This window comes from Crinia signifera, chromosome 9 (assembly GCF_055691185.1).
Source record: "Crinia signifera chromosome 9, ASM5569118v1, whole genome shotgun sequence".
Lineage (NCBI taxonomy): Eukaryota > Metazoa > Chordata > Amphibia > Anura > Myobatrachidae > Crinia > Crinia signifera.
This window is the reverse complement of record NC_139225.1, coordinates 126,817,244-126,961,036: the sequence shown is the minus strand read 5'-3', so window position 1 is coordinate 126,961,036 and position 143,793 is coordinate 126,817,244. Positions and strand designations below refer to the sequence as shown.

Here is a 143,793-nt window from a genome sequence, read left to right as displayed (position 1 = left end):
GTGATGTGCACAAATAGGCCACACCCCTTTCCTGGCAAGCCACACCCCAGTGCACGCCTTTGTCACTCTTCACTGTCCCTAGAATTTGGGAGGTATGCAATCTAGTACTAAAAGCACAAAGTTCATCGCACTGTGTGTGGGCACCTTTACATTAACTATTACATGCTTTCAAGAAACCTTTAATAGATTGTATGGACTCAGACTTGTAATGTCATAATTTGGATAGTCCCAGGCAAACCGGAACATTTACGCATTCTTAATCTAGTCATTTTATCGCCTTTGAAGCAGAGATAACACCAACGCCGATTGTCATTATCCTTCCCTTGAAGTGCCTCGGCAATTTCCACTAGTGAAGTACCACGCACAAGTGCTGTGCAACAAACTCAGAAAAATGTTCTCTGTGGCTTGTGCACCCCCAGTATGGAGATGACAGGGGAAATAATTAGTGTGTGTGCCAACTGCGGGCAGCTTTTCAGGAATAAGCACTGCCCTGAATAACTGGGTTTTACAGAATTTCAGCGCAGGAGATGGTCCCCGGAAGATGAGCGCTGTGGCCGACCTCAGTCCACCATCCCAGAGGTCAACATTGTTGCCGTAATGGCCATAATTCAGGTGGACACCATGGTGACTATGGTCCAGTTAGAGAAGAAGATAGGTGATTATAGATTGGGGACCAACTTACCCTAAGTGGTGATATGACATTTATTCATGTTTTTATGTGAGTGCAATTTTTTTATAAATGTTATTTGATAGAGTTGCACTATGTACATTTGCATTGAGTCCCCTAGAGTGCAAGAAATAAATACGAGGGAGGAGCCAGAGCATCACAATTGGTCCTGTATAGGATCTCAAAGCTGTGTGAATTGAACAGAATGTGAGTGCATCTAGACTAGAGGAATAAAAAGAACATCCCATTTTAAAACATTATTGTGCACTATCTTTGTTTCATTTGAGTTTCAGAAAAAAGCACACCATCTTTCAAGTATTCTAAAAAGGAAAGTACTATTATTGTATAAAGAGGTGGTGGGATAACGATCAGCAGCGCCACTGTGACGCACAACTGTTTGTCTGCAGAGAAGGAGATAGAGGAAGCATCAGTATCCATCCACTTAATACTCCACAGAAAGCTTGGCCTGAAAACGGTTTCTGCGTGCTAGGTGCCCCATCTGCTAACTTGAGAGGAGGAGGAGGCTCAGGTGACTTGTTGCCACAGTATGCTGGACAGGTTTGATGGTGGTTGCTCAAAATCTGTGGCAATGAATCCTAGATCAGTAGATCATCCCCAAGACCAAACAACAGAGGACACCAGCTGAAAGTGCACAGCCACAGACGTCCTGATGTGATTGCAGCATGGCCAAGCAGATGGTGGCTATGATTGGTCAAGTAGCTACTTTAACCACTTTGTTACTGGGGACTGGTACACCAACCAATGCCTGCCTTAAATGCTGAAAGCCATTTTAAAGCATGATCCAATAATTTGCATTCGTGGTGCCCTTGTCAATCATGACAACGCACCTGCCCTTAAGTGGTGGATTTTGTGGTCCATAAACATATCCAGGAGCTTGGGCATCCTCCACACAGTCCAGATCTGGCGCTCTGTGAGAACTTCTTGTTCCACATATCAAGTGCAGGGTGCGTGGGATTCGTTACAAGTCACCCGAAGCTGTAGTGGAGACCTTCAACCAGCATGTAGTCATACCTGCTTGGGACCGGTTAAGCTGTTTCACCAAGTGTTATAAGCGCTCGCATCTTTGCTTAGACTCCTTTGGCGAATACATTGAAAAAATTCTGTTTACTCTGTTTGTTTGTAATGCGACCTGCAATCCCCCGTGTGTCTGCCCCATGGGTTGGGATCGTTTGGTCGAATGCATTATGGTCGAATGTCATTACATCGAATCCATTAGGTCGAATTGCTAAAAGGTCGACATGATTCTATGTCGACATGGGAAAAGGTCGAAAAGATTCTAGGTCGAAAGGTCATTAGTTCGACAGGTCATTAGGTCGACAAGGTCATTAGTTCGACATTGTCTAGGTCGACATTCACAAAGTCCACATGGGGTTTTTCACTGTTTTTTTACCTGAATGTCAACACAGTCGACATGGACACAGTTTAAAGTGCACTGCATCCCCTCGCATCGCTCGCTGCGCTCGCTATGCGTCGGGCACGGTGCCTCGCTCCGCTCGGCACACTATTTTATTCTCCCACCACGCCCTAGTGGATGGTAGGGCATGAAATACCGCCTGTCAGCACATGTCGGCTCAAAAAACAGTGAAAAACCCCATGTCGACTTTGTGAATGTCGACCTAGACAATGTCGACCTAATGACCTTGTCGACCTAATGACCTGTCGAACTAATGACCTTTCGACCTAGAATCATTTCGACCTTTTCCCATGTCGACCTAGAATCATGTCGACCTTTTAGCAATTCGACCTAATGGATTCGATGTAATGACATTCGACCATAATGCATTCGACCAAATGACCGCATCCCCTCCCTTTCACCTGATCACAAACTAATATACCCTATTTACAAGTTGGGATGCCTGAGGGTGTGCTCGCTGCCCTCCTCATTGCTGGCTTGTCTGGGACCCTATTACACACTTTCCGCCTCCGCAGTGCCGTTGCTAATAGCAATGTGTTATCTAGTTATATATGTCTAGTGTCCGTTTGTGTGTCTCTGAGACTCTGACATCTGTTGGCAGCGAGTGAAACTACATCTCTTCTCACACATGCCCAAACACAGAGGCAATCACAAGGTAGCAGACTAACATTCGAAGCATTTGCTTCAAGCCGGCTTACTAGTTTCAAATGTTCTACAACTGAGGTCTGAGTATCCCAGTGTGGAGACGCTGAAGGAAACCACAATTACGGACACTGACTGTTCCCCACCCTTCTTCTGCCTGTCTGTCCCCACTATTTCCATGTCCTTCACACAAGCCCGTCATACATTTTTTGCTCTAGGCAAAGTACTGATATATATTTTAGGCTTAAGCTGGCTGCTCACTGACAGCTTCAATGCCCCAAAGAAACAGAAAATCGTCTTGTAGAACTAGAAAGCTGACATAGCTCGCCTCCAGAACACACATTTTAAAGCTCCCCATCTTAAAAAAGGGCCTTAGGCCTATCCGTCCCTGGCCTGGTTGGGATCCTGACAATCAGAATAAAGACAGCAGATTCCCAGCAATCATACTGGGTTTTGTTTTTTTCCTAGAAACTTTTAAAACCTGTGCAGTTCCTCTTTCCTGCCTGAGGTGTCGCTGTCTTATTTGGCGCTTATAGCAGAGTCTGAGATGTATTTCAGCACTGATATACAGACCAGACTGTGCTAGAAGTACCACAGCAGAAAGCAATACCCCACAGGTTTTGAAAGGTGCAGGGTGCTAGAATGAAAACTAGATCAGAATATTGATTCCAACAGTTTAGTACTTCTGGGGTTAGGTGCTGTCTGCATTCTGGTGGTTGGGATACTAGTTATTGGAACTTTAATTACCATGGTACATGGCCAGCTCTACCATTAGGCAGTTGCCTGGGGTGCTGGGATCTGGGGGGTGCCACCAAGTCTGCCCAGGATGTCTATGAGGATCCTTGTTGTACTTAATGCAGGTGGCTTCTGTTGAACTTCTAAGACCTCACCTCCATACTTTCCATTGAGGCATACTTACCTACTTTGCTGCCCCCTCCTCCTTGTAATCTGTTGTGTGTGGCTTGCCCAACTTCCCGGGGGGGCTGGGGTGACCGCCCGGTTTTTGGAGCCTCCCTGCCATTCTGGAATGTAAGGTAAGCATGCCATTAGGGGTTGGAAGTGGGTATTGGTGGCAGTATTGTGGGGGGGGGGGAGCTTTACACTGGCCTTGCCATAGTACAGTACAGTAATATAGCACTGTAGTTATAGGATCTAAGAAAGTTCCCTGATAACACTACACTGCTGCATGTGGCTGACACTTCCCCTATGCTATTTCATCATCAGCATCATTTATTGCTCTTCCTAGCGTCACCAGTATTGTGATCAGGAGGAAGTGTTTGTGTGTAGTTGGGTACATTGGCACAGTCACTGGGAACTGGCCCGAAAGGCAGATGAGAGCTACAGGACTGTAAAGGGAGATGTTGGACAGTTGGAGCAGAGAGGTAAGACCCTGATTCTTCACTTCAGTGTACACTGGTAATAGGTATATTGGTGATTCACCATAGACACACAATCGTACTTCTGGGTGCAAAATAAGCTTGTCAAATTACGTACAGAGTAACAGTCCCGCAGGTGCTGGGCTTCCTGAAAGGACTTTTTAACATTATGAGATGTTATAGAGGGTATCTTTCCTGGGTAAGCAGTGTATATTTAGGTAATGTACTATACCGCGGACTGGAATATCTTGCTGTTGGAGGTAGTGAAATAGTAATGATGTGGGCAGGTGGTATGGGGAAGATGATCAAGGGACCACTTGGAAGAAATACAGTAGTTATACCAGGGTTGCCTACCCTCCCGAAAATCGTGTCCCCCTCCTGGACCACTGGAAAGGTATTCAACCCTCCCGGATACCAGCGCTTCCTTCTTCCCCCGCCTGCAAAAGCGTTAATTCTAGCCCCTCATCGAAGACCCACAAATTGCATGATTTGCTGTACCCCCCCCCCCATAGTACTGCTGACAGTCTAATCTTCGGGCTTCTCCTGAAGAGACTTTAAAAGTAGGCAACCCTGAGTTATACTAGTACAGTGATGGGGAACCTTGGCACACCAGCTATTGTTGAAATACACATCCCAGCATGCCCTGCTACAGTTTTGATATTTGCCCATGCTAAAACTGTTGCATGGCATGCTGGGATGTGTAGTTCAACAACAGCTAGACTGCCAAGGTTCCCCATCACTGTACTAGAGGGTCTGTGTCTAGTTCCAATATAGGCAGCTAAGAAAATTGGCTATTCATGCTGGTTGCCAAATTACAGAGATCCGATAGTACAAGAGCCAAGTAAGCAGATTGCACTTTGAGTACGGAGGTTATCAGCTGATCCGCTTTCCTACCCTGACAGATGTCAGCATGGAGCCAAAGATGCTGCAATGTACGGCTACTTTAATGAACACAATCCATTTGACGGTGAAGTCTGCATATGTGAGCTTAGCTTAACAGAGCGAAAGAACACATCTGTTGCTGGAAGGAGCTGCCGATTTGGATTTCTTAAGTAGATATCCCACACAGTACACAGCATTGGAAATAAAATGAATATGAAATCATATACAGCAAGTTCTGTAGCTCTTTACAACTGGGAACAAAGAGAGTAATAAGACAAGCTGGGGTATTACTAGGCAGAAATAAAGGAAACTTGAAAGCATTACGATATTGGTATATAAGTATAAATTTACATATCAACAAAGATATAGGCCTAGATTGGTAAATGCCTACGTAAGTAACTAGGTTTTATTCATATAGCGAACTTTCTCCAACAGGACTCAAGGTGCTTTACAGACAGTACAAATAATGCACATACTGTAATACAAAGGGTTATCCGAACGAGCGACAATGGCAGTACAGATATACATCACACACACAGATATTAGTTATTATTATTTATTAACAGTTTCTTATATAGTGCAGCATATTCCGTTGCGCTTTACAAAAGGAGACAGTGATACAACAAACAGGGTATTTACATATGCACTAGATCAGGGCTGGGCAATTGCAATTGCGGCCCTCCCAGGGCCGGATTAACAATGGGCCTGATGGAGCTACAGCTCCAGGCCCACTCTCCAAATTTGTAGCTGAGGGCCAGGGCTTTCCAATGAGCCTGACCCTGCATTGCTAACCTCCCGGGAACCGGAGATATTGCCAGGCAAAGCTAGAACATTTTCCCGGATAACATGGGACCCGCTAATTCCGACCCCACCCGGTTCCAACGGCTGCCAGTTTCCCCCTGCGGCATCACAGAAGCTTGAGGTTGAACTTAAATCGCTGGGCCTTCAATCTAATACCAGGCTGGTCCATATGGTTTCATTGGTTCCAGTGATATTGCAGATAAACCGATTTTTTTCATTTCTGAAATGTAATTTCCTGGCTGTTGTTTGAGGGCAGATTTCTCTGGAACCAAATGGCTCAGATTCACGGGACCAAAATCATTTGAAGCCCACATGAAAATGGGTCAGTTGGTTCCGAAGATATAGCTGGTTGTTTAAAGGGGGGGTTATCTCCCCCTCACACCAGAAAATGCAGGGACTAGGCTGGTATAAAAGGGGCCAGCCCGGGAATGTCCCTGCATGATCGTGGGACCATATTACAGGATAAGTCCATGCATTTTATGGTGCGAAAGGGGTATTATTTCAAATAGCCGGGACCTGGCTGCAGTGCTCTGAATACAGCCAGGCAGCCCCCTGTTCTCTGCCCAGCTGTCCTTTCTGCCCAGCGGCGCCTGTCCCCCAGTTACCGCGAGCATTTATTCCCCTTTGGTAATGAGCATGTAATCCCACATGGCAATGAGAATGGAACCCCTGGCAATGAGCAGCACTTATGTAGCATAATTTTTAATAGGCATTATAGTGTTTGGCATAATACTTAATCATACCTCCCAACTTGTGTCCGGATGAAATAGGGACACTCGCGCGGCGAAGCCGTGCGAGCGCCCGAAAAGGGGGCGGGGCGTATGCAAATGAGGGCGCGGCTTATGCTAATTAGCCGCGACCTCATTTTCATACGAGAATAGACGCTGTGCGCATGCGCACAGCGTCTATTCTACTAGATTGGGGGGTCTCCCAACTGCCACCCCCCGCAGCGGGACAATGCCTGCCGCGGGTGGGACGTCGGGACAGGACCCGAAAATCGGGACTGTCCCGACGGAATCGTGACAGTTGGGAGGTATGCTTAATGGACATTATGGTGTGTGGCTTTAACATGTAATGGGCATTATGGTGTAAATTTTTAATGCGCGCCTTTGGTGTGCAATTCCCCTGTTTGTGGAGCATATTGTGCATTATTGCTCAATCTGTTTGGTATAGTGTTTATTTTGGGTCAATCCATGTGGCAAAATGTGAATTTTGCCTTAATCTGTGTGACATAACGTGAATTTTGACTCAATCCATGTGTCATAGTGTGAATTTTGGCTCAGTCCTTGTGAATTTTGTCTCATTCCATGTGGCATAATGTGTAAGAGCAGTGGCGTAACAATAGAGGGTGCAGGGGATGCAGTTGCTATGGGGCCCGGCGACTGGGGGGGCCCGGGCCCAAGCTAACAATCCCCTGCACCCTTTTAATGTTTAAATAACACTGCGGGCAGTGGTAGGCTGACAGCGCAGCTGTCCCGTGTCCCAGGGACAGCGCAGCACTGTAGCGGTAGTACAGACTCCTGGGGCTCAACGCACCTGTGCAGTTTCCGGCACTGCGGTGAGGACTTGGGAGACCCAGCTTCCGGCTCATGACGCGGAGGCGCGGCATGGCGGAGATCAGTGGTGTGCTGTGGAGACCTGACGGTGCAGAGACCCGTCAGGGTGAAGCCTCGGTGTAGAGGACACACACCGCCAGAGGTAGCGTCATCTGTCCTGGCGGTGCATACACAGCGGCTCCTTTACTGGGTATGGGGGGGGGGGGGGCCTCCAAGTGTTGGGGGTAAAGTAGAAGTTATAGTACCATCTATAGTGGGGGGGTGCCTGTTCTGCTTTTCTCCACTCTCTCTCCTGTGCCCTCTCCCCCTCCTTCTTCCCTGCTCTCAGCCCAAACTCTCACACCTGTCTCTCTGCACCTAGTCTTAGTCCTCTCTCCTACCTATGCTTCCTCCCTCTCTTGTTCCTCTCTCTCTCTCTCTCTCTCTCTCTCTCTCTCTCTCTCTCTCTCTCTCTCTCTCTCTCTCTCCTCTGTCTCCAACCCCTCTCTCAACTCTTACCTGTGCTCTCTCTCTCTAGCCCTGTCTCTTCCCAACACCCTCTCTGACAGTCTTTCTCCCCAACTCTACCCAGCACTGTTTCTCTCCCGACACCCTCTCTCACTCTTTCTTCTGGCGCAAACTATGGGCATTGTAGCAACAATGGGGGGGGGCATCCAAGATTTTGCTATGGGGCCCACATCATTCTAGTTATGCCTCTGTGTAAGAGGTAAGTACAGTATAAGGGGGTTACTATGTCGACATCTTAGATAAACCAGACTTGCCAGGGGGGACATACACGGGAGCCCCACTGCTCTTTGCTCTACAGCAGCCCACGCCCAGGCAGCAGTGGGCCTGTGAGGGGAGCGGGTGGGGGTAGAGACCGGTGTGTCGATCGGGCAGCGGGTTGGGGGGTGTTGATCGGGCACCGCCGCAGCACGACACCTTACCCAAGTCGGGCTCCGGTGTCGGTGGGTTCGGCGGTCAGGCAGCTCCGGCAAACGGAGTGGAGGCACGGCAGCAGCTGCGGCACCCGCTCCGCACTCAGCCAGAGATGGATGCTGCAGATAGATTGCTGACGCGCTGCGGCAGGCGCCGGGTGGAAGTACTGTACGGCCAGCTGTACAGTACTTCCGCCCGGCTCCGATCTATCTGCAGCATCCTTCTCTGTCCAGTGGGACTGAAACATCCACCGCTGACAGTCTCTATCCAGGTGGTCTTCCCCCGGCCGGCGCTGCGTCCCACGACACTGCATAATGTAAAGACAGTGTGCAGATGCTAGTCTGCACACTCCTATTACTTAAAAAAAAAAAAATTACGGTACTTATGTAATATCTGGACGCCCGATTTTTTCATCGAATCGCATGCAATTTTTCCTTGTAAAGACCCGATTTTTAATTGTATAGTCACCTATGGGTGATTTCATACTCCCACTATCCAACTACGCATGGAGTTGATTTTATATAGTGTGGTGCGCGCAGCGAACCACCGAGCCCGAAGCGTGGCGAGCGCACGCAGAATACATGTAAAGTAATCCATGTCCGCTCGCCAACGCTTCGGGCTCGGTGGCTCGCTGCGCTCACCACACTATATAAAATCAACTCCATGCGTAGTTGGATAGTGGGGGTATGAAATCACCCATGGTTGACTATACAATTAAAAATCTGTTCTTTACAATGAAAAATCGCATCGCATCGCATGCCTTAAGTAGTGGCATGCAATGAAAAAATTGGGCGCCCAGATAATACATAAGTACCAAAAATACTCACAGTGCAGAAGTGGCGGTATACCATACCGTTGTATACCGGCCCACTTCGACCACTGGTCAGAAGGGTATACAGAGTAAGTAGGTAGATGAATACAGTCCATAGCAGAAGAGTTGGCTGACAGGTTAGTCTCCATTGTTCTTCTTAGGTTTCCCTTCTGTTTAACACCTGTATTACTCCAGCTTCGATATAAATATTGTAATATCACTTAGAGGGCCAGATTCTCTAAGCTTCAAAAGTGATAAAATGGAGAGTGATAGACAGCCAGCCAATCAGCTCATTCCTGCAATGTCACAGACTGTGTTTGAAAAATGTCAGATAGGAGCTGATTGGCTGGCTGTTTATCACTCTCCATTTTATCACTTTTGAAGCTTAGAGAATCTGGCCCACTATGTGATCAGCCTTGACTATATCAGCCTAGCATTCACTATAAGTAGGGCTGCTATCAGGTGTCCACACAAAAATCACCCCACCCCCACTAGCCTTCCTCCCATAACAAAAGGTCACCAATTAAGTAAGCAAATGGTGAAAGGACAGTCTCCAATACAGATTCACAGTGATTCCCTGCCTTAATTCAAAGTTTAAAACTAGTACAGTATGTGAAATATGCTGTAGTCAATTACCAATACATTTCAAAGCTGGGATATACAAATTCAGAGCAATAGGATCTGTTGGGTGCTGTAGTCAATTACCTGTGGATGATAAGAATTGAAGAGTCATATCAGAGTCCCTTCCAGGTATGAGTATAAGTAGTATTAACTCCAGCTTCGATGTAAATATTGTAATATCACTAAACTAAAACAGAGGCAAAGTTATGAGTATTAGAGTGTGAAAATTAAGAGGCGAGAGGGAAGGCTAAGGGAAACCATCCGGGCAAGCAAACTGTCTGAAGGCCAACTATATACCTGAATAATTAAATACTTTTACTAGTGTAACCATACCTCCCAACTGTCCCACAGCGTAGGGTTACCACCTAGTCCCTTTAATTCCGGACACATGTTAATTACACAGGTTCTGTGGCAGTTTAAAATCAGGTGAAGTGGAGTCTTGAAGTCAGCCAGCCACAGAACCTGTGTAATTAATATGTGTCCGGAATTAAAGGGACTAGGTGGTAACCCTACCACAGCGGCTAAAATGGGGCGTGGCCTCGCAGTAACATCAATCATACATGCCACACCCCCTTCTGCTAGACCATGCCCCCAAATTCTGGTCCCTCTTTGCAGTAATCACATGTTGGGAGGTATGGAAGGGGAGTCTTTGAAAAGGAGCCAAGCTGTCCAGATGGCACATGCACACATTTTTGGGGTCTGGTTTATAGAAAATCCTAATATAGTATGCAATTCAGATCTCTCTTCAGCCGCGGCTTGTTGGCTCAGGTCTGGGGAGCAACAGAGGTACAATGATAGTTATAGCAGAATTGCCAAATTCTCACAACTCACGAGTAGAACGACATAACGAAACAGAAGATTTAATTGGCATAAGCAGAAGACATTAGATACAATTGTTTAAACCATGTTTAGCCTGGAGGGAACGAACAACAGCCCAGTGCCCAGAACGTCTGTACACAGTACAGTGATTCATGTCAAAAGGTATCTGGTATCTACCAAAAAATTTTTCATTTAGATTATTATAAATAGTATGAGAAAATAATTTGCATACCATAATGATTAGATTGACTGCTGCATTATTGTACAAACATGAGAATCACTATCCAGAATGGTGGAAAATATGATCGGAAGGCAACTGATGTCACAGCCTGTATCTGTGACCGTGTACAATAACCACAATAACAGGCTGCAATAGAGCTGACGGTGGTCAAGTTAAACGATAATCCAGATTTGCTCTGCATGTGGTCATCCACTGTTTATCTCACTGACCTATCTCTTTACTTGTAATGTCAACACACAGAATTAAGGGGAAAAGTACGACAACAAATCATACCTGCCTACTTTATAACTCCTCTCCGGGAGAAGCCCAGAGAGGACTTATAAAAGGAAAGGGGGGACAAGACTATGTATCGGGAACAGGAAGAGGCTGATGTCACCAAGCCCTTCCCCATGACAGCCAGCCGCGATAATTTGTGGGTCTGTGGATTGGGGGAGTGAGAGCTCAGCCAATCAGAGAACGGCTAGTCATTTGACAGGTAAATACCCGCCACTGCGCATCCCATCCCGACTCCCGCAGCGCTGCTGATATCTATGATCATCACCGCCCAGCCAGGTCAGCACTCGCCGGCGCCGCAAGCTAAGCTCTCAGGGACCCGCTGCCCACCCCACTGCTCCCCCGGTGTCTGCATGCATATGCCTGTCAGGTGGGCAGGCATATGCATACAGGGAGGTCGGACGTGATCGTACATGCTGACCGTCCGACCTCCCTGATCCGGTCCGATGCGCACGGGACCGCGCATCGGATCGGATCAGATATCACACACCTGCGATTTTGGGCCGATTTCACCCGATTATCGGCACAAAGTGCCGAAATCGGATGAAATCGTTCCAAAATCGCATAGTGTATGGGGGCCTTTTGTCGAATAGCGAGGGAATCTCACCGTGTGTACACAGCATTAGGACAAAAATGTACTAAATATTCAAAAAATGAAAAGAATTGATGTTGCCCATAACAACCAATTAGATTATGTCTTTCATTTCTCTAAGCCCTGGCTATACCCAATGGTTTGCTGCTGTTTGTTGGCAATGGGAGGAAATGTAGAAGCAGTGGCGTAACTTAAAATTTCGATCCTCCCTTCCAAAAAAGTCTGTGCCCCCCCCCACCCCATATGAAGTGAGCCCATCCTTGAGTGTTCTGCTGTCCAAGACTCCTCTACAGGGTCTCTTAATGCGCGTGATATCACACACAGTACTCAGGACATAGAGGGAGGGAGGTAGTACTCCGGCGGCTCCAGCTGTGTATACACAGCAGCCAACAGATTGGTCTGAAAACAACTCCAAAATCCAGGACATCTTGGCTAGGAAAAACTGAGTTAGAATTAAGCTCCCATCTTTAGTCCCCAACATAACATAATATAGGATACAGTCAGCGGCCCGGCAGTCAGGATGCTGGCGTTAAACATACCGACTCTGGCACTCCAACTGCCTTCAGAAGACCAGGGCCGGAGCCTGGAAACCTCTGATTCCGGAATAACAACAGCCGGCATCCCTGTCAGTGATTATGTGGTGGGGGTTAGGATTAGGCCATGTAAGGAGGGGTTGGGTTTAGGCACTAGTGGGGGGGAGTTAGGGTTAGGCTGTGCTATGCAAAGCCCTCCACCCCCCACTGACAGCAACAGGCAGGGGGAAAGCCGCTCACTGTGTATGCACTGAGCGGCTTTCCCCCCCAGCGGTGACAGCGGTCATCACTGTCCATACACGCTGGGCAAAATCGCCCAGTGTGTATGGACATTGAGTGCACTCATTTATTTAACACTTACAATAAAAGATCACTTAAATGTGTTGGTGGGAATGTAAAGCTGCAGCAGACCATATGAAGAGCTTGATATTTGTCACTTTTGGTTTATTTCATTAGGCTTCTATTTAGTGAATTATAGGGGGTAGAGCCCATGGGAACGCCAGCGTTTTATGGGTGTCCCCGTGAAAACGCTGGGCGTTCCTATGGTAATGCGGCCGTGACGCGGGTGCAGGGGGCGGGCAGCTGACGTTAGCGGATGTCAGCCGCCAGACCGGAGACATCTAGTTCAGCATCATGCACGTCCAGCAAGCTTGGGCGCTATTACACATGCCCCTTTGTTTTAAGGTTCCCATACACAGATCTGACTTGTGGCTCGAACAAGCAGTACCTGTTTTCCCTTGAGCTCCCCAGGAGGGATTCATCCGAATTGACCTTGATGTGCCATTTTTTTAACATGCGATTCATCACATGTAAAAGAACTACCTGGGAGCTTCAGGGGGAGTTAAAGGGGAATCGGATGCGATACATCGCAGGTGCGCAAAACATTCACCGATGATCCGATTCCGATGTGCCACTAATGATCCGATTCCGATATATCATACATGCTGCACCTATGATCTGCAGGATCTGATCTGATGTGCATGGGAACGCACATGTGATCGGACCTGATGTCAAACACCTCCGATTTGGCCTGTTTTAATCAACATAAATAAATATATCGGCCCAATCCATTGGAATAAAAAAAAATCGGACCTGGGCAACACTTCATTATATTGGACTGTCAAATATATAAGAAGAAATGAAGATAGATAGATAGATAGATAGATAGATAGATAGCATGGACTTAGCTTATGCAAGATCACCTCAGCCAGATACTCACCCTCTGTCTTACATACGTCACGGTATGCGCCCACCACAGGGGATGCTGGGAGACCTCGGATTGGATCATTCTCAAGGGGATTAATGAAAGATGTGCTGCATTCCAGAGCTTGGTGCATATGACCACAAAATATGCTTTGCTGTATCCGGCAGTATATATTCTGAATATCTCCTTGCCCATACTAATGCCCCTACATACTCCTTCCCGCCCTCTCCAGATGGCCAATGACCATTACCTCGCTACTATCATGGTAACTGCATCATACATTCATATCCATAATGTCTGTGCTGTCCCGCTCTATAGGACTTTCCCTAAACCTGGAGAGCTTCCAACGGGACTGCGCAAACCTCCACCACATAAACAAGTCACCACATCGCTCAACCCACCATCCTGCCTCGGCCATCTCTACCTCTCTTACCTCCTGCCTCGGCCATCTCTACCTCTCTTACCTCCTGCCTCGGCCATCTCTACCTCTCTTACCTCCTGCCTCGGCCATCTCTACCTCTCTTACCTCCTGCCTCGGCCATCTCTACCTCTCTTACCTCCTGCCTCGGCCATCTCTACCTCTCTTACCTCCTGCCTCGGCCATCTCTACCTCTCTTACCTCCTGCCTCGGCCATCTCTACCTCTCTTACCTCCTGCCTCGGCCATCTCTACCTCTCTTACCTCCTGCCTCGGCCATCTCTACCTCTCTTACCTCCTGCCCTCAGATCCCCATTCACCAGCTCAGGTCTCATGTCATCTGTACAAAGAAAAAGGACCAGTGGGCGCCTTCTGTACACTAAAACAAAAGACGCGTTTCGCCGCACTCAGGCGGCTTTTTCAATTTAAGAGTGTTTCAATTAAATTGAATAAGCCGCCTGAGCGCGGTGAAACGCGTCTTTTGGAGGAGTTTTTATGAGTACCTGTAGCTGAGGACCTGAGGGGTATACCAACTGCATTTGACCAGTGACATCAATTTGATATTTGGCTGAATCTTTCCCCCGGCAGCTAGGTCCCAGCTGCAGGTACCCACAGTCGGCACAGTGCGCTCCCCAGCAGCTGCTGCATACACGGAGGACTGTGCTTAAACAACAGTGCATACAGGAGCAGAGTACACCTGCACTCCAACAAGGAGTTTACACCCGCCGGAGCTTGTGCACTTCAGCCTGCAGTCGGCTCGCTGGCCGGTGCAGCAGCTGGATGAGCACTTGACACCGCAAGGCGATTGGAAGAGTGTACACACTAAGCAATTTGGCACATGCTAGAGAGATCATGGGATACAGTGCCGATCATCATGAAATGACCAACACTACTAACCAATATTGGTCACTTCACATTTGACAGTGAGTAAGGGATCCATTGGTCTATCTTCAATTCTGTTTGGGAGGACTTGCCAATTATCGCCCACCCTGCAATTGTGTTTTGGAAAAATAACCCTCCAATCGTGTGACTGAAACATCTGTCCAATTCCAGCAACCAATTTGTCCAATCAGGACTTGGTAACTATTGCCTGGTACACACCAGCACGACTAGGGCCCGATCCCCTCAATCTAGATCCAATTCCGACCAATTGGATGTAGATTGTAGGTAGATTGGGCCCTTTTTTCCCCTGTTCTGGTCCGATCCCGATCCGATGCGCGGCCCCGCGGGTCGGTCGGTCGTTATTCAGATCCTACCTGCTGCAGGTAGGATCTGAAGAACGACCATACAGCCGGGTGCGGGTCGCCATTGGATCGGACCCGCTCACAGTGCACATCATGAGAGGGTCGTGCCCCCCCCCCCCGCGCGTGAGCGGGTCGGACGAGACACTGACGACCCGCTCACGATGTGCATCGTGAGCGGGTCGTCGTGGTGTGTACCCTACATAAAAGTTACAACCTTACCACTATGCAATTGCATTGAAATGGCTTTTTAATATTTAACTGTGGTTTTGCATGCATGCAAATTTATTGTTTTATACCCTTTTTTTGTTATTTGTTTATTAAATTGTTTTAGTGTACAGAAGGCGCCCACTGGTCCTTTTTCTTTGTAAAGTATTCCTATTGAGGGCGGCATCCCTCTACCAGAGGGCAGCAATCTGTACAAAGCACGGCACACTTGTCCCTAGCGCGCAAACCCTGTCATTACTCATGTCATCTGTCCCTTCCCCTTGGATTGTAAGCTCCTAGGAGTAGGGACCTCCTTCTTCCTGTTCTCACACCCCTCTCCTCTTGCAAAGCAGCCTACTCCTACGCTGTGGCCCTATAGCACCTAACTCCTCTCGCTCCTGGCCATTCATCTCTAAACCTGTCACTATTGGATATAGGTTCCAAGCTACGCCCAGTACACCACTTGCTTCCCAGCGGTATTGTGTACTGAGAACCTTTGTGCTGATTATTACTTGTGTACTGGTTACTGTCCTGCTCACACGGAACTGTCTCCTGTATGTACGGCGCTGCTGACACTTCTGGCGCCCTATAAATAAAGTGTCATAAGTCTATTACTGATAACTCATATTGTTATTTAAGCTGACAGGACTGAAATAACAATGGCATTACTGTAATAACCTCTCCGTGGGAACTATTCCGCTATTCCACATTAGTTTTCCCACTGAACTTCTAATATTTCATGTTCTCTCATTTCTTTGGTATCCTTGCATGGCATTGCTAAGGGAGGGAGGGGGGTAATTGATTTTATTAATAGCAATGGGTGTGGATTCTTCCCTGGCTGTAATGCTATTGGCTGGTTATAATGTGAGAGGCAAGGGGTAGGTGTACCACATTAGATTAAGCTGCCTGGTCTCTGGCAGTGATAATATGCCAGTGACTTCACTAGTCCCAGACCCATTGTCCAGCCAGACCGGGACACACATGTATGTATGTATAACTTTATTTATAACTATAGATAATGCACATTTATCTACTCACTGAGCAGATTTACTGACTGTCAGTCATTCATGTCAGTCATGGTAGTCAGACTACAGGTTAATTCTATACCCTTGGGATAAGTGGGCGACACTTCTACTGCAGCACAAGACAGGTCTCTGGGAAACTTGCTCTAAACTACTGTAGTAGAACGACTGAGTTTTTTTAGGGTTATTTCTTTCTGCGACTTTCTGTGAACTGCAAGCGATGCCGAGTTATGGTTTTGTAATGCTCTGCCCTAAATTTGGAACAAACTTAATTACATGGAGTCTGTTCTTGGTTTAATTCCCAGTAATCCACTCAGGCATTTCCGTAGCATACAAAGAGGGCGAGAATCGATAAATGTCCAATTAAAACTCCTTAATATTCATATTGAATATCATTCTACAGCAGACACATCACAGGCACCTGCAAATATATGGTTTCTCTAACCGCTCTGGGCTGACGGGATACGGACACTAGGTCGACAAGCATTAGATTGACACCACTAGGTTGACATGCATGAAGGTAGAAATGCAAGAAGGTCGACATGGGTTAGATCGACAGGGACATTATGTCAACACAAACATTAGGTCGACATGGGGAAGGTCGACATGTGCCAGCAGGCGGTATTTCATGCACTACCATCCACTAGGGCAGGGGTGGGGAACCTCAAGCCTGGGGGCCGTATGCGGCCCCCGTAGCCGGTCTGAGTGGCCCGCCAACCCGCCCGGTGGCTTTGCCGGGAGTCAAGTACAGGGGAATTCTCGCGAGAGGTCTGTAGTTCTCGTGAGATTCCTCTTAATTAACAGCAACCAGAGACTGTCAGTCCTATTCAGCGGCAGCCGCCGGAGCGTGGGGCGGCTGCAGCAGGACAATTTGTAAGAGAAATTTTTACATATGGCCTCCGAAGGATTTTTCCACCATACAATTGGCCCTTGGCTTAAAAAAGGTTCCCCACCCCTGCACTAGGGTGTGGCAGGAGAATAAATTAGTGTGCCGAGCGTAGCGAGACACCGTGCCCGAAGCATTGCGAGTTGTGACGACATTCGGGACAAAAAAACAGAAAAAAACCCATGTCGACTTTTCCCATGTCGACATAATGCTGTGTCAACCTAATGACCCTGTCGGCCTTCCTGCATGTTGACCTACATTCAGTCATGTCGACCTTCATGCATGTCAACCTAATGCATACTTGCCTACTTTTAAAAACTAATTTCAGGGAGATTATAGTTGCTAGTAGCGTTTTGCACAGCGCCCCATTGAGGGGGCGTGTCATGCTTCACTTAAAGGGCGTGTCTAGTTCCATATATGGAGAGATTGTGAACGTGGCACCTAGAAGCATTGGTGTGTACTGCTACATCTGAGAGGAATCTTGTAACATGACTTATATCCAAATGTAGATGAGCCCCACAGCAGTTAGTAAGAGATACTATACTTGCTAAAGTGCTGGGAAATGGTGCTGATGATTCAATGGAAATGTATCTGTCTCTTATTCCTCTTATTCCCCAAAAATGTAACAGTGTAAGGTGGGCTTAGTGAAATGAGGGAGATTGCTAGACTAATGAGGGAGAGAGGGAGATTGCTTCTATGTCAGGGAGTCTCCTGCAGAATGCAGGAGGGGAGGTAACTATGATGTAACAGTGTAATGTGGGCTAGGTGACATGAGGGAGATTGCTAGACTAATGAGGGTGAGAGGGAGATTGGTGCTATGTCAGGGAGTCTCCTGCAGAATGCAGGAGGGGAGGCAGCTATGACCTAGTGGAATCAACCTAATGCTTGTTGACCTAGTTGGTGTCTATCCAATGAGCCGTACCCGGCCTAACTACAACTAAACAAACACATATAATTTATATACTGTAAATAGTATACTGCAGTCTGACTAAAAGCCCATCAAAATTATGCCTTCTGCAATGTACTTTCACTTTGAGCTGTGACCGTTGTCTTTCAATTTGAGCTGTGACAGTTTTTAGCCCACAACCTCCCTATCTGCTCCTACCTTCAATATCTGTCTTTCCTGCTTCCTCTCCCCAAATCCAGCAAGTTTGAAACAGTGTTTATGTTAACAGTGTTGACATTCCAGTAAAAAAAAAAAAATAATGTTGACTTTTCAATGTCGACCTAATGACCCTGTCGACCTTACCCATGTTGACCTAATGACCCTGTCGACCTAAAGTCTTGTTGACCTTAACTCATATCGACCTAAATGCTTGTCGACCATATTAATGCTAGTGCCCTAATGATCCATTCCCGGGAAAAGGTTGGGAGGACGTTCTGATAACAGGAACATAGGACGAGCCAGTGTATTGCTTTCTAGACTCCTCTGGATGCATGTCATAATAAGATGTGTTGCGCATGCCATTGGTGCGGTACATATATGCAGATTATATAATGTTATGTGCAAGGTCTCTCTTCCTCTCCTGTTGAAATCTTCCCATTACAAGACCATAGCTATGTCACCATAGGTCTGTTGTTAGCATTTCTGTACATACTTGTAGTAGAATGTACAGTAGAAGAAATAACAGTCATGATTACTGAGTGCGTAGTTCAGTGGCATAATAACAATAATCCCGCAGACCCCGTGGTCGCGGGGAGGCGCTAAGTAAGTGTGGGCTAAGGGGGTCTGCTGTGCTATCGATGCACTGCACTGCTGCCAGGATCAGCCTGCCTTACCCCTCTGCTTGCTGCCGCCGCCAGGGCCGTCTTTTCATATGGGCTTCAGGGGCACTTGCCCAGGGGCCCCAGGTGTATATGCTGATAGCTGAGGATCCCCTTTTTCCAGGGATACCAGAATTTTGAAAATCGTCCCCTGGGGAACTGGAGATATCCAACTTGAAAGCAGCAGTCCACACCTGACCTGTTAATTGCAATTCCCAGTTATTTTTCTCATGCTGTGTACACACGGGGGCGATAGGGGCTATAATCGCTGGGAATATGGTCGCAGGCGACCATATTGCCAGTGATTGGAGTGCGCACCAGCGATAAATCGCCGGGTGCGCGCTCCCGTTTTCTGCCCCATTGTAATCGCTGGTCGCAGGAGCTTGCTCCTGCGACCAGCTAATTACCTCTGCGGCTCCCCCAGCAGAGGTTCCTTTTCATCAGCGACCATCTCTGGTCACTGATGCAAAGGAGACACTGGGCAATATATTGCTCAGCAATATATTGCTGAGCAATATATCTCCCCCGTGTGTACGGGGCTTTAGGTTCTCTCTGACTAATAAGAGCATTTATCAACCTACAGCTGGGGTAGCTGGGGTAGCCAACCCTAGTCCTCGAGAGCTACCAACAGTGCATGTTTTGCAGGTCTCCTCACAGAATCACAAGTGAGCTAATTAGCTCCATCTGTGTATCTTTTAAAATGTGTCAGTGATTAATGAGTGCAGCTGTGCAGTAGCTAGGTTGTCTTGAAAATGTGCACTGTTGGTAGCTCTCGAGGGCTAGGGTTGGCTACCACTGACCTACAGCGATGCCTGCGCGGTGACCTCGCCGTCCCTGCGAAGCCCTTACCCGGAAGCTGGGGGGGTCTGCGCATGCGCGGTTATGCGCTGACCCCTCTGACCGCACTGCCACGCTCGGCAGTGCGATGTGTAGCCATAGGCTACAGTGGGCTATTGCATATCAGAATGGCGATAGCCCAGGGGTGCGAAGCCGGGCTGCCCGATGTTAATACATTGGGCTGCTTCGCATCCCCCATAGAAACCTATGGGGATTTGGCCGGCGGCGATGCAGGGGGGATCGCAGCAGGGATCCTTTTGATACATTTAGGTGATACTTAATATTTGCGGCTAAACCCCGAAAACGGGTGTTTTCAGGGATTTAGCCGCAAAAATATGGTTTGATAAATGGGCACCTTAGACTTTTTCTGAATTATATTCCAAAATCTGGGACTCTCCCCTTTCTGTCAACACTAGCGGCTTGTCTCTATCATGCCCAGAACCAGAGATATCAGCCTTCCAGCAGCCGGTCCCTGCTCCAGCTATGTATGGTGTAGAGTTTTATATATTTGTCAATGGATTGCTCTGGCTCCTGATCTCTGATCCCCAAGTTCCCAGCACCTCCTGAAAGTTGGGACTCTAGGTTTTTATACTATTAAAGGCTAAGAAATCTATTTCCAGATAATGGCGATATTTGCAGTCAAACAAGCTGCCCTTCCACCGGAAAATGATGAATATTAAGCCCACTCCATTATCCAACCCTCCACTGTGTATAAAACACCCCCTACCTCCCTGGAAGTCATTTACAAGGGACCCTTCATTCAGCTCAGTGCCCCCTTCAACACGTTAGTGTTCTCCCTCCCAGCACCTGTGCAGTAAAGGAGTAATTAGCAGAAGTTACTGCTCCAGGTCCTACATGTTGAGTGGAAGACAGAGCACCCCCTGCCACCAGTGGGACATTAAAGGTGCTGCTGATAGCACCCCCCACCCCTAGGAGGGGAGAATGGGTAAGGGCCCAAGTGCATTGTTTTGCCCAGGGGCCCACACTGCTGTTAAGACGGCCCTGGGTCACGGCACGCCTCCTGGCTCCTGCTAATGAAAAATAGCCCACATAAAATGTCAACATTTTGATGACATATAATAGATACAAAAGATACTCCTCTAAACAGGCTTATTTTCTCTTATGCCCAAGTCTGCCTCGCAGTGTTGTGAGTTTAGCCTAGGTGAGCTGAGAAAAATGGTCACATGACTTCAAGCTTTTATTTTACAGAACAAAACAGTTGCACAAATAGTGAGTCAGGATTAGCCTCTTTTATTTAGGCACAAGAGAGGGATTTTTTTTTTAAGCAGCCAGCAGGCCAAGTTTGTAGAAAGGTCACAGCACCTTAAAAAGTGTCACAATGGAAGATGGGTGAGTTTCCAGCAGAATGCTTTGGCAGGTGCGGGTTATTAGCAAACCTCACATCCCCGACTTATGCTTTCACCTCCTACACTTCAGTTCCACACTCATAGGACCTTATTCTGGTTCACATGCAATGCTGCGAAATTCGCAGTGTTACGTGTGGAAGAAACGCCGCCCGCCTCTCTGGTGTCTTACATTTGCGTGCTCCCTGTACGGGAAGTGGGTTAATCCCGCCCAGATCGCATTGCATATGCAATCGCCGATCATGTAGTAAATGGGCCCCTATATCTCTGCATCAAAGCAGCAGCGATGCCTCTTCCAGCCACATCTAATGCTGCTTTCAGACCGCAAAACTGGCTTTGACCAGGTATTTTAAAACGTTTCCTAAAAACGGGTCTGCCAGCTAAAAACCCCTTTCACACCACATGTCTTTAAACATTATTTCAGTGCAGTTTTTGTCCTTAAACGGTATTTCAATGCAGTTTTTGTTCCTTCACAACACTGAACCCGTTTTAACCCATAGAAAACAGTAGATGAAACAAAACGGGTCTGAAACGGGTAGGACCCTGCTTTATTACCGTTTAGAAATACCAGTTCAATAGAACTGATAAATTCACTCTTTTCAGAATGCACAAATTACCATTTTAAAACGGTAAGAAAACGGCAAAATAACGGGTAAAAAGTGCGGTCTGAAAGGGGCATAAGTCAGCCCAACTTTGCACTCCAATGTAGTTTAGTAACATTGCCATGTGAGGGCGCCAGAAGCATGTCATGTTGTTACATGTATAGGTGCCTGTTTAAAGTTGTAAACCATTAATACTGTCAAAACTTGATTATGGCAAAAGAGATCAGAACTATTTAATATTGCTATAATGCTGTAGGGATGACAGATACTTCCAGACTTTATTATAGCAATCCCCCCATACCAGAATAGCTGCAATATGATGCAGTAAAATGATGCAAGTTGTCAGATATTAAGTAATGTTTTAGGGAACAATATGATGTTGTAAATGGATCTGTATAGTAGATAAAAGATTAAATACATTGCTGTATTACTGTATATATTCCATAAGTTTAAAAGTTTTGCAGGACCTTTTCACCAGGGCATGTGATGAAATATACAGTCTGCTGTCGGTAGAAGTGAAGTGATCAGTAGTGCTCTCACTTTTCCATCAGTGTAAAGTGCCAGGGGTGGATCTTACAGAACCCTCTCCCAGAACTTTTTGCAAAGTGTAGCCCATAGCCTACATCAGCTAGAACCATCTAAGCGCAGCGGAATATGCTTCGCTATATAAGAAACTGTGAATAAATAAATACATTTAGCTACTGAGCCCAAGCTCTGGAATGTATCACATTACGGATAGAGATGCCAGATTATGCCTTTAATAAGGGACACATATGAATTGCACAGCCTATGTGGCTGGTTGACTTTTAAGTCTCCATTCTCTGTCATTGTGGCCAAGCCCCCCGCTATATAATGCCGAGCAGGGGTACAGCTTTTGAGCCGCGATTTAGCACAAATTTACATCCTCGGTTGCCCAGATTGTCTATTTTATTTGGTAAGTACGTGGCTGGGCGGCCTGTAACGGCCGGCTCCGAGAGACTTGCCAACTCTTCCGGGCAGCCAGGAGTGCTTTGCGATTTTTCAGAGCATTGCAGCCATGTGGGGAGAGTAGGCTAGTAAGCTGTAACTGAAAGCCCAGGTCTGCCATAGAAGCAGTGTTCCAGGATAGTATCGCTCCGCTGTCTTTAAAAGGATAAGTTGACAAATTCCGTTGAGTAAAGATTGATTTTTATTACGGTGATTTAATAATTATCTCCTCTTTTTTATTGTCTTAAATAGCCTACCATGGGCCTGAGTTGCACGCAGAGTGAGCAGAGGGATGAATTCCGCAAGGATTGCTAACCTCAGAAGTTGCAGTTGACTGCGAGTAGAAAGCCGCCAACTAGACAGAAAGAAAAAACGCCATCTGCAAATATGCAAATGAGTCACAGACCACCATCCAATTGCGGATCCGTACGCAAATCCCAGAACATCAAAGAGACTATGCTGTCTGAGCTAATGTAGGTAGGTCTGAGGCTTAGTGATGGAAAATTCTGTCTCTTTACAAATGCGCCACAATAATATAATTAATAATAATATCAATATTACCGGCATTCGTGGCTATTTGGGGAGGGGGCGGGGCTAATATGACGCATATAAGTCTACCCGAATATAAGCTGAGGCACCTAACTTTACCACAAAAAACTGGGAAAACTTATTGACTCGAGTATAAGCCTAGGGTGGTAAATGCAGCAGCTACTGGTAATTTTTTCCCCTGTATAATAATAACAGGACACCACAGGCTGCTCCCCCTGCATAATAACAGGACACCACAAGCTGCTCCCCCTATAATAACAGAACACCACAGGCTGCTCCCCCTGCATAGGACACCACAGGCATAAGACACCACACAGGCTTTGATTGACCTCCTCCTGCATCATGGGTTTGAGGCTGCAGCTGAACTGCTGCAGAGAGGTGGTGGTTGTGGGGGGGGTGTGACGCACCACTGTCCGGCTTCAGAGAGGTGGGTGGGTGCGCTGCGTCGCTAACCGACTCCACATGGAGGGGGTGCATGGCCGCTGCTGACTCCTGCGTCCACCGCTACCCTGCTCCACTCTGTAGTGGCCAGGCCTCCTGCACTAGACATGTGCTCAGTGCAGGAGTCCGGCAGCCATGTCCCCGTAGCCCCGGCCATGTTCGCTTAACCGCAGCTACATTACTAAAGCCACGGACTCAAGTATAAGCCGAGGGGGGCTTTTTCAGCAAAAAAAAAAGGTCTGACAAACTCGGCTTAAACGGTAAAAGATATCGCTCAGAAATGTCATCTCTCCTAGGGTAACCTATTCCACCCTGGGTAATCCTACGTAGTGCACCAATATGGCACTTTGTGGGGGTGGAATACACAACCCATGGAAGTTATTACTCAAAATCATGCATTATGCGCTCTAGGATTATTATTATTACTTTATGTTTATGTGACTTGTCTATTGCTGTATTATTTAAATCAGGCATGTCTAAACTGTGGACCTCCAGCTGTTGTGAAACTACACATCCCAGCATGCCTTGCCATAGTTTTAGCATTCCCTAATAGCAAAACTGTGACAAGGCATGATGGGACTTGTAGTTTCACAACAGCCATAGTTTGGACATGCCTGATTTAAATCCTCTGTTTTATGTGCAGTATTTTTGATGTCTGTAAAATGCCTTGAGTCCCCACCATGGTTTCCTGTGAGTAGTTGACTTAGAGCACAGATGGAAATGAAAAGTATCCATGATGCATATTGTTTAAACAGGGTGAATTTACCCTTTACATTTCCAAATGAACAATAATGTCTGCTCCGTCAGCTATATGTCTCTTTCCACTGTTGCAACATGTGTTTCACACCCCATAATGATTCCCCCCCATACCTTTCCCCACAGTTACTGGAACAGTTCATGTTCAGTGCTCAGTTGTGATTGCTGACTTCTGACTCATATTTGCCCTATAAACACATTCAGCCGCTGGCCGAAAAGGAAATTCAGCAAATTTCTCATCTGTCTAAAAGCTCAGCACTGATTTATTGTACAAGCCAGACTATTGGTATTATTATACGGTATATGGTTGTTTCGTCGACGCACCAAAGGTCGGCAGGCCTTGGGTCGAACACCGAAGGTTGGCATGGCTTAGGTTGACACCTAAAATAGGTTGACATGGATGAAAGGTTGACACAAGCATTAGGTCGACAATGGCTAGGTCGACAGTAAAAAGTTTGACATGGCTTTTCACTTTTCCTTTTGAGCCGACATGCCGACTCGCGGTATTTCATGCCCTACCATCCACTAGGGCGTGGAGGGAGAATAGAATAGTGTGCCCGAAGCATTGCGAGCCATGCGCGGGGACACGGTGCACCAATACGGTGTCCGTGTTGACCATGTCAACATTTGGAACCAAATAAGTGAAAACCCATGTCGACCATTTGACTGTCGACCTAGCCATTGAAGACATAATGCTTTGGGGGCGACCTTTCATTTATGTTGACCTATTTCTGGTGTGGACCTAAGCCTTCAGTGGTTGACCCACTGCATGTCGATCTTTGGTTGGTCGACCCAATGACCCATACCCTTATTATACAATGCAATGTAAGACCATTATTAGTATACACACTTATTATTAGGCGGTGCAATGTGTGATCATTATGAGTGTACACTCAGTAATATTATACTGCACTGTAGGCAGCTCTGACACTACTCAGTACTATTATACAATGTGCACACTGCATGATCATCATCGGTGTAACAATGCTCAGTATAATTATACAGTGCAGTGTGCGATCACTGCTCAGTACTATTATACAATGTGCACACTGCATGATCATTATAGGTGTAACAATGCTCAGTATAATTATACAGTGCAATGTGCGATCACTGGTCAGTACTATTATACAATGTGCACACTGCATGATCATTATAGGTGTAACAATACTCAGTATAATTATACAGTGCAGTGTGCGATCACTGGTCAGTACTATTATACAATGTGCACACTGCATGATCATTATAGGTGTAACAATGCTCAGTATAATTATACAGTGCATTGTGCGATCACTGCTCAGTACTATTATACAATGTGCACACTGCACGATCATTATGGGTGTAACAATACTCAGTATAATTATACAGTGCAGTGTGCGATCACTGGTCAGTACTATTATACAATGTGCACACTGCATGATCATTATAGGTGTAACAATGCTCAGTATAATTATACAGTGCATTGTGCGATCACTGCTCAGTACTATTATACAATGTGCACACTGCATGATCATTATCGGTGTAACAATGCTCAGTATCATTATACTGTGCAATGTGCGATCACTGGTCAGTACTATTATACAATGTGCACACTGCATGATCATTATCGGTGTAACAATACTCAGTATAATTATACAGTGCAGTGTGCGATCACTGGTCAGTACTATTATACAATGTGCACACTGCACGATCATTATGGGTGTAACAATACTCAGTATAATTATACAGTGCAGTGTGCGATCACTGGTCAGCACTATTATACAATGTGCACACTGCACGATTATTATGGGTGTAACAATGCTCAGTATAATTATACAGTGCAGTGTGTGATCACTGGTCAGTACTATTATACTATGTGCACACTGCACGATCATTATGGGTGTAACAATACTCAGTATAATTATACAGTGCAGTGTGCGATCACTGGTCAGTACTATTATACAATGTGCACACTGCATGATCATTATGGGTGTAACAATACTCAGTATAATTATACAGTACAGTGTGCGATCACTGGTCAGTACTATTATACAATGTGCACACTGCATGATCATTATCGGTGTAACAATGCTCAGTATAATTATACAGTGCAGTGTGCGATCACTGGCCAGTACTATTATACAATGTGCACACTGCATGATCATTATCGGTGTAACAATGCTCAGTATCATTATACTGTGCAATGTGCGATCACTGGTCAGTACTATTATACAATGTGCACACTGCATGATCATTATCGGTGTAACAATACTCAGTATAATTATACAGTGCAGTGTGCGATCACTGGTCAGAACTATTATACAATGTGCACACTGCATGATCATTATCGGTGTAACAATGCTCAGTATAATTATACAGTGCAGTGTGCGATCACTGGTCAGTACTATTATACAATGTGCACACTGCATGATCATTATCGGTGTAACAATACTCAGTATAATTATACAGTGCAGTGTGCGATCACTGGTCAGTACTATTATACAATGTGCACACTGCATGATCATTATGGGTGTAACAATACTCAGTATAATTATACAGTGCAATGTGCGATCACTGGTCAGTACTGTTATACAATGTGCACACTGCACGATCATTATGGGTGTAACAATACTCAGTATAATTATACAGTGCAGTGTGCGATCACTGGTCAGCACTATTATACAATGTGCACACTGCACGATCATTATGGGTGTAACAATACTCAGTATAATTATACAGTGCAGTGTGCGATCACTGGTCAGCACTATTATACAATGTACACACTGCACGATCATTATGGGTGTAACAATGCTCAGTATAATTATACAGTGCAGTGTGTGATCACTGGTCAGTACTATTATACTATGTGCACACTGCACGATCATTATGGGTGTAACAATACTCAGTATAATTATACAGTGCAGTGTGTGATCACTGGTCAGTACTATTATACTATGTGCACACTGCACGATCATTATGGGTGTAACAATACTCAGTATAATTATACAGTGCAGTGTGCGATCACTGGTCAGTACTATTATACAATGTGCACACTGCACGATCATTATGGGTGTAACAATACTCAGTATAATTATACAGTGCAGTGTGCGATCACTGGTCAGTACTATTATACAATGTGCACACTGCATGATCATTATGGGTGTAACAATACTCAGTATAATTATACAGTGCAATGTGCGATCACTGGTCAGTACTATTATACAATGTGCACACTGCACGATCATTATGGGTGTAACAATACTCAGTATAATTATACAGTGCAGTGTGCGATCACTGGTCAGTACTATTATACAATTATCACACTGCACGATCATTATGGGTGTAACAATACTCAGTATAATTATACAGTGCAGTGTGCGATCACTGGTCAGTACTATTATACAATGTGCACACTGCATGATCATTATGGGTGTAACAATACTCAGTATAATTATACAGTGCAGTGTGCGATCACTGGTCAGTACTATTATACAATGTGCACACTGCATGATCATTATAGGTGTAACAATGCTCAGTATAATTATACAGTGCATTGTGCGATCACTGCTCAGTACTATTATACAATGTGAACACTGCATGATCATTATGGGTGTAACAATGCTCAGTATAATTATACAGTGCAGTGTGCGATCACTGCTCAGTACTATTATACAATGTGCACACTGCATGATCATTATGGGTGTAACAATGCTCAGTATAATTATACAGTGCAGTGTGCGATCACTGGTCAGTACTATTATACAATGTGCACACTGCATGATCATTATAGGTGTAACAATGCTCAGTATAATTATACAGTGCAGTGTGCGATCACTGGTCAGTACTATTATACAATTATCACACTGCATGATCATTATGGGTGTAACAATACTCAGCATAATTATACAGTGCAGTGTGCGATCACTGCTCAGTACTATTATACAATGTGCACACTGCATGATCATTATGGGTGTAACAATGCTCAGTATAATTATACAGTGCAGTGTGTGATCACTGGTCAGTACTATTATACAATGTGCACACTGCATGATCATTATGGGTGTAACAATACTCAGTATAATTATACAGTGCAGTGCGAGATCACTGGGCAGTACTATTATACAATGTGCACACTGCATGATCATTATGGGTGTAACAATATTCAGTATAATTATACAGTGCAGTGCGAGATCACTGGGCAGTACTATTATAGCATACCTCCCAAGTTTGGCAGTTCAGCAGGCGGGACGCTGCTGCTGCGCGCCGGAGGTGCGTTGAAATTTTCAGGGGGCGTGGCCTAATTTGGGGTGTGGTCTATACTCGTGGCTCTTGCGCGAGGCCACGCCCCCATTTTGCCGCTATGGGGGCATGACCCAGAGGCTTTGTGAGTCTCTAGCCATGCCCCCAGCCCCCTGGCTGCGGGAATAGACGCTGTGCGCATGCGCACAGCGTTTATTCCCCGCTGTTTAGCAGCTGACAGGGGGGACTCCCAACAGCCCCCCACACCGCGGGACACTGCCGCCCGCGGGTGGGACAGCGGGACAGGCCCTGACAATCTGGACTGTCCCGATAAAATCGGGACTGTTGGGAGGTATGTTATAGTGTGCACACTGCATGATCATTATCAATGTAACAATACTCAGATTTATTATACAGTGCAGTGTGTGATCACTGGCCAGTACTATCATACAGTGTCATCATTATCGGTGTAACAAAAGTCAGTATAATTATACAGTGCAATGTGCGATCACTGGTCAGTACTATTATACAATGTGCACACTGCATGATCATTATAGGTGTAACAATGCTCAGTATAATTATACAGTGCAGTGTGTGATCACTGGTCAGTACTATTATACAATGTGCACACTGCATGATCATTATGGGTGTAACAATACTCAGTATAATTATACAGTGCAGTGCGAGATCACTGGCCAGTACTATTATAGTGTGCACACTGCATGATCATTATCAGTGTAACAATACTCAGATTTATTATACAGTGCAGTGTGTGATCACTGACCAGTACTATCATACAGTGTCATCATTATCAGTGTAACAAAAGTCAGTATAATTATACAGTGCAATGTGCGATCACTGGTCAGTACTATAATACAGTGTGCACACAGCATGATCATTTATCAGTGTTTGGATACTGAGTATTTTTATACAGTGAGAACCGTAATCATTATTGTATAGATTACGCAGTACAGTTATACAGCATATCTATATACGCCTATAAACTGACTCTTTTCATAACATTTCCAAATCTATGTCCAAATCCATTAAGTACATTTTGTATTTATGGTGTTTATCTCGTATCTACGAATTTGCACTTCCTCCTGTATCACTGACATACGTCAGACTCCTTGTTACTTCATGTAAATGACAAGTGCTTGCGTAAGGCTGTGTTCTGACTGATATCAGGAAGTCATGTCTGTAATAGACGTTCTCTGGCGTTGGATGTGGCAGATGTGTATCTTCACCATCTGGGCTAGTCTTTACAGTGCTGGTAACCAATACAATGTACCAATGTTCCCATCATTTTACACCTTTAAAGTTACATTTATATTGTGTCTAAAGTTTTATTTATATTGAGAATTTGTGATGCTTAATGCTCTCTGTTTTGCTATTTTGTAAGACAACATGTCGCAAATGTATCTTTTTGGACATGAGATGTGTGATCATTATTAGTGGATTGACACATACTTCTGTAAACACACACACACACACACACACACACACACACACACACACACACACTTTATCTAGCTGACACACAGGGGTGTGATGGGAGTTCTATTGAAGATTGAATGTTGCCTATAGTAACCAATCAGATTGTACATATTAAACTCTAGAAGGTGCTAAATACATCTGATTGGTTGATTTGGGGAACATCCCATCTCCAATAGAACTCACAACTTTGTAAATTTACCCCACACTCGGAATGAGGAGGAGGAATTAAGTATAATGGGCTCTACATAGCAGCATAATGTGTATAATGGGCTCTACTGTTTAGTACTGTGTATAAGGGGCTGTACTGTAGTGTAGAATGAATAATGGATGGTACTGTCTGACATAATCTGTATAAGGGGTACTACTGTGTGGTGCAATGTGAATCATGGATGTTACTGTCGGTGTAATGTGACTAATGGACACAACATGCCCCTTCCCTATGTAGCCACATCCCTATAATTTGCACTGTCTCTATTTTGTTTATGGGGGGGGGGGGGGGGGGCACCAAAGTGTCTAGTTACAAATGTCTAGTTGCAGCTCTGCTTATATGTTTGTGACATTATCCTGCAGCACTTGGCTCCTGTCACTAACAAGGATCTAACTGAGCAGAAATTGGTCTCTAGAGGTAGCCCCGCATCTTCGGGTTTGTTGAGCATGCCGCCCAGAGCGATGTACGGAGGAGGGGGCTTCCCGTGAGGCCACACCTCCATAGTGGAGTGATCAGAGTCTCCCACTAGACAAAGAGCGGGAAGGGGGGGGGGGCACTCCACATCGGGTATCACTGACACAGTTGCCGCCACTGTATATCAAATAAATTCTATAATGTGTTAATAAAAATAATTTCAAGTGTTAATAAAAAATAAAAGCAAAACACACCAAAACAAGTGACAATGGAGGGTATGGGTAAAAACCGGACCAGGACAAGGACCACGGACCGCCGGACTGGACATTAAAATCTGCAGTCCGGAGCTTGTAGCGTCCGGCCCGGGGAGTGTCCTGTCTGGGGGTGTCCTGTCTGGGGGACTGCCTGTGACACCTGTCACCAGGGAGAGGAGGAGGGGGAGAAGCCTCCCTGTATGGTCCGGGCATGTAGCAAAAACCAGAGGGTCCGGATCACATGGGGAGGCTGTAATTTCCCCTTCCCCATGTCCCTGATGATAGCTATCACAGGAACCCCCTGGACAAGACACCCCCCGGACGGGACACCCCCCCCCCCGGTCCGGGGTTTAGTCCGGGTCCGGTTTTTACATAGTCCCAACAATGGATGTGGGTATGGGATCATTGGTTCCATTGTGTTCCATTGTCCAATCCTTCTATTGTCAGAATATGCATCGTACAATACAAAAACAAATCTATTATATGCCTTTCAGTTAAAGTCTATGGGTGTGGATCAGTAGCTTGGTGGTGATCATTTCAGGTGTGATCATTAGCAGTGTTTATAATGGAACGGGCACAATGAATCCCACGCTCTGTATGTGGGGCAGAACATCCTGTTGTATAATGATTAGCTGTCAGCAATGCATTGTATTCTCTTCCACTTGGGCAATAGTGATACATACAGTAGTCTCAGTTCTATTTCTGGCACTAGCACGTTTCATGTGAATCACAAAGCAGCTGGTTATTAGCATGAAGTCATGTCAGCATCACACATCAGTCACATCGCTGCAGCTATGCTAAGTGCCAGCCCAGCTGGGATTGTGTCACCGGGACAAGTTCATACAGAAAACTGCTGATATTAGCATGAGGAGGACTTGACACATGGGGCCGTGTGTGTGTGTGTGTCTGTGTGTGTGATATTAGTATGAGGAGGACTTCACACATGGGGCCATGTGTGTGTGTGTGTGATATTAGTATGAGGAGGACTTGATACATGGGTCCATGTGTGTGTGTGATATTAGTATGAGGAGGACTTGATACATGGGTCCGTGTGTGTGTGTGTGTGTGATATTAGTATGAGGAGGACTTGATACATGGGTCCGTGTGTGTGTGTGTGTGTGATATTAGTATGAGGAGGACTTGATACATGGGTCCGTGTGTGTGTGTATGTGATATTAGTATGAGGAGGACTTGATACATGGGTCTGTGTGTGTGTGTATGTGATATTAGTATGAGGAGGACTTGATACATGGTCCATGTGTGTGTGTGTGTGTGTGTGTGTGTGTGATATTAGTATGAGGAGGACTTGATACATGGGTCCGTGTGTGTGTGTGTGATATTAGTATGAGGAGGACTTGATACATGGGTCCGTGTGTGTGTGATATTAGTATGAGGAGGACTTGATACATGGGTCCTTGTGTGTGTGTGTGTGTGTCTGTGTGTCTGTGTGTGATATTAGTATGAGGAGGACTTGATACATGGGTCCGTGTGTGTGTGTGTGATATTAGTATGAGGAGGACTTGATACATGGGTCCGTGTGTGTGTGTGTGATATTAGTATGAGGAGGACTTGATACATGGGTCCGTGTGTGTGTGTATGTGATATTAGTATGAGGAGGACTTGATACATGGGTTCGTGTGTGTGTGTGTGATATTAGTATGAGGAGGACTTGATACATGGGTCCATGTGTGTGTGTGTGTGTGATATTAGTATGAGGAGGACTTGATACATGGTCCATGTGTGTGTGTGTGTGTGTGTGTGTGTGATATTAGTATGAGGAGGACTTGATACATGGGTCCGTGTGTGTGTGTGTATGTGATATTAGTATGAGGAGGACTTGATACATGGGTCCGTGTGTGTGTGTATGTGATATTAGTATGAGGAGGACTTGATACATGGGTCCGTGTGTGTGTGTGATATTAGTATGAGGAGGACTTGATACATGGTCCATGTGTGTGTGTGTGTGATATTAGTATGAGGAGGACTTGATACATGGGTCCGTGTGTGTGTGATATTAGTATGAGGAGGACTTGATACATGGGTCCGTGTGTGTGTGATATTAGTATGAGGAGGACTTGATACATGGGTCCGTGTGTGTATGTAATATTAGTATGAGGAGGACTTGATACATGGGTCCGTGTGTGTGTGTATGTATGTGATATTAGTATGAGGAGGACTTGATACATGGGTCCGTGTGTGTGTGTATGTGATATTAGTATGAGGAGGACTTGATACATGGGTCCGTGTGTGTGTGTATGTGATATTAGTATGAGGAGGACTTGATACATGGGTCCGTGTGTGTGTGTATGTGATATTAGTATGAGGAGGACTTGATACATGGGTCCATGTTTGTGTGTGTGTGTGATATTAGTATGAGGAGGACTTGATACATGGGTCCGTGTGTGTGTGTATGTGATATTAGTATGAGGAGGACTTGATACATGGGTCCATGTGTGTGTGTGTGTGTGTGTGATATTAGTATGAGGAGGACTTGATACATGGGTCCATGTGTGTGTGTGTGTGTGTGTGTGATATTAGTATGAGGAGGACTTGATACATGGGTCCGTGTGTGTGTGTGTGTGATATTAGTATGAGGAGGACTTGATACATGGGTCCGTGTGTGTGTGTATGTGATATTAGTATGAGGAGGACTTGATACATGGGTCCGTGTGTGTGTGTGATATTAGTATGAGGAGGACTTGATGCATGGGTCCGTGTGTGTGTGTATGTGATATTAGTATGAGGAGGACTTGATACATGGGTCCGTGTGTGTGTGTATGTGATATTAGTATGAGGAGGACTTGATACATGGGTCCGTGTGTGTGTGTGTGTGTGTGTATGTAATATTAGTATGAGGAGGACTTGATACATGGGTCCGTGTGTGTGTGTGTATGTGATATTAGTATGAGGAGGACTTAATACATGGGTCCGTGTGTGTGTGTATGTGATATTATTATGAGGAGGACTTGATACATGGGTCCGTGTGTGTGTGTATGTGATATTAGTATGAGGAGGACTTGATACATGGGTCTGTGTGTGTGTGTGTATGTGATATTAGTATGAGTAGGACTTGATACATGGGTCCGTGTGTGTGTGATATAAGTATGAGGAGGACTTGATACATGGGTCCGTGTGTGTGTGTGATATTAGTATGAGGAGGACTTGATACATGGGTCCGTGTGTGTGTGTGTATGTGATATTAGTATGAGGAGGACTTGATACATGGGTCCGTGTGTGTGTGTATGTGATATTAGTATGAGGAGGACTTGATACATGGGTCCATGTTTGTGTGTGTGTGTGTGTGTGTGTGTGATATTAGTATGAGGAGGACTTGATACATGGGTCCGTGTGTGTGTGTATGTGATATTAGTATGAGGAGGACTTGATACATGGGTCCGTGTGTGTGTGTATGTGATATTAGTATGAGGAGGACTTGATACATGGGTCCGTGTGTGTGTGTATGTGATATTAGTATGAGGAGGACTTGATACATGGGTCCGTGTGTGTGTGTATGTGATATTAGTATGAGGAGGACTTGATACATGGGTCCGTGTGTGTGTGATATTAGTATGAGGAGGACTTGATACATGGGTCCATGTGTGTGTGTGTGTGTGATATTAGTATGAGGAGGACTTGATACATGGGTCCGTGTGTGTGTGTATGTGATATTAGTATGAGGAGGACTTGATACATGGGTCCGTGTGTGTGTGTATGTGATATTAGTATGAGGAGGACTTGATACATGGGTCCGTGTGTGTGTGTATGTGATATTAGTATGAGGAGGACTTGATACATGGGTCCGTGTGTGTGTGTGTGATATTAGTATGAGGAGGACTTAATACATGGGTCCGTGTGTGTGTGTATGTGATATTAGTATGAGGAGGACTTGATACATGGGTCCGTGTGTGTGTGTATGTGATATTAGTATGAGGAGGACTTGATACATGGGTCCGTGTGTGTGTGTATGTGATATTAGTATGAGGAGGACTTGATACATGGGTCCATGTGTGTGTGTGATATTAGTATGAGGAGGACTTGATACATGGGTCCATGTGTGTGTGTGTGTGTGTGTGTGTGTGTGTGTGATATTAGTATGAGGAGGACTTGATACATGGGTCCGTGTGTGTGTGTGTGTGTGTATGTGATATTAGTATGAGGAGGACTTGATACATGGGTCCGTGTGTGTGTGTATGTGATATTAGTATGAGGAGGACTTGATACATGGGTCCGTGTGTGTGTGTATGTGATATTAGTATGAGGAGGACTTGATACATGGGTCCGTGTGTGTGTGTGATATTAGTATGAGGAGGACTTGATACATGGGTCCGTGTGTGTGTGTATGTGATATTAGTATGAGGAGGACTTGATACATGGGTCCATGTGTGTGTGTGTGTGTGTGTGTGTCTGTGTGTGATATTAGTATGAGGAGGACTTGATACATGGGTCCGTGTGTGTGTGTGTGATATTAGCATGAGGAGGACTTGATACATGGGTCCGTGTGTGTGTGTGATATTAGTATGAGGAGGACTTGATACATGGGTCCGTGTGTGTGTGTATGTGATATTAGTATGAGGAGGACTTGATACATGGGTCCGTGTGTGTGTGTGTGATATTAGTATGAGGAGGACTTGATACATGGGTCCGTGTGTGTGTGTGTGATATTAGTATGAGGAGGACTTGATACATGGGTCCGTGTGTGTGTGTATGTGATATTAGTATGAGGAGGACTTGATACATGGGTCCGTGTGTGTGTGTGTATGTGATATTAGTATGAGGAGGACTTGATACATGGGTCCGTGTGTGTGTGTATGTGATATTAGTATGAGGAGGACTTGATACATGGGTCCGTGTGTGTGTGTGTATGTGATATTAGTATGAGGAGGACTTGATACATGGGTCCGTGTGTGTGTGTATGTGATATTAGTATGAGGAGGACTTGATACATGGGTCCGTGTGTGTGTGTATGTGATATTATTATGAGGAGGACTTGATACATGGGTCCGTGTGTGTGTGTATGTGATATTAGTATGAGGAGGACTTGATACATGGGTCTGTGTGTGTGTGTGTATGTGATATTAGTATGAGTAGGACTTGATACATGGGTCCGTGTGTGTGTGATATAAGTATGAGGAGGACTTGATACATGGGTCCGTGTGTGTGTGTGATATTAGTATGAGGAGGACTTGATACATGGGTCCGTGTGTGTGTATGTGATATTAGTATGAGGAGGACTTGATACATGGGTCCGTGTGTGTGTGTATGTGATATTAGTATGAGGAGGACTTGATACATGGGTCCATGTTTGTGTGTGTGTGTGTGTGTGTGTGTGTGTGATATTAGTATGAGGAGGACTTGATACATGGGTCCGTGTGTGTGTGTATGTGATATTAGTATGAGGAGGACTTGATACATGGGTCCGTGTGTGTGTGTATGTGATATTAGTATGAGGAGGACTTGATACATGGGTCCGTGTGTGTGTGTATGTGATATTAGTATGAGGAGGACTTGATACATGGGTCCGTGTGTGTGTGTATGTGATATTAGTATGAGGAGGACTTGATACATGGGTCCGTGTGTGTGTGATATTAGTATGAGGAGGACTTGATACATGGGTCCATGTGTGTGTGTGTGTGTGATATTAGTATGAGGAGGACTTGATACATGGGTCCGTGTGTGTGTGTATGTGATATTAGTATGAGGAGGACTTGATACATGGGTCCGTGTGTGTGTGTATGTGATATTAGTATGAGGAGGACTTGATACATGGGTCCGTGTGTGTGTGTATGTAATATTAGTATGAGGAGGACTTGATACATGGGTCCGTGTGTGTGTGTGTGATATTAGTATGAGGAGGACTTGATACATGGGTCCGTGTGTGTGTGTGTGATATTAGTATGAGGAGGACTTGATACATGGGTCCGTGTGTGTGTGTATGTGATATTAGTATGAGGAGGACTTGATACATGGGTCCGTGTGTGTGTGTGTATGTGATATTAGTATGAGGAGGACTTGATACATGGGTCCGTGTGTGTGTGTATGTGATATTAGTATGAGGAGGACTTGATACATGGGTCCGTGTGTGTGTGTGTATGTGATATTAGTATGAGGAGGACTTGATACATGGGTCCGTGTGTGTGTGTATGTGATATTAGTATGAGGAGGACTTGATACATGGGTCCGTGTGTGTGTGTATGTGATATTATTATGAGGAGGACTTGATACATGGGTCCGTGTGTGTGTGTATGTGATATTAGTATGAGGAGGACTTGATACATGGGTCTGTGTGTGTGTGTGTATGTGATATTAGTATGAGTAGGACTTGATACATGGGTCTGTGTGTGTGTGATATAAGTATGAGGAGGACTTGATACATGGGTCCGTGTGTGTGTGTGATATTAGTATGAGGAGGACTTGATACATGGGTCCGTGTGTGTGTGTGTATGTGATATTAGTATGAGGAGGACTTGATACATGGGTCCGTGTGTGTGTGTATGTGATATTAGTATGAGGAGGACTTGATACATGGGTCCATGTTTGTGTGTGTGTGTGTGTGTGTGATATTAGTATGAGGAGGACTTGATACATGGGTCCGTGTGTGTGTGTATGTGATATTAGTATGAGGAGGACTTGATACATGGGTCCGTGTGTGTGTGTATGTGATATTAGTATGAGGAGGACTTGATACATGGGTCCGTGTGTGTGTGTATGTGATATTAGTATGAGGAGGACTTGATACATGGGTCCGTGTGTGTGTGTATGTGATATTAGTATGAGGAGGACTTGATACATGGGTCCGTGTGTGTGTGATATTAGTATGAGGAGGACTTGATACATGGGTCCATGTGTGTGTGTGTGTGTGATATTAGTATGAGGAGGACTTGATACATGGGTCCGTGTGTGTGTGTATGTGATATTAGTATGAGGAGGACTTGATACATGGGTCCGTGTGTGTGTGTATGTGATATTAGTATGAGGAGGACTTGATACATGGGTCCGTGTGTGTGTGTATGTGATATTAGTATGAGGAGGACTTGATACATGGGTTCGTGTGTGTGTATGTGATATTAGTATGAGGAGGACTTGATACATGGGTCCGTGTGTGTGTGTATGTGATATTAGTATGAGGAGGACTTGATACATGGGTCCGTGTGTGTGTGTATGTGATATTAGTATGAGGAGGACTTGATACATGGGTCCGTGTGTGTGTGATATTAGTATGAGGAGGACTTGATACATGGGTCCATGTGTGTGTGTGTGTGTGTGTGTGTGATATTAGTATGAGGAGGACTTGATACATGGGTCCGTGTGTATGTGATATTAGTATGAGGAGGATTTGATACATGGGTCCGTGTGTGTGTATGTGATATTAGTATGAGGAGGACTTGATACATGGGTCCGTGTGTGTATGTGATATTAGTATGAGGAGGACTTGATACATGGGTCCGTGTGTGTGTGTATGTGATATTAGTATGAGGAGGACTTGATACATGGGTCCGTGTGTGTATGTGATATTAGTATGAGGAGGACTTGATACATGGGTCCGTGTGTGTGTGTATGTGATATTAGTATGAGGAGGACTTGGTACATGGGTCCGTGTGTGTGTGTATGTGATATTAGTATGAGGAGGACTTGATACATGGGTCCGTGTGTGTGTGTGTGTGATATTAGTATGAGGAGGACTTGATACATGGGTCCATGTTTGTGTGTGTGTGTGTGATATTAGTATGAGGAGGACTTGATACATGGGTCCGTGTGTGTGTGTATGTGATATTAGTATGAGGAGGACTTGATACATGGGTCCGTGTGTGTGTGTGTGATATTAGTATGAGGAGGACTTGATACATGGGTCCGTGTGTGTGTGTGTGATATTAGTATGAGGAGGACTTGATACATGGGTCCGTGTGTGTGTGTATGTGATATTAGTATGAGGAGGACTTGATACATGGGTCCGTGTGTGTGTGATATTAGTATGAGGAGGACTTGATACATGGGTCCGTGTGTGTGTGTATGTGATATTAGTATGAGGAGGACTTGATACATGGGTCCGTGTGTGTATGTGATATTAGTATGAGGAGGACTTGATACATGGGTCCGTGTGTGTGTGTATGTGATATTAGTATGAGGAGGACTTGGTACATGGGTCCGTGTGTGTGTGTATGTGATATTAGTATGAGGAGGACTTGATACATGGGTCCGTGTGTGTGTGTGTGTGATATTAGTATGAGGAGGACTTGATACATGGGTCCATGTTTGTGTGTGTGTGTGTGTGATATTAGTATGAGGAGGACTTGATACATGGGTCCGTGTGTGTGTGTATGTGATATTAGTATGAGGAGGACTTGATACATGGGTCCGTGTGTGTGTGTGTGATATTAGTATGAGGAGGACTTGATACATGGGTCCGTGTGTGTGTGTGTGATATTAGTATGAGGAGGACTTGATACATGGGTCTGTGTGTGTGTGTATGTGATATTAGTATGAGGAGGACTTGATACATGGGTCCGTGTGTGTGTGTGTGTGATATTAGTATGAGGAGGACTTGATACATGGGTCCGTGTGTGTGTGTGTGTGTGTGTGATATTAGTATTAGTATGAGAAATCATTTGATGGCCGTCCACCACCAAATATTTTTTTCTCTCCTTCAATAATAAAAATGAGTCTAGACCAGTGGTTCCCAAAATGTGTGCCATGGCTCCCTGGGGTGCCTCAGGACACTTGCAGGGGTGCCACGGGTTGGTGGTCATGGACCAATTCATATTATTTATGGTCAATTATTTATGGACAAAACCAATGCTGTTGGCTGCCGCTCAAAAAATATGTACAAACAAAAGCAAATCCTGCCCTTTACCACATAACTGAACCTCAGGATCACATATAAACACAATCTAATTATTTTATTCTTTTTTTTTCTACATTTTTGGGGGGTCTAGGGGGTGCCGTAAAAAAATTCTGATACTCTAGGGCGCCGTGATTTAAAAAAGATTGTGAACCCCTGGTCTAGACTGACTTTTATTCCGGCCACTATCCACGTCATGTGACATCAGCAGTCTGTCCCGAGCAGGCACCGCTACGCCTGTATTCATAGGAGAACGCCCAGCGGTTTTATGGGAAAGCCCATAAAAGGCTGGGCATTCCCCTGCTGCCGCCCTCGCCCCTCCCTTCCCTTCCTGGAGCAATCAGCGAGTGTGAAACTCGCCGAAGCCATTCGCTACCGGGGTTTGCGCATTTGCAACCGCCAAACATCGGGGGACTGAGCCGAATTCGGCCCCAAACTAATTGGTCTGAATCGTCCCCAGGGTTTGTCATTGATCATGTTTATCACATTTGCAGCATGTTGTACCAGATCTCCGCTTATGGTCAAATAAAGGGTTTCTCTCCTCCATCCAGTTCACCTAATACCTACTTCTTTATCTGTTATTGACTAACATATAACCAGTTCCTGTCCTACTTGTGTCCAATTAGCCCTAGAACAAGTTATTTTCCTCCAACCAGTTACCATTCCACACATGGGGCCGTGATTCAGATGCGGTTGGAGATTCCATTGCTGCTGCTTACATGGGAGTAGCAGCGACAGAACTAGTAGGGTAATGTAGCAGTAGGCGTCTCGCCTGTTTGCATGAGTGATCCGATCTGAGGCCGTCTGTGTGACTCATGGGGTCATACAACATGGCCACCGCCGATGGAACAAAGGGGGCAAGAAAACATATAGCCTAGTCCTGTCAGTCCCCCATAATAATGTCGACCCCACCATCTTTTCCCCACCCCAAATTGACAGCAGAATTTTCAATCACTGTCAGTCTGCTGCCGATCTGTGTATGACGTTGCAGACCCACATTGCACGTGTGCTGTACGTGTCAAGTTCGCAGAACCGAACATCACAAAACCAGCTTTGTTTAAGCTCTTGAATAGAGTTCCATTGTGAGCTATGGATGGATGCAAGGGGTGCCGGATAACTGCCCGGCAATCGGGATCCCAACAGTCAGTATACCGACATCGAAATACAAACTGTCGGTGCTCTGACAGGGACTATTCTCCCCTGTGGGGATCCACGACCCCCATAGAGGGAGAATAGAACCTGTGGTGATCAAAGCGAGCCAATGAGCCCGCAGGGAGCTTATTTGTGCTCGCCCCCCTGACTGCCGGGATCCCGATTGTCAGGCAGTCATACCAGACCCGGATGCAAGCGCTGTAGCTCTATCTGCTTGTTTTCCAGCAGGGAGAGACCTTCTATTTGCTGCACTAGCAGGACATTTTCCTTTTAAATGGGTTCTCTAAAGGTCCCATACACTAGTGCCATTTGTCCTGTTTTCACCTGATTCTGACGAATCGGGCCATGAAATCGGGTGAAATTGGGCCAATATTCATACAGACATGCAAATCCACCTAATGCGCACATCGCTGGTGCTTTGTATGTATTGCAACTGATTTCCCTTGAGTCCTTTCACATGCGATAAATTGCATGTAACAAGTGGCACATCAAGTGCCAAATTGGATTTGAGGACTCCCTGGGAACTGCCAGGGAGCTTCAAGGGAAAACTGGTTGGACAAGTCGGACCAGTGTATGGGGGGCCTTACAAGTGGATAACCTTTTCAATGTCTAATCACTGTCAGACCTGGGGCACTGTTTAGTAAACCTTAAAAAGTCTATGTAGCTTAGCTTGAGAAAAGGAATGTTCTTTTCTTCTACCTCCAGTGCCAAACAGGCATTTTTACACCCCCCTCCCCCATTGCACATGATGTCACACATATGGGGCGGGGCTGACAAAACCCCAGCAGTGTTATGCTGCCCAGAGCATCTTTAAGACACTTTGAGCACCTATACACAGGGTAGTCTGCCTATGGGAGGCACTGCCATAGTGATACTGACCACAAGCAAGTGTCGGTGGATGGCAAATGATGCTCACAGAGCCCTATTCTCTATTGTTATGGCTCAGTCCCTGTTTCTAAAATGGAAAGAGTCCCAATTTCATCGAATGTTTATAGCACTTTATTATTATTATTATTATAATTTTATTTATAAGGCGTAACATTGAATAAATAACAAAAATACAGTACAAATAAAGAGCGCCACAGTTCAATACACATTACAGCTTGGATATAAGTAGTGAGGACTCAATCAACATACAACTAGAGGCTTGATGCCAATGATGGAGAAGAGTATGCAGACGAAGATGGTCACTGAGTGTTGGAGAATAGGAGAGCTGTAAGTGAAATGTGAAGAGAAGTGGGCTTTGACAACAGGAGGGAAGAGGGCCCTACTCGGAGGAGCTTACAATCTAGTAGGAAGGGGAGACAGACAGATTACAATATGTGCAAGCAAGTGGGTGGTGGTTAGATAGCAGGATGTAAACAGGCAAGGGGTCGGAGAACCAGCTGGTTTATGCAGTGGAAGGGTACGCTTTGATGAATAGGTGAGTTTTCAGTGCCCGTTTGAAGCTTTGCAAGGTCGGGGAGAGTCTAATGGAGCGTGGGAGTGCGTTCCACTGAAGGGGTGCAGCACGGGCAAAGTCCTGTACTCTAGCATGGGAAGCAGTGATCAGGGTGGAGGAGAGACGACAGTCGTCAGCCGACCGTAGAGGGCGGGAGGGTGTATGAATGGAGATGAGGTTAGAGATATATGGAGCAATGGAATTAGAGATGGCCCTGTATGTGAGTGTGAGGTGTTTGAAGAGGATTCTGTAGTGCAGATTTTGTTGAAGGGGAGTGGCAGAATTAGAGCGGCGGGAGATGAAGATAAGCCTGGCTGCAGCATTGAGGACAGATTGGAGAGGAGCCAGTTGGCATACCTTGTCATGCAACTGACGTCATCGGGGTGCGGGGTTGAGCGGCGGCGCGTCATATGGGATGCTGTCATTTGGTCTACAGCATTATGGTAGACAGTCATTAGGTCGACATGGGAAAAGGTCGACATGGGTCTAGGTTGACATAGGAAAAGGTCAACATGTTTCTAGGTCGACAGGTCATTGGTCCGACAGGTCATTAGTTCGACAGTGTCTAGGTCGACAGTGAAAAGGTTGACATGGGGTTTTTCACTGTATTTTGAGCCAACATGTGCTGACAGGCAGTATTTCATGCCCTACCATCCACTAGGGCACGTGGGAGAATAAAATAGTGTGCCGAGCGTAGGGAGGCACCGTGCCCGACGCATAGCGAGTGATGCGAGGGGATGCTGTGCACTTTAAACTGTGTCCATGGCGACTGTGTTGACATTCGTAAAAAAACTGTGAAAAACCCCATGTTGACCTTTTCACTGTCGAACTAATGACCTGTCAAACTAACGACCTGCCAAACTAATGATATTTCGACCTTTTCCCATGTCGACCCAATGGTGTCAACCTAATGACTGTCGACCATCATGTTGTAGACCAAATGATCCCAACCCGCGTCATATGGGGGGCAGTGCTTAAAACCCTAAAAGAAGGGGTTTACACTATAGGGAGGAGGCAGCTTCTCCCTCTAGCTGCCTCCTCTCTATAGTGTAAAACTCTTATTTTAACCCGGGTTGCTGGATCCACCGCACAGTGACCTGGGTCAACCTGGCAACAAAATGGGTCGGACCTGGGTTATTTGTGCAGTGTGAAAGGGGTATTAGCACCTAGGGGGTTGATTCAAATCTGATGTTTACTATATGGCACATGTGCAGGATTTGTACCAGGCATGTACTGAGCGCTGTCGCACTTTCATTACCCCAAAGCCGTGGCATAAGTGACATACTGTGGCTGGTTGTGTAGCGGGGACGGGGACTATTTTGCAAAAAGCAGGAGCGTTGGTCCTGTGTTGTAGGCAGGCTAAGGCCAGGGTGTGCGTCTTCCGATTCAGATTTCCCTGCACCCTAAGCCTGGAATACACAGCCACCATAAATAACCCGAAGGTTACTCAAATGTCTGATGTTTATCCAATTACTGCGTCTTTGGACCCAGCAGCAAATTACAAAAGCAGACAGGACACATCTATTTACCCTGGGCCCCTCCTGATGCATTTGCATATTGTCCATGGCTGCATGTGTGAATATGCGCATGTGCAAACACCCGGAGTGAATATCTTCGGTGAGTTCCACACTCGCCGTGGTGTTTGATCACTGATGGGCTGGCAGGGGGAGGTTGCTGGGATCCGCCCATGGAAACGCTGGTTGGGCCTGTCAGAATGCAGGCGTGCCATGCCTGCTTGGGGTGGGCGGTTGATATCACATGACGTCGGCACTCGCCATCATTTCAGCAGAAACCGCCCATCTGAAAAGTATAGACGTTTCAGCCCGAAGGGTGGAAAAATCATTTGATGCCGTGCGACCATCGAATGACATTTTCTTCTTGTGGCCGAATCCCCACATGCTAGAACTGGGAATCGCTATGGGGTAGGGGCGTGCGTTTGGCGGGGTATACCTGCTTGCTAGGCCTAGGTAGACACAAAATGTTGCCTAATAATAGTACGTTTACCCCAAAGTATTCTATGTCACCTAGCAATGACATATTTGCAACCTCGGGCCATTCCTGCAACTAGTAGGACCCTTGGCTTAATAGTGAACATTTACTTATGCAGAAATAGACCCTGTTGTTTAGTCTGAGGTTTCTGTTTTGTTTTCGCTCTCAAGTGACTCCAAACTCCATTAATAACTTGCAGGACTTCTATTAACAAAAGTTCTGAACTTCGTGTCCTGTTTATGTCTCCACAGATAAACTATTAGGATCTTTGTCTGGACAACACGCACAGAGAAGTGGAAGTGCCCCGGCCCCCCACTAAAAAAAGAGAAGCGTCGCGATTTCAGAGTTCATCCTTTCATTCGTCATTGGGTCCCACACCGAGCACTGACTCGACTCCTCACGTACTATTTTATTTCCAGAGGCACAACTGCTGTTTGCGCGGATGTATCAGGATCCATAGATGAGATATCACCGCGCGCACTGATACACCGTAGGTGAATAAGCTGCCTAGGGGGCTTAGCAGCACCCAGCGGTGTGGGATTGGTCGTCCGTGGAGTGACGTCGTCATCAGAAGGAAGGAATCTCCAGGCAACGGGGTCCGCGATGGGACAAAACTATTCAAGTCGCGCAGCCGGGATCTCCCGAGCTGGGGAGTGGAAGAAGCGTATCACAGCCCAGAGGAGGAGGAGGAAAGATAGGAGCCGCCATAGGACGGAACAGGGCACAGCGCAGAGTATACAGCCGCCAGAGGTAAAGAGATGTTCAGCAGAGGGCTCAGGGCAGGGTACAGAGCAGACTGCTGCACATGCAGAGCCATTAGGTGCAGGGCAGCAAAGTACATCTAACTCTGGCACAGCACTGAATACAAGGGGCTTATTGTCTAGTGAAGTTGCCCAGAGTAACCAATGGGGCACAGCACCTAGTATCCCACCTGACCCACAAAGAAGAGATTCTGGAACTGTACTTTCATTACACTTGCTGGGCTCAAGAGGTGACGAGAACAGACCAACAGCTGGCCAAGGTATAGCCCCTGGTACACAAGTTTCTGCGGCTCCTGACATGAGACTGGAAGGACAGGGAGTGCGGCTCAGAAGGGATATGTCCACGTGTGATTGCGCCAAGCCCATCATGACCGGTAAAGAGAAAGTCTGGGCAGACAATTTTGGGAAAAACATCTTGGGGTCACCGAATGATGGTCTCAAAAAAGTATTGTGTGATGCAGACCCTGGAGATGGTCGGATTGCGGAGGCAGCTTGTAGAAAGCACACAGACTCAGAAAGAGGTACCTTGGAAGACCGTGAGGAAACCTGGAGGAGAGAGACCATGTTCCATGGTAGTGTGGAGAAGCTGGGCATCCATGCCATCGCAAGTATTTCTACTGGAGACCAAACTTCAGATCTCTCTGAGAGACCCTTGGAGACCAAGAATGTGGTATCTGGATCCCACTGCACCAGAGTCTTTTCGCACGCCAGCAACATCTCCATGACCCACTCATCAGGAAGCGGCCAACAAATTGCACCAAACCTCTATCCCCATCATTGTACTGTTGAGGAATTGTGGGGCAGTGATTTGGGAATCGCTGGACTTAGACTGACTGTTACCCCACCTGACACAGATGTAACCCCAGGTCCAGGTCAGAGAAGTGAGCACTCCAGAGAGACTCTAATGCACAGAAGAGGGCCATTGTTAATGACCTCTGACACCCAGACCTATTCTATACCCAGACTTATTATCACCAGGGACGCTAGTCCCAAGCGCTGCTTCCCATCTTCCTCCTCTCCTCAACCACATGAAATGGGCTTCAGCCTCGATGTTCCCCTCTCTGGAGACGCAGAGTCCCCCTGCTCAGATAGTGGCTGTGGTGGTTCTCCTGTCCCTTCCCTTTACCTACGCAAGTTGTCCAGCTCCTCTGGTCTGTCCAGTGCTTCATCCTTTGAGGAATCTGAAGATGATTTCATAGGCAGCGACGTGGAACCCAGTGGGTTACAGTTACTCATCTGCGGTCCTGATGAGCAGGGAGCACCAGTGAGTATACATTTCTAGATGCTTGGTGTGTGTTGTGGCTCGTTAAATGCTGATTGTCTTTAACTGATTTAGTATTAATGATAAACCAACTCCATAGGTTCCTTCGGAACATGCTGTTCCTTATCTGCATTACTCTTGTTTCTTCACCCATAATGTATGCAGTTTAGACTGTTTGTTATTTATGCTGTACTAAGTCTTAATGTATCTTGCATGTGCCTTTACTTGTCCTTCTTGTGCCACCCTACCCACTTGATACATGCAGCCTGATTGGCGCACTAAGTGACCCTTCCTTCCTTAAACTATATCTGCCAGTTGGGTTTTAAAGAACTTTGGTGTGTTTTGGTGGAAATTCAGACTTTCTCCAGTGTGGTCACCAGAACCATTGGTGCCTTGTGGACAGTGGTCATGTATAGAGGGTAGCTATACACCCAATGATCACACAGCTCTGTAAAAGAAGGATAATCTGTACCATCATGCAGTGCAGTATGATGCCCCAAGGAAACATCATACTGCACTGCTAACGCTGGAGTCTTTGGTGATTACTCTTTTATTGCGAGATGCAGAATTGTACACATCGCCCCTCAAGCCCTATCTTTAGTGCAAAAGTCATAAAACAGGAGTAGATACTAATACGCACAGCTCTATGCAGCTCACAATTCCGGTGACTCGTTGCCTATGTGCAGACTCTGTTGCAACCTAGTTATGCTTCTTCAGTCGCAAGTCGACCAGTGAATTGCACACACCTCTACATCTCTTGTATTTGCATGTGGTCCGCACCACGACATGCACAGTCAAAACTACTTAAGATACTCTAAGCAAATGGGCTTCATCTGCTGCATCAGTTGAGTCCGTTGTTATGCGTGCCAGTAAGTAATCGGAGCCCCAGGGAGCTATTCAATTGTTTCTGGTGGACCATTACTTACGATACCTGTAGCACCCAAATGCGCAGTGTTTAGCCGCTTTACGTGGTTAAGGCCGACGTATGAAGTACAAGTTAGTGCGCCGATGCTGATTTCTGCTCGCCAACTCAGGAGGGTGCAAGCAGAGTTATGTGCCCTGGCACCAGTCAGCAGCAACAATAGACTACTGCAATGTGAGCTGTGACTGTGCTAAAACAAATGAATTGTGGGTTATTCCAATAGCCTTGAAAATAATAAAAATATATAAGTAATATACATATATTCAATATATATCAGAAAGTCCAGCACTACGTACAATTCTAAAGGGAACAAGGGTTTCTTGCCCAGTTGCCGCCTCTTGGGAAAACCTCTGCTGTATAGTAATTGAAGAAAAGGTGTCATTCCGGGACTATGCCATTTCGGGCCTTGGCCCGTCTTCAGGGCATATACCGTGTATAGTAAAATATATTTATAAGAAAGCTACTTCTGAGCGATATCATGTTACTATATCCACTAGTGTGTATGGGGCTTTACACAGATAGTTACTATATAAAAACACTTAACTAAACCGTACAAGTGGAGAAGTCTCTGAGATATGTAAACAATCAATTTATTGTTAACGAATTGTAGGCCTTAATGGGGGGAATTCAGTTGTTTTGTGTTGCCGTAGCTCCCGTCTGTGGTAACCAAGAGCTATTCAGTTGTTTGTGTCACTGTCCACAAATGTTGAGGGCACATGTTATTTCTCTTTGCATCCTCATGAGGTGGCGAGCAGAATCTGAGTTGGGCTTTTGGGGACCCAACCTGTTGTCTGGGCAGTGCACCCAGTAGTTCATTTGGGGATCGACATAATAAATAGGCACTTGTGGATGGGAGCTGCGGGCTCTGGAAACCAATAGAATTCCCCCAATGACTCGGAGCCCTGAGAAGGGTTGACAGAAAGGATCACTTTTGGTGGAGGAACTGCATACAATTCCTCCAGTAACCAAATTACTCCATTTGAAATAATCAACTTCTTACGAGACCTTATGAAAGATATTGCAGATTTATGTATGTGGCACTGGCTAATTAGGGTTCTAAATATAAGTCTTGTATATTCCCATAATCATATGGGGAGTGTGTAAATAGTCTGTATAGAAACGCCTGGGCGAATATGTACTTTCTGCTTTCCTAACCACCACCCATGGGAAGTCACGTGTTCTAGGTACGGTCTAAAATTGCTTCCACCTAATGACTTATTATTATTATTATTGGTTTATTTTTGACTCGACTAATTTGATACTGAGTAATTCAGGAGATGGATGTGTGTGGCTGATGCACCATTAAGTGCTGTCACGTTGTGTCATATAATGTGTCCTCTATGTGTCATGTTGGTGCATTAACATGCCTATGGCGCAATATAACTGTGCCCTGTACTGTGAGGAAGTATATGTCTTTCCTTGTAAACTCACAGTATGGATAATGGAAACTTTCTGCTTAGGTTTGTTATTTTTAATTCTTCATCGGCTAATGTGGTTCTGAAGTGTGGTATAATGTACCACCAAACTCATTTCCACTGGTTCCTGGAAACTCCAGCTGGTGCATAGTTTGCAGAGAGATACTCACAAGCCAACAAAGCTAGATGTCTTTTGCATCTTGTTGGCCGGCCGTGGGTCTGGAACACAATTAAGATTTTATATTGGGAGCGTTGTTAGACTAGATCAGGCATGCACAAACTATGGCCCTCCAGATGTTGTGAAACTACAAGTCCCATCATGCCTTGCTACAGTTTTGATATTAGGGAATGCTAAAACTATGGCAAGGCATGCTGAGATGTGTAGTTTTACAACAGCTGGAGGGCCACAGTTTGGCCATGCCTTTTTAAACAATTGCCGCTTTAATAAAACTTTCAATTTCATCTGGCGTTCCGCACCATTCCCGAACTTAGACACTGTTACATACAGATGGAGCTGCTCCTGGTGGTAGAATCGCCAATCGCCGCTGTGCGCCATCAAACAGAAGGGACGCGTGCGTGAGACACTTGTGCGTCCCTTTCTGTCTGAGCCTGGCACTGCCCTCAAACGGATCACCCTGCCCATCTCCCTGAATCGGAGATGGGCAGGGAATCCGCTCCCCGCCTCCTTTCTGACTGGACTCGCGAGTGGGTGAGACGCTCGCGTTCCTAGTCAGATGGAGCTCCTGTCCGCCAGCCTGCGCCAGCTCAGGAGATCTGGTGGTTCTTCAGGCTGGCTGACAGGCGCTCCATCTGTATGCCCCTATGTGCCTATGTCTAACACCATCTTCAGTATTATCCTACATCGCAGCATCGGTATGTGACTGTAAGGGTAGCGCTATATTGGCGGGGACGCTCTTGTGTGGGATCCTTTGGTCTTTCTAGTTTACCTCTCTTATGGCCCATACACATTAGGCAATTTTGAGATTTTTCCGTTTTGTGCTCTTAATCGCCCCCTAGTGTGTATGGGAGGGCACATCCTTCCCGGGCCACTGCCGACCGTCGCCCCCTGTATTACAGGATGAGTGAACAACTTAATATAGTCTACTACTATGGAGAGTGGTGTAGTTCCCCCCCCCCCCCCCCACCTCTGTGAAGATAGCTCTGTGTATGCACCGAGTGATTTATCTGCCAGTGAAGTTTATAACCTCGTTCATGGGCAAAAGCGCACATTGTGTATGCAGCTTTATCTGGCTATATGCAGCTTTATCAGGCTATATGCAGCTTTATCAGGCTATATGCAGCTTTATCTGGCTATCCTTAACTTATTTTGAGTCCCAATACACAGTGGGGCTAATTCCGCTTGGATCGCTAATGTGCGAACTTGCAGATGACTGTGAGCAGTTAGCCGCTGCCCAGACAGAAAGAATACCCACCCCGTGAGCATTACAAATGGAACGCTAATCGCAATCCATACGCAGTTCTCAAACCATATAAAGTGCAATTGTGAGTCTGACCCTTCCACTAATATGCAGTTGATACACGGTGGAAGGGGCCATTGCTGATGTCACAGACCCTCTTCATAAACGCCTGACAAACCCACAAAATATCAGGCTACCACCCTCAAAAAGCCGACTTTCTGTCTTTCAAACCCCAGCCACATTGCGCTTCCGATCCATCCGCATGTCCTTTCCCTAGTCATCCTCATGCACGCACGGTACACATGTGCAGTCATTCCAAAATCACTCCATTTGCAAATTCTCTAAATAATGCTCAACTCTGAATTAGCCTCTTTCTATTTACAGCATTAGAACTACTGTGCGAATGTACCCTCACTTTGGGGCTAGGCACAGTTATATATAATGCCATGCCCGGTGCCATTGTTCGCCATAATGAGAGGTCCATCTGTGGGTTGAGTCCCTGTTTGAGGTACAGTAAATGGGACTATAGCTTTTTCTCTATTTTATCTAATCTTTACAAGGCAGGGTGTGCCACAAATGACTAAACTCTAGTTATAGTAACACTGTGGTCACATACCTCATGTACAGTGATTTATTTATTTTTATTCCAACTTAAGGGCAGCACGGATGGTGTAATGCTAGCATTGCTGCGTGGAGCTTGTATATTCTCCATGTGCTTCATGGGTTTCCTCCTAAAATATACTGGTAGGATAATTGGCTCCTGACACAATTAACCCTAGCGCTAATGTGTGTGCGTGTACATGTGGTAGGGAATATAGATTGTAAGCTCCACTGGGGCAGGGACTGATGTGACTGTTCAACTATACTCTGTAAAGCGCTGCAAGTTCTAATTCAGCTGTTTCTGGGCATTTTGTAAGTAATTGCCATCCAATGGCAATAGTCCATTGTCCTGCAGAGGGATGTGAGTGCCACCTGCATTCGTTACTTATTGTACTTGTCGTGTCCAAATGTGCCGTAAAAAGCGACTAAACCCGTGCATAGTATTGGGACCATTGCTGAAATGACAGTTTGTGTGCCCAAAAGTCTGACTTTCTACAAAACCCCTGCAGGGGGGTTCAAGCAGAAACAATGGGTCCTTCCTGGACTGAATGATTTCAGGCAAGCGCACCTCTTTACCAAAGATTTATCTTCAGATGTGAAGTGCGTTCCTATGGATCTTTTGCTAAATCTGATCTTTCATGCAGCAGGTGAGATTGGAAGGTTAGCAAAAGATCCGCGGGAGAGCGGTAAAAATCGGTCAATCGGTGAAGAAATTGTTCTAGTGTGTGGGCACCTTTTTTTTTAGATGTATTCCGCTAGATGATGTTACTTATATGACCAGTGCCGTGTACATAAACCATACAAAAGGCTATCTGCTAGAAACGACGGTAAGGAGATGTAATATTCAGGTGCATATTGTTATACAGATAATATCCTATATATATTGGTCCCTTCCTCATTGGTGCTTACATTCTAAGGGGCATAGGTGCCAATTCCGTGGGTGCTCCGGGGCCCGAGCACCCATGGAAAATGAAAAGCACCCATGGGCCACGGCTGGAGCTCACCCGCCGCCAACCTGTGCCGCTGAACCAGAAAACACATTGGCGGAACTGCTGGGCAGTCAGCGGCAGGGTCCCTGCAGTGGATGGGAACTCAGCAGCAGCATCCCTGCGGCGAATGGGAACTAGTAGCTACTAGTACCCATCCACTGCAGGGACCCCGCCACTGACTGCCCATCCGCTACAGGGACCCCGCTGCCTCCCCAGTGCTTCACGGACCTCGCTGCGGCGCTGCCCGGATCCCCTTCTGACTCAGGGGAGGGGGGGGGGGGTCTGTGGGGGCCCATTGCAGGGCCACACCCCTTCCCTAAAGGAGACGCCCCCTTCAGCACCCACCAGCAAAAACCTAAATCGGCGCCCTTGCTAAAGGAGTAATCCCTTCCCAGCATCGATGTGATGAGGAGAACATACAAACTCCACACCAATAGGTTCCTGGTCCGAATAGAATCCCATAACCGCAGAAGTGGGGGCCGCAATGCCAGTGTGTGTTCCAGCATTCCAGTTGATGTTTTTGAACAACCGCGTCTTATAATTTCTATATTGTGAAGAGTTAATATAGCTTATTGTATGCATGCAGCAATATAATCCTACATACTATAAGGTATGGGAACCAGATGTATGCGTGCAGTAACAGACCACATACAGTATGGTATCTGTAAAGGCTGAGTGTCTATTTTTCTTCCTGGAGTAGTTGTACTGCACAATAGATAAAGCAGCACTAAGGTCACTTTACATGTGGTGTGACTGCTGAGTACAGTGTGTTTTGCTTGATAAGAATAGAGATGTGGCCGGGTTTTATTGTCTTGTGAACGCTATTTACATGCTTCTAAAAATAAGCACAAATAATGTCCCTGTTCTTCACCTTGGACGCTATTTTCAGAAGAACTCGGAAAACCTGTTCTCAGAGCGTGGGGCGAGGATGTCAGTCGGTTACTCCCCAAATCCACAGAGATCTCTCGCATACATGGGTGATGAAGTAACGTGTTGTGTTAGTACATTGCTGAAATGAACGTTTTGTACAGGAGTACCAGCATCTTGTAGGCTGTACCACAGGGCCACGCAGTAAGAGCCAGATATAAGTGATAAAATGGAGAGGGATAAAGCGCCAGCCAATCCGCTCCTAGCTGGCATGCTATGAGCTGCCTTTGAAAATGGCAGTTAGAAGCTGATTGGTTGGGGGGGGGGGATTATCACTCTTCATTTTATCAATTTTAAAGCTTAGTACATCTTGCCCTAAATGAGAGTAAAACCCGTCGCCTTCATTGACTTTCCCCACCGTTTCCAGGTGTCTGGGGAAGTTTCTGCTTAGCAATAATTCCCACCTGACCTGCTTTACGCCATCATTCTACCTACACATGACTTATTGTCACTTTCTCCTGCTTCCTGTCTACTCAACTTTTTGTTTTTTATTCTGATGAGTGTTCTTCTGTTACTTCCTTGAGGCTTATTATTTTTTTTTTTTTTTTGTGACTGCTGGGAAAATCTTTATTTTTTTTTTCTGGGTTTATAGAAGACACAGGAGGGTGTGCCAATTATTTGGATGCCTCGCTAACATTGAAAAGCATTACACCCTGTGACAGCGGCCTACTGTGGTATTGCTCCTAATCATCTTTCAGAGCAAGTTTCTGCTCTGTTGATGCCTGTCATTACAAGACCTGTCACTCATCTGTATTGGCATTTAGTAAGCTAAAGCCATGCTACTGGATATACGACTCCCTAACAACCAGTGATCGATCTCTTCTCACAAATGTATTTATTGATTTATATTATAATATATAGTTACTAGTTAAAAGCCCATCAAAATGACGCAACGTACTTTTACTTTGAGCGGTGACAGTTTTTAGCCCACAAACTCTCCATCCCACCCATAGTCCCTATCTGCTCCTACCTCCCAATCTCTGTCTTCACAGCTCCCTCTCGCCATATCCAGCAAGTTTGAAACGGATCAGTGTCCCTGCAAAAATTGCTTTCAAGTAATTTGGTCCATCGAGTAGTCCGTGGTGGTACTTCACCTCATAGTATATATTGGTAATGCATATTATGCAGCGTTGTACAGAATGTTATCATTGACACACCTCACCGCCTCACTGTGGCTAGGCAGCCTGGGATGCCTCGGGGAAACTTGCAGAGGTTCCTTGGATTGGTGGTCCAATTTCTCAACAAGAAACTTTTGGCCTAGGAATGCCGTCAGAAATACTCTGATGATTTAAGGTGCCGTGATTCAAAAGTGTTTGAGACATCAGTTGCTTTCACGCTATAATATATTTTTAGACGATATGCATTAAAACGATATTGTTATTGGACTTATTGAGCAATTATTATTATTATTATTATTATTATATATTGTTATATTGAGCATATCCTCTAGTGTGTACCCACTATGCGGGGTATTAAATTCAGTCCGTTTTCTTCGGCTAACCAGAATTAAATGGATTTATTTATTCAGTTGCGGCCATTTCAGGCACTTTTTAGACATGTTTCACTCTTTTTAAAATGGCAGCAGTTTTGACAAAAACACGTAGATTGGTGAGTAATTTGCCGATCCACGTGCTTTTCGACCATGACGGATTTTGTCGGCAGTCAAAATCTGCACTTTAATGGAATAGATTGAATTTCCGTTTTGACCTATTCAATTATAGTGCAGATTTTTCATCTCTCGAAAAATCCGGCACATAATTCAATAATCCTCTATAAAATGCACGCCTGATGCGACCCCTACCTTCTGAACATGCAGTTATATCTGGCTATATCATCAACGACTGCAAGTTCAGTGTGTATACCCTATAGAGTGTTCATTCTAGCACCCGCTATCTTTGAAAACCCATGCAGTTCCTCTTCCCTGTCTCGGGTGTCGCTGTCTGCTGTGGTGTTTCTAGCACAGGTCTGGTTTGCATATCAGTGATGATATACAGACCACACTGTGCTAGAAGCACTACAGCAGACAGCGACACCCCAGGCAAGGAAGAGGAACTGCATGGGTTTTTAAAGATAGCGGGTGCTAGAATGAACACTACTATATCGTTCGATCAGATGATATATGATATGGCATAGTGCGTAGTCCAGCTTTACACTATAAGTTGTGTAACATGCATTTATGCACACGCTAGGGTTAATGTAATCAGCAGTAAATTAAAACACATCACTTTGTTTTTGAAATGTGTAGAAGGCTCCTGGAGCTACGAAATCAGCAATGAGGGAGCAGACTGGGTGCATCACAAGACATCTGTACTTGTGTTTAGAGCTGACTAAATTGTGGTTCCGTTTGCGCTCTGTGCAGGGAGTGGTTTACCTGTGTATATTTGTTTAGTCTATTACAGTGTGTGCACAGGGTATTAGATTAAATGACTGTCTCTTCCTTTCACAACAACTAAATATTTATTTTACTGCCCGTGTGTTGTGGACGGAATATGAAGAACGGGTTTTCTGGACTGTTTCTGTAAATGGCATAGGTACAGACAACTGGAGCCAGATGGTTTTGGTGCCTAAGCATTTATTGTTGGTGCCTATCCTGCTGAGGTAGTATCTAACACTGGGCATACACAAAGTCCTATACAATTCCTGTCGCAACTACAGCCTGACCCCCAGCAGATATCATGGTCATACAATGTGAGCTGTATCCCAGTGTATGGCCACGTACAGGGTAATCCATTCAGTAACTGCATCGGCAAAACACATCTAGAATCCACCTGAAACGGTCCCAATTGAATAGAAAAGTTTTTGTTTTTTTGATAAGCTGAAAAAAAAACTGCCTTTCCTGTCTAATTGGGGCCGTTTCGAATGGTTTTTAGACCTGTTTCGCCAATGCAGTTTCATTTTTTTTTATAAACCGCGCTATTGCTTCAAAAGTTTTTCGACCGTGCTGGATGTTTTGATAGTCGAAAAATCGGCACTTTAATTGAATAGATAGAATTTACATTCAACCGATTCAATTGAAGTGCAGGCACATAATTGAATAACCCCCATTCACACTTGCCGATGCCACCGGGGAGCAAGCGCGAGCCATGTTGCAGCTGCAATATGTCCTCCCGGCAGTGTGCATAGTTAACTCTATTGAACGCACATACTAGACGAGATAGTAGCTTAGAAGCAATATCTTTTTTTTTTTGTTAAATTTTTTTTATTTTACTGTGTGTATGGGGCTCATTTTCTAAAACCACCAATTACCAACATTTTTGCTGGCAGAATTGAAACCTGCCATACTGGTCAGTGAGGAACCAGGTGCGCTGTGCATTCCATAGTAGTAATGGGTTACCTCCTGCAGGCCAAAATGCAGCTAATCGCTTTTGGTAAATAGACCCATTAGTCTGTGTGTGAGTGAATGTAATCTCCACTGCGGTAGAGGCGAATGAGTTAACATGCTATGTAGAGGGCTGTGCAATACGGTAATAATACAGTTCCTGGGGTAGTGGGAGGAGCTATGATGGGGATGCATGCATCGGTCTCCTCTCTGCGCCTTTTGGATGGAGCTAGCAGGAATTCCTTGATTTCTGTATCAGAAATTCCTGTCTTGCTGAACAAACAGCAGGGTGTGATCTCTCCACCTTCCTGGGGAGGCGCATGAGCAGCTGCTTCTCCAGGTCTGGCAGCAGCACCTCCGCCACACGCTTCGGATTAACCCTTTGCCTTTGATATCACGGGCCACCATAAGGTTAGTGGGGCACATTGCTGCTGATATCACCATAGGTCACCTCCACTTAGGCAGTGTAGACAAGGCCATAACCTCCTGGTGCTGGAAAATATAGACGGGATGCGGTCAAAATCCCGGTGGTCGACATAGACGGCGGAATCCTGACCACCGCAATGCCGGCACTTTGTCCCTCTATGGGTGTCCACAACACCCATAGAGGGAGAATAAAATAGTGTGCCGAGTGCAGCGAGGCACCGGTCCTGCTGCGTGGAAAATGCAGCGAGCCCACAAATGGGGGCGATCCACGGCCCCCCTTGTCGTCATTGCGGCGGTCGGGATTCCGGCATCTGTATTTCGACCCCGTATAGACCAAGCATGTCCAAACTGTGGCCCTCCAGCTGTTGTGGAACTACATGTCCCAGCATCCCCTGACAGTTTTGGCATGCTCTTATAGGAAAAAATGTGGCAATGCATGCTGGGACATGTAGTTTCACAACATCTGGAGGGCCACAGGTTGAAGACCCATGCTTTAAGCATTCCCTAATAGCAAAACTGTGGCATGATGGGACGTGTAGTTTCACAACAGCTGGAGGGCCATGTCTGGTATAGAAACCCTAATAGATTATTTATATGAGGCAGGAACCTGTATGGATTTTACCTGGGGCTCCCGAGTACCAATTTGGCAAAGTTAATTGAAAAAGTATGTTTTCCTCTCAGGACGGCTTGTAACGGGCGCAGTTTTGGCAAGATAGTGGCTGTTTAGTGGAAATTAGTATTACGGCAAAACCATGTTGCTTTTGCTTTAAAAGGAATTGGCTCTTTTAAATATAGCGGCGAAACGTCATCAGAGCTATTACATTTGGACCTTCATGGCCGCTGTAGTTTTATTTCAGGTGACAAAGCGGCACCAGCCCTGAATGCCTTCTGAGATCAGCCATCCAGCTGTTAATCTGCACTTGTCTGTCTGGTGAGAGCATTAGTCTCTTCCAGTCCCCGTGTGTTTGTGCAGTCTCCGCCTGGCCACGCTCCCCGCTGGTGCACAGCTCTAAGGTATGTTATACTCAGTCATTCCTTGCAGAATTCCCTTTACCTCCGATAATATCCTGTTAGTGTGGTGGTTACCACCTCTCTGGTAGCTGTCTAATTGCCTGTAACCATTCAATTGCTTTGTCCTGCAAGTCATTGTTTTTGCTCATATATATATATTCATCGGTGCTGAGGAACCCTTGTGGCGCCCTATAAATAAACAATAATATTGTTTGGCATGGGGCTTCTCATTATGCCAGTGGTATAGGTTGTGTGCATTTTGCATGTTCCCCTGGTGGTGTTACTATTCCCTCTGGTTGTAGGGCTACAGGTCATGCACCTGAACTAGCAGGTCTGCAGGAGGAGGTCAGGGGTTAACAGGCGGCTCAAACACTCATTTTCTCCTCTGTCATGGAAAAATTCAACTGGGGGTTGCAGTTACTGAGCAACTCCACAACGTCAGCAGCCAGCCCTCCCCTCTGCCACCGCTTATGTGTTTTCAGAGAGCACGCTGTAGCAGAGGCCAGTCTGAGAGTGGTAGGTCCTGGCTATTCATCCTCTGTACACCTGCCACCACCGTCGCTCAGCCGTCTCCGTGTAAAGAGCGTTTTTTTTTTAATTTTATTATGTGTTTTGGCTTATATCTGTATTCACTGCCGTCCATTGTATCTACTTACTGTGTGCTGACAGAGCGTCCCTTTAAGCTTGCTGCGGCTATGTGCTCACGATGGGGAGAAGGGTTGTGGTTATCTGCAGTGTTTTTATGTTTAATAAATGAAGCTACACAGCTGGTGCTGGACTGTGCAGCCCATCTACAGGGAACCTCTCTGGGGTTTCTTGTGGGTTTCAGCTTTGCAACTAAAAGCCGGTTGCAATGCCCACTGGTGACCCCATACGTGCTCTTGTTAGTGAAGTGTTATGGGTCTTTGTGTAAACTATTTTTGCTTTTTCTGGTAAAGTTCTGGAATTGGGGGAGAGATGCATACAGAGGCGTAACTCTGGGAGGCAATGGAGTCATCTGCCGCCGGGCTCCTACTCCAAAGGGGGCACCTCTCCTTCCCTGCAAGTTTGAATCCGTTAACTGAAAGCTGGCGATATGGCTTCTGTGGCTGAATCCCCTCCTAGCAGGACAATATACGTCTTAATCTCTTTATTCTGAACATAATTTTTGCACACATGCTTATATTTTTATAAGGTGGGGTGGGGATGCACAATATATTATGATGGTCTGAGGCTCTTCTTGTAACCCACCAGCCCCCTCAACATTTATCATAGCATTTAACGCCAGGGATTACCTCCCGACCACTCCTCTAGAACCAGCGCCGGGAGGCGCCATCATGATGACGTGAATGCTGAGTGTGGGAATTTTCATTCTGAACCCAGTGCTCTCCTCCGTTAACTCTTTTCTGTATGCTCCCAGTTGCTGATACATTTGCTGTTCTGCACATGAGATTGGACACGAAGGGGTAAATGTACGAATAGTTCCCATACACGGTGCGTTTTGGGCTGCCGATGCGTTGCGCGCTCCTGCGCACGTCACATCGCACATGTGCTGCAGGTACTTTTGAACTAGATCACTATGTAATTTAGAATGCTCGCTGCTTAACACCATCGGATGCGGTTTAAACTAGATACGGCGCAATCTAGTTCAAAACGCACGGTGCCTATCGCACAGTGTATGGGCACTATAAGACAAACTCCCTACAGACCCATTACAGGAGGGCCAAAATGCTCTGTTCCTGGACTTTATTTCCAGCGCAGTCCAAAATTCAAATAGGGGAGCCACCCCCAAACACTTCCATACATTACAGACTTACTGACAGTTTGTGGGGCTCCCCTATTTAAATTTTAGACTGTGCTGCAGCCCCACATCTGCAACTGCCAATGGCAAGGAAGTCCAGGTTTCCCATAGCAACCAATCAGATTCTACTTGTCATTTATCTAGCACCTTCGAGGGGATAATAACTAGAATCTGATTGGTTGATTAGGACACCATGTGTTCATCCTGAAAACTCACACTTTGGTAAACTTTTAATCCTTAGGCCAGATGACTTCTTCTTCTTGCGGTATGTAAGAGGCTGCAGCTCTGATCATATCGTGAATATAAATGTACTAGGGTAATCCAGAGGGTGCACATTCCGGCCACGCGGACCATTGACCCTCCCCATTCATGGGCGGCTCCAAGTGATATGTCACCTTTTCCCTAAGGTCTGAGAGTTCCTGGGCTGATGATAGTGTTTTGGGAGTGAGGATGTTGCAGCTTGCAGTCAACATCTGGGTCAATGCACTAATAGCAGGCGAGTATAAACAGGGGATTCTACAGCTTGTGGACAGGTATGATGATGTAGATAAAACCGAGGTCCCCTATGATCGCTCACAGGACAAGACTGCAGGATAGCCAACAGGACTTCCACCTGAAGGAATGACAAGACCCTGAATTATGTGTGGAATCTTGGTGGTGGTCTGGACAGTGGCTCGACAGTTACGCCCCGTACACACTAGACTATTTGCTGTGTCAGCGATATTGTTAATTATATCGGAGGAATGATCGCTTGCATACATACTGAACAATGACATTATAGTGTTCCTTCTAGGATCTGGGCAGGGCGGTGCTGTACGGGGGCAGCATGAAGGGGACCGGCCAGGCCCACCTATGTCACAATTGGAGGGGGGGGGGGCAGATGTAACCTGTTCAGGGAGAGTTAAGCCCAATACACATGGGGTGTGCTGTGCGATCTGTGTTCACCATGTACATGCTAGACCAGGGGTTCTCAAACTCGGTCCTCAGGACCCCACACAGTTCACGTTTTCCAGGTCCCCTGACAGGTGCATTCATTACTCATTGACACATTTTAAAAGATCCACAGGTGGAGCTAATTATATCACCTGTGATTCTGTGAGGAGACCTGGGACACATGCACAGTGTGGGGTCCTGAGGACTGACTTTGAGAACCTGTGTGCTAGACTATCTAAAGTTTGCTCTCATTGAATGGCAATGGTTATGGTAAAGACTATAGACCATGTCTAGGTCGACCAGTAATGGTCTACACTGGCTAGGTCTACACAGAAAAAAGGTACACATACCTTAGGCTGACACTGCCAGATTTCGACATAAGCAAGGTCGACAGTCAAAAGGTCAAAATGAGATTTTCATGATTTGAAATTTTTTTTGGGGGTGTCTATGTAATCACACGTCGACATGGACACCGTATATGTACTGGTATGGATCATGGGATAGACAGCAACTAGGTCAACAAGCATTGGGTCTACATGGGGTTTTTCACTTTTTTTTTTGTCCTAAATTATGACACAGTTGACATAGACACTGAAACTTTCATGGTAGGGCATGAAATACCACCAGTCGGCTAAAAGAAAGTGAAAAACCCCATGTCGACCTAATGCTTGTGTCGATCTTTCTGTATGCCGACCTAGTGGTGTTGACCTCTTTACCCACTTGGATAGTAAAGGTATGAAAAACAACCTTTTTTTTTTTTTTTTTTTTTTTTTTAAATCATGAAAAACTCTTGTGGACTTTTTTAACTGTCGACTTTGCATATGTCGACTTTTTGACAGCGTCGACCTAAGGTATGCTAATCCTTTTTAGGTGCCCACCTAGTGTCGGCCTAGACATTGGCAATATGGTTTATTCAGGACAGTTAATTGCTTTGTTTTGCTTCACCTAGAAACATGATAAGTTCCGCTAGAGTTCTGTTGGGGGGGGGGGGGGGGGGGGGGGGGGGAATGCTATTGAAATAACCTTCTTAAAGGGATTATGGGTAGAAATAGACTTTATTTTCTATATTAACCTTGTATTACCTATAAATGGTAATTTAGTATTTCAAATCCACCTTTTTATTGATGAAGTATTTATAGATTTATTGAAGATTCCTAGAAAAATGCAACAAAACCAATGGTTCTAGAGCAGGCTGCCAATCCCGCTTACGCTTCCTGGGTTGCAGGATGTTATACATCGTATGTGAGCCCAGCATGTGCTGCTCTCCCATCCAACAGATCCCTACGTGCAGCACTCGAGCTAGGAGATGCTATACGCACGGGACCACGGATCGGATGGAAAACACATGCGATTTGGCCGATTTCACCCGAGTGAATGCATAAGTGTATGGCCAGCTTATATGCATGTGATGAACGGCTTACTGCAAGCCTATGTGCTGCTGGTCCTGACTTGCACTTAGCTTGTGAGTCTCAGCTTTGCATATACAGGAATTGTGGCTTCTTAGTGACCACAAATTGCTGCTTTGTTATAGGATGCAGTAACTTTTTCCATTGTAGCTCACCACTACATGCAAACTTTACTGACACGGAGTGACCCACACGGTCCAGAACTTCCTCCAGTGATCACTGTCATCTCTGCTTCCTCCTTCTCTCTCTGTACGTACAGGACAGGATTATCAAACGCAGCCAGAGCTGCATGCACCACACTGTAGCAGGGAGAGTATCACAATGCGGCTACATACCATATGTGTGTGCAGTATTGGTTTTTCAATAAAGATTTTTTTATTTTAGTTTTTTTTAAATATGCTTAACACTAATGCCTGACCCCAGCCCCATGCTGTCCGGATCCTGACTGGCTGCATCCACTTGTTACTTTGCGGTGTAGCTAATCATGCTATACTACTGCTGGTCATTAGCGTGTTGCATCATTATGGGCAGATGACACTTGGGTTTATTGCTGATCGCATTGTGTCCTATATTTAGTGGACTCGGAGTGAGCCGTAAAATGTATATTTAGATCTTGTCTTAAAAACATTTGACCACCACTTCCTTGTGGAAACTATGGTGAAACCGCTCCGCTGGACTGAGGGGTGGATGTATGAAGCGGTGATAAGGGAGGAGAGAAGTGGCCCATGGCAACCAATCAGCACAGACGTAATGTCTATAATTTGCATATTATAAAATTATACAGAGCAGTAGATTGGTTGCCATGGGACACTTCTCTGGCTCAGGTCTCCACCCTATATCACTGCTTCTTACATCTACCCCTGAGTGCTGATATACAGAGCCCCTGTCTGCCCTTCGCTGTCTTTGCGTATTCCCATTACCTGCACATTAGGATTGGTTACACACAGGCTCTGTCTTCCTGTAGAGGACCCTGGTGTAAGCAGTGGATGATCTGGCCTGGCCAGGAAGCTGGGTTATACACATGCAGGCAGCATGTGGTGGGATCATTGAAGCATCTTCTCTCTATTATGCAAAGTACAGGTTTGGTAGCGCAGTATACTAACCGCAGGACCCTAGGGACCTGGCCCCTCCAGACCTGGCACCACACATGCTGCCGTTATAGGACCATCTGCCATGCATTGCAGACACTTTCCCTGCTCTTCTGTTACCGCCATGCCTGAGGGTCAAGTAAGGTGCTGTCACAGGTCTATGTATTGCTATGTTTGACGTGTTGTACCATAGAGATGTATAATGATTGTGTGTGTGTGTGTGTGTCGCGCTTTCTGTACACAGACTGCTCTGATCACCTCACAAACCTCTAACCACAACCCGGCCGCAGTGGAAATAATCTCTCTCGCTGACTGTGTGAGCTTGTTGGTGGGGGTGGGGGGGTAGATTTATACTGACTGTGACGGCTTTGTGTACATGGCTTGCCTAGGGGTAAATCAGGCTGAGGCTGCCATCAAGGATCCTTGTGGCATCAAGGATGTTTCCTTTCTATCCTGTGACGGGGAGAGGGATCATCTTTTCAGTACTCCCTGTTTTATCCATAATGAGAGAGGATTTGCTTTAGTATTGCACAGGTCACCTAAGCGGTGCATGGTTCTGGCTGCTGACTGCATGGCATGAACAGTAGTCTGGAATAGGTCAGTCATGCAGGTGGACCAGGCTACAGAACCGTCCTGGCTTGTACGATCATAGCCCACTTGCGGCTGCTTGTCATCCTGGCTCGAAGTCTCCCCTAACGATATATGCACCCTCATCAATGGACCTCCTGCATATCGGAAGCAGTTGCACACACACACGCCTGTCCATGTTGCTTATCTACATAACCTGCAAATATTGATTTTGTATCAGAACTATCAATTAAACGTCTATCAGTCTGCAAACAGTGTTCTGTTTGTCAACATTAGCTGAACCAATGGGTGCTGTGAGCTTAGCGCTGATATCATGCTGTGTAATAAGCGTCCGCTCTTCCAGCCAGCAGTATGCCAAGTGCATGTTTCCTGCCTCCGCCCTACCCCGTATCAGACCTTGGCCATATGTGATCATGGTCTGCTTCCAGAGTGCCAAGCATTCATCACTATGCCTCTTCTACATCCTCTCGTGCAAGCAAGTACATCGGCTGTAGGTCATCGGTATTATGGGCCTGCTTCCCACATGACCCCTTTTTAAGTCTAGAAGAAAAAAAAGAGGGCCAACAGAAAATAAATGTTCATTTAAAGTTGAGGAAAAACTTGGTTCCAAAACCATTCTTTACCATACACGTGGACTTCGGTTGGGAACAAAGTGATCCACCCGAGGAGACCTGGTACATTAATTGAGGGTGCACTTGCTCTGGTGTCGACCTAGACATTGTCCGTGAGCTATACCACATCCGGACTGAAGGCACTTTGCAGCTGCTATGATCATAGTACAGAGGTGTTTAGATATACCATACCCCAGATACTGAAGCTATTAATATTGTACAAAGGTGTGGCAGCCATTTGTATTCCAGACGGAGCGGATCCAGTAGTCTGCTCACATTCTGATACTATGTGGACAGAACTATGACCACCAATCAGTATTCATATTCTACGATTCTACTTGAATCTGATTGGCTGTTATGGGCAACACTTCTACTGGTTTTAGTAAACCTACGCCAAGTAGATCATTGATTTTATATGAATTTAAAGGGTCTCGTATTATGCTATGGTTTCTTTCTTTTATTGTGTATAATCTATATTATATTTATGTAAAAGGGCCATGGTTACATGCGTCGCATCCTTTTAGGTATGGTGCACAATGTACAATTCACCATGAGACTTCCATTCGATAGAACATACAATTCCCTCTTTATCTAATAGCTGCTGGCTGGGAGGCTGTTTGTTTAGCACCATTTAAACTCATTACCTGAGACCTATAAATAGGCTGAGGAAGTTGAGACTTGCTGGTTAATGAGTCAGTGTGTAAGAATTCAGATTTCATAGTTTAATCAAATTAAAGTCTATCTTTTTCCTGTGACTATACGAGTCCCGGCAAGGTATCACTATAATTGAATTGCTTATGGCTTCTCAATGGGTAATTAAGTGAGGCATGTTCTTTAGTGTTTATGTTTTCCATCACGTAAATGAAGGAATTGCTTTCCCTGCTTTGTCTCCCTGTTGGGGCATGAAATGATTCCTTATTAAGTATTCCTTATAGATTAGCTGCTCCTCAACCGCTTAACAGATACTTGGGGCTGGTCCAGACAACGGCGGGTCACAGCACGGCCAAACCCTCTGCTATAAACCAGTCCATATCGGATGAGCGTCATTGTGACAGACCATGACCCTGTCGTGGCCTGCAGTGTGGTCTCTCCTGCCACCTGGGTTATGGCACGGTTGTATGGGGCATTGGGTCGACCACTGAAGGCCACAGGGTAATAAGGTCGACACTCAAAAGGTTGACATGGGTCCCCCTCCAGTATGTCGAGATGGACACCGTAATATAGCACTGAGTCCCCTCACATGCTATGGGCACACTATTTTGTTCTACCGTGGGTGGTTGGCACATGTCTGCTCAAAAAAAGTGCAAAACCCCATGTCGACCTAATGCTTGTTTCGAAATAATGACCTTGTCGACCTAAACCCATGTCGACCTTCTGAGGTGTCAACCTTCAGTGGTCTACCCAATGCTTTTGCCAGAAGGGTTGTCATGTCACACACACCCACACACACCCTGGACCATGGCACGTGCACTGCGGTCTTCCACCACCCTGGGAATGGCAGAGGTGCACGGGCACGTAGCTCCATGATGCCATTGTTAAAAGGTAATGTTTCCTCCCCCCCCCCCCCCCCCTCTCTCTCTCTCTTGCCACCCTGGGTATGGCAGAGGTGTACGGGCATGTAGCTCCACAATGCGATTTATCCCCCTGGAACATGGCACATGTACATTCTGACTCTTGTCCCAGCAAGCCCCGTACTTGGCACTGTACAGCAATTCCGTTATCTGATTTGGTCATTATCTACCTAGCTGGCCACGGCCCAGACATCCACATCTGTAGAGCTGGTGATCTTTATTAGGGTTGGGAAATGTTTGTTTGCTGAAAGAGTAACAGATACTTTGTAGGTGCCCAGCCCTTAATGCGCAGGTATATATTCTCGGTGTCTTATTATTCCCTGGGCCCGTTAGACGGAACATAGCGGCCAGCGTGATAAATGGCTGGCTGTACGTCTACTTGCAGAGGAAAGCTGCTCCCCGTTGTTACAAGTTCTTAGTACACACTTCCTTTGATGAGCAAATAGAGAACATAGGTCTGGCTATTTGTGGAGCCTTGTTTACTCATTGGATTTATTTGTTTTGCTATACATTTGTGTATCTTTCCTCTCCGACAATAGTCACGCTTGTGTAACCATGTGACAACCGTGCGCTGACCTGAGCAAGACAAAGAAGCTCTGTATTTGGATACGTTTCAAGTGGATGAGTCAGGGTTGGGTGTTCTAATCCGAGAGAGTCATCTACATGTCAAAGGGGATTGTTCTCATTACCACCTTATCCAGGGAGTTCAGTCACATTGGTTTATTCCTGGCCGACACAGAACGTCCTGTCTTCCCCACCCACCTACTTGTCGCTGTTCTGCATAAGCCCCTTGGGTAATGTCACAGGCAGTGTGATGGGGAATGGCGGAGCGGCCTGTCCAGTGAGGTATTTCAACCTGAGTAGCTTGCAGGGTTGAACACAGGCATTTACCTGTGTTACTGGACCATGTGAAAGGGTAACCCAGGTCATCCAATCCGAGTCCCATTCCTGGGCAGATGTATTTAGCCTGGTAATGATAAAATGGAAGGGTCTAATCACACCAGCCAATCAGCTGTGTTTGAAAAATGACAGGAGTCGATTGGCTGGTGCGTTCTCACCTTCCACGTTATCACCGCTTTAACACTTTACCAGCCTTACTGCATCTGCCTCAGTGTTCCAAATCCAGGGTCAGACCCGAGGTTTGTTGGGGTGAAAGGAGGATTAGCCATTGAAATCCCTGATAAAGAAGTTTACCAGACCTCCCTGGCGGCTACTCTTGTATGAATGACTGGAAAGTGTTTAAGCCTGTGTAGGCCACACACCTGTGATTCATCTAGGGCAATCAGTACAAACTGGCCACGCTGTGTTATTCACTGATTTACACAAACTATTTAGCATTTCAGGTCACTTGCGGGAAGCCTGCATCGGCTGACTGGGCCGGTAAGGAATGTCCTCAGTAACACCGGTTTCATACCGTTGGTTGGTTTGGGGGGGGGGGGGTGGTAGTGGGGTGGGGTGGGGTGTTATGTGGCATTGCAGGTGCTTTGTCCCTATGATCTCAATCCATGCATTCCACCATTGTTCATTGTTTTACCAATTATTCCTGAATTTTGGTTGTCTTGGTAGCATGCTTATGTTGGTCTTCCCTCCAGGTTTTACTGTGAGAGAGAAGTCAGTGTTGTAAATGTCTGATCTGTGACCATGCATACTTTCACCGTCCCCACCTGCTTTTGCCTAATGGTGGCTGTACATTTAGCAAATACCTCTTTCCACTGTTTATTTGGATGCCGTGGTGCAACAGCTGCATTTTTTTTTTCTTCTTTCTGTTTTTACAGAATACAGCTCCATATAAACAGTGGTGTTGAAACACACTCTATCATTTTACAGATTTAGTCATCCTGACAGGAAAAATGCAATTATCAAACGCCAAAAGCATCTTGTAGCGGGGACTAGTCACGACTCCGGGCTCTGGGCTCCGGATACACTCAGGAAGCTGGAAATGAAGTTGGATACTCTCCACATGCTGTTGTCCACAGAATTATACACAAACTAGAGGCGGAGATTTCTGGGGAATTGCCGCAGCCTGTTTTGTAGCGGTGGCTTTTCTGTGTTGTGGTGGTTTTTTTTGTTTTATTATTATTATGCAGAAGTCTTCATTACGGCAGAAGCTTCAAATGGAAAATCTGACTAACGCCGTGTTGGTATCTGTCACCTTTTACTTATAAGCTTATAGGAAGTGCATACGTTCTGCTATAGCGTTTCCTCCTGTGGTTCTGACTGGTGGCAGGAGTGTCTCTTATCTCCTGTGTGTTCAGCCCTGGACTTTGTGCAATCATGGGCAGTAATTGGCCCGGCGCGCAGTCGCATGACCGGTTGACAGCTTTCGGAGAATGGGAATAGTCTGAATTTCCCTCCGTCGTCCCTCTTTTGTAGAACCAAGAATCTAATTCTACTTGTTACAAATAAAAATGTCATTTTGGGGGTGGGGTGCTATTTATCTATTCTGTTTATGTGCATTGTCTCAGGTAGAGATGGCGGAGAATCTGTCCCTTGTTCTCAAGCAGGCCGCTGGTGGAGTTAGGACTTTGCCCTTGCCATGACACATTCTTAAACACTTGGAGAATGCAATGTTTTCAGCATTGATTTATCTCACACACACGGACGCTATGTCCAGCTCTTCTTGAGGGAATTGTGCTAAGCTGCGTCCCTCGGACTACTGCGCCCAGGGTCCATGTAGGTGCCTGCTGATGGATTTGACCAGAGATGAGGTAACTGGTTGCACTTGGGTCAGTTTCTGCAGTTTGGGGCATTTGTGCTGAAGGACCTGTGGTAACTCTCCCCCCCGTTCTGTTCCTGTGTGTGTGCTGCAGTGCATAGGCTGGTCTCTAGCAAGCTTCTAAGTGTTGGGCAAATGCTTTTGAATCTAGTTTGAGTACGTTACTGCCACAGTGTCTGACGTTCTCACTTGCAGTATCGGCCACAGACCCCGTATTGTTCCTGTGCTGGGGGCTCTTGGCAGTGAAAGTGTTAGTAGCCTATCCATATGCTAAAATGCCCTCCCTCAGTCACCTGGGTGACTGAAATGTTTGTCCATGTATAGAACAGGCTATAGCTGTGCCTCTGTATCATTGTCTATGTCTGGTAACATCAGGCTGGCTGGGAGGAGAGGTATCTGGAAAGGGTTAGGGGACAACTAGTTCCTCCTGTTACAGAAACCTGCTGCTGTTTTCTGTACTGGAGAATCACGAGACTTGTGTGTTTTGGGTGCATTGCATGCATATTGGGTGAGATTTAATAGGATGAGAGAATCAGAAAGTGAGAGATCTGCTAAGAAATATCCAGGGTTTTTTTTTTTTTAAAGCTGCAATCATTTACACTGTAAAACCAGTTTGATTTTGCAGTGTAAATGATTGCCGCTTTAAAAAAAACCCTGGAGATTTCTTACCAAATCTCTCACTTTCTGAATCTCCTCCCCATGTGTCTGAGCCTACCTGTTAACAACATTATTTTCATTTTTAATGCGATAAATGCAGTTTGCTAGAGGGGCACTTGGTATACGGTTTGGCTGGTGGTTAGGGAGCCACAAGTAGTACATCACTATGATGAATACCTACAGATGTGTCCACATACATCTATCCTCCATGCGATACAAGTCTCGTCTCTGTAGCGTCGGTGTCTCTTTTTTGCGACTTTTCCCATTAGAGCTGAAATGCTGTTCTGTTTCTTATGCAATACCGAAGCAGTCAAGCACTGAACATAGACACGCCACATATAATTTTAGTCAGCAGAAGCGACTTGTGTATTCGTCTTGCAAATAATACACTACTGGAAAAAGTCTCAAACAAAGACGCCCAACGCTACAGAGTCACGCCGCTAGAAAGGCTGTTGAATGCAAAAGGAGGCTAAATGTACGTGGAGGCTAGATATACCTGGACACATCTGTAGCTGACGCATTGGATAAAGCATAACATGCAGCCTGCTGCTTCCAGTCCGGGCCCCAGCACTGGAGGATCACTGTGACTTGACTGAGCTCACCGCCGGATGGATCAGGATAACCTAGCACAGGTGACTTGATAGCGGATAATAAAAGGCTTACATTGCTCTTCACCTCTATGGGGGGAATTCAAGTGTTTTGTATGTCATTGACCACTAGGTGGCACCCCACTGAGCAAGTCAACTGCTTCATGGACATTACTTTTATACTAGTTCACAGCCCGTCAAAATGACAGAACATCATAATTCTGTCTATCACACCTACATAGGAGTGTGTCAGAGATGAGGTAGGTTATATGGGTTTTGGTGTATTGTGATATGTGTGTGTGTGCTTGTGTGTTAGGGAATTTAGATTGTAAGCTCTAGTGTGGCAGGAACTGATATGACCTGTACAATGCTGATATATAAATATAGTATAATAATGATCAGTAATCCTCTACTTTGATCCTTGGACCCACCAGTTTCTCCCTCTGTGGATCAGCAATTGATAGACCGGCCAAATGTCTGTGACCCTTGTCCCCCAAGCAGCATGTTCCGCAGCCCTGCTGTAGTAGGATTGGGCCATGCTATATGACTGTCTCGGCAGCTGAGGGCTCCATCTGACAGGCGGGTGTAGTATGGGACTCCGACAGTCAGGATCCCGACAGTCATTATCCCGACGTCGGGATCCCGACTGCCTGGAGTCAGACAGCATGCGCTCGCCACGCTGTGGGCACGATGGCTCGCTACGCGTGCCACTTATTCTTTTCTCACCCTATGGGGGTCATGGACCCCCACGAGGGAAAATAGCGGATGGCCGTCGGGCACCCGGCTGTCGGCATTTTGACAGTCGGGATCCCGACGGCGGGTAAACGGCTGTCGGGATCCCGACGTCGGGTAAACGACTGTCGGGAACCCGTCCAGCACCCCTGACAGGCTGTATGTATATTGTGACCAGTTTAAATGTCCACAGTCCCCAGATGCCTGGCTCGGCATGTTGGTGACTGGCCAAACGCGGTTCCAGAAGTGTCATTTATTTGCATATATGTATTTTAAGATCTTGTGGCCTTTTCCTCCTGCCAAACATTGCTGAGCCCCAGGTCACAAACTTCCAAATTGTCAGTCACGGCATCTCCCCTTTATGTGTTTCTTTCCGACAGGAGACCACCAGACAGCCCATAGTATCTTCTATGAGTAATATATGAAGCGTAATTCACCTTTCCATACTATACTTGTATTTGCGTGTAAGGATCCCTGCAATGATCAAGCTTACAACTCCATGTTTTCTCCCCGTGTTTCAGAAATCCTGGAGGAAACTAAAGAATATGGTTCACTGGTCACCGTTTGTGGTGTCCTTCAAGAAGCAGTATCCATGGATCCAGCTGGCTGGACATGCAGGTAATAGGACTGTTCCAGCTCTACTACAGTATGTCCAATGCCGTATGCAGATTCCATTACTATGGTAGGAGAAATGTACTTTATACTGCCCACTTCCTGTACATGACGAGTAAATGGTCTCCCCAGGAAATGGGGGTTGAGAGGTCATTTGCATTCCCCATGCAGCTTAGGCAACAAAGTGACTGACTGTCTCGTCACATTAAGGTATATTTGTAAATGCTCTTTTGAGAGCTGAGTCATTCCCATGTAATGTAATGGCTCTGTCTGCAGACACATCTAACGAACAGTAAATTGTCCGTTTGGCTAGACTGACTATGATTAAGCTCGGGGACGTCAGCGAATAGGGAGAATGAGCTTCCATAACTCCGTTGTTTCCTTGCAGGTAACTTTAAGGCTGGAGAGTATGGGAAGATCCTGAAGAAGTTCTGTCATTGTGAGCAGCAGTGCTTAGAGTGGCTGAACCGTGACTCCCTGCAGCCCTTTGTCCCCGCATACTTCGGAGTGGTAGAGAAGGAGGGACAGACCTACAACCAAATGGAGGATCTACTCTCAGAATTTGACTCCCCTTCTATCATGGACTGCAAAATGGGTGTAAGGTGAGGGATGGAGAAAAATCTGTATACTATGGGGGTTTGCGTCCTGTGCATCAACCAATGTAGAAAAATCGGTACTTGTGTAGTTTCACGGCGGCACCTTAAGCTACGCTGTCAGTGTAGCCCAACAGCAGCCTAGCGTAGTCAGTGTAGTGTCCCCGCGGCAGCCCTGCGTAGTCAGCATTGTGTCCCCATCAGGCAGCGTAGTCAACGTACTGTCCCCGCGAGCTGCAGCTCTGTCCCCGGCGTCCCTGACAAGCCTAGTGAGCACCTCTCACACAGCGCCGGTAACCGCCAGATCTCCTGCGCTGTGGACGCCGGTGAAGAGGCGTCCACCAATTCGTCTCACTAATTTGTGCGGCAGGGTATGGCAACCCTGCCTGTGTCCACTTCAGGGAGACAGTTAGGGGTTCGGTAGCGCGTGCATCTCGTGCACAAAGGGGGGTGCGGGCGCAAGTTCATCTCATGCACAATAAAGGACGCATTTGCCAGTGCTCCATGTTACATACTGGCAAATGCCTCCATTTCAAACCCCCACTATCCACGCCAGCCTGAAGTGTGGCGAGAGGACGCGGTATGTGTCCTCCCGACCTGTTCATACCCCCACTATCCACATCGGCGTGGAGTTGATTTTCTGTGGTGAGCGGACGTGGGAAAACCAGCCCCAAGAGTGGCGAGCGGATGTGGAATACACGTCAAGTAATCCGCGTCCCCTCGTGGGGCTTGCTGTGCTCGCCACGCTTCGGGCTGACGTGGATAGTGGGGGTGTTTCAAGAACACATTCACACCTTTCATGTCAGGTAGGTTAAAAATGGTCAATGGTTCCCACACAATGTAATAAGCGCTGACACAACGCTAACTGACTAAGCTAACTGTGTAACGCTGACTGACTACGCTAACTGCGTAAGCTCCGGTTAGACGCAAACGTACACACAGTCGCAGACACAAGCTGACAATGCTGGCTGCTGAAACAATGCTGATGCTGACAGGGACGCTGACTACGCTGGCTGAGATTCTGACAAGGACACCACGCTGACTACCTAAGTGCCGCCGTGAAACTACACAAGTACCGAAAAATCTATTCATTGCTATAAGGGTTTTCCTGGATACGTTGTTTTGTAGGATATGTAGATGGTCTTGTAAGGTGGTGGTTCTCTGTCATGTGGCCAACCTGACAGGAGGTTCAGCTCTCTTCAATTTTATTTTTATTTTTTACTTTAGGACATATCTAGAGGAGGAGCTGGTCAAGGCCAGGGAGAAGCCCAAGCTCCGAAAGGACATGTATGAGAAGATGATCGCTGTAGATCCTGATGCACCCACTGAAGAGGAGCACAGACAGAGGGCAGTCCTGAAGCCCAGATACATGCAGTGGCGGGAGACCCTGAGTTCTACTGCTACCATGGGCTTTAGAATAGAGGGCATCAAGGTGAGCAGATGCCTAGTTTTGTATTTCTCTGTTTTGGTTTGGTCATTGTGCAATGATAGTGCAAACGCTATACTGATGATGATCAGGAAAAACTAACCAAAAATTGTGGAGAGTCCGACTACTCCTTTAACTGATAAAGGGTTGGATATGATTGTAGGAAACTGCACAGTTAGTTATGGAAGAAGGTTTAGTAAGGGATTCAAACCAAAAAGAACCCATTGTGGTTGAGAATTGCCTACCGGGCCATGTCTATAGAAGGAATAGTTTTACTAGCAGCTCAACCTGTAGCATGGATGACCAAGGAGTTGTAGTTCTTGGAGTGGAGGTCTTAACCCAAGAGACTTGTTTTTAAAATGATTGGGCTGTTGAGGGTAACCCGGAATCCAGCTTGGCTGCGCGGGTAGCCGTGAAATCTGGCTCTGGTGCCCCACGTTGCCTTTGCCAAATGTCTTTTCTTTAAGCCTGATCTGTATTTTTATTGGTTTAGTCCCTCCTTGAACCAGAAGTGTACCAACAGCGACATGTTTAGTTAAGTTCCTCCTGCTAGAACTAATATACTGATGACTGTGTCCTGTATGTTAAATATTAAGGTTTTTTTTCTATTGCAGAGAGCTGATGGGACATGTAACACAAACTTCAAGAAGACCAAACAGCGGGAGCAAGTGATGAGCGCACTGGAAGACTTTGTAGATGGCAATAAAAATATTTTGGTGAGTGGCTGGAATTCAGGCAGCGGTTGTCCTGGCAGAGGCTTGTGTGTCCCCTATAGGGTACGCGCTAAGGGTAGGCCATGGTGTTTAGCTCATGGTGGGATCACTTGGAAGAACATATCCTGTACGCTCTCCAGCTTTTTAAAAGTAAAATGGACTTGGAATGTAGCATGCAGTGACCAGGATCCAGCTGGTGTTTTGGAAGAGGTTATTAAGAACAGACAGTAGGTTTTTCACAGTGATTTAATAGAATCATGGTTGGGCGGAAGGCAAAGCGTGGCCAATCCCTTAAGCCTTCTACATTAGTCGGTGTCAAAAATAAATGGACTTCAGATCAGAAGAGATGAGTGACCATGCTTTGTACTCTTATTTAATTGCAGAAAAATTACTTAACGAGATTAAAAGAGCTTCGGATGGAGTTGGAGAAGTCTGAGTTTTTTAAACAACACGAGGTATTTATCATCTATCGTGCTGTCTTATTATTTACACATCCTGCTTCTCTGGATTACTCACATAGATCATATTCTTGTGGTCTAGAATCTGTCCCTGGTCTCTTTTTTAAGAGCTGTTCTCTAGCTCAAGGTCGTCTGCATGACCTTGCTAGAGTCTGGCATCTTTTTGGCATAACAGTCAAGTCAGCCGAGAACGGGACAGGGTCACGGCTGTCGAGCGAGCCCGACAGTCGTGACCCTACATTGAATACCCCCCTAAATCTGTGTGCAACTGAGTCTGTATAGTCTTAATGCTACGATACAGAGGTTGCAACGGTTTTCCATGCCAAGTTCTGTGGTGCTTTATATACAGACTCTGTTGCACACAGATATACACGTATAAAATGTATCAGCTCAGTCTCCTGGTGAGTTCTGTTCTCAACACATTGTAACGAAGACACAGTTTTGGGCAAAAAAGTCACCTGGCGTGGTAGTACAAGACCTGGCGTCTCCCTTGTGCCAGGCGTCATCCCTTGTGTCACATGGTGTATTGAGGTTAATTGTATGAGGATACCTCTGTACTGATATTAGAGCTTCACTAGTCATCATGCTTTTATGAGCATATTACAATTACTGCTGCCAGTGCAGCCTGTAATACCCATGAAGAGTTCCTGCAGGCCGCCACGGAACAGGTAGGACTTTGGTGGCCAGTGACGCCAACCCAGAGTGGGAAAACAGCTGTTTTGTGGTGCAAGAAAAACGAATAAGAATTTACTATTAACAAATCCGGGGCTGTGGTACACCCGTGTGAATGCAGAAGGAAGACGTTTTGTCCAAATTGCTTGACTTCCATTATTTACAAACCCATGTGTATCATGAACTTGTGCAACGTATTCTTAAAGGTTCCACTCTCTCTTCTCAGGTGGTTGGAAGCTCTCTACTCTTCGTCCATGACTCTTCCGAGCTCGCCAAGGTTTGGATGATTGACTTTGGAAAGACTGTTCGATTGCCAAACAAGCAAACACTAAATCACCGGGTGCCTTGGGTGGAAGGTAACCGAGAAGATGGCTACCTATGGGGGCTTGACAACCTCATTACCATCTTCTCCGACATGGTGCAGGACTAAGCGACTGTTCAAACACACAATATTGGCTCCATCGGAGTATAAAAGGGCCCCAGGACCAGGAACTCCGGCAGTGGAATTGCTAGCGACGGACAATCTCCGGATATTCAAATTCCTGCCTCATCTCTAACGACTAGTATCCACTTCAGTCTATTGTATTATAGTTGCGTTCTATTTATGACTTTTGTAGCCTCATAGAAACACTGGACATTTGTACAGTTTATTGCTGGAGAAGCACAAAGCTCCATTCTTTTATAATTTGTATGCGCGTGTATATATATATCTATATATTTTATTACTTATTTGAAAACTGGTTTATATTAATATTTTTTTAATAAGAGGGGCTATATTATTATTGTTATATTTTTTTTTTATCTCCTTTATAATGGGAATGTTCTGGTTTTGACTCTTGTTAACCAAAGAAATGATTGCCAATGTAAGCTATAGTCCTTTTTAAATAATGAGAGTTGTCATCCACTTTGAGTCAAGTGTTTTGTACTTGCTGTATTCTCATTGGTTGTCAGCCCTTTAAAGCTGCACCTATATCCCCCTGCCCCCTCCCTCCTTATTTAATTATTATTTGGGGCTTGAAATGACATTTTAACATTTATTGCATTGTCAACGGTTCCAGCAGACATTATTGAGGGTGGGAGGTCGATTTTAAATTTGCTAAAGAAAACTAGTCGACAATGGCAGACCCTTAGCCCGGTAACACACCTGTACAATTGGTCATATTGGAATGACAATTTGTGCATATTGTGCAGTGTGCATGCTCTCATGGTTCACAGACAATATCTTTCAATTGGTTGAGCAGCATGGCCAATCAGAAGATATCATGTGCAAGGTGATGCAGTATAAAGGTGAAAATGATATCTCATTCATTAAAATTGCACTGTGTCTACAGTCTCGGATGGTCTGGGAGAAAGGGAATTCATCCAGGCCATTAACCAGATTGCCCGTCTTGTGTACCTGCCCTTAATTATATAACATGGAATAGACTGGCTAGTGGCCAGGGCATGGTTTAGTATTTGCCACGTGCACATACTTTCTGCACAGACCTGATGTCTGTGTATCTGGAAACTAGGAGTAAATTTTGGCCTGGAATTTTTATGTCATTTTTAAAATGATAGGAACGTGTCCAAAGGAGCAGAACCAGTGAGATATTCACTGTAATCAGAGCGAACATGGACTAAATGCTTAGAAACTGGAAAGAGGACTTTTGTTTTTAATCGCTTTGGTCTGGTGACTGGCGTTAGAGTGTACCCATTGCCCACACGCAGAAGTGTGTGGGCTCAATCACTATTCACCAGATTGAGAGAGGCCCTCTGTCTGATCCCACTAATTACCCTCAAACTCATAGGGCAAGTACAATTCGGAGACAAATAAATGCATTTGCTTGGTATAGGCAATAGGTGCACGCTTTTAAAATGCGTAAAACTGTAGAGAAAGAATGCAGTATAATTAGGCAGTGATACACCTCTTACAATCTACCCATTGCCAGCACACGGTGGAGGTAAGCCCCTTGTGGGTATGAAACAATATTCTGGTGAGGCCAGTGCCTCCCACCCCAGGATCTGACTATTGGCTCCAGCACAGACTGGCTGCAGGCTCTGCGTGTAGGTGTGTAAGCATGTGCACCACTTCCATATTGGCAATTTTGGCCCCTGTTTTTGTCTTGCGTGTGATCTAACGCAATGTTTGCTCATGTGCGCGTACAGCTTTAGCACAACACCGTTGTTCTAGAACCGTGACTTGAGCACATTCCTCTTAGCCTACTTGGCCAGCTCCTAGCTCTGGGACTCCTGTCTATCCCAAGTTCTGGTTTCCATGTTTTGCAAACTGTTGGTATCTGTGATCCTCATCTGGGTGGATTTGGGCTCTTTGGACTGATTCATCTGATTTGATGGGAACAGTAACTAAGCCAATAGGTCAGGTCTGGCAAACCTGTAGCTCTCCAGCTGCTGTGAATCTACACATCCCAGCATGTCTTGCCACAGTTTTAACATTCCCTAACAGCAAAACTGTGGCAAAGCATGTTGAGACTTGTAGTTTGACAACAGCTAGAGAGCCACAGGTTGTCTAGGCCTGCAATAGGTGTATAGCCAGCCAGTCTTTCCCAGGGAAACCCAGGTAGCATTAACCCTGTTTAGTTTTGGTTCACAATCTGCATGTTTTCTGTTAAGCAATAATCACCTTACAATATAAAATGGTGCAGAAATGAGTAACCTGCGGTAGATTCTATCTCCAGAATAGAAGAAAGTTTACCTTGTGGGTAGTCTGTGGCTCTAAAACCACGTTTATACATCCATCCCTCCAGCTGCTGTGGAACTTCTGAACATTCCCTGCTACGGTTCCAGCATGCTCTATAAGCACAACTGTGGCAGGGCATGCTGGGATGGCCACATGCTGTATACCCCTGCTGTAAGGGCATCGTTGCCCATAGTTTGGGTTTACCAAGCCATCTCCTACTGGTGTGTGGATACAAATATATACATGCCTGGCAGGGACTGGTAAGCTCCATACCAGGTGAGCCGCAGATTGCTTTCCTCTTTTCTAGATTTAGATCTTGCTGATCTAGAACCAATTGTCACAATATTTGTAGTTTTATACAAAGTAATATGACTGCGGAGGGTTTGATGGCTGAGCTTAATGACTATTTACATATAATTATTATTTTTTTTGTTCCTTTTTAATGAAAATGCCTTTTTACACTATTCCTGTAACATATTTGGAATATATAATTTTTATAATAAATAAGACCCTTAAAAAGGATGGACTGTGGAACTATTCTATTCATACACAGACATCGCACCTATTATATATTGTTTTGTCAGAGGAATAGGCCTTGTTCATAGAACTCACTTTATTTTTAGTTTTTAACTCTGTAACCCATGAAAATGTAGCGTAACAGAACAGATGACATGGGATGTACTGTTGGCTGTATTCTCTGATCCGGAACCCTGGGAGAAGTACAGTACAGGAGATCTTCCCCCGCTGCAGAAGTCTGTTTTATAGACACAACATTCTGTGTTTAGAAACCACATTATATGCGAGTACATAAAATGCAACATACAAGATCCATGTTATTGCTGGTTTGTATAATTGTTGGCTGTGTTTCAGCCACCACAGGCAGGTTCAGCACTTTGTGCCAGCCCTGCCCAACTGCAAATGTCATCATCTGCTCTGGCACTGTTCTGCTGGCTACACACAAAGCTATATCTGCAGATCATATCTCTAGACTAGGGTGGCCAATCCCGGGATCGGCAGGATCTGGTCTCAAAATTGCTGGGATTTTAATCCCGGGATTAGAGTTTCCAATCCCGGGATTAGACTGCACATGCGCAGTCTACTGCCGGGTCGCATCTGATAGCTCACTCAGACCCTGCCTGCTGCTCCAGTCCTGGCTGTGCCGCACTGCGCAGTGTGATTAAGGTCACCCTGAGCTGCCCGTCGGCAGCACTGCCGATCTTTACTTCTAGCCTCATTGCCGGGATTCCCAGACCCTCCCGAGTGCTCTACTGCTCCCGTGAAAGTAAATATAGGGGGGGGATGCTTTTTTTTTTTTTTTATTAGGGAGGCCAATCCTGGGAATGAGCATTTTTCAATCCCAAAATGTCCTGAGATTGGCTTCCCTACTCTAGAAAGATTGTTCAGTGTGTTCTGCAAACACTCTATCACAGGCAAGTCCAAACTATGGCCCTCCAGCTGATGTGAAACTAAAAGTCCCATCATGCCTTGCCACAGTCTTGCTATTAGGGAATGCTGAAACTGTGGCAAGGCATGCTGGGATGTGTAGTTTCACAACAGCTGGAGGGCCACAGTTTGGACATGCATGCCATACCCAATCAGTCAGGACTTGTCACATTTGTTGTGCAATATGTGTATGGGCAGCTGTATCTGCCACAGGCTATTCACTGGCTGAATGACCAGATGAATGGAAAATGGACCAGGATTCCGACTGTTGAATGTTCCCACAGTTGGAATCTCCAGATTGAATCCCCCCCGTTTATATAAGTAACAAGAACTGGCATGAGCTTGGTATTTATGGGGAAAGCATTCTTCCCCCATGAGGAACAGTTATAAAGTGTACTCTGCAACAGAGATGATTGGAACAAAAGTGTCTCATTAGAAAGGCTTATTCCTGTAATTGCTCTAGGGAAGTGTTCCAGAGTAAGGCCATCGCTACGGCCAATGTATGGATAATTATACAAGAATATGGAAACTTAGCAATTTCTCTTCACATAGGACAACTTTGTATTTTAGAGACTCTGAGATGTAAACAGATGCAGCCAGTTCCCACATACAGCATTTTACACAAAGGGAAATGTAAATGCTTGCGAGTAGCCCAATTCTGGCGAGTCCGGCACATGTTTTAAAGAGGCAAGAATGCAAACATTAAAAATATTTCCTCTTTAAAACATTGGGCAGACTTGTTGGTCTCTCCCAGGCTGTTATATATCCCCACAATAAGCTGCTCGTAACGATGCATAGACGGAACATGGACACAAGATTAAAACCGTTTGTTTTATATAAAGTTGCTACCAGCGATATACACAGATGTCTGCGGAGCACATTACAGAAGTATTGTAGGCAAGGCTGCGATCATGGGGAAGGCACTTATTCCTATGTAATTCCAAAACAATAACCCACTACAGTTCATGAACATTTCTAAGGCAGAAATACATTGCAGGGTACACACACAAAATATTTATCTGTCTGATGGGACCAAAAATCCAGTAATATATGGGAGGAAATCACAATCAACCATTTGCTCCACTCCGAATGCTGGAAAACAGACCAAAGTCATTCAGACAAATTGGTCAAAGCCGATTCATTTAACAAACTAATGCGAACATGGTTTTTCTCCATTTTCCAATGTCTGGGAGCAAACGATTGATACAGTAGCTGCTCACATGCATTACCACCAGACAGATAAACAATGTGTGTGACCACAACTTTGGATCACTTGTTACCATATAATAACCATAAACCCCAAATGTTTTACACATTGGGAAAGATTGTATTTTAGGGGCACTAGCCCTATAGTCAATATAGAAAAACAACAGAAAAGTCTGCGCTTATACAGTTAATATTATTCAATATGAATTTACAGTGACTGAAAATATGGTTCAAAACAAACAAACACACACATATATATACACACACATATATATACACACAGTAAAACATTTTTTATATATAGTACATACATTAAATAATCAAATGAATGTAAGATGTTTAGCTAATTCCTGAGGTAAGGGTTAAAACATATTGAAATGGAGAGTTGCACTTATAACAGCTTAACATACTCCTGATCTCCACATGCCGGGACAGACAGGCATGTCCAAACTATGGCCGTCCAGCTGTTGTGAAACTATATATCTCAGCATGCCTTGTCACAGTGTTAGCATTCCCTATGCTGTGTACACACGGGGGCGATAGGGGCTATAATCGCTGGGAATATGGTCGCAGGCGACCCTATTGCCAGTGATGGAAGTGTGCCCCGGCGTTTTCTGCCCCATTGTAATCGCTGGTCCTGCGACCAGCTAATTACCTCTGCGGCTCCCCCAGCAGAGGTTCCTTTTCATCACCGCTGATGCAAAGGAGACACTGGGCAATATATTGCTCAGTAATATATTGCAAGCAATATATCTTCCCCCCGTGTGTACGCACCTTAAGGGATTGTTAAATATCATCTCTACAATCAGTATTCTCTGTACAGCAGGGAGTAATGCTGGGTACACACTGCGCGATATATCATTGATGATATTGTGTTCATATCGTCCAGTGTGAATGGTCAATATCGTTAACTATGCGTGCTGCCGAGGGTCATTATCTCCCCTCGTCTATACATGCAGTTCAATTTGACTATAGCGCCAGTGACGTCAATGTGACGTGAACGATAGTATGCACAATGTTGTTCTCCTGCGACTCTGCTGATATATTCAACAATATCGGTGACTGAAGGAATCACCCAGTGTGTACCCAGCATAACAGCAATTTATTTACTCACCTGGGAAGTAAGGAACTATAGGCCGGATGTATTCAGTCTGGTGAAGAGATTAAGTGGAAGGTGATAATGCACCAGCCAATCAGCTCCTGACATTTTTCAAACACTGCTGATTGGCTGCTGCGTTCTCACCTTCCACTTAATCTCTTCACCAGGTGGAATACATCTGCCCCTATGCCTTTTGATCCATTGACTGAGGAGCATATCCGGACCCAGCCGGATAATCTGGTTATACAGAACCGGTCTGGACACTCCCTGCAGCCATATTCAGAATTCTAGCTGGACAGTGAACTAACCTCCGGGTCTTTTAACGAGTATATTGAAATTGTGTAATGCACTTACGATTTACCCTCACCTGTAATTAGTTTAAGATTGCACATAGTTTTTTTTTTAACAGTACCTGATTACATCTGGTTTTTACCTGGTGCATAAATGAAATAAATTAGGTAAATGTATTAGACGCGTGCTTTGAACCCATTCTTTTCAGCTGAGGCAAATTCATTAAATGAATAATATATTACATTTCTTAGCACAGAACTTTCAGTGTTTTCCTATGGTCCAGGAACCTGAGTTTTTGAGTAAGTGACCCCAGGCAGTCTAGTGTGTCTGCAGCTGTTACCAATCACAGTAACTGAACACAGTTGTATTATGTCGGATGTGTATGTGTCTGATCGGCATCTGAATAATACTATAAATAGTCAACCCAACACTATTCAGCTTTCTGAGCGCTTCAGGAGCAATGTCTTGCCACATAGTCCATCTCTCACGCCACCTGCAGGAATCACGTAGGTATTACCATCGCAGGCTCTCTTAGGATCCAGGTCGTTCAGCTGATTGTTACTGAGGCTCACACGCCCATATTCCCACAGCTGATACCGAAGGCTCTTGCCCTGCTTAGCAATGAGGTAGATCTGTTCTAGGTCATCGGAGTTCAGGGCAGGAAGGTTGGCTGGAGGGTAATACAGTCCAGGAATTTCGGGATCTGGATGTAATGAACCATTCCACAGTCCAATTATTACACCTTAAAAAACACAGCAGAGTCATTAGACAATTTACGCTGTGGGCGGAGTTATCCAGACCGGATCTCTGTTGTGCGAATCTGTACGGTGATCGATTATCGTATGACTGCGCTGGCGTAGGGATCACTACGCATGCGCAATGCTAAACCCAGTTTTTTTCTTTCAGTGTTGTCAACATTTTTAATGCGCAACAGAATCTGCTGCGCTATATTAGAAACGGTAAATAAATAATAAATCGCAACAAAATTCAGCATTTTTTTTTTAAATCACCACCCGGCCGCAGTTTGATTGACAGGAAGTTAATGGGTGGCAACCGCCCATTTTTGGGGGCGTGTCAAGGCAAGGCATGTGACGTCAGCTCCGGCCTCGGTCAGCCTGTTGTGGAAGGATTAGGGTTATACACAGTCTGCACACAGTGGGAAAAAAAAACCATTCGATGGTGAGTGAGTTGCAAATGGATTTGTAGCTGTACAATGAGCGGTGACATTTTCGCAAGCCATTCGCAGACTTGCACAGGGCGGGATTACACTCTGGCGTGGCGGTGACTATCTGATCGCAGGGCTCTGCAAAATCGCACAGCAGTGATCTGGTCTGAATAATCCCCCACTGTCTATATCTATAGAAAACTAGTCTGTTCCAGTTCTACATACTGGCATCGGGTATGTATTTACCTGAAATAACAGCCCAATGTGCTCTGTACCCACTTCTCTGGCATGGCTCATGGTTGAAGTCCTCATCATATCTGCACAGCTTGTTAATAAATAAATGTATTCTCTGTGTTCCTGATCGTGTACATCACCTGCCGCAATCTGAAGGCAACAGCGACCCCCCCCCCCCCCCCCCCCCCATATGGTGTGGCTACTTATGTTTAGGGAACCATTTAGCAATGATTCCATTAGGGATCGTGATCATATTGGGTGTATGTATCACCCGGCACAGGCAGGGATAGGGGCTCTGGAAGGGTACGGTCCCTGAGATTCTGCACATGCATGGTCGGTCTGACTGCCATGCACAGGGGCTACTTCCAGTGCAGGGTTCCTGGGGGAACCCTGACAGAAATACATCCTGCAAAGTGTCTACGAGCTATGAAGCAATTGCGGTAGCTGTGGGGACCACCATTCGCAATGCTGCACATTCCTGATATTGGTAAATCAGGCAGCACCTCATCTCTCATAGAATTCTACGGGGAATAATGCTGCAGATGGCAATGGTGGAATCTCAGCAATACCTCCTTCATACATCGCAGGGATCCAGAATATTTGCAGCTAGACCACAAACACTGTTTGACAAATGGGCCCTTTAAACACTAGCTGATGTCACACAAACGAGTGTACATTCGCTGCCACCTGGTGGTCATTATACAGAATACAGAGTACACTCCTTATTCCAAAAGCTTCTGCTCGGTTATGGTAAAAAGGGTCAATAAGTGTCTAGGCTGACAGTCAATAGGACGACATCAAATTATTGACATGGACTGTCGACATAGACAAAAGACAAAGCAATGGTCAACAGGAGTTTTTCATGTTTTTTGGTGTGAGTTTGTAGACTTCACCACATGGACCCTGAATGAATGAATCAATGCTTTGCTGGCCATGCTTCAGGCATGGTGCCTCACTCTGCACTTTAGTGTCCCGAATCTGTCCATGTGGATGGTGAAGCATGAAAAAGCTAACCAAAAAAAAACCTAGAAAAAATTTAACAAACCCTGAAAACTCATGTCAACATTTTCATGAAACCACTGTCATATCAGCCTACTGACTGTCCAGCTGGACACTGTTGACCTATGAACCAAAAAAAGGGCACCATTGCTATGTGCAGCGGTTTCCAGCCTCAGTCCTCAAGGTGCACACCTATAGATTTATCAATGTATGTACAGATACATTTGTTACATCAAACGGCTTTAACTCACTTGTCTGAATGACTATAGTATGCTATAAATGAGTTATTGTCCTTTGCGCCCCCACTTCACCAGATTTTTGTTCCCACCAGATTGGACAGATAAATCAGTGTGTGCCCAGCTTATCCCGCTTACACGTTGCTAAAGGCTCCGACCCTTTCATACTAAACCTGGGTTGCCCATTATACACAGGGTGACCTGAGTTTCATGGCAGCCTTTAGGGGGGTCTGCGGGGACTCCAGTCCCGGGCCCAGACAGAAAGGGGGCCCAGAACTCGAGTCTATTTATTTGTCATAAACAAAGTTCCCATTTCCTCTGAAGCAATGTGGAGGCTGAGTAGTGCAGCCAGTGCTTCAGACACCGGAGGTCTCACCAGGCATTCCAGATGTTTGAGAAAGGGAAGGTGGCCCTGCCCATTTTGTCAGTTCCAGGTCCCACAATTTCTGATGGCAGTCCTGCTGGGTTTTACCTGGGTCATTCAGTTCGGTACTTTCACACCACACCTCGACCTGGGTCTATAAGTTACCAACCTGGCAACAACCCACTGAATTGCCAGGTGCGGTGTGAAAGTGGTATTAATAGTCCAGGTTTTAGTAATATCCAGGCTTTAGAACAGATCGTTAACTCCGGTACTAATTAAGTCACCTCTTCTCAAGTATGGCTATCCTGAAAATTAGGATTGCTGATGTGCTTTGAGAATTGTACTGTAGTTGGGAATCCCTGGTGTACTTCTAGCACACATAGCTTTCCATTCACTATACCAGTATTCCCAACTCAGGTCCTGAAGGACTCCTAACAGTGCATGTTTTCTTACTACATTCTGAAATACTGGTGTGTGCAGAGGTGGTTAGAAGTCGATACTAGCTAAGCGGGACCGGGCTTGCTGGACAGACTGGGGCAGCTACTAAGTGGGACATTCCCCAGTACAGTTACAGATGCCACCTTTGTGGTGCCATACATACTATTTTATCTAAAAAAAAGATTTCAGGGGCGTGGCCACACCTGCCAAGATTTGTACACGCCCCCCAGTACCCACGGCCCTGGCTGCTCTTGGCGGCCCTACATTTGGTACACTCACAGACATGCCAAATGAGGCTGTAAGGATAATAGTGTGACATTCTTGGAAAGGATACGGGATAAGCACGGGCAGTCCGTCAGTCAGGTGACGCAGGATGCGCTCTGTGTTCTCTCCTTCCATTCCTCCCGTGAGGAGCTCACAGTGACAGCCATACACCTCTTCTGCCAGGCAGGCCATATTAGCAGCTATGACACAGAAGCAAGGATTATGCCGGCCGACACAGATTCCCAGCAACTGACGCCCTCATTGTAGAGCACCAGACATGTTCCGGAGCACTACACAATCAGGAGACCGATTCAGGGATGGACGTAATATGAAGGTGGTTGAAGTGTATATCAAAGTAACAGGGAGTTTTTTGTGGGCAGTAACGAATGTGCTGGCTACTGAGATGCAGGCATGTCGCGACTGTTTCAGGGACATGTCATATCTTGCAACAGCAATTTCATATAGAGGTGAAACAGCTCCAGCATCTTACTTATAATGTCTATGATATGGCTATAAGGTTACTCAAAAGGTCAATGATCCACCAATGTGCTTCTGATGATTGTCCCTTCGTACGCACACAGAGGATCTGAGATACCGCCAGTGGTCGTCTGAGTAAAAACCCCGGTGGCTGTGCCATTTACAACTGTGTACGGGATGGCAGCTGCAATGGCACCTGTGCATGAGTCAGACCCAATGTCACACATATACACACTCAAAAACATTGGTTAACAACCCAGAACCGGGGTGGCCAAACCTAACCTCAAGATCTCCCAACAGTTCATGTTTGTCAGGCAACCTGAGGATCTATAGTAGGAATGAATGCAGCAGGCTTGAAATGTGACAATAATGACTACAGCTGTGCACCAACTAGGGGACCTGGAAAACGTGAACCGCTGGTAGATCTTGAGGACCGGATTGGCCAGCCCTGACCTAGCCTCATATATCATGAGATATCAGTTAAGGATGGACTGTGCTTCTCACTGACTGCACTCACCTGAGAACATTTCCCCCAGGGTGGTGTATCCTCTGGACATGGCCATTTGTACAATCGTGTCCAGGGACACCTCATGCTTAATGCCCAATAGTCCTCCTGCCATCCATAGAGCGACCAGACCACACCTGCAGGGGGGGGACAGTGTGGTACACTCATTCATAGAACAATGCCCAGGAGAAACAACAATTACCAATCATTTGTATTGTCATTTGCAGCTCTCTGCATGCTGTTGGTGGGAATTCCTATAGCTCAATTTCTCCAGGTACAGGAACAATAGATTATTAAGATAGCACTTAAGGCCCCCATACACTATGCGATTTGGGCACGATTTCACCCGATTCGGATGAATCGGGCCGTGAAACCGGCCCAAATCGCACTTGCAGACACCCCGTCCGATCCGATACGCGGTCCCGTGCGCATCGGATCGGGGTCGGGTTTGTCGGACGGGCTGCACATAAGATTTGCTAAATCTTATGTGCAGCCCAGCCCTGGAGCCGTGCAGGGGATGACAGCGGGCGGGGGATGCTGGCTATAGAGAGCCGAGCAGGGGGAGGCTGCATAGGGAGCCTGGCAGGAGGAGGGTGACAGCGGGAGCAGCGCGCTGGGCAGGGAGGATGACGCGGGAGCCGGGAGGAACACACTAACTTGAAAAAAAAAAAAAGCCCATACAGATGACTAGCAAGCCATTGATTGGCTGAGACCTCTCTCAGCCAATCAATGGCTTGCTAGTCATTCTGTATGGGCTTTTTTTTTCAAGTTATCTGTGTTCCTCCCGGCTCCCGCCACTGCCCGGCAGCCAGCGTCATCCTCCCTGCCCAGCGCGCTGCTCCCGCTGTCACCCGCCTCCTGCCCGGCTCCCTATGCAGCCTCCTCCTGCTCGGCTCTCTATTAGCCGGCATCCCCCGCCCGCTGATGACCCCCCCCCCCCCCCCGCACGGCTCCCTCCTCCTGCAGCTCCCCGGGGACCGCATATGATAAATCCATGCGATTTATCATATGCAAACCTTGGCACATCAAGTGCCTAATCGTGTGTCCCCCTCCCGGGGAGCTGCAGGGTGAAATCAGGTCCGACGTATGGGGGCCTTTACAGTGCTTGTTCAGAGTTGCACTGTATACTTATAAACAAGTGCTGATCTTCACCTGTATTCAGAAGTGTATATTGCACCAGCTCTATGTACCCACTTCTAGAATCAGCCACCATCACTGTTAGTGCAGACTTCACTATGGTGTAAGACAGGGGCAGCCATATCTACTGTGAAAGCTAAAAGCTTTAGTGATCTGCCAAGGGTGGCATATGTGTGTGCACCTATTAAGGGCATGGAATAACAAAAAGGGGATTGGCCTCACTGCAAGGAGTGTAAGGACTGTCCTACATGAAATCACACATTGGCCACCAAAGTAATTTATTTATTTCCAGTTTCTTATATAGTGCAGCAGATTCCGTTGCGCTTTACAATTGTAGACAGTGATAAAACAAACTGGGTAACAACAGACAGACTTGGAGGTAGGAGGGCCCTGCTGCAAGCTTATAGGGACATAGGAGGGAAACACAAGGACAGGCACCAGTAATAGCATAGCAGTCCTACCAAGTTGCAAGTCCAGAAGGGAAGCTATATAATACATAAGTGCCTCAGAGGGTTATGCGTGTAGAACTTAAATATGATAGGCTTGCCTGAAGAGGTGAGTTTTCAGGGAACGCTTGAAAGTTTGGAGGCTAGTGGAGAGGAATCTTATTGTGTATGGAAGGGCATTCCATAGGGTGGGTGCAGCCCGATGGAAGTCCTGTAATAGTGAATGGGAGCTAGTGATCCGTGCAGAAGAGAGACGCAAATCTTGTGCAGAGCAGAGTGGTCGAGATGGGAGATATTTTGTGATAAGTAAAGAGATATACGCTGGTGCAGTATGGTTAATAGCTTTATAAGCAAGTAGAAGTGTTTTATATTGAATACGGTAATATACAGGCAACCAATGGAGGGACTGGCAGAGCAGAACAGCAGAGGATGAGCGTCTTACAAGGAAGATCAGCCTAGCAGCAGCATTTAAAATGGATTGCAAAGGCAAAAGTCTGTTCTTGGGAAGACTAGTTAGGAGACTATTGCAGTAATCAATGCAGGATATAATGAGTGCATGAATAAGAGATTAAGGGGCAGATTTATTAAGCTTGGAGAAGAGATAAACTGGAGATAAAGCGGAGAAAAGGTAAAAGGAGATAAAGCACGAGCCAATCAGCTGTGTTTGAAAAAGACAGTTGGGAGTTGATTGGCTGGTGCTTTATCTCCTTTTACCTTTTCTCCGCTTTATCTCCAGTTTATCTCTTCTCCAAGCTTAATAAATCTGCCCCTAGTGTCTTGTGTGAGATACGGTCATATTTTGGATGATTTTTAGATGCATGTAACATGATATGGAGACAGATTGAATGTGGGGAACATAGGACAGTTCAGAGTCGAGGATGACCCCTAGGCAATGAGCTTGTGGGGTAGGGCAGATTGTGGAGTTGTCAACAGGGTACTCTTTACTTAGAAGGGCGCCCATCTCGGCCATCTCGGGCATTGAATGCACTAAAAAATCAGGTGCGATGCGACAGACGAGATGCCCGAGATTTCCCATAGGGAACAATGTTAAATGTCTCAATTGACCCGATTTTCCTGTTCAATGCCTCAATTGACCCAATTTTTCCATAGGAAACAATGTTAAATGGGCCACAGAGGCCAAATAGGCACCCTGAAGTGAATAATTGGCACCCGAATTGTTAACGCCACCCCACGATCAACGTCAACCCGAAGCGTGTCGAGCGGCGGCGGTACGCGTCCTACGACCTTTTCATACCCCCACTATCCACGTCGGCGTGGAGTTGAGAATAGAAAGTGTGGCGAGCGCAGCGAGCCACCGAGCCCCGCGAGGGGACGCGGATACCTTCACAGGTATCCGCGTCCCCTCGCGGGCTTCACAGCTGTCCGCGTGCGCTCGCCACGCTTCGGGCTCGGTGGCTCGCTGCGCTCGCCACACTTTCTATTCTCAACTCCACGCCGACGTGGATAGTGGGGGTATGAAAAGGTCGTAGGACGCGTACCGCCGCCCCTCGCGGGCTCGCTGCGCTCGCTGCGCTCGCCACGCATCGGGTTGACGTTGATCGTGGGGTGGCGTTAACAATTCGGGTGGCCATTATACACTTCAGGGTGCCTATTTGGCCTCTGTGGCCCATTTAACATTGTTTCCTATGGAAAAATCGGGTCAATTGAGGCATTGAACAGGAAAATTGGGTCAATTGAGACATTTAACATTGTTCCCTATGGGAAATCTCGGGCATCTCGTCGGTTGATCGCACCCGATTTTTTAGTGCATTCAATGCCCGAGATGCCCGAGATTTTTTACTAACGATGCCCACGATCAAAATCGTGGGCGCCCTTCTAAGTAAAGAGTACCGTCAACAGTTATGGAGATATCAGGATGGTAACTGTTCTTGACCGGTGGGAATATAAGTAATTCTGTTTTGGAAATATTGAGTTAGAGGTGGCGAGAAGACATCCAGGATGAGATGGCCGAGAGGCATTCTGAAACTCGGCACAAAACCACTGGTAATAACTCTGTTGATAGATAGATTTGAGCATCGTCCACATACAAGTGATACTGAAATCTGAAAGAGCTGATTAGTTTGCTAAGAGATGAGGTATAGATTGAGAAAAGCAGAGGACCTAAAATTGAACCTTGCAGAACTCCAACTGACAGAGGTAGTGAAGAGGAGGTAGAGTCAGAGAAGCGAACACTGAAAGACCGATCAGATAGGTAGGATGAAAACCAGGAAAGGGCTGTATCATTAAGACCAAGGGAGTGCAGTGTTTGTATGAGAAGAGTGTATCAAACGCAGCAGAAAGCACTAGAATTATAAGTAATGTGTAATGGCTTTTAGACTTAGCAGATCATTCACCACTTTAGTCAGTGCTGTCTCCGTGGAGTGTTGGGAATGAAAGCCTGACTGAAGTGGGTCTAATAGGGTGTGAGAGTTAAGACAGTGTGTGAGGTGAGAGTAGCCAAGTCTCTCGAGTAGCTTGGAGAGGCATGGGAGCTGAGAGATAGGATGGTAGTTAGAAAGAGAGTAATAAACACATTGCACCACACAAGAAAAAAAATCATAATACACACAACGTCCTCCCCAGAATGAAATGTCAGAGAGACGCTCCTAAGTCCTGCAGCAGCATCAGACGAAGATCACTCCTAAGTCCAGCAGCAGCATCAGACGAAGATGACTGAAGAAGTGTGCCATTGCAACATATCATTTTAAATAATGCACTTGATGAGTGTTCAATGCTGATTTTGTTGCAATGGTACACTTCTCCATTCTTATCACTGCTTCGTACACCTTCCGCTTGGTGCAGTGGTTGGGACTGTGGGTAGCTGTGGTCCAGTCGTCAGTCACATAGTCCTGCCTCCCCTCATCCCAGCTCTCTGGGCCTGTGTGTGCTCTGACTGGAGGCTGTCACATGCTACTGGCTATTGCTGTCACAGTGACAGCCTTAAAGAGACAGACGCAGCTTCAGTTTGGAGCACATAGCCAATACAAATCCGCCTGCTTCTTATTGGCTATTGGGTTCCGACACTGAGTATCAGGGTCAAGCACGGGGGGGGGGGGTTAGGTCTAGAATACCAGGATCCAACTGTATTGTGACCACTGACATTTTGTACCCAACCCATATACGGTACATTGTACATGTGTTGTTACTTACTGCGGGCCCTCCTGTATCAAGGATGGTATGTGCTGGTTATACAGGATCCACTTTAACTCATCACAGCACCTGAGACAGAATAAGAAAGCTCTAAGTGTCCAATAATCTCAGACACCCTCCCCAACTATCCGCTATCTGTGCACCCCAATGAGTTACCTGTCCATTTGTTTCTTTATTAACTTTTTTAACTCTTCACATCCTCCAACCGAGGGGTCGCTGCTGTCCGCAACCTTCTTAAAGAACTTGCTCTTCACCAGCGATGGAGGAGTTGGGCAGAGGGTTGGCAGTGGTGGTGGAGGTACAGGAATGGCACGGGCAGCAGCATTCGGACCACCTTCCGGCATAAGTGCTACAGAAATACCATGAACAGAACATCAGACTACAGAAACCTGTTTTGGGCACCTCCATATTTAAAGTGCAACTACCAGATTCCAGGGGAAAATGTGAGTGTTGATGCCTCGCAGCAATGTTTTATTATTATATTTTATTTATAAGGCTTTAGCGCACTGGGTGAGAGTTGACAAGGAATTTATTCCATAAAATTAAAATTTATTCCATATAAAAACATAGGAAAAAAAGCATAGGCAAAAAAATATAGCAAAATGAGTTTAAAATGACGAAGCCCTCCTTACCCAGCTGGAAAGGTGGAGCCAGGGATGGTAAAGACAGAGTGTTTCCAAAACATCAAGGGTAGAATGAAAACCAGGAAAGGGCTGTATCATTAAGACCAAGGGAGTGGTCAAGAGCCTTGATAAAGAGTCTCCACGACTCGAAATACGTTGGCCCAGGATTGCGGACTACCAAGGAGGGCCTCTGCCCAGCCCAGAAACTTGTGGAGCCGACAGGGTGAGCCCATATCTGTTTTGGAAACACTCTGTCTTTACCATCCCTGGCTCCACCTTTCCAGCTGGGTACGGAGGGATTCGTCATTTTAAACTCATTTTGCTATACACAGTCAGGCCCATGTATTTTCATCCCTTCTACAAGCATACCAGGTGAGGCAGCCATTGTGGGCGCACTGCAAAGGTTACACTGGAAGATAAGCCATACAAGGACCCAAGGAATATAGGAAAAATATGTCAAACTTGTGCAATATGATATATAGTCTGTATCAGGCATTTCCAGACTCCAGTCCCCAAAGCACACCTGCTGGGAGGGGGATCCGAGTCAGAGGTGACCTCGATATCCCATCCCCACAGGACTGCACATCGGATGTAAAATACATCCGATTTGGGTTTCACTCGATTTATCGGCCCGATCCGTCGGAATCTGGTGAAATCGGCCAAATCGCAGTAGTGTATGGGGGCCTAAACTATCTATGTCTGTCACTCCTTGATTGCTGCTTACTGCAAAAACTAGTGGAACTGGAAAATACCTATGAATGCCCCTTGTCAGCCAATCTTGGTGAATTGTGGAACAATAATTTACATAGGTCTGACAAACCTAGCCACATCTATTTCCAGGGGAAGTGGGGAAATGCATGCGACACAACAGGGAGAGAGAAATCTGGTTTTGCTATTGGGCACAGCAATCAGACTAATAAGGCTACTGGCCTCAGGGCTATCTCAGTCCTTCTTGTGGCCTGGTAACCGGAGCTGTGCCTTGTACCTGATAATGCGGCGGCAACATGACGTGTCCTCGCCAGCATCTCTTACGCTTATTATGCATCTCTGGATGTTATAGGCCTCTGCAGCATAGGACACTCAGGGGTAAATTTACTAAAACTTGTAAAAATGAAAAAAGTAGTGATGTTGCCCATACAACCAATCAGATGCTATAATTCGCCTTAAGGTGCCCATAGATGGTACAATTGCTGGGTGCGATGGGATGCGCGTTCCTGTCAGATATCTCATCACACAGCACAAAAAGTATGTGCTGCACATATTTATTGTACTAGATCTCATCTCATTGCAAAACCGATGCGATCTAGTCAAAATTGTATACAATAATTGTACCGTGTATGGGCACCTTTAGTAAATGTACCCCTCAGAGTGCATTGGTGCAGTATTTTCTTTGTTTACACACAGCCATGAATGGTCTCTCTCCCTCTCTTCTGTTTGATAGGTACAATGATAACTCTACCTCCAGAGCACTACATATCCTACTCGCCTGGGCCACTGGGAAGTTTGGGAGTGTGCTGATGCAGTTTTCAATCTTCATGTCACACCCAGCACTGTGTGATGATGCACACCAAGCCCGCATACCTACTTCATAATAAAGCTTCCATAATGGTTAGCATTAATGCTGCCTAATACTAAGGTCTTGGGTTCACCATGTGTGGACTTTGGTTGTCTTGGGACATGCGTCACTATCGCCCCTACACACGGAGTGATCTAGTCAAATGAATGCTAACCATAGACTTATGCGATCGGATTTGATGCAACATTAAAGTGCATTGTCCATCGAATCCGATCGCATCTTGTGGTGCAAAAAGTGCCCCCTTTCAGAACGCCATCTTGAGATGGCCCATCGGGTGCTGGAAGAGGGTGGGCAGAGGACGGCATTGTAGCGTAGCGCATTGAGGGCGTGGGGGGTCAGCTGTGTCTGCAAAATTGTTTAAAACACTGGGCAGCCCTCTGATTGGCTGAGAGAGCTCAGCCAATCAGAGGGCTGCCTAGTGTTTTGAACAATTCTGACGCTACTGTGGCGGCATAATTGTTTAAAACACTGGGCAGCTCTCTGATTGGCTGAGAGAGCTCAGCCAATCAGAGGGCTGTCCAGTGTTTTAAACACTTCTGCCGCCACCACTGACCCCTGCCACCGCTACTTCTAGCACTGTGCTACTCTGCCCCCCCACCACCAGCCTTTCTTCCGGCCCCCTCTCCCCAAACCCCATTGAAATCGTTCCCTCCGCCCCCCACCTGCAGATTGCATTCGGATTGCATAAAAACTACATGCGATCGCTCCTGCAATTCGATAGATATTATATGCAGCACATAAGATCTATTGATGCGACATTCTATGGTGTGCCCGCTCATCGCTTCAAATGGTGCCTTACAAATGCATACAATCATTCGATTTATAGGCCAGATGTGGTCAAAATCAAATGAATGCATGTAAGATCTCACAAGTGTATGGGCAGCTTTAGTGGTACTTATGTAGTATCTGGGCGCCCGATTTTGAAATCGGGTCGGGACGATCGCATCGGATTCAATGTAAAAATGTTCCTGTTCATTTCTCTACTATCCAAGTGGGCATGGAGTTGGATATAGTTGGATATAAACCTGTGGTGTGCGAAGCGAGCCACCGAGCCCCTAGCTTGGCGAGCTGCGAGGGGACGCGGATTATTTTGGTTTTAAATAATCTGCGTCCCCTCGCTTCGCTCGCCACAGGTTTATATCCAACTCCATGCCCACTTGGATAGTAGGGAAATGAACAAGACCATTTTTACAATGAATCCTATGGAAAATCAGGTCGATCGCATCGCATGATTGTATGCCTTAAGTTAAGGCATACAATAAAAAAATCGGGCGCCCAGATACTACATAAGTACCGCTTTAGTCAAATCACGTAGAAAACGACACTAAATCGCTACGTCTGTAGGCCCCTTAACTGTTAATACAGAATAGATTGTAAGCTTGCGAGCAGGGCCCTCCTACATTTTGACTGTCTGTAAATACAGTTTGTTGTATCACTGTCTCCTTTGTAAAGCGCAACGGAATATGCTGCGCTATATAAGAAACTGATAATAAATAAGAAGGATCTTGAAAGGTTGTGCACTCTCACAGGAGCCAGTAGCCTATACTTACTTTCCTACCTGGGGTAAGGTCGAGGTAGTGAGCTATGAATCATACCATAAAGTCCTGGCCCCCTAGGAACCTGTCAGGATGTTGTGGGAGGTCTGTCTACCCCACTGGGAGAACACACACAGATATGATAAAATTCCCAAGAGAGTAGGTTTTGTAATATGTACGCACTATAGAAATGCTTATGATAGAGATGCAGTAGCACAGCTACAGGGGGTGTGGATCAGTTGGTCACCAGCAAGTTGTTAGATGGTCATTAGGTCGACAAGCATTAAGGTCGACAGGGTCATTAGGTTGACAGTGAAAAAGTCTAAATTTTTGTTATTATTATTTATTTTTATCCTCATGGCGAGACAGTCAACATAAACACTAAAACATACCACCGTGTCCCCTCGCCATGCTTCGGGCACACTATTTTATTCTCCCACCACGCCCTAGTGGGTGGTAGGGCATGAAATACCACCTGTAGGCACATGTCGGCTCAATTTTTTTTTTAAATAGCCCCATGTCAACCTAATGACCCTGTCGACCTAACCCATGTCGACCTAAAGTCTTGTAGACCTTACTGCATGTCAACCTAGTGGTGTCGACCTGATGCTTATAGACCTACTTGGTGGTGACCCAATGACCGTATCCCGCTACAGGTGGGCAGAAGGACCAATTGTACATAGAAGCAGGTAATAATTCCATGTAACAGCATAGCAACCACCCTACTCACAATAGTGTATTGCTGTGTTGTATTCCAACAGTGATAGGCAACTAGATATTTGTAGGCCCAATAGCAAAAGTTTTTTTTCAATGATGAAAAATGTATATAGAATGTTATTTTGACAGGGAAGATAGCCCAGTCAGATGTGGGCCCCATAGCAGTTGCACTCCCTGCACCTATGGTAGATACACTCTTGATAGACAGCAATAGGCTGTATCTGACAGAGTGAGTGGGTAAGACCACCATCACCGGGATATACTGCTCAGTGGGTCCTGTGCAGGGTGTGTGGCCGTCGCTGTGTGTGATGGCCCCAGCAGCACAGGCCTCCTTACACCCCGGTTGCCAGATGTATCAAGCTTCAAAAAGCAATAAAATGGAGAGTGATAAACAGCCAGCCAATAAGCTCCTAATTGCCATGTCACAGGCTGGGTTTGAAAAATGACATATGGGAGCTGATTGGCTGGTTGTTTATGACCCTCCATTTTATCATTTTTTAAGCTTGATACATTTGGCCCTGGGTCCTCTAATGCTGGGTACAAACTATGCGATTTATATTGGTGAATGTATCATGTGACCGTCGCGCGGTGTACTCATGCGATGTCTGTGAATGAGGTACTCTGCAGATATACAGTATCACATTGGCTGTTCAGCACCGACAATGGCTGTTGTAATGTCCCAGCTGGGCAGGGAAGGTCACATTGCACTGTCAGTTGGCAAGTGTGTAGGCATAGCTGAATGAGCAAAGCAGCAGCCAGGATGTGGACCCATTAATGGGGGCGATCCTATTATATGCGAATGGTGCAATGTGCTATGGCGTACAGCAGTTGTGGGGAACCTCAGGCCTGGGGGCCGTATGCGGCCCCCGTAGCCGGTCTGAGTGGCCCTCCTACCCACCCAGCAGCTTTGCCAGGAGTCAAGTACAGGGAACTTCTTGCGAGAGGTCGGTAGTTCTTGCGAGATTCCTCTTAATTAACAGCAACCAGAGACTGTCAGTCCTATTCAGCGGCAGTCACCGGAGCGTGGGACGGCTGAAGCAGGACAATTTGTAAGAGACATTTTTACATATGGCTCCCGAAGGATTTTTCCACCATACAATTGGCCCTTGGCACAAAAAAGGTTCCCCACCCCTGGCGTACAGTATAATCAATTACGCCCAATCTCACACTCTCCGTAGGCCCTATGGCCCGCGAGAACTTTTATAGGAATTCCATAAAGTGCAACCGCCGTAAAGTGCAACCACTGCCGTGATGATTTGATGTAAAGTGCAATGATGCACTACTGCAATGATGCTCCCTCACTAATTATTCGCAATTAATACTGTAGCTTACTTTCAGAAACAAGTGACATGAGTACAACTAATAAGTGCAATAACCTATCAGCAGCCCCTACCCTAGCACAATGGCACACAATTATGGTTACATAGTAGGAAAGGGCAGGAGGAGTCAGCTGGTGAGGGCCAGTGCAAGGTAGGGGGTCCGCCTGTTGCCCATCTCTGCATTACTGGCGCCCAGAGCATGCTGGAACTTGTAGTTCTACACTTCACCTCTCCTCCCCCATTACACCACACCATCCAGCTGACAGAGATAACGGAGAGTTAGCGGGGACACACAGGCAGCTAGTACGGACCCATGATGAGAGAGGAGGGGGAGATAGTCACACACGTGTCTCCGGCTCCAGCGTCGGCGGATGATGGGCAGCTCGCTTAGCAAATCAGCGTCGCATCTGCATCACCTCCCGTCACGTGACGCGGACGCACCAATCAGCGTGTTGCCGATGCGCAGAGGGGCGTGGTTACGCAGCGTAATTTGGTCTTCCTGCCGCCAGCTCCCAGCAGTCACCACTCTGGTTATTGTAACCCTGTCCGTGGCCTATTACCGCTGAGCCCGCCGTGTAGCGACTTCAGCACCGACCGCACACAGGTAACATGTCCTTATGCCGCCTGAATGGGTCAGGGAAAGGGCCTGCTGGCATTATAGTGCGCTTGCCTGGTGTTCCGTTACCGGGTGTAGGGGGGTTCGCGGCGTAGAGGCGCCATTTTACTTGTAGCAACAACGCGCTGTTGAGCCGTGGCCTAGCGTTCCTGCCTGCGGCCTCTGCGTATGTAGGCCCAGGTATAGCCGGGTCCCCCATGTGGCTGTTCGTACTAGTATATCCCACCCCCTGTGTAATGCTTACTGGCTGCTTGTGACCTCATCACAGCCCTACCCCAGGCAGGTGCCCTCTATCCCTGCAGCAGCTGGAGGGGGGTGTATACATGCGCACTGTGTACCCATCCTTCGTGATCTGTTCATCTTCCCTTATGTTTAACAGGTTCTACGTTATTTTTCCTTATAGCCTCTGCTGCAATGGCCGTCCAGGAGACCAGACCCAACAATACTATCTACATCAACAATCTGAATGAGAAGATAAAGAAGGATGGTGAGTCCCATTGTCCCTGATGCAGAGGAGTGGGGTGTCTATGAATAGTGGAGCAACTGTATTATACCCCTTTTACACCAAAAACCCCGGTCTTTGAACGCTGGAGTTTCCAGGGTCTGACCCTGCTTTATACCCCATTTTCACAGCACTTAGACCTGGGTCGGACCTGGGTCAGCCCTGCCTTTCCTTAAAAATGCTTACTCGTTGCCAAGGGGGGTATAAAATATAAATATATATAATTTTACTACTACTTGAATAACAGGGGGTAGATGGGGGAAGCTGTCCCCGGGTGCTGGGAGGAGGGGGGCCCTGCGGCTGCTGAGGGGCTGGGGGGGTACCTGTCAGCCTGAGGTCGGAGGGGGGTTTCTGCAGCTGCTGAGGGGAGGTGGGGGTACCTGTCACACTGAGGTCGATGTGCGCCGCCGCCGCTGTCCCCGGGTGCTCCCCCCCGCAGCCGCAAAGTTCCTGCGGCGAATGGACAGTCAGTGCCGGGGGTCCCTCCAGCGCATGGGAACTAGTACTAGTTCCCGTGTGCTGGAGGGACCGCCGACACTGACTGTCCATTCGCCGCAGGGACCGGCTGCCGGGGGGAGTTGCAGCAGCGGCGCACATTATCCCTCAGGCTGACCGGTACTCCCACCTCCCCTCAACAGCTGCAGACACCCCCCCCTCCTCCCAGCACCCGGGGACAGCAGCGGCGGCGCCGCACATCGACCTCAGTCTGACAGGTACCCCCCCTCCCCTCAGCGGGCGCAGGGACCCCCCTTCCTGCAGAAGCTGGGCACAGCTTTTCCAGCGCTGCACGCTGTGGACCTGCTGCGGGACCATTTACACCAGCATTTACATGGGTCCTATCTGGGTTCTACCCAGGTCAGGACCTGGGTAGAGGACCCGTGTAAATGGACACGGATATACCCTATTTACACCGCCGGTGATCCGGGTCTGACCCGCCGCTGACCCGGATTTTTCGGCGGTGTAAAAGGGGTATTACTGGGCTGTGGTGCTGATGTCATGTAACCCCTACTGTTCCTATAGGGCCCTATGTCATTATGGTGATGTAGCTACTCACTATGTGGGAATAAAGGTGGCCATACACTAGTACAGTGTATAGGTCATCTACTTACTGATGCACTGTGACAGTGTATCAAGTATGCAGATTGTCACTTCTGCACCAAGGATGTATTGCATCTTGGAGGAGTGAATGGGATTGCATTTGCTACATCATATCCAAAGTGACTGCATGAGATGTATCATATGCAACCTAGTGGCTGAGTATGTGATACTTTGGTATGGGGGGCCTTTACAGGGTGTGACATAATAAATAATAATCATCTAAATGGTTTTACAGGCTAAAAACTGAATCCTACTTATTCATACATACTCTGAAACTTTGCTATGTGTAAAATGTTGATCTAGTCCTATAACATTAAAAAGCCAAACTTATCTATTTTAATTAAGCTAATTTGTACTGGATATTCCTATTACATGTGAATCTGTAAGACTGAATCTAAACATGCAAAGTGCACCCTGAGATAATTAACACCAAGTTAATGTTCAGCATTAGTCCTACTTATTACTGAACCTGAATAGTAATTTTTTATTTTTAAATAAAAATGCTTAGTGCAGACAGCCATTGGGATGTATGTTGTAATAGTGTGCAATTACTTACTGTATTACTGGTATCTCCCTTCCTACAGAGTTGAAGAAGTCCCTGTATGCTATTTTCTCCCAGTTCGGGCAGATCCTTGACATCCTGGTGTCTCGTAATCTGAAGATGAGAGGGCAGGCATTTGTAATCTTTAAAGAAGTGAGCAGTGCGACCAATGCCCTGAGGTCAATGCAGGGATTCCCATTCTATGACAAGCCCATGGTTAGTATCTTGGTCCTGTCAGGTTAGAATAAACCACTCTTCTCTGCAAAACCAGTTCATAGTTCTTTATTTCTCTGCTTCATGCCATTGAAAAATTACCCATGTCTGTTCTTGCTGGGAAATCTCAATTTATTTTGTTTTGGTAGCCAGCACTTACCAGTGCTGTAGAAGAACCTCTCTAGGAGCTATGTAATGACTGACTAGGTCGATTTCAAGTATACTGGCATCAGTATCACAACAGTTGTCATACTAAATATAGCATTTTAATTGTGTGGGCAATGGTGACTTTCTCTATGTAACAGGTGTATTTCCTGTAGAACTTAAGGTGGGGGTATTCTATTACACTGCAAGTTAAGAGCAGGCAACTAGGCTAAAATACATGGGTGCACATAGCTCAAAGCAGGAGTAGATGCCACTTGTGAAATATATAAAATTTTTCTTTTTCTCTATTCAGAGAATACAATACGCAAAGTCTGATTCTGACATCATTGCCAAAATGAAAGGTACATTTGTGGAGAGAGACCGGAAGAAGCAAGAAAGGAGGAAGGTGAAGGGACAAGAGGCTGCAGCTGTCAAGAAAGCGGTTCCAGGTGCACCTTTAGTGCCTGGCTTACCAGGGCAAATCCCAGTAAGTTTGTACCTCCATAAATAATGAGTACCCCCCCCCCCCCCTCAATAGGCCATACCTTACAAATGTTGTTTTAAACTTCAGGGTATGCAGAATATCCATGGAATGACCCAGGCTCCTCGTATGATGCATATGGCTGGTCAGACACCTTACATGCATCACCCTGGCATGATGCCACCTCCCGGAATTGCTCCAGGACAGATCCCACCTGGTGGCATGCCCCATGGACAGATGATGCCAGGACAGCTTGCACCCATGCAGCCGGTAAGTGATGAAAAAATAAATAAAAGCCTACAATCTGTCTTCTGTGCCTTGTGGCTATGTATCGCTGTCATCCACCTGTGTGGATCTCTTCATATTGTTTTGTGTAGGACGTATTCGACTTAATGCTTACCGGATTTCTACATTTTCATCTGGTTTAAAATGGTGCATGGATAGTGTATCTTTGAATGCCAATAAGCTAACGTCCATGTTGTGTCTTCCTTCAGATTTCTGAAAACCCACCGAATCACATTCTCTTCCTCACCAACCTCCCAGAAGAGACAAACGAGTTAATGTTGTCTATGCTCTTTAACCAGTAAGTATCTCAAGCAACTCTCCCTGTTACATGGGTATTCTGTTTGATCATTAAAATGAAGTGTTGTGAAAGTGTGACTTGTCTTATCCACTTGACACATGTCTTATGCCACCCAATCTCCTCCTCTTTTTCAGGTTCCCTGGCTTCAAGGAGGTCCGTCTAGTTCCTGGACGTCACGATATTGCGTTTGTGGAGTTTGACAATGAAGTTCAGGCTGGAGCCGCCAGAGAATCTCTACAAGGGTTCAAGATTACGCAGAGCAACTCCATGAAGATCTCATTTGCTAAGAAATAGTTTAAAGGGCCCTGGAAAATCTCTCGCTTCAGCTGGTCATCTGGGTTTCAGAAAACTCTCCAACTCGTTGTACGGTTGGTGGAGTCCAATATTGTTCAGACTTTTTATTTTAGTTTATTGTCCTCTTTCATCCAGCCTACTAAGTGGGTGAGTATGGAGTGGTCTATTTTATATTTTTGTACTGTTATGAGCATGTTGAAAGCATTGCACCCAGAGTCTGCCTGCCAGACATTGTACCTGGAGCTTTTGAATAAAATCTTTTTTCCATTGATCTTTGCTTGGCTTATTGAATGAAGAATTATGCATTCTACCAGGGCTGTCTATCCAGTGTTTAATAGACCAACACCAGCATAAAGGCTACAAACATTTACATGGGTAGAAACTTATAATGGTCAGAAGAGGTATTGAGTCACCATAACAAGTATGGTAGGATGTGTATGTGTGACTAAAAAAAGCTCAAATGGAACTAATATATTATTAAAGGGGTGTGTACATACGCCATACTCCTCTTGGGTCATAATTAATAACTGGTCCCCCCCCCCCCCCTCGGTGCAGTATGAGCACATGACATTGTATTTGGGCTTCAAAACAAAGGAAAAACACCTGTGCCATCGCAGGCACTGAATTTGAATGCTAAGCAATCATTTTCTTGCACGTATTAGTGCCAGTTACATAAGGCCTAAGTACATTCTGGAAACTGGCTTTCAATTACAGATTTGGGTAACTGATATTAAACGTGTACTACCATGTCAATAAATCGGGTATTACAATCCCCTTTGTAGGGAAATGGGTCCTTTTTTTATAGATATTTGGTCCAGGGCATGCTGCTTTTTATTTAGCCTTTAATCTGATGTGACTATTGCTGCTCATCAGTAGAAAAACCTAAAGCTATTTACTAAGAACCCTGGAGTGCCTATTTCTACAGGAAATATTACCACTTGGAGAGCACTGAAGAACCAATATTCCCTGGTGGGTTCACCAGTTATTCACCTAGCCATTAAGCCGTAAAATGCTCGGAGAAAAACCAAAGCACTCAAAGGCTGCATCTCTTGGTCTACAAGCTGTTGGCAACATGAAGAAAAGCTGATGTGCTGTAAAGATTTGCACCCCCAGCGATCAGCAGTGAATAATGTAGGGTACACACAGAATGATTATTAGACGATCTACTGGAGCACACTATCTGCATCCGATTCTGATCTGTACCCAGTTGAAGGGGTCATTTTTAAATCCTGACTGCAGCAGGTAGGATCTGCAAAACTATCAATGAATCTGCTCTAAAACATGCCTAATTGACATACAATCGGTCAAGATTGTATCGCGGTACTTATGTAGTATCTGGGCTGCCGATTTCTAAATCGGGTCGGATCGGGAGATCGCATCGCATGCGACCATGCGATTCGATGCGATGCGATGACCCGATTTTTCCATAGGAATCAATGTTAAAATGGACTGAGTCCATTTTAACATGGAATTCAATGGGAAAAATGGGTCCTTTTCATACCCCTACTATCCAAGTGGGCATGGAGTTGGATATAAACCTGTGGCGAGCGTAGCGAGCCACCGAGCCCGAAGCGTGGCGAGCGAAGCGAGCCCCGCGAGGGGACGAATACCGTCCCCTCGCGGGGCTCGCTTCGCTCGCCACGCTTCGGGCTCGGTGGCTCGCTACGCTCGCCACAGGTTTATATCCAACTCCATGCCCACTTGGATAGTAGGGGTATGAAAAGGACCCATTTTTCCATAGGAATCATTTTAACATTGATTCCTATGGAAAAATCGGGTCATCGCATCCGATATCGGATGCGATGCGATATCGCATCGCATCTGATTGTATGCCTTAACTTAAGGCATACAATCAAAAAATCGGCAGCCCAGATACTACATAAGTACCTGTATCGCAATTGGGGGTAATTGAGGCCAAATCGTTCTGGCGTGTACCTAGCATTAGCCCCATGCAGTCCTAGTGTTATACTCTAGGTTTGCCTCTGCACAGCTGCTGGAATGATTGCATATTGCACCAGAGGTTCCGAACCACACTCCAACTTCTCTATTACTGGCCAAAAGCAGTTACTGCTAGCTAGGGATGGCCATTGTTGCCATTGCCATCGATGGCAATTCTGCAACTGGCCATTGATAGTGCTAAACTATGCTATGGCCTGTGGGCCAATCAAAACACAGGGTGGGGTGTCGGGGGGCGGAGCTATGCTCAGTGTCCCGGCACTTAAAAAAAACCCAGCAAAACATCGTTTTGCTGTTCCATCGATGGAGGGAAACCATCTGGTTCTCCCCCAATAATGGCTAAAGTATTCAACATCAGCCATGAACCGTCGATTATTTCGAATGGTCGATGTCCATCCCTACTGCCAGCTGCCACCACTAATGGATGGGCTAGTGAGTATTGTGAGTGAGCGAGTCCTATTTTAGTGGTGATGCTAGGGATATAGATCATGCTGATATCTGCTATCTCGTAGGTATGGAGGGACACCCTGATTAGTAATCCCAGTGCAGGGTGGTCACTGTCCCACTAATGAGATGAGGTTCTCAGTATAAAGGAGACTCACCGCTAGATTAGTTATGCTGCTGCCTTCCACATATGACTTAATCACCGTGGTGGAAGGTGAGCGGCACCTGATCAGGGCACAGAGTAACACTATCGATCCTAATAAGTCACCCACCAACACAGTGCACATATTTGTATATATTCTATGTGTTTATGTGTGCCAAATTGTTACTTAAAAAAATAAAAGCTAAGTCTTAAAAATACCAGAATTACAGGGATTTATCCCTATTGCCGATGTACTTGCACCATAAGTAATTAATCAGAGATGTTGGGGGGGGGCGCAGGGCTGCCCCATTACCATATGGTAAGTGAGGCAGTGACGCGGGTGTGGGGGGTGGGTAGCTGCCCGCCCATATCCACGCCAGCGTGCACGCAAATGTAAGTAACTAAAAAGTCACATATATGCATGCACGCTAAGCATCATTCGATGGTCGGTGACCATCGAAAGATATGGGCGGTTTATGCAAAACATCCATTCGCAGCTGTTCGGTCGAAGCCGCACTTTGAGGGGGGGGGGGGGGTGGTTTCACTCGCAGAGGCAAATTCCTTCTCAGATGGACAAAACCATGTGCACTGCAGGGGGAGCAAATGTAACGTGCAGAGAGAGCTAGATTTGGGTGAGTTGTTTCTGTGCAGGGTAAATACTGGCTGCTTTATTTTTACACTGCAATATAGATCTCACTTTGAAGTAACACCCCACCCAAATCTAATTCTCTCTGCACATGTTACATCTGCCCCACCTGCAGTGCACGTTTTTTTCCATGCTTATAATCCAGGCAGGATAGAATTTTTGCCTTACAGAGAAAATTGGCCTAATTAATCCCCGCTGCCTAGCGAGCAGGTAAGTGCCGCCCTGTCAAATCACTTCAAATATGTGCATGTGCAGACCCCCCCACCGTCAGAACGGAACCAAAATCAGCCCTGTCTGATCAAACTTGAATCACCCCCAATGTATTGATGTCTGCAAAATCTGGTCAGGATTCTGTTTAAAGCGCAGCTTGGGTTTGACAGACACCAACAGAGAAATTTACTAAGATGGATGTTCTATTTTACATGGGATGTTGCAATGGGCAACAAATAAGATACTATATCTTCTTGAAGGTGCTAAATAAATAAGTAGTTTCTGATTGGTTGCCTATGGCAACATCCCACATGAAATAGAACTGCCATCTTCGTAAACCTCACCCTAGCAGTCTGGCTGGATTGAACTCTAATAACTACTTGAGTGTGGTTGCACTATATAACCAGGCCCAGTGACAGGGGTACATTTGTACTGGGCCACAATATTCTAAGGGGCCCCTGCCTCTCGGCAAGGAGTGATGTCATCCTTGCTAGCCTCCAAACGTTCCCTGAAAACTCACCTCTTCCCTTCTGGACCTGTAACTTGGTGGGACTGCTATGCTATTACTGGTGCCTGTCCTTGTGTTTCCGTCCTATATCCCTATAGATTGTAAGCTTGCAGCAGGGCTCTCTTACCTCCAAGTCTGTCTGTTGTTACCCAGTTTGTTTTATCACTGTCTACTATTGTAAAGCGCAACGGAATCTGCTGCGCTATATAAGAAACTGTAAATAAATAAATAAATGTCATGCATTATATCATGATATTGCGCCACTGGATCGCAGTGGAGCAAGCGGAAGGTAAGTGTGGGCTTTGGATACACACAAGGGGAGGGGAGTGTTTGGAGATGCCGTGGCATGGGGGATGGTGCTGAGAGACAATGGGGGTGAGGCTTAGAACCTTAGGGGAGGTGAGCTGATTGCTGGAGATATAGGGATGGTGCTGGAGAGAACCAGGTGATGTCAATTGCTGACTGGCCTATTCCTACCTGGGAGGATCCAAAAACATGAGTGTACAGGGCCCCAAGATTATAACATTTGGGAAGTTACTGTCCCCATTAGATTTGTGTCTCTATGACTTATATAAGGAGTGTGAAAAAAAGCCTGAGCCATAAGTGAAATTAATGTGTATCCTTTTTGACTTTCCCACTTCCATATGACTAGGCAGTAAAGGGACGTTATAAGATTGAGATGTGTGAGTGATACCAATAAGGGTACTGACTATAACATGTGCATGATTCGGGGGAGGTGAACATTTTTTCAAAAATATTTTTTAGTGCAGCATTGTTGAAGGTGCACAGCCGGAACATAACATCGTAAAGGCATGTATAAAAACAGTGACAAGTTATCCAACCACATAATATACAAAGATCACAGCTGTACCAAATACATAAACACACAGTATTGCGCAGCAGGAATAACAACCCATATCACGCTTATAAAAAGAAGAGATTGTAATCAGGTTACAGTTATGTTAAAGCAAATGGTAAAACAGGATAACCGAGTCGAAAGGTCAAACCGCTATATAGCTATATAAACAAACCAACAAAAATAAGAGGAAAATAACAATTACAAAAGAAAAAAAACTCAGACGCAATAGGTGGATCATTATCTATCATGTGTGATGATAAGTACCAGTATTATGTACTTTTACACAGTAAACTTGGTATCTTATCTCAATGGAAAGTGTGGAGATATTACTGTCAATGTACAAAGAAAATCGCTCCACCTTATACCTCTTTTCCAGTGTTGAAAAAATTTGGATAATTGGCGGGTATAACTAGGAATCAGCACAATGGAAACAGCTTCAAGGTAGAATCCTGGGTCTAATGACCTGGGATTTTTTTCTGGGTAATGAGTAATTTTTAGTGGGTAAAACCAGAGGTGAAAGTAAGCGGTTATGCAGTGGTATGACATGCCATTAAGTAATATGGTGCATGTATGCCGTACCACCATGGCGCCGCAGCTCTTAGGGTCTCTGTCAGACACTGGATCTGGATGAGGGGACGCGCCGACGTGGGCTACCTGGCTGCAGTGTATGTGCCCCGCTCGGCGCCCACAGTTACAGCCGCCTGCCTCCCAGTGTCACCCAGCAGCCGGCCACCAGCAGCAGCAGGTACTGTGCCCGTCCTCTCCCTCCTCCCTCTGTGCCCGGGTAATGCCACCACCAGCAGCAGCAGAGTTAGTGGGGAACGAGCTCACACCCCCCCCCCCATAATGCCCTGTGTGACTCTCTGCCCTTGTGTTATACTGTGCCCCCCTGTATTACTCTGTGCCCATGTGTTATACTGTGCCTACCTGAGCTATATGTTACTCTGCGCTCTTCTGTGCCATGTGCTCCCCTATGCACACCTTTGTTATGTGTTACTTTGTTCCCACTGTTATGTAGTATGTCATGGGCATAAGGGTGTGTTATATAGTATGTAATGGGCATTACGGTTTGTTATATACAGTAGTATGCAATGGGCATCATGTGTGGCCTTATGTGTAATTGGCATCACGGCATGTGGCTTTATGTGTGTTGCACCCACTTTTCACTGCGCAGGAGCCTCACCTACTACAAATTGGTGGGCGTGAAACATGCCCTTGCTCCGGGCGCCGTGGCACCTAGCTACACCACTGCCTTCCAGGGTGCTGGCTGCTGATGTAATCATTTGTAATGACAGCTATAGGTTTTACAGGGTTTTTCGGAAACGGAGGCAACCCGGTAAAAACCCCGGTACAACGGTGCAGTGGAAATGGGGTTAAAGCCAGGCAAAATCCCGGGTCAGGAATTTGATGGAAATGTGTTATTAGACTCCTTTTCCAAGGTCACCTCTAGCCAGGACATACGGAACAAATAAAAAACCTTTAGCCCAAACAAGGACATTGATGGGAGAAATGAAGAATTTAGTTTTATGGGAAGCTGCACTAATCGCCATAAGTGCCTTCTTTGCTTATTCGGACAGTGGCCGGCAGAATTCCAAACACCGCCCATCCCGCAGTGAAAGGAAGATAATCAGGGATGCCCATAAGCACTGGTTGGTCCCATGCTGCCTTCCCCTGTCCGCCACCTGTCAGTTCGAATGCCTCATCGAGTGCGACATTAGGGCGAAGGCATTCGCACATGCTCATATCTGAATCAGCCCTAAGTACATCGCACCAAAATAGTTCACAGAATGATCTGATACCAGGACAATTTTATTAAGTATGAAATGCAGAGACTACAGTATTTATAGAATGTGGTAGCATCAGTACAAACGGCCATATTAACCTGAGCTCAGATATATTTGGAACATAGCTCAAATATAGGAAACTTTGCTCTTGATCAATTTTTATATATTTTCATATAAAACGTCCTAAAAATGTCAGTAACTTGCTTCAGGGAATAGAATAAGACCTACCACTTCACTTTCTATCTACATCCAGACATGACACATAAACTCCACCCACAGCATTTGTATGAGAAATTTGAGGTCTGCACAAACCCTCCTTTGTTGGGAAAGTCTCTGTAAATAAGCAGAGGTACACTGCTCACTCTATACAGGGAGAGGCCACGGGGCTCATCTAGTCAGCCTGGTCTGTGAAATGTAGCAGCGTGTGGGGAATGCTAGGGGACTGCGCACGCTATGCACATTAATTGGCTGGCTGCAGGGCCGTGCAGTGTGCTGTATATGTGCGATAACCTGGGCATAATTCAGAAACATACACAATCCTGATGGTTTATCCCTTTTGATCTGCACAAGCGCAGATCTGCGTCTCGATTTCGGTCGTAGTGGCCACTAAGCTGTAGAACGATTGGTACACTCGGTAGTTTGGGGGCCTGAAAGGGGCGGTGATGACCAGCGTTACAGAAAAGGGGGTTGTCAGACCAGTTTTCTGGGTGTGCTGCGGCCGGTGGCTGTGTCCTTGGATGTATATGATCCAATGCTGTGTCTATTAACACAAGGAGGAGGCAACTATAAACATGTTATCATTCAGCCATGACACAGCCGCTGAGCACTAGCATTCCTCTCTGAATCAGGCCCCTGGTTACTGACAAATATGTAAAAGTGCTTTCTCAAGATAGTGGTGTCTAGATTGACCACGCTTAGTCCAACCAGTCTAGATAGCGGACAGTATCTAGATCGCCAGTAACGAATGTTAGATGCCGGTGTCACTATCCACATCACGTTTTTTTTTATGGCTATGTCCATAGGTCAACATGGACACCAAACAAGTGTAGTGTACCCTTGCACTATAATAATCTAACTCTATGCCCACTTGGATGGTAAAGTATGAAACAAGTCAACTTTCAAGCGTTCCCTGAAAACTCACCTCTTCAGGCAAGCCTATCATATTTAGGTACCACACGCATAACCCTCTGAGGCACTTATGTATTATTGTATATAGCTTCCCTTTCCAAACTGTAACTTGGTGCTATGCTATTATTGGTGCCTGTTCTTGTGTTTCCCTCCTATATCCCTATAGATTGTAAGCTTGCAGCAGGGCCCTCCTACCTCCAAGTCTGTCTGTTTTTACCCAGTTTGTTTTATCACTGTCTACTATTGTAAAGCGCAATGGAATCTGCTGCGCTATATAAGAAACTGTGGTACTTGTTTCCCAGCACGGCGCCAGCGATAAAAATTGTATCCATCGGGACCCCCAAAAATCACGTTGATCGCATCGCATGCAACCAAATCGCATGCAACGCGATGGACACTATTTTTACATTAGAATCAATGTAAAATGGTCCCTGAGTCCCGATTTTACATTGGCCCCAATGTTAAATGGCCCTCAGACCCCAATTTTTATTGTTTCCCAACCCTGATGGGTCAAATGCCCCCCCATTGTTAAAGCCAATCCCGAAGCGTGGCGAGCACAGCGGTACGCGTCCTCCGACCTTTTCATACCCCCACTATCCACGTCGGCGTGGAGTTGATTTTATATAGTGTGGCAAGGGCAGCGAGCCACCGAACCCGAAGCATGGCGAGCGCAGCGAGGCCCGGCGAGGGGACGCGCATTACTTCACAGGTATTACGTGTCCCCTCGTGGGGGCCGTCCACTAAAAGTCAACAAGTGTAATAGGTCGACACAAACATTAGAATGACGATGGGAATGTCGATGGTCAAAGGGTCGATATGAGTTTTTCACTTTTTTTTTTATGAGCCGACGTGCTGACAGGCGGTATTTCATGCCCTACCATACACTATGGCATGGAGGGAGAATACAATAGTGTGCCGAGCCCGGCGAGCATGGCGAGTGCAGCGGTACACTGATACGGTGACCATGCCGATTTACGTCAAAATTCAGGAGAAAAAAAAATTTGGTCAACCATAGTCAACATTGAGCTGCACGATTAGGCGATGGGCGGGGGTTGGGTTAATGAACTAGTGCAGGGGTCCTCAAACTATTTTGCTCTAATAATAATAATAATAATAATAATATAATTACAGGACCCCAGCAAGTTACTGCAGAAGATCATCACATGTGTAGTCAGCAGACAGCACATACATGGCAGCATTGTGGAGGCACACAGTGATGGGAGGAGTCTAAAATAACAGACAATTCAACTGATTTTTCAGACTTCTTCAATCACTGATTGAGATTAGAAAAGTCATCAGCCTGATGGTCAGCAACATGGATTCCCGACCCCATGCAGAGAAGGTCAGGACCCACAGTTTGAGAACCACTGATCTAGTGCATAAACACTTGATGATATATCGTCAACATTATCGTGCATATCGTTAAGAACTTGTTGACTAGTGTGTACACAACTTCATGGTCATGTTTTTGACCTCATCCGTAAACTCCAGCTCCATAGCTTACTAAGCTTCTGCTCTGTTCACCTGAGCTGGGATTTGTAGACCGCAGTCACCACCCGACCTGGACTCTGCATGTAACACTAGCCAACAGGATTCAGGTCAGCTTTTATTATTATTATTATTATTATTATTATTATATACTAAGAACAGATTCTTAGCACAGCAAATTATGTTGCTCTTTACAATTGGAAACAGTGATAAAACAAACTGGGTAGTTACAAAAAGGTAGGAGGGCCCTGCACGCAAGCGTAAAGTCTATTTTTATACTATTGGCAGAACCTGCTTTTGCAGCAGCTATTCGAATTGATAGATTGATTTCAACAAGGTAGTAGGGATGGCCATGGACCATCGATGATTCAAAGCCATCAACCATCGATGGTTTGAAATCTTTAGTGGTTTATGGGTGATGTAGAATAGTTTTGCCATCGATGGAGGAGAACCAGATGGATTCCTTCCAAGGGGCTGGGACACGGAGCATTGCTCCGCCCCCATCACCCATGATGCCCTGCCTGCCCCACAGGTCAATTAGTCAAAGAAAATGGATGACCATCGATAAGTAAAAACATTGATGGTCATCCATTGCATAGTATACCATTGTCGATGGCCAGTTGCACTATTGGCATCCATGGCAATGGCAACAATGGGCATCCCTACTAGGTAGAGGGAGAGATCACTGGGGTAAATAGATCCAAATCTGAGTATGACGACTTCTAATTACCACCCAGAACCCAGTCTCTCACCCCCAACCTCTAACCATCATCAATAGCTGCATAGGTCCCTCATCCTTATTATCTAACATATTAAACACAGAACACTATACAAACTTTGTGGTGTACGGGTGCTGGATGACTGCCCGACATTGGAATTCCGACTGTTTAAATGTACGATAGTCGGGATCCCAACTGACAGGGGCTATTCTTCCTTGTGGGGGTCCACAACTCCCATAGAGGGAGAATAGAACCCGTGGCGAGCAAAGTGAGCCACCGAACCCACAGTGTGGCAAGCGCAGCGAGTCCATAAGGGGCTTCTTTGCGCTCACCCCCCCCCTGTCAGAACACCGGCAGTTGGGATTCCGATGTCGGGCTACTGACCGTCGGGATCCCAATTGTCGGACCGCCATACCACACCCTTACCGTGGTATTTGTGGCTCTGGTACAACATACTTTTATTGTAACTATGGCCCTTATTCTGGTTGGTGCGGTAATATCCGCGTGCGTTCGTGCCGCCGATGTTTTGTGTCTGCGCATGTGCAGAGGCGTCTCTGCGCATGTGCGAGCAGGGCGTACGGCCAAATCCCGCATGAAATGTGAACACTCCGAACAGGGGGTGGAGAGGGGCGTGAAGGGCTATTTGGGCTCATTACCATATGCGTACGCCCCGCGTTTCATGGGCGTTCCCATGCAAACACTGGGCGTACGTATGGTAATGCGGCCGTGACGCACGTGTAGGGGGCGGACATATGACATCGCCGGATGTCAGCTGCCCGCCCAGATCCCTGCTTTTGCACGGAGAAATACCCGTGTGGTCTGAGGTTGCGGGAGCTGCCTGACCACTCGGTCTGCGACCATCGAATGATGGGGGAGGTTCCCTGAGATGGAGGAGGCGTATTCCATGAAAAATACACGTGCGGTCCGTTCGGACAGCTTCTTGCCGCGTACGGACGGAGTTGGCGATCCGTATGGAAGGCGGGGTTTCGCACGCAAGGTCCTGGCCGCATATTCGGATCCGGCCGCACCGATCAGAATAAGGGCCTATGTCACATCAAAAACCATGCAATACATGTGCTTAATCACAGGCGCTTCATGTAGGGGGAAATAGTAATCAACCCTTCTGACCCAGGATGATCAACCCAGCTAACGAGCCACAGCTTAAGGCCCTCCCAATGTTTTTAAATAGCAGCTACTTGACATGTCCGCTGTAATGGAAGCAATCTGCCCAAACAAAACACTACGGACAGAGCACAGCCTGTAGAAAGATAAACAGCAGCCAAGTAAGCTAATTACACTGCAAATAAACAAAGCCAAAAATGTTTATGTTCAGCGTTTGAACACATTGGCGAATTCTCCTTGTCCTAATTAATATTTACATTCTAGCCTCTGCTGTTGGCTCACTGGCCGGTTTGTACATTTTGAAATACAAGTGGGGAGGTGACGTGAAGCAAGTTTGTAAACCCCAAGGCATGCTGATGCTGGGCTGGTGGACATCCAGTGTCCAGCGTTAGCAGAAAGGCACAGTCATGTATCAGAGGCTGTCATGTCTGGTCCTCTGCGTCCTGCTTGGAATGGTTGCAGGGAGCCGGAAGATGTCAAAGCTGGCGGACAGGAAGCTGTGCGCGGATGAGGAGTGCAGCCGTAAGTACATAGAACTGATGGGGGTTATAATACTCATAGGGGGGAATGTATCACGATGAGAGTTCTATTTCACACGGGATGTGATGGGGGACATCTTAGTAAATGTCCCCCACAATATCAATGCAATCTAATCTATTACCTGAGATTGCTCCAAAACTGCGCTAACAGATGAAAGTGAATTGCTGATTAGAAAAGGTGCACGTTACATCCTTAAAGCAAATATGTTTGTTAAAATCATATAATGTTTCTGGACAGCTACCTGCTCTATGTGAGCATATGGAAAAAGATCAGCCTAGTGTATTAAGTAGACTGGGTACACACTAGAAGATAAATCTGCTGGGGTGCAAACTGCTGGTGCTGATGAAATTTGGGGCTGGTCCGGACCAGTCCAGATGAATGTATGGAAAAAAAGGTTTGGGTCCAAAAACACTGTGGGTTGATATCCGCTGACGCGTTTTGCCGTGTCAAACAGCTTTATCATAGGATCTTTAATAAAGCGGTTTGACACGGCAAAACGCGTCAGCTGATATCAACCCACACTGTTTTTGGACACAATCCTTTTTTTCCATACATTCATCTGGACTGGTCCGGACCAGCCCCAAACTTCATCAGCACCTGCAGTTTGCACCCCAGCAGAGGGAGTACCACCAGCAAAACAGCTATACCACCAAACCATCCTCCATGGTGGACTGAATCCAGCCAGACCAGCCTCATACGCCAAATCGGAGGTGAACAGGAGAGCAGGACTGCACATATTATGCAATGCATGGTGGACGGTAAAAACTTACCGATTTAAAAACTAGGGCATAATAGGAACGGACAGTGCCAATCCTTAAACAGGAACCATGTGGACAGTGCCAATCCTTAAACAGGAACCATTCTGGAGGGGGGGTGCTGTGGGTACAGCTGTCCCGACCTCTGGAAGGGCCCGGGCAGCTCATTTTGCCCCCCGACAGCCTCCACTGTGCTGCCTGCTTCTTCAATGCAGGACGCTGGTGGCCAAGTAAAATGATGCACCGGCTTTTGAGCCAGTCAGAGCTTGTGTACCATTAGCCAATCCGAGCGGCTGCCGGTACACAAGCTCTGATTGGCTCACCAGCCGCTGCTGCATTTTAATTGGCCGCCGGCGTCCTGCATTGTAGAAGCCTGTGCTTCGGGACCTGCAGCAGGAGCAGGAGGGGCCCAAACTGGAAATCAGTCCCGGGCCCCAAATATCCTAGTGGCAGCCCTGATGACCTGGGTCCAACTGTGCACCATTACCAGGGTCGGATTCCCAGGTTATTTATTTTTTAAGGACCATTTTATACCAAGCTGTGGCCTGTGTAATTGTGGTACAAAAATAATATCCTTCAGTTCTAATTCACAGAAGAGTTAGCAACTAGTAAGCCCGCTTGAAGCCAAAGCTTCGAAAGCTAGTCTGCTACCTTCTGTGTTTGTGCATGTGTGAGAAAGAGATGTAGTTTCACTCTCACTGTTACTGCTACAGTATAGCATGCATGCAGACTTACCCTTCTATTCCTACCTACAGATCCCATCTCTATGGCAGTCGCACTGGCTGACTACAACCCCTCCGACTGCCGCTTTATCCCCATCCGACGGGGGCAGACAATGTACATTTACTCCAAGCTAAAGGGCCGCGGGCGACTCTTTTGGTTTGGCAGTGTAAGTATAGTAATATCTATTTCTATATGTACAGAAGTATATGTAACTAATCAGCGGCCCTCCATAGGTGCAAGGAGATGAATATGGGGAGTACACAGCCAAGTTGGGGTATTTTCCCAGCTCCATTGTAGAGGAAGAACACTATCTGATGCCAGGAAAAGTGGACGTCAAAACAGATGTAAGTTACTTTCTTGTGCTTTTATTGGAGGACTCAGGACAATGTCAATGGGGCAAATGTTCATAATGTTCAGTGTACAGGTTCCGCCCAGGACTAGAATGCCCACAACATGCCAATAGTGTCTCCATTGCACACGCATTGACCCAATTGTTATATTCTATCTATCCATGTCAGGGCCACCGACAGGGGGTTGCTGTGGGTGCAGCTGTCCCGGGCCCTGCGCAGCTCATTTTGCCCACCGCAAACCCCCCCCTGACTGGGTGCAGGTCCCGAACCACAGGCTTATTAAATGCAAGATGCCGGCGGCCTATTAGAATGCTACACCGGCTTTTGAGCCAATCAGAGCTCATGTACCGTTAGCCAATCAGAGAGACTGCCGGTACCCGAGCTCTGATTGGCTCACCAGCTGGTGAAGCATTTTAATTGGCCGCCGGCATCCTGCGTTGAAGAAGCCTGTGCTTTGGGACTTGCCTGCTGGGGATGAGGGACTCGGAGAAGGATTTGGGTGGTAAGTGAAGGGAGGGGAGATGAGGGTGAGGGATGGGGGGGGAGATATATGGAGGGGCACGGGCTGGAAATCAATCCCGGCCCCGAAATTCCTAGTGGCAGCCCTGATCTATGTTGTGATTTGCTGTGAATATTAGGGTATGTGGCATCATATAGCACCACCTGCCATGGTCCCCGGATGCACCCTCTGCCCCGCTCCCCGGCCACACTGCCTGCCGGAATGACTGATCATGTAAGTAATTGTGTGTGGTGGTCGGTTTAGAAGGGGGGGGGCTTGAGCGTTCTTTTTTAAATAGGGATGCCGATCCCGGGGATCTCGCGATTGAGCATTTTTCAATCCTGAATACCGGGATTGGCATCCCTACTTCAGATCTATCACTGTGTAGATTCTCGAGGAAATTAGTGTATACGGTAATATTGTTTCTGTCCTTCATAAAGTATATCCTTATCTATTATAAAGTCTGAGAGTTTCTTTTTACCAATATTGGTGAACGTGTAATACAATACTGGGGATAAGCACATAACATATTAGGAATTGAGCCTCTAAATCGTTGTGCAGAGGCCGAAGTTGAATATATAAGAACATGATGATGTTCCCATATTCCATGTCTATGAGATCACCCTGTGCCTTCTATTCTCTATTTTCAGCAATGGGATTTTATGTGCAATTAAATCTGCGACGGAACCACAAATCTGATGAGAAAACCAGATCTTCTATGAATATATGTCTCTTTCTGTGCATTATATACGTCTTTGTACAATATATACTTATTAAATGATAATAAAATACTACCATGCTGCCAACAGTGAATGAGTCATTGATAACAGACAGTAATTAGCTCTTGTCCCAGTAGGTGGACAAAACTTATGTATTTTTATTTTATAATAAGCAATATCACATAAGAGAAACAAAGTAGGAGAATCCTTAATCGTGATGACTCCAGGCAGGATTACACAGGCCTGTTCTCTATGTATATATCTGAGCATTGTCAAATAATATAAAAGGGAAAAGTGGCTCTAAATTGCACACCCTCAGTAATGAAAGGTGCCTTCTGCTGAGAATAAAATGGTTTACACAGAGAGAGAGGGTGCAAATGCACTATGTTATCATTACATTACAATATAATATTTAATAAGAGGTTGTTGGTATATCACTGGCCAGTGATATTGGCCTGCCCACCGATCGTCCAGGTCACCTCTTGTCGAGCAGGTCCCTAACACTCTGGGGTCACCACCTGGGATGCAGGGAACCCCGAAACACGATCCAGCCAAGGACCCCCCAGGGCATCACAATAAAGAATAGGGATAGTAAAGTGGTGAAATTATAAGTATGAAGGTCCCTACTATATGTTTGGAGGTAGAGAGTGTGTGAAAAAAAGAGTGCATACATAAATAATAAACAAACATGATATAAAAAGTGACTGTGTATTTAAGTAGTGATGCCCTGAGACAGTCCAGCCAGAGCGACCCGGGGGCCCCACGCCCAGATGCCAACTCCAAATTTTCTGACACTAGATACAAATAAATAGGACTTACTTGGAATTATGCCTCTGTCTCAGTGCAGTCCATGCTGGTTCCCTGCTTAAAAACATAGAGGGTGGTGGGGGAGGGGTGCCAATCTAGATGAGGCAATCTCAAACCTCAGGTGTGTATTTCTACACATATACATAGTAGGGAAAAGTGGCTCTAAATTGCACACTCTCAGTAATGATAGGTGCCATCTGCTGAGAATAAAATGGTTTACACAGAGATCGTATAGTGCATTTGCGCCCTCTCTCTCTGTGCAAATAATATAAAACAAAGTTTATGTCACTCTAGAGACCTATGCCAACCATTAGCACAAGACTTGTTACATATCCGTTACATATCTTTATGATGTGTAATGCCTCATTTTCACCACTTGATGGAGCCACAATATAATTTCCCAGCCATCCACACAGACAGACTCTACAAGCCCCATGTTAATGTAATAAAATAGCCTGGCCTGTTTCTCCACCTGTTTCTGGCGCTGTCTTGTGTTTGTTATATAGATATTTCTATAAACAATACAGTTGTTCTATCATGAGCAGCAGTAATACAATAATTGCAGTATTTACATCCATACCTGTAGTGATGGGCAATGCGAAGCCTGCACAGCCTTGTTTATACAGTATGTCACAAGTAGCCCCAGCTCTATGTCCTAATGTAGGGAATAGGAGCACCAGACTGCATATGAGCTTTTCTGCACAGTGCTGTCTTAACAGCATTTTTGGCCCTGAGCAAAGCAATGCATACGGTATGGGGCCCCTCCACACCAATTCATGGGAAAAATTGAGAGGGGTGGGGGAGGCCTGCGACACTGCACTCCACTCTCCTCCTCCTCTCAGCGGCGGCTGGCACCGGAGGGGTGAAGGAAGTGATGTGGCAGCGGGCAGCAGGGGATGCGAGTGGTTCCATTAAAAAATATGTTGCCGGTACGCCATACCACCTCGACCCACCCCTCCCCCCCTTACTTACCTACAGCACCACTGCTGTAGATATAAGACAGGGAATATAAAGGTCCATGCTTTTGCAAGCTTACAGCCTATAGGGGAAGGGGTAAGTACAAGGTTCATATCACTTGCCCACACCTTCAACTGTCCCAATTTTCACGGGACAGTCCTGTTTTTGGGGAGCCATGAGGGGGGCAAAGGGGTGGCCTGAGCACTAAATTCACCCATGGTCATAGCCAGGGCCGGCTCCACCACTAGGCAGCTTTAGGCATTTGCCTGGGGGCGCAGGCCACTGGAGGGTGGTACTCAGCAGCAGGTCTCCCACGTGGAGCCAGGTGAGCGGCGGCCGCATAACCCCCCACCGTAGAGCGGGTGAGCGGCATAGACGAATTTCCAATTAGGCACGTGAGGCACGTGCCTAGGGGCGGCACATGTTTGGGGGCAGCACTTGGATGCCTGTGATAGTACTGTCAGCCCAAAATGTACCAATAACTGCAAAATATCCACTGTACTGTACTATATTCCATCTTAAATAGAGTGTAAATGGATAGGACATGCAGATATTGCCCTGATAAACTGTCCTACTTAGTAAACATTATTGTTGTGCCTAGGGGTGCCCTCATCCCTAAATCCGCCCCTGGTGAGCGGTGGGGCTGGTCTGAAATCCCCCCACACCCCCTTCCCCCGTAGAGTGACAGTGCTTGCTGGGGAGTAGCCCGCCATTAGCCAACGTTAGGACGAGCAGTGCCAAGGCTGGCCCGAAGGTACTGGAAAAAGTTGTTTTATTTTGTTTGTGTTTTTAGTTAAAAGGGCATGAACCTATTGAGTGCCAAGGTTGCCATGAGAGATATGCTAAATTTCCGCTACAAATGCCAGCCTCGCTCACAGCTGCTGTTTTTTTTGGGTGCAATATTTAAGTTAACTTCTAGAAGTGTTGCCCATCACCATACCTCACAGTTCCCATACATCCTGTTTTTTTGGGACATCCCTCCCTCACTAGGCCATGCCCCCAGAAAAATCGGCACGCGGCCACAGTGCCCACACTTTCCCGCCTTCCAGGGTGCCAAAGTTGGGAGGTATGCATCACTGATAGACCTGCTGTCATACAATAAAAGGGCATAAGCTGTATCTCTGATACTTACCTTCTAGACACCAACACCTTTTTCTTTTTAGGAGTACTCTAATCTCTGCAATAAAGAGATTTTGGCAGGACCCTGCTCTGATTCAATTTATCAACAGGGCACCATTAACCTTATAAAAGAGACAGCAGATGCTCCATTCTAAAAATCAACGCAGTTTCTCGGTGAGTACCGCTCACTCCCCACCAATGCATGGGCAAATGGGGAACAGCAGCATATTTGTTCTTCGGGAGGCTTGCCACCTAGCAACAGCAGGTGGGTTAGGCAGCAAGCCTCCCGAAAATGCTGAGGAAGAGAAAGTGAAATTTTTTTCACTTACCTCTCCCTCTACAGCTACAGCGCCCCCAGAGCCGGCCCTAGCCTAAATGATGCCCTAGGCAAGATTTTGTCTGTTGCCCCCTAGCACCGCCACTAGTTCCGCCTCTGACCCTGCTCCCCTTTCCCAGCACCATCAACCCTCATCATAGCAGTCATCATTTTGGTGCTCCTACCTGCATTATTTTAAATAGAAACATTGCACACAATCTGTGCGCAGCCCAAACAGGGGTGTGTTCTTGCTGGGAAGGGGCATGGCCACACAATAGTACCCCCAATTCAAATTATGCCACACAGTAGTGCAACTTTATTCACATTATATCATGCGATGGTGTCCCTTATTCACGTTACATCACACAGTAGCACCACTTTACCTTATATACATTACTCCTCACATTATTCACATTATACCCTAAGAAAAAAATCCTGAGAAAATATTGTATTTTAAGCACCTCCATTGTCACACTGCAACTCAGCACAAAGCAGTGTGTGCTGGGCAGAGGAGAAGAGCTGCAGCTGCTGCTGTCACTTAAGGGGAGGGACTCCGGGGCCCCCACTGGGCCCTTCCATCAGACTTTGGCCTGGGTAATTTGTACCCCCTACCCCTTTTTCTCGGCACCACTGATAATACCACACAGTAATGCGCCTTACACATGACACACATTATTAATATCCTTATAACCATAATGCCCCTACACAATATGCCAACCTTTATTAATGCACTTCATACACATAATGACACACATAATGTCCCTTACACATATGTTGCACATTATTAATGCCCTTATACACATGACACACATAACGCCTGTTACACATATGTTGCACATTATTAATGCACATAATGCCCCTTACACATATGCCGAACACTACTGCACAACCAACCCACCCGCAGACAGCACTCGCACAGCCGCTAACACTGTGTCCTCTGCCTCTGCTTGGATACAGATGTTTCCTCATACATCTTGACTCAATAGGCCATGCAGCTCCTGGCCAGTTCTGCTAACGTTGGGTGCATTTTTTGCTGAAAATTCGTCTTATTTGCATCGTTATGACCAGCACACACAAGGAGCTTCTAATGATTAAAATGATATGTGGCATGCCTATATTCTGTGAGCGACTGTAGCTGTACCTGCATACGGAATGCTATGTTACAGTTATTTTCATGAATACACTATTTCATATGCAGGTACAGCCTCACTCACACACAGAATATAGGCATGCTGCATATCAATTTAATCAGCAGAAGCTGCTGATGCCCCTAGGCATTCCAAATGCCCTAGGAAATTGCCTAGTTGGCCTATGCCTAAGGCCGGCCCTGAGCGCCCCCCAAGCGCTGGTCAGATTTTTTCTGTCAGCAGACATGGAGGACAGTGTTTCTGTGTCTGCCACAGACTCACTTTATATGTCCTCCAGGCCTGGCAGTATGTTAGGGGAGAGAGGCCACAAGAGGGCACTGCCTCACTCCTCCACTGATTCATCCTCTTCTGAGGATATATTTATTTATATATTTATATTTATATTTATTCCTAAAAGGAAGAAAAAGTCAGTCAGAAAAGTGACACAGACTGACTCTGACTCTGAGGTAAATGAGTCTCCTCAGGAGGGAGCAGGGTCACCCTATACCTCAGGGAGCCCCATTCCACACAGGAAAAGTCTCAAGAAGACAGATAAACGTAAGTCTTCTGATAAGGGGACCTGTTCAGGTGATAATCCCCTCTTTCCTGACATTGCCCGTAGCAGGCAACCTGATAGTGCTCGGAGCAAGCACACCTCTCCTGCCCGTAGCTGGCAAAACTTTCCTGCCCGTAGCAGGCAGCCTGAAGGTACCCGTTCCCAGTATAAAGGGTCACCTGTAAAACAGTCACATCACTCCCATAAAGGGTCACCTGTAAAACAGGCACACGCCCATAGGGAAAGTAACCCTCCTCCCTCAGTGGACTGGGAGTCAGAAGAAGTAACCAGAACAACAGCTTCTTCAAAGCGGGGGGAATATAGTGACATTCAAATGGCTAGAGTGGCCCTTGCAGGGAAGACCCCTCCACCTAAGCTATATGATACACACTGGGCACTAAAACAAAATTCTGAGGTACAGAAGTTTGCTCAGCTAGCATTCAGAGCAGCACTGATTAAAGAAGATGAGTTAGTGTTACGCTCTCATACAGGGTTACCAGATGTACCCGCACTATTTGCGCCTGGTATAGACCCAGCACTAATGTTCATAGTGGGTGAAAAAAGACAGAATGACACCACTGACCGTACTTTAAAAAAGATACAATATAAAATTGCAGACGCAGCTGGCCCGCTGCTATATGTGCTAGTAGGGTTACCACCCGTCCGGGATTACTCCGGACAGTCCGGTATTTCAGGCCGGCGTCCGGAGTCCGGACGGGTGGCTGTCCCGGACTATACAATGTCCGGGATTCAGGTGGCCCTGGCAGCAGCAGCTGCAGCACTGTCCGAATCTACGGGGTTAGCGGGGGGGTGGAGGGAGAGACAGCTCTGTGTCATCAGTGTCCGTCAGCCCAGGCAGACAGGGGGTCCCTCCAGGGTATGAGAAGTCGCCGGCGGGGTCCCTCCAGCGCATGGGAAGTAACCGGAGGTGTCTCCGCTTAATTTCCATGCGCTGGAGGGACCCCGCCGGGACTTCCCATACCCTGGAGGGACCCCCGTCTCCCTGGGCTGTCGGACCCTGTGATGCAGCAGCAGTACCTGTGTAAATGCAGGAGGAGAATGCCAGGGCTCAGTCCTTGGCGGTGCTAGCCTCAGCAGGGTATAGGAAGCAAGGAGGAATTCTCCCTGCTGAGACGAGGTGAGCATAATGCTTCTCGCCCTCGGTCCTGCCTGCCACAGACACTTCGCTAGTTTTATAGACTGTGGCAGGCTTTACAATCAACCTAAATCCTCACAGTAAGGTATATTATAGTGAGGCTTTAGGTTGATTATAAAGGCTGCCACAGTCTGAGCTGAAAGTGAAACTAAAGATTCACGTGCACACTGCACTTGTGTGTGTCCAGAATCCGGACAGCTGCACCTGGAGCCTGCCTGCCTGCCACCCCAGGTCTGACTCTGAAACTTCTAGGATTATATATATATATGTGTGTGTTAAGTGAGGGAACAGGAGGGATAACTTTGATGGGAGGAGGAGGGATAATTGTGATAGGAGGGGTAAAGGGGAAATAGTGATGGATTAAATGTAAGGATATGTATGAAAAAAAATTATAATTAATAATGTATGGGAGGGGGTGCAAAACATTTTTTGCCAGGGGGACGCAAAATTTCTAGTTACGCCACTCCACTGATGTGACCGATCCAGCCCAGACCTGTAATACACTCCCCCTGGGTATGGGTAAAATCCGGAATCGGATAAGACACCGGAATGCCGGACTGGACATCAAACTCTGCATTCCGGAGCTTGTAGTATCCGGTTCGGGGGTGTCCTGTCCGGGGGTGCTCCATCTGATGAGGCTGCTCTCGCACCTGTCACCTGGGAGAGGAGAGGGGGGAGAATACAGCCTCACCGCATGGTCCGGGGGTGTAATAAAAACTGGAACGGTCCAGACCACACGGGGAGGCTGTAATCTCCCCTTCCCCATGTCCCTGGTGTGAGCAATCACAGGCATCCCCCCGGACAAGACACCCCCCGCATGGGACACCCCTCGGACCAGACACTATAAGCTCCGGAATGCAGAGTTTGATGTCTGGTCCGGCGTTCCGGTGTCTTATCCGGGTCCGGTTTTTACTTAGTCCCCTCCCCCTTGGTAATAAGGGTAATAGGTATTTATTCTCCCCCTTGGCAATGGGCATTTGCACCCCCCCCCCCTTTGGCAACATGCATTTGCACTACCTAGTGGCATCGGGCATGAAGGCCCTGTCATCACGCATTAAACCACTAACAATTAACATGTATGTAAGTGGCACTTATATGGCATAATATATAATAGTCATTAGGATGTGTGGCATAATGGGCATGACGGTGTTTGGAATAATGTGTAATGGGCATTGCGGTGTTTGGGATAATGTGTAATGGGCATTATGGCATGTGGTATACTATGTAATGGGTGTGTGCCATGTAATCAGCATTACAGTGAATTTTTTTTAGCGCACGCCTTCGGCGTGCACTGTTTGTCCCTCCATTACAAAAAATTTGTTGAGTCCTGGCATAACGTGTAATGGGCATTTAGGTGTATGGCATAACATGTAATGGGCATTATGGCATGTGGTATACTATGTAATGGGTGTGTGATGTGTAATCAGCATTACGGTGTCTGTGTTGTCCCTATCTTAGAAAAAATTGAGTCCTGGCATAACAAGTAATAAGCATGTAATGGGCATCACGCTGTGTGGCATAAGATGTAATGGGCATTATGGCATGTGGTATACTATGCCATTTTGTACATTATGTAATGGGTGTGTGACGTGTAATCGGCGTTATGTTGAATTTTTTTGCCTACGGCGCGCACTGTCTGTATTATGCCTGCTTTACAAAAAACCTTTACAGTCCTAGCATATCGTGTAATGGGCATTGCGGTGTATGTCGTAACATGTAATGGGCATCACGGTGTGGGGCATAACGTGTAATGGGTATTACTGTGTATGATGTAACATGTAACTGGCATTATGGTATGCAAAATCAAGAATGAAATTGAAGCAAAGGTTTAAAAAAATTCAACATAAGGGGGCCAAAGGGCGGAGCTGGGGCGGGACATGGGCGGGGCAGTGGGTGTGTCAAGGGGCGCGCCAATGTCCGGGAATCTCTCAACAAAAAGGTGGTAACCCTATGTGCTAGATAAGGCAGAGAGGGAAGGAGATCTAGCGTCTCCCTAGATGCACTGGTAGCATCTAAAATGGCTCTTCTGAAAGCTATTAGCAGAGCAACACTGATTATAGGTCAAACCTTTAATCATATTACTAATACCCGCAGATCCAGATGGCTCACTACAGCGGGTCTGGCAGACTTGGCCCCTAAGTCACTAAAATTCCCCAATCTGGATAACGCCGACCTTTTCGTGCCCCAATTTATAGAAGAGGTAAAAATTCGCCATAAGGCACGTAAATCCTTTTCTGACCTCAAAAAAGGGAGTGAACACTTCAAGAGGCCCTTTCCCCAAGGGGGTCGGACTTCGAGACCCGCAGGTCCGTTCCGAGAATATCAGGGCACGAGAAGAACCCACACTGGAGGTTTCAGTAACAGATCCGGTGATAACCCCAGAACATCGGCAGGAAATAATTGGAACAACTCCAAAAGAGGCCGAAATTACGGTAAGTGTAACCACACACCCCACATTTCACAAAACTCTGGGCCAGTCCTATGCGGAATGGGAAAACATTTCCTCAGACAAATGGTTGTTAAAAACGATTCGACTTGGGCTGAACCTCCCTCTAATTCGGTTCCCATACCAGTTTCGTCACATTCCTTGTTCAAGGAATTGCAGCCCTCGACTAGACGAGGTTTTGACACTAGCCCTGAGCCAGGGGAAAATAGAACCAGCAAACCCAGCAATTGCGGGCTGGACAAGCCACTTGTTCCCTATAGCAAAACAAGACGGTTCTGTAAGACCTGTTTTAAATGTCAAAGGTCTAAGCAGATACCTAAAAACCAAAAGGTTTCGTATGGAAGGCATATCAGACATTCCATATATCCTGACAAGGGACTGCTTCTGCATAAAGATAGACCTGAAGGAGGCTTTCCATTCTATATCGGTCCATCCCAACCACAGACGATTTCTCAGATTCGTCTGGAGAGACAGTATATATCAGTGGACTGTCATGGTATTTGGCCTCTCATGTGCACCCTACACATTTACACGGGTCATGAAGGCTGTTATATCCCACCTACGCCAGCGGAGCATACTGTGCATTGTCTACCTAGACGACATATTACTGATGCACCAGGACATCAATACCTTAATAAATCACAGGGACATAACTTTATCTCTCCTGTCCACCTTGGGCTTCACTATAAACACCCAGAAGTCCATCCTCAATCCCACCAAAACGATAACATTCTTTCTCCCTGGCAGTCCCTCCAGAGAAATGGTCGGAGACACAGACTTATATCCACAATACATTAAAGAAACGCAGACTATCCCTACGGAATTTGGCTGCAATTATTGGGAAAATGATAGCCATGTCCCCGGGTTTTCGCCATGTTCCTCTGATGTGCAGAGAGATGCAGGGTCTCCTCAGGTCCCTATTACACGCACATTATACGTGGACAGATACCATATTCCTGTCCAGGAAAGCAAAGACAGAGCTGTCCCATTGGAACACTCTTCCTATCCCTCCTCCTCGTCCTCTGATAGACCCTCCACCGTCTATGACAATCACCACGGACGCTTCCTTAACGGGTTGGGGAGGCTTCTCACAAGACAAAGCAGTCTGGGGAGTCTGGTCAGCAGAAGAAGCCCAGATGTTTATAAACATTCTGGAGCTGCGGGCAGCGAAACTTGCTATGAAAGCTCTAGTTCCCAACCACATGACGAACACCTGCATACAGCTGTGCCTAGACAATACGACAGCGGTGTCGTACATAAACAGAATGGGCGGCACAAAATCAATTTCCCTGTGCAGGGAAGCCCTAGAGATTTGGGAATGGGCAACACAGAGGGAGATTATCCTAGTGGCATCTTACATCCCAGGCCAACTAAACGAACTAGCAGACTCGCTATCCCGAGAAAAAATCTCCCTAGACTCAGTGGCTCTGAAAGGACAACTTTTTCAAAAAATAAGCGAGTCCTTCGGAGACCTAGAAATAGATCTCTTTGCCAGTCCTACAAATGCCCAAACTCCACGTTTCGTATCCAGGATATGGACCGAGGGAGTCTGGAGGATGGATGCGATGTCCTTTCCATGGACAGACCTTCCTCACCCTTACGCCTTCCCACCCCCAGCCCTACTCCTGAAAGTCCTTCAGAAGATCAGGGAAGACCGGGTACCTCGGATAGTCTTGGTATACCCCGTTTGGCCATCCAGAGTTTGGTTCCCCTAGTCAACCAACTACGAATAGGCCCCAAGATTCCCCTGGGGCTATCCAAGGAGTGCTTCCAGGGAACCCCAGACATACTGGAGACTCTTCCCCAATGCATGTGGATGGCAATATTACTGGGTTGTTAACCGACCTAGCCCTAGCATCACCCACAAGGGCACTAATTAATGCATCCTTAAGACCACGCACTAGATCCAGATACTGTGCAATTATTAAAGAATTCGATCTCTGGAGAGGTCAACGTATCTTACAAACTTGGGGCTCACCCCTCCACTTAGCCCTAGATTTCTTGGCATCCAAATACCACTCAGGGCTAGCTTCAGCTACCAGAAGGTCATATGGCTCAGCTTTGGCCATTTTGGTTCCTAACCTAACAAGTAACAAACTTTACCTCCGACTACTAAGAGGTATCCACCTTTCCAGACCACTCACACCAAAATATTCTAATACCTGGGACATTGAGCCATTCTTAACTTTCTGGTCTTCCCAGGATACAACTGACGACATCAGCTTACTTTCCCGTAAATTAGCATCCCTACTAGCCCTGGCTATAGCAGCAAGAGGGGCCGAGCTAACCCTCATACACATCGAAGATCCATGGTTGTCACGTACTCCAACAGGATTCCATATCATCCTGAAAGGGCATACAAAAACCTCTTCCTTTAATACCCCAATAGTGGAATTTGATGTCATCCAAGATTCCACCGACCCCAATATTTGCGTATCATCATGTCTAGAATCGTACCTTGCCTTAACGGCACCCGTTAGAGAGAACATCTCTCAGCTATTCATCACCTGTAGGAAACCCTTCCGTCCCGCTAGACCCTCTACCATCAGAGGGTGGATAACAGCTTCTATGAGACAAGCGGATATAGACACTGACCAATTCAAAAGCCATTCCCTGCGGGGAGCCGCTGCCACTAGAGCAGCTGCTAAAGGAATTCCTCTGCAATCGATTATGCGAGCAGCAAGATGGTCCTCTGCCCGTACCTTTGCAAAGCACTATTGGAGACCAACCGATCTTCAAAAGATCGAATTTCTCAGAGCAACCACCAGGTATGTGGTAGTCTGCCCACCTGCTGTTGCTAGGTGGCAAGCCTCCCGAAGAACAAAACACTGGTTTGCAGGAATCTATGACCTGCAAACCGGATTTGTTCTAGGGAACAGGATTGCCACCTAGCAACAGCAATTGGTTTGCACCAAATGTGGCTAGGTCTGGCGCTTCCTCTTATAAATTGTTGGATATTAAAACGTTTCCCTTCTTTCCTTCCATAAGGCGCACCGAGGGACCAAAAGAAGCCTCAAGCAGCTGCCAATAAGGAACAGAAGTAATCTACATCCTACAGTCGGCAGTTAATCTTCTCGCTCCACCAGTTTCTTACCGGTTTCAAGTTCAGTCTTATGGACTTCAATCCTCCTTGCAGAAGGATCGTTAACCAATTTAGTTAGCCTGGTTACTCAGAAGGGCTTCCGGTTTTCAGTTTAATAAACCTTTTTTCTGGTTTCAAGGCATTACTGGTTTGTGTCGTTCCTTACCTAGGTATTTGCCAAGAATAGACAAATTGGAAGGTCATAATACCTTCTTGTATTCTGGAGGACAGGTTGCCACCAGTAAGCTTCCGAAAAAATCTGACCAGCGCTTGGGGGGCGCGCTCACGTGTGCGCGCGCGCCCCCAGCGGCGCTGTAGCTGTAGAGGGAGAGGTAAGTGAAAAAAATTTCACTTTCTCTTCCTCAGCATTTTCGGGAGGCTTGCTGCCTAACCCACCTGCTGTTGCTAGGTGGCAATCCTGTTCCCTAGAACAAATCCGGTTTGCAGGTCATAGATTCCTGCAAACCAGTGTTTAACCTAAGTCGCCCTCCTTTGCTTCTCACTATACTTTAGCACTCTCCAATTTCTTACTTCTCGCCTTTTTTTATTCCAATAACACTCTCATCTCCTCACCAAAGGATTCGGCTAGACCCTGCACTGACCTAGTGTCAACAGGGCACCCTATTTCCAATGAGAATAAAGCAGATGTTATAACTTTTCCTCTCTCTCATTTCCTATAGTCCAGTAAACAACAATTTTTAAACATTGTCTAATTAAAGGGTCACTACAACCTGAGCAAATATACCTGGGCTTTTTCTTCTTGCTTTTGAAATTTCTTCATTTCCTCTATAATCGACATAGGCTGCCGCAGCTACACTTTGTCTGCACTGTGTAACGCCGACCTCCACAATAGGTGTTGACGTCTAACCCACATACCATTATAATAATTTCTGATGTGACCATGTTACAAATTTAACATTTAGCTAATGTTAATGTTGAGACTTAACAGTGTTAAATCTGCTATCACCAACTGAGAAGACCTCTGTACCAATACCCAAATTTACGGGCTAAATTTATACAGTACTCATTATCTCAGATTTGAGGTGGTAGCGGGGTGCATCTCTAACTACTATCCTACTATCGGCTACCCAATGCTGGATGAACTCATTTGAGTTTTTTCCTAAATGTACTCCACATTTAATTGTTTTTGTGTTGTTTGTCAGTTTGTAAAAAAACACGTTTTTTTTGGTACTTATGTAGTATCTGGGCGCCCGATTTAGAAATCGGGTCGGATCGGGCACATCGCATCGCATCGCATGCGACCAAATCGGATGCGATGCGATGGACCCGATTTTTCCATAGGATTCAATGTTAAAATGGTCTGAGTCCATTTTAACATAGAATTCAATGGGAAAAAGGGGTCCTTTTCATACCCCTACTATCCAAGTGGGCATGGAGTTGGATATAAACCTGTGGCGAGCGTACGCTCGCCACGCTTCGGGCTTGGTGGCTCGCTACGCTCGCCACAGTTTTATATCCAACTCCATGCCCACTTGGATAGTAGGGGTATGAAAAGGACCCCTTTTTCCCATTAAATTTCATGTTAAAATGGACTCAGTCCATTTTAACATTGAATCCTATGGAAAAATCGGGTCATCGCATCGCATGCGATATGGTCGTATGCGATGCGATGCGATATCACATCGCATCGCATCTGATTGTATGCCTTAACTTAAGGCATACAATCAAAAAATTGGGCGCCCAGATACTACATAAGTACCGTTTTTTTATAGATAAATAATAAAAGTTATGTTTTAAATATTGTAACCATTACCAGGGGCAAACGCAGGATTTTCAGAAGGGGGTTTCCAGAGGGGCGGAGCAAAGCACGGAGATGGACACTTAGGTGACCCAGTATATTCCAGGTCAGTTAAGGTATCATACTTCCGAACTTTTGACCTTAACAAATAGGGACACTCGCGCGGCGTCCGAAAAGGGGGCGGGGCGTATGCAAATGAGGGTGCGGCTTATGCTAATTAGCCGTGACCTCATTTTCATACGAGAATAGACGCTGTGCGCATGCGCACAGCGTCTATTCTACTAGATTGGGGGGGTCTCCCAACTGCCACCCCCCGCAGCGGGACAATGCCTGCCACGGGTGGGACAGCGGGACAGTACCCGAAAATCGGGACTGTCCCTCTAAAATCGTGACAGTTGGGAGGTATGAAGTATTATAGATAGACCAAATGTATATAACTACTACTAATAATAATAATATATATATATATACATAACAGCAGAGTAGACCCCTGGGCATAGCAATGTATTGGGGCCCCTACCTATCCTCCAGCGGTAGGGGTGGGAGGTGCTATGAGCGGAAGCTTTGATGTCCCGCGGATGGTAGGGGGTATTATATAAACCGCTCAGCATGTAGGGCTCAGTAATTTCCACTAATTACCCCTTTACTGTACAGATGGTGGGAGATGGGGTGGGAGAAGGGGGCATTGGGCTGAATGAAGGGGTCCCAATACATAACTACCAGGGTGGTAGAGGATGTTTAATACGCAGAGGAGGGGTGTATAGTGGAGTGGGCTTATTATTCATAATTTTCTGGTGGGAGGACACCTTGCTTGACTGCAGATATCTCCAGTTCCCGGAAATAGATTCCTTAGCTTTTAATGGAATTAAAAACTATAGATTCCCACCTACCAAATGGTATTGGGGACTAGGGGATCAGAGTTCAGGAGGCAGAGCAATCTGCCAACGAGAAAATAAAACTACATGCCAGGTGTGTGGAGCTGGAGCAGTAACCAGCTGCTGGAAGGCAGATATTTCTGGTTCTGGGCACAGTAGAGACCAGCTTCTAGTGTTTCTCAAAGGGGGAGAGTCCCAGCTTTTGGAATATACCCTCAGAAAAACTCTAAGTCAGACAGAAACAGAAATATCTGTCTGGGAAGAGCAATTAACAGGCTTGGATGTGGACCACTGCTTTAAAGTTGGATATCTCCGGTTCCCCATGGCCGATTTTTAAAATTCTTGTACCTATGGAAAGAGGGGACCCTCAGCTTTCAGACTAACGTCCTCAGATTCCTGGGGGGGTTTCTGGGTACTCAGAAACCCCCCCTGCGTGCGCTACTGATTACATAAATCTAAGAATTTTTTTTTCTCTAAGCATGCCCCCAAACAAAGGAAAGTACTTTTTTCTTCCTTTCATTAATACAATAAAAGGGGCCAACAGAATTTTTTTCAAGGTTATTCCCATAACTGATGATTCAAGGAAGACAGCGGCCTGGCACAATGCCCACAGAACTGTTTGATCATCAAGAAAGATGAGGAAAAGACTTAAAGTAATCAGACAATTATTAACACTGAGGAACCCATAAGAGACAGTACTATGTGGCAGTTACATGAGGAGGAGACCTGTGTGATTACTGACCCTCTGATAATTCCCTGTCCTGGTCACGCAGCCGTGCAGGAAGTAATGACACAAAGCAAATGGTCGTGTGAACTGACCACAGAGTGCCCGTGATCATTGATCCACACAGCTTTTACACCACATCAGTCACCTGTGTGAATGGGCCCTAACTGAAAGCTTTTCATCATGTAATATGGGAATGTAACCCTGACGGACTCATTCACACAGGGGTGCTAAGTGTTACTCCATTATAATGTAATGACATGGGCTTAACGTCAGCATCTTATATTGTATTGTAAATTAGGCTCTGACTGCGGTATTAAGCCAAGAGCGTGGGTCACAGGCAGTGTTTGGATTCCCTTAGAAACATAGAACATACTGGCACATCTTTAATGGGTGCAAGGTGTATGGTGCACAGGGGCACCCATTTTATCATATTCACCTCTCCGTCCACACAAAGCTGGCAGTGCGGCATCAAAAATCACTAGGAAAAGGCTGGCATGAGGTTTTTTGTTGTTGGTTTTGTTTTTTGGGGTGTCTATGTCGACAAATGTTGACATGGACACCGTAAAAGTGTACCGCATGCTTTGGGCACTATTGTATTCCCCCTCCTCCATGTCTACTAGGATGGTTAAAAAAAAAAAAAAGGAACAAGGCCATGTTTTTCTTTAAAAATGTGAAAAACTCATGTCGGCCTTTTTCATGTCGACTTTTTGCTTGAGCTGATCTTTTTACAATGTTGAACTATAGAATGTCAACCTTTTTGGTGTGTCGTGGAGCCCATACAACGGTATCCCTATCTCAGGGTTGCCGACCCTCCTGGAATTACCGGGAGTCCCCCCGATCGCGGCATTTAAATGCCGCAATCCGCGGGTCTCAGAGGAGGGGGCACAGCTAAAATGACACACTTGTGTCTTTAAGCCCCGCCCCCTCCATGGAGATCAGTGATTTAGACTATTTCATGCAATGGGGACGGGGCTTAATGACGTCACAGTCAAGCCCCCCCCCGAACGGGTAATGAAAGTCTCCTGTCTGGGCTTCTCCCGGAGAGGAGCATTTGAAAGTCGGCAACCCTGCCCTATTTCAGGTCAAGGACGGCTGTACACAAGGATGACTCATCCCTTGCTCAGTGATCCAGCCGATCCAGCTTCAGTCTGATTTCATTTTCACCACTTTGGTTATGTGCAAATATTAGGACATACATCATGCTCTGTAGCAGGGTCGGTGACCTGGGATTTAAGACCCGAGTTGACCCTTTCACCCTGAAGAAATACCTGTGTTTTTCAGCAAATTACCGGGTTGAAAAGTGTTAACTTGGTAATTTGCTGCTCGGTGTGAAAGGGGATCAGAATGAACCTGGTAAAATAACCTGGCACCCAAACTCCTGGGTAATTGCCGGGTCGCAGGTCTGAAAGGGGTATTAGTGGGTGATATGATTAACTGTGCGTCTCATCATATGGAGAAATAAAATCCATAACTGCAAGAATGACTAATACATGAATACTGCCACAGGGGGGCAGCAGACACCTGCTGTATCTTCTGCATAGCTACAGTTGTGTACACACTAGAGAGACAGGGATTTGTTCCGAAGCCCCATCAGACCGGACTTCAGGCCCGATTCAGACATGAGCGCAGGGATGCTAATTTGCAGCCCTGCTGATTATTGGATTATTGATTATTGGATGACTGCGCATGCACACAGTACACTGTGCGCATTAACGAGCTGTCCATCCGAAGGCTACTTGCAGGGTGACTGACACCCTGCAGCCATTTGGGTGCACTAACCCTGCATAGGGAGATGTCAGCAGCGGCCTTCTCCCTACGGCCATCGCAGCGCTGCGTAAGTGCTGGTTTACTGTGCATAGAGGGGAAAACCACTGGAAGGTGAGTGGGGAGGTTGCCAATGGTTTTCCCCTCATGTGCACAGCTGCAAACAAACTTGATTGTGTTGGGTGGATTTTCCATGATTGTCAGGCGTCGAAGATTCAGAGCCCAGAGATCAGGTCCGAATTGGGCCCTTTGTGTAATGATGTTGCTGCTAACTACATCGCTGGACAGCAAGAAGCGACCTGAAGCCCCATTACGCCTTTGAGAAAAAGAACACATGCACATTTTGTGTGAACTGTGTAGCGGAGTGTCCTGATTTAATGATTAGACTTTTTGACAGAATCATTATTTAATTTCACTGTCATCAAAGATGCTTATACTTTATTAATAAAAATGTAGCACATTTCAAGAAATATTTGCATTTACAGAAATATAGACATGCCTCCAGGCAGAGGTAATAATGCGATGCAAAGGACAGCAGAGGTGCCAATGATAGCATACCTCCCAACTGTCACGATTACAGCGGGACAGTCCCGATTTTCGGGTCCTGTCCCGCTGTCCCACCCGCGGCAGGCATTGTCCCGCTGCGGGGGGTGGCAGTTGGGAGACCCCCCCAATCTAATAGAATAGACGCTGTGCGCATGCGCACAGCGTCTATTCTGGTATGGAAATGAGCCGCACCCTCATTTGCATACGCCACACCCGCTTTCCGGGGTCCCTATTTCATCAGCACAGAAGTTGGGAGGTATGTGATAGACAGGCTTCCCAAAGCTTAAGGGAAACATCTCAGAATGCCTCTGGTGAAGGCTGTCGCCTGCGATAAGTGGCAACAGCCAGTACAAGAACAGGGCTCTATGCCACTCTATGTTGGCACAGCCTTCCAGAGGCGTATCTAGATACTTGTGGGCCCCATAGCAAAAGTTTGTAAGGGCCCCCTATTTAGCAACTGATGGTGATAAATGTATGTAAAACATATTACTTAGACAGCAACGATGGGCCCCCTTCAGGTCTGGGCCCCATAGCAACTGCACCCCTTGCACCTATGGTAGTTACGCCCTTGCTTTAAACCCATAATAATATGGCATCACTCCAAGGGGGCAGGGCTGGGGCAAACGCAGGATTTCTGGAGGACGATTGTCATCAGCCCATAAGGGAAGCATGTAACCAACTATAGTGCAGCTTCCGACATATGCTAATGATCACTATAAGTAACATACCAGACTCTCTCTGGTGTGGTGATTGAACACCCAAATGAACAGACAGACACAGCAGACTTGGAAGTGGAATTCGCAGCCACTTGGCAGGTGCAGCAGCTAAATTCTGCCCTTTATACTGCATGTAGTGACTGTTGCCCCCCCTTGTGTTTGCCTATGCAGGGCAACTGGCACTAGGAAGTATGCTATGATGCTCTGGGCTGCTGGGCAGCACTGCTGTACTCTATAACCCCATAGCAATAAGTCATCATCTGGCTAAACTGGATGGGTCACATGCCAAGAACACGCCACATACACAGGTCATGCTGTTATAATAATCTAATTATCATTACTACATTGATTGGAAAACTAGATTTGAAATCAGGGGTTGTCACATATCGGTTGGGACTTAACAGCATGTATCGCCCATCTGCAATTAGATACCCATCTATGCACTAATAACATCATTAAACATTTCCTTATTTTATATTATTTCCTTATTTTATAAAGGTACAATAATATTATTTCATAACAGTAAGAGGAAGTAAATAATGACTTCATAACTGAACAATGATCTTGCTGTGCATGAAAAGCAGAACCCGCTTACAAGTCTAAGAAAGCATGATCGCAGCATTGGTAAAACATTTCTCTAGTACGTTAACAGCCTGGAGGGAGTGGGCCTCACTGCGCTGAAAGCTGAAGTATAGGCCTGTATATGGGGTAGAGCGCAGAGTGTTTGATCTGAAAGAGAGTGTTTGTAAAAGGACAGGCTGGGTGGGCTATGGCTCCTCCGGGACAGACAGACAAACAGCTGCGAATCGGTAGGGAAAGTGCAGGCCTGCAAAGTGACATTATTCACACCTACAGCGTGCATTTCCTATGTGGGAATATCTGTGTCCTCACATAACCCCACGGGATTAAAAGTATTTGGGATTTTTAAACTGATTTGTCAAATCAGATGTAAATTTGCCACAAATTCAAAAACTTACAAAAAAAAACCCTCTAAATCCAAGATTTGCTGTTTTCTAGTGACCAACGACCAACAGCAAAACTCAAAATTCAAACTGTGACTGTCGACATTAACTGGTCAAATGGATGACTTAACCTGTGAAGAAATTCAAGTCCATTGAACTGATGGAGGATAATCTACCGTATATATACTCGAGTATCAGCCGAGGCACCTAATTTTACCACACAAAAAAAAAAAAAATGGGAAAAATTATTTACTCGAGTATAAGCCTAGGGTGGAAATGCAGCAGCTACTGGTAATTTCTCAAATAAAATAGATGCCAACACAGACAAACCTTTGCCTGTACAGTAAGTGATAAAATATGTACTCTCTCTGCTGCTGTATGTTACTGTTAGCGCCCTCTCTATCCTGGAGCGCAGGGCACGTGTCTCTCTCAACCCCCTCTTTCCCCCTGGCACTGAAACTGTGGCATGCCCCCTCCTCCTAGCTAACTGTTGTACCCCCTCCTCCTCTGGAGAGCTGGCTGGCTTACTGGATGTTACCCACTTCCCCAGCACTGTGCTTGCCCCCCTCCTCTGGTGGGCTGGCTGGCTGTCCACCTCTCCCGGTGGGCAGGCGAGATGTTACTGTCCCCTCCCCTGGCGCTGAGCCCACTAGAATGGCTGCTACCTTCTCCCCATCCCCCGGCGCCAAGCCCCAGGTTTGTCGGGTGGCGGTGGCGGAATGCTGGGGAAAGCTTCGGTTGCGGGCGGGCAAAGACTACGTCATGAGCGGGAGACCCTGGAGAATAGGTAACCTGCACTGCACCGGAGAACAGGGACCCTCACTCGAGTATAATACGAGGGGGGCTTTTTCAGCATAAAAAATGTGCTGAGAAAGTCGGCTTATACAGTAATTTTTAATCGGGGTCTAATTTGTTTCCCTAGCATCTGTGTGAAAAGGCCTTTTGAAAAATACCGGGTCCAGCAACCCGTTAATTCAACCTGGGTTAAAAGAAGGGTGTTACCCGGACAGTGTGAACGGGTTACCTGGTTCGATCCATCCGGGTCCCGTTCACTTCTATGGAGGAGGCATCAACATTAACTTGGTGCTGCCTCCTCCCCCGCCTGGTGCGCCGCGGCGCTGCCCCACTACCCCCCCCCCCGGATGACATCAGCGACTCGGCAATAAGCTGTGATGTGAAACCAGTATAAGTAAGTTATATATATATATATATATATATATATACTGCCTCAAAGCGCTGAGGTCATGGGTTCGATCCCCACCATGGCTCTAACTGTGTGGAGTTTGCATATTCTTCCCGTGCTTGCGTGGGTTTACTCCGGGTACTCCGGTTTCCTCCCACAATCCAAAAATATACTGGTAGGCTAAATTGGCTCCCAACAAATTAACCCTAGAATGTCTGTGTGTGCGTGTACATGTGGTAGGGAATATAGATTGTAAGCTCCACCTGGGCAGGGACTGATGTGAATGTTCAAATATTCTCTGTAAAGCGCTGCGGAATATGTGTGCGCTGTATAAGAAACTGTTAATAAATAAATAATATATAGCGCACTTTCTCAAATAGGACTCAAGGCACTTTACCATCTGCATGGACTACGATGTAGAATGGTGGCATGCAGATCACTGCGGAGCGAGGCGCCTTACCCAAAGTCACTAATTGGGGGTCCATGAGCTACAAGATTAAAAAAAAAAAAAAAAGCCAACAAGAACACATTTCCATGTGTCGATCATAATTATGGGGACCTTGTGTCAACCTTTTAGGATCAACCTAGACACTGTGGATAAGTGGAATAGCCTCCCATCAGAGGTGGTAGAGGCAAATACAGTAGAGCAATGTAAACATGCTTGGGATAAGCATATTGATATCATTACAAAGAAATAAGAATCAAATATGGTTTGAAGTAACATGTTTAAAAAAGGGGCAGACTAGATGGGCCAAGTGGTTCCTATCTGCCGTCAACCTCTATGTTTCTATGGATCCATGAATGAGTAGGGAGGATCACAGAACACTGGATACTACAAGGCAGATTCCTGCGTGTATAAGGAAACCAGCTCACTGGCAGGCAATCATGTTGGCTTAGAGAATGTGGTGACGCTGGTACCAGCGCGCACCATTACATCATTCTGCACAGCCCCAGGGCCACACAACTCCTGCAGTAACTGACAGCTGGACAAGTGTGGGCTTCTCCCCTGCAATGTGACAGGTCTGTTGTGTGTTCTGCAAACTCCACTAATGCCTATAGGAGCGCAGGTGCAGAGATCCCAAAAATGTGGGGCAAAATACATTTTAAGTGAAATCCGGCTACTTTTACTGCTTCCCTGTAAACAATTTCTGTTTTGCGTTACCATAATAGAGTGTAAGCTCTGTGGAACAGGAGAACTACTTTGCACTGCTTCCTATTAGCAAAGGTCTGGGCACAGGAAAGTTAAAATGTGGACTTCTGGAAAGTCCATTGTGTAGGACAGATTCTCTATACAGCTCTCCAGGGTGGAGCTTCCAGGAAGAGGAACATTTAACTCTGTCATGGCCGCATCACACAGTTGAAGCAGTGGTGATGGGAGTGTGAGGCAGAAGTACATGGTAGTATTCCTGCTTTTCACTTGTCTGTAAAACTTTTCAGAGAGGCTCAGAGATCCCTGTAGCAGTCCCCCCAGTGCCCTCCCTCCCTTCCTCCACCTCCCCCACCACCTCCAATCCCTCTCTCTCCACACTGATTCTCCTTGCATGTCTGCAGCTCCTCCTTCTCTGTCCTGATCCCAGCCCTCTGCCTGCAGAGTTCCCAGGAGTGGAGGGGGGTGTCTTGCACAAAGAGGGAGGGGAAGAGGATTTTAAAAAGTGATTTCTGCTTTGCTGAGCAGCATACCTGTGGTGATCCGGAAAGGTGGACAACCCTGGACCAGAGGACAATGCCCCCCCAAGAGTTGTCCATGGAATACACGTCATACTTTGCACCCCCTGTGCCACCTCACATGCCTAAGCCTCTACCACCAGCTGGTTGTCAGGAGAGGAACCTGAAATGCGTGCTGCTGGGAGATGGGGCAGTTGGAAAGACCAGCCTTCTGGTCAGCTACACCACCAATGGCTACCCGACTCGCTACATCCCCACCGCTTTCGATGACTTCTCAGGTAGGAAGGAACCCTATGGACATCTTTTGAGATAGATCACAATGTAACCTTGCCTCTACAGTCTGCCTTAGTTGGACTGATAGCCATGCTGCAAGGCTGAGGGTCACTAGGTGTCCCAAGGCTTTCTGCTGTAACCAGGTGACCTCCTATGGTCTCGTATGGCCTGGGTGCAAATGTATGTCAGGTTATTGCATGGTCTTCCTTCTGTGTTCATGTAAAGGATCTGATATTGTAATATCCGAGGACACCCCTGAGGGTGAGTCTTACTTCTCTCCGTGATATAATATCCAGGAATGTAGAAGACTTAAGGGCTAACTTTTTCTCCAGTAACCGGTTTGCCCCAGATTTTATATAAGTTGACATAACTTCACGTAAAGGTTCTCCAAGAATGTTCTATCAGCCCTGTTGTAAATGATGTGGAAATAAACAGAATATTTCTATTTCTGGAATGAGAGACTCTGGGATTGTGTCCCTAATACTACAGAGTATTGGTACTTTTTGATGCATACTAATAAACTGTAATAATTATGCCACCATATCATAGAGCATGCATGCTTTATACAGTGATATATATATATATATATATATATATATATATATATATATATCTCACACTGTATAAAGGACACGTTCTGCCAGCTCCTGCCCAACGTTAGATTCCATTGTACATATAGTAACAATGCAGGAATATAGGCTGGTGCGGCCCACTTTGTCTGGTATATATGGCTAATTCTGTATATTCTTTTCTGCAGCTCTGGTGCAAGTGGAAAACACTCCGGTGAAGCTGCAACTGTGCGACACTGCAGGCCAGGTAGGTGCTGTGCTGGATTGTGTGTCACCCTGGGAATGTCACCTTATTGTGGGAAGGACACAGCAGAGCTCTGTGGCAGTATTCTCCCTGCAGCGTGAGTGAGGTACAGATGCTGTATTACACAGCTAGTCTGCCTGTGTCACTGGCACTGCATCAGCCTGCAGTGTGAGGGAGGGACAGACGCCATATCTTGGCTCTGTTCTCAGTGTGTCACCCCGCTGTGTAAGGAACAAACTCCATATCATATAGCTGCTGCTGTCTGTTACCGTACATGATGAGGGACAATCATTCATCTGTCTGTGTCACCCTGCAGTGGGAGTGGCATACTGCATGTCTTATAGCTGCCTTCTGTCTGTGTCACCCTGCAGTGGGAGTGGCATACTGCATGTCTTATAGCTGCCTTCTGTCTGTGTCACCCTGCAGTGGGAGTGGCATACTGCATGTCTCATAGCTGCCTTCTGTCTGTGCCACCCTGCAGTGGGAGTGGCATACTGCATGTCTCATAGCTGCCTTCTGTCTGTATCACCCTGCAGTGGGAGTGGCATACTGCATCTCTTATAGCTGCCTTCTGTCTGTGTCACCCTGCAGTGGGAGTGGCATACTGCACATCTCATAGCCATCTTCTGTCTGTGTCACCCTGCAGTGGGAGTGGCATAATGCACGCACGTCTCATAGCTGCCTTCTGTCTGTGTCACCCTGCAATGGGAGTGGCATACTGCATCTCTTATAGCTGCCTTCTGTCTGTGTCACCCTGCAGTGGGAGTGGCATACTGCATCTCTTATAGCTGCCTTCTGTTTGTATCACCCTGCAGTGGGAGTGGCATACTGCATCTCTCATAGCTGCCTTCTGTTTGTATCACCCTGCAGTGGGAGGGTCAGAGTATATCTCTCATAGCTCATATCCCATAGCTGCCTTCTGTCTGTTTCCCTACATTATGAGGTGCACCCATCTGTCTGTGTCACCCCACAGTGGGAGGGGCAGGCTGCATTTCCACCTGTGCCACCCACATTACAGCTTGCTCCTGTGTGTGTCACCCTGAGGTACGAGCGGCTGCCTCCCTGTCTCACCTGCATCACCCAATAATATTTGGTTGCCGGTGACAGTGGAACAGCACCTGTCAATGCAAACCGATGCAGTTCCGATCTGCGTCTCGTGGCATTTACTATGCATTGGTTGATTTCCTCTGTTCACCTCTGAATTAGGCCCAATATGCCATAGCTGGCTTCTGTGACACCCTGTAGGAGGCGGGACAGCAGGGCTCCCTGTGCTATACCCCACGCCCATCTGTGACCCCCTGCCTGTGGTTTCTGCATACACCCTCATGAACATATTTTCCTTCTTTCTCAGGATGAATTTGACAAGCTGCGCCATTTCTGCTACCCCAAAACAGACGTCGTCATCCTGTGCTTCAGCGTTGTCAGCCCGTCATCTTTCCAGAACATATCGGAGAAGTGGATCTCGGAGATCCAGTGCCACTGCCCGAATGTGCCACTTGTTCTAGTGGGCACACAGTCCGACCTTCGTGAGGATGTCAAAATACTAATCCAGCTGGCACGGTATCGGGAGAAACCAGTGCCCGCCTCCTCTGCCAAGGCCCTTGCTGAGAAAATCGGGGCCGTAGCTTATGTTGAATGCTCCTCTCTTACTCAAAAGAATCTGAAAGAAGTTTTTGACACGGCCATCCTCTCAGGCCTCCGCTACTCTGACCTTAGAAACCAGCGGGAGAGGAAAATGGCCGCCACGGCCAGCAAGATGAAGACTTTGTCTAAAGCTTGGTGGAAAAAGTATGTGTGCGTGTAACACTCTCCCACCGCTACTGTGCCAGCTACGTGCCTTATACAAAGAGCTAGCACTCAGAGCGCAAGAATCACATCGCTCTGTGAACGGTGAATAGGAGAGTTCCCTGTCCTGGACCAATAAGACTGTGAATGGGGCACAATACTGACTAAATCCCAATGCAATTCGTTGCCCCCGACGACCCTGAACCTGGGTAGTAGATTAACCTATATAACGACTTTCTGACACTTCTTCTCAAAGGGATACATCCAATTTGCACCTATGTTTACACTGGTCAGTATTCCTAGCTGGAATGTGTCAGAATGAAAAGTGGTGACCGGGATGATCACTGTACAGAATTAATATAATACTTGCTTGATTTGCTACCTTGCTGTGGTAGCTGAATTCCAAATATGGCTTCTGTTGTAAGAAGTGTGTAAAATATTGTTATGGTAATACTGTGTATTATATGTGGACACCTGTGTGTGACTGAGGGGGGGAGGGGGACTTGGGCCAGTGGTAACTAGTTTGTAAAAAGCAGGACTGTCTCAGATCATGCTTTGTGCAACCTGTGGTCCCCAGTTGTTGGGGAACTGCAATTCCCAGCCTGCCGTGCCAGCTTCTGGATCTCAAGGTATTATGTGACTTGTAGTTCCTCAGCAGCTGGGAGCTATTGCTCAAGCATGATTTAAGCTGTCTCGTTTCTTCAATACCAGTGAGTGGTCACCCCCTATTCATAACACACCAGACTCCTCTCTTATCCGTCTCAGTGATAACGCTTTACAAGCTCTTATTTGGGACACACATTCTCTCATTTCATGTGATTCTGTTTGAAAATAAAATCACTTTTATTAATGATATTGTCTGGTCTTTTCTTAGTAATGGTCACAGCGCACGTCGCCCTTGGCTCAGTCTACTCTTACAGGTGTAGTGGTGTCTGTGCTGGACCTGGGCTGTGTGTATATGGCATGGTGTAATAGTGTCTGTGCTAGAGCAGGGCTGTGTGTATATGGCATGGTGTAGTAGTGTCTGTGCTGGAGCTGGGCTGTGTGTATATGGCATGGTGTAGTAGTGTCTGTGCTGGGCCTGGGCTGTGTGTATATGGCATGGTGTAATAGTGTCTGTGCTGGAGCAGGGCTGTGTGTATATGGCATGGTGTAGTAGTGTCTGTGCTGGAGCTGGGCTGTGTGTATATGGCATGGTGTAGTAGTGTCTGTGCTGGAGCTGGGCTGTGTGTATATGGCATGGTGTAGTAGTGTCTGTGCTGGAGCTGGGCTGTGTGTATATGGCATGGTGTAGTAGTGTCTGTGCTGGAGCTGGGCTGTGTGTATATGGCATGGTGTAGTAGTGTCTGTGCTGGACCTGGGCTGTGTGTATATGGCATGGTGTAGAAGTGTCTGCTGGAGCTGGGCTGTGTGTATATGGCATGGTGTAGTGGTGTCTGTGCTGGAGCTGGGCTGTGTGTATATGGCATGGTGTAGTGGTGTCTGTGCTGGAGCTGGGCTGTTTGTATATGGCATGGTGTAGTAGTGTCTGTGCTGGAGCTGGGCTGTGTGTATATGGCATGGTGTAGTAGTGTCTGTACTGGAGCTGGGCTGTGTGTATATGGTATGGTGTAGTAGTGTCTGTGCTGGAGCTGGGCTGTGTGTATATGGCATGGTGTAGTAGTGTCTGTGCTGGACCTGGGCTGTGTGTATATGGCATGGTGTAGAAGTGTCTGCTGGAGCTGGGCTGTGTGTATATGGCATGGTGTAGTGGTGTCTGTGCTGGAGCTGGGCTGTGTGTATATGGCATGGTGTAGTAGTGTCTGTGCTGGAGCTGGGCTGTGTGTATATAGCATGGTGTAGCGGTGTCTGTGCTGGAGCTGGGCTGTGTGTATATGGCGATGGTGTAGCGGTGTCTGTGCTGGAGCTGGGCTGTGTGTATATGGCATGGTGTAGCGGTGTCTGTGCTGGAGCTGGGCTGTGTGTATATAGCATGGTGTAGCGGTGTCTGTGCTGGAGCTGGGCTGTGTGTATATGGCATGGTGTAGCGGTGTCTGTGCTGGAGCTGGGCTGTGTGTATATGGCATGGTGTAGCGGTGTCTGTGCTGGAGCTGGGCTGTGTGTATATGGCATGGTGTAGCGGTGTCTGTGCTGGAGCTGGGCTGTGTTTATATGGCATGGTGTAGCGGTGTCTGTGCTGGAGCTGGGCTGTGTGTATATGGCATGGTGTAGTGGTGTCTGTGCTGGAGCTGGGCTGTGTGTATATGGCATGGTGTAGTAGTGTCTGTGCTGGAGCTGGGCTGTGTGTATATGGCATGGTGTAGTAGTGTCTGTGCCGGACCTGGGCTGTGTGTATATGGCATGGTGTAGTGGTGTCTGTGCTGGAGCTGGGCTGTGTGTATATGGTATGGTGTAGTGGTGTCTGTGCTGGAGCTGGGCTGTGTGTATATGGCATGGTGTAGTGGTGTCTGTGCTGGAGCTGGGCTGTGTGTATATGGCATGGTGTAGTAGTGTCTGTGCAGGACCTGGGCTGTGTGTATATGGCATGGTGAAATGGTGTCTGTACTGGAGCTGGGCTGTGTGTATGGCATGGTGTAATAGTGTCTGTACTGGAGCTGGGCTGTGTGTATATGGCATGGTGTAGTGGTGTCTGTACTGGTGCAGGGCTGTGTGTGTATGGCATGGTGTAGTGGTGTCTGTGCTGGACCTGGGCTGTGTGTATATGGCATGGTGTAGTAGTGTCTGTACTGGAGCAGGGCTGTGTGTAACTGTATATGGCATGGTGTAGTAGTGTCTGTGCTGGAGCTGGGCTGTGTGTATATGGCATGGTGTAGTAGTGTCTGTACTGGTGCTGGGCTGTGTGTATATGGCATGGTGCAATGGTGTCTGTGCTGGAGCTGGGCTGTGTGTATATGGCATGGTGTAGTGGTATCTGTGCTGGAGCTGGGCTGTGTGTATATGGCATGGTGTAGTGGTGTCTGCACTGGGCCTGGACTGTGTGTATATGGCATGGTGTAGTAGTGTCTGTACTAGGCCTGGGCTTCGTGTATATGGCATGGTGTAGTAGTGTCTGTACTGGAGCTGGGCTGTGTGTATATGGCAGGGTGTAGTGGTATCTGTGCTGGAGTTGGGCTGTGTGTATATGGCATGGTGTAGTGGTGTTTGTACTGGGACTGGGCTGTGTGTATACATGTCATGGTGTAGCAGTGTCTGTGCTGGAGTTGGGCTGTGTGTATATGGCATGGTGTAGTGGTGTCTGTACTGGAGCTGGGCTGTGTGTATATGGCATGGTGTAGTAGTGTCTGTGCTGGGTCTGGGCTGTGTGTATATGGCATGGTGTAGTAGTGTCTGTGCTGGAGCTGGGCTGTGTGTATATGGCATGGTGTAGTGGTGTCTGTACTGGGCCTGGGCTGTGTGTATATGGCATGGTGTAGTAGTGTCTGTGCTGGAGCTGGGCTGTGTGTACATGGCATGGTGTAGTAGTGTCTGTGCAGGACCTGTGCTGTGTGTATATGGCATGGTGTAATAGTGTCTGTGCAGGACCTGTGCTGTGTGTATATGGCATGGTGTAGTGGTGTCTGTGCTGGAGCTGGG

General features: G+C 46.3%; 5 protein-coding genes across 9 annotated transcripts; 4 read left to right on the top strand and 1 right to left on the bottom strand.

Moving 5' to 3' along the window:
• Nucleotides 1-22,947: 22,947 nt before the first annotated feature.
• ITPKC (inositol-trisphosphate 3-kinase C) lies at nt 22,948-77,818 on the top strand. The gene is made up of 8 exons (XM_083159706.1): nt 22,948-23,154; nt 44,681-46,454; nt 70,669-70,765; nt 71,148-71,361; nt 72,580-72,784; nt 73,393-73,494; nt 73,875-73,946; nt 74,848-77,818. The coding sequence occupies exons 2-8, from the start codon at nt 45,033-45,035 to the stop codon at nt 75,049-75,051; spliced, it is 2,316 nt and encodes a 771-aa protein (XP_083015832.1). The 5' UTR covers nt 22,948-23,154; nt 44,681-45,032; the 3' UTR covers nt 75,052-77,818.
• A 1,051-nt stretch (nt 77,819-78,869) lies between these two features.
• ACTMAP (actin maturation protease) lies at nt 78,870-99,413 on the bottom strand. Of its 3 annotated transcripts, none has more exons than XM_083159701.1 (7): nt 99,295-99,413; nt 90,909-91,101; nt 90,753-90,821; nt 86,032-86,156; nt 85,108-85,237; nt 82,749-82,819; nt 78,870-82,079 (listed from the first exon to the last, which is right to left on the bottom strand). In XM_083159701.1, exons 2-7 carry the CDS (start codon nt 91,094-91,096, stop codon nt 81,772-81,774), a joined length of 891 nt encoding a protein of 296 aa, XP_083015827.1. In that variant the 5' UTR covers nt 91,097-91,101; nt 99,295-99,413; the 3' UTR covers nt 78,870-81,771. The 3 variants fall into 3 exon arrangements, with proteins under 3 accessions (XP_083015827.1, XP_083015826.1, XP_083015828.1); XM_083159700.1 differs by lacking the exon at nt 99,295-99,413 and adding an exon at nt 96,834-96,942; XM_083159702.1 differs by lacking the exon at nt 99,295-99,413 and adding an exon at nt 96,751-96,826.
• Nucleotides 96,970-101,265, top strand: SNRPA (small nuclear ribonucleoprotein polypeptide A). Of its 2 annotated transcripts, none has more exons than XM_083159704.1 (7): nt 96,970-97,126; nt 97,542-97,625; nt 99,323-99,495; nt 99,950-100,123; nt 100,208-100,387; nt 100,612-100,700; nt 100,835-101,265. In XM_083159704.1, exons 2-7 carry the CDS (start codon nt 97,553-97,555, stop codon nt 100,992-100,994), a joined length of 849 nt encoding a protein of 282 aa, XP_083015830.1. In that variant the 5' UTR covers nt 96,970-97,126; nt 97,542-97,552; the 3' UTR covers nt 100,995-101,265. The 2 variants fall into 2 exon arrangements, with proteins under 2 accessions (XP_083015830.1, XP_083015831.1); XM_083159705.1 differs by having other exon boundaries at nt 96,974-97,126; nt 97,518-97,625.
• A 10,718-nt stretch (nt 101,266-111,983) lies between these two features.
• Nucleotides 111,984-115,673, top strand: MIA (MIA SH3 domain containing). Of its 2 annotated transcripts, XM_083160606.1 has the most exons (5): nt 111,984-112,161; nt 112,265-112,522; nt 114,051-114,184; nt 114,252-114,362; nt 115,518-115,673. In XM_083160606.1, exons 2-5 carry the CDS (start codon nt 112,408-112,410, stop codon nt 115,539-115,541), a joined length of 384 nt encoding a protein of 127 aa, XP_083016732.1. In that variant the 5' UTR covers nt 111,984-112,161; nt 112,265-112,407; the 3' UTR covers nt 115,542-115,673. The 2 variants fall into 2 exon arrangements, with proteins under 2 accessions (XP_083016732.1, XP_083016733.1); XM_083160607.1 differs by having other exon boundaries at nt 111,984-112,522.
• A 21,599-nt stretch (nt 115,674-137,272) lies between these two features.
• Nucleotides 137,273-141,071, top strand: RHOU (ras homolog family member U). The gene is made up of 3 exons (XM_083159699.1): nt 137,273-137,627; nt 138,380-138,438; nt 139,787-141,071. Exons 1-3 carry the CDS (start codon nt 137,408-137,410, stop codon nt 140,237-140,239), a joined length of 732 nt encoding a protein of 243 aa, XP_083015825.1. The 5' UTR covers nt 137,273-137,407; the 3' UTR covers nt 140,240-141,071.
• Nucleotides 141,072-143,793: the final 2,722 nt, after the last annotated feature.

Bases quoted from the DNA above. Each gene is read 5' to 3' on its own strand.
- SNRPA (XM_083159704.1), top strand. From the start codon at position 97,553: ATGGCCGTCCAGGAGACCAGACCCAACAATACTATCTACATCAACAAT. The intron at 99,496-99,949 runs GTTAGTATCTTG...TTCTCTATTCAG, and splicing joins CATTCTATGACAAGCCCATG to AGAATACAATACGCAAAGTC. The intron at 100,124-100,207 runs GTAAGTTTGTAC...TTTAAACTTCAG, and splicing joins GCTTACCAGGGCAAATCCCA to GGTATGCAGAATATCCATGG.
- MIA (XM_083160606.1), top strand. From the start codon at position 112,408: ATGTATCAGAGGCTGTCATGTCTGGTCCTCTGCGTCCTGCTTGGAATG. The intron at 112,523-114,050 runs GTAAGTACATAG...TCCTACCTACAG, and splicing joins CGCGGATGAGGAGTGCAGCC to ATCCCATCTCTATGGCAGTC. The intron at 114,363-115,517 runs GTAAGTTACTTT...CTCTATTTTCAG, and splicing joins AAGTGGACGTCAAAACAGAT to CAATGGGATTTTATGTGCAA.
- RHOU (XM_083159699.1), top strand. From the start codon at position 137,408: ATGCCCCCCCAAGAGTTGTCCATGGAATACACGTCATACTTTGCACCC. The intron at 137,628-138,379 runs GTAGGAAGGAAC...TCTTTTCTGCAG, and splicing joins CGCTTTCGATGACTTCTCAG to CTCTGGTGCAAGTGGAAAAC. The intron at 138,439-139,786 runs GTAGGTGCTGTG...CTTCTTTCTCAG, and splicing joins TGTGCGACACTGCAGGCCAG to GATGAATTTGACAAGCTGCG.
- ITPKC (XM_083159706.1), top strand. From the start codon at position 45,033: ATGGGACAAAACTATTCAAGTCGCGCAGCCGGGATCTCCCGAGCTGGG. The intron at 71,362-72,579 runs GTGAGGGATGGA...TTTTTACTTTAG, and splicing joins GACTGCAAAATGGGTGTAAG to GACATATCTAGAGGAGGAGC. The intron at 73,947-74,847 runs GTATTTATCATC...CTCTCTTCTCAG, and splicing joins AGTTTTTTAAACAACACGAG to GTGGTTGGAAGCTCTCTACT.
- ACTMAP (XM_083159700.1), bottom strand. The intron at 86,157-90,752 runs GTAAGTAACAAC...CCCCCCCTGCAG, and splicing joins TTGATACAGGAGGGCCCGCA to GTGTGGTCTGGTCGCTCTAT. The intron at 82,080-82,748 runs GTAAATACATAC...GTGTTTTTTAAG, and splicing joins ACATTGGGCTGTTATTTCAG to GTGTAATAATTGGACTGTGG.